Source organism: Salmo salar, chromosome ssa01 (assembly GCF_905237065.1).
Source record: "Salmo salar chromosome ssa01, Ssal_v3.1, whole genome shotgun sequence".
Lineage (NCBI taxonomy): Eukaryota > Metazoa > Chordata > Actinopteri > Salmoniformes > Salmonidae > Salmo > Salmo salar.
The window spans coordinates 126805575-126949753 of NC_059442.1; the positions used below are offsets into that span (position 1 = coordinate 126805575).

At 42.0% G+C, this 144179-nt stretch overlaps 4 protein-coding genes across 9 annotated transcripts; 1 reads left to right on the plus strand and 3 right to left on the minus strand.

The window, feature by feature from the left end:
- Positions 1–4135: 4135 nt before the first annotated feature.
- LOC106561858 (chondroitin sulfate N-acetylgalactosaminyltransferase 1) lies at positions 4136–41906 on the minus strand. Its single transcript, XM_014126129.2, has 9 exons — positions 41519–41906; positions 27295–27755; positions 26340–27070; positions 16384–16600; positions 14888–14989; positions 7870–8048; positions 7579–7673; positions 7394–7475; positions 4136–6242 (listed from the first exon to the last, which is right to left on the minus strand). The coding sequence occupies exons 2-9, from the start codon at positions 27342–27344 to the stop codon at positions 5950–5952; spliced, it is 1749 nt and encodes a 582-aa protein (XP_013981604.1). The 5' UTR covers positions 27345–27755; positions 41519–41906; the 3' UTR covers positions 4136–5949.
- A 4134-nt stretch (positions 41907–46040) lies between these two features.
- Positions 46041–47413, minus strand: LOC106561867 (nucleoredoxin-like protein 2). Its single transcript, XM_014126142.2, has 2 exons — positions 46855–47413; positions 46041–46491 (listed from the first exon to the last, which is right to left on the minus strand). The coding sequence occupies exons 1-2, from the start codon at positions 47154–47156 to the stop codon at positions 46320–46322; spliced, it is 474 nt and encodes a 157-aa protein (XP_013981617.1). The 5' UTR covers positions 47157–47413; the 3' UTR covers positions 46041–46319.
- Positions 47414–50335: 2922 nt separating this feature from the next.
- On the minus strand, positions 50336–75930 carry LOC106561883 (spindlin-W). 5 transcript variants are annotated; one of them, XM_014126182.2, is made up of 7 exons: positions 75696–75828; positions 68867–68926; positions 68203–68321; positions 56128–56173; positions 54143–54402; positions 53644–53877; positions 50336–53282 (listed from the first exon to the last, which is right to left on the minus strand). In XM_014126182.2, exons 3-7 carry the CDS (start codon positions 68255–68257, stop codon positions 53083–53085), a joined length of 795 nt encoding a protein of 264 aa, XP_013981657.1. In that variant the 5' UTR covers positions 68258–68321; positions 68867–68926; positions 75696–75828; the 3' UTR covers positions 50336–53082. The 5 variants fall into 5 exon arrangements, with proteins under 5 accessions (XP_013981657.1, XP_013981647.1, XP_013981671.1 ...); XM_014126172.2 differs by having other exon boundaries at positions 68836–68926; XM_014126196.2 differs by having other exon boundaries at positions 54143–54422; positions 68203–68926; positions 75696–75930.
- On the plus strand, positions 75180–109465 carry LOC106561873 (hippocampus abundant transcript 1 protein). Of its 2 annotated transcripts, none has more exons than XM_014126158.2 (12): positions 75180–75356; positions 86478–86576; positions 90655–90717; positions 91127–91254; positions 95603–95717; positions 96378–96596; positions 96778–96891; positions 97450–97521; positions 97862–97974; positions 98347–98444; positions 99580–99743; positions 104580–109465. In XM_014126158.2, exons 1-12 carry the CDS (start codon positions 75354–75356, stop codon positions 104820–104822), a joined length of 1431 nt encoding a protein of 476 aa, XP_013981633.1. In that variant the 5' UTR covers positions 75180–75353; the 3' UTR covers positions 104823–109465. The 2 variants fall into 2 exon arrangements, with proteins under 2 accessions (XP_013981633.1, XP_013981624.1); XM_014126149.2 differs by lacking the exon at positions 75180–75356 and adding an exon at positions 84262–84638.
- Positions 109466–144179: the final 34714 nt, after the last annotated feature.

A 144179-nucleotide genomic window follows, 5' to 3' on the forward strand; every position in this document is an offset into this window, starting at 1 on the left:
CTCACATTTCTATGTGAATTTGGTCGGGTGGCCCAAAAAGTTACATTAAAAACAACATGCTACTTATTGTTTTATCTATAAAATGTCTTGCACAATTAACTTCATTTGTTTTGATCACTTTACCCATTTATTTACCCATTTACTTTACCCATTTATCCACCCCGTAAATGTAATTTGCCTAATGACGCACGAGTGGAGAAGGACCGTCTCATGTCAAGCAAGTGCATTTCCATGCCAGTTCACTCTCCTCGCCGACTTTCCTCGATTACCTTTGACCTTGTTCAAAAGGACGGTGGAGAGAGGATGCAGGAGGTGAAGAAATCTAACTGATAAAAGAACATTATACACTGCTCAAAAAAATAAATGGAACACTAAAATAACACATCCTAGATCTGAATGAATGAAATAATCTTATTAAATACTTTTTTCTTTACATAGTTGAATGTGCTGACAACAAAATCACACAAAAATAATCAATGGAAATCCAATTTATCAACCCATGGAGGTCTGGGTCACACTCAAAATTAAAGTGGAAAACCACACTACAGGCTGATCCAACTTTGATGTAATGTCCTTAAAACAAGTCAAAATGAGTCTCAGTAGTGTGTGTGGCCTCCACGTGCCTGTATGACCTCCCTACAACGCCTGGGCATGCTCCTGATGAGGTGGCGGATGGTCTCCTGAGGGATCTCCTCCCAGACCTGGACTAAAGCATCCGCCAACTCCTGGACAGTCTGTGGTGCAACGTGGCGTTGGTGGATGGAGCGAGACATGATGTCCCAGATGTGCTCAATTGGATTCAGGTCTGGGGAACGGGCGGGCCAGTCCATAGCATCAATGCCTTCCTCTTGCAGGAACTGCTGACACACTCCAGCCACATGAGGTCTGGCATTGTCTTGCATTAGGAGGAACCCAGGGCCAACCGCACCAGCATATGGTCTCACAAGGGGTCTGAGGATCTCATCTCGGTACCTAATGGCAGTCAGGCTACATCTGGCGAGCACATGGAGGGCTGTGCGCTCCCCCAAAGAAATGCCACCCCACACCATGACTGACCCACCGCCAAACCGGTCATGCTGGAGGATGTTGCAGGCAGCAGAACGTTCTCCACGGCATCTCCAGACTGTCACGTCTGTCACATGTGCTCAGTGTGAACCTGCTTTCATCTGTGAAGAGCACAGGGCGCCAGTGGCGAATTTGCCAATCTTGGTGTTCTCTGGCAAATGCCAAACGTCCTGCATGGTGTTGGGCTGTAAGCCCAACCCCCACCTGTGGACGTCGGGCCCTCATACCACCCTCATGGAGTCTGTTTTTGACCGTTTGAGCAGACACATGCACATTTATGGCCTGCTGGAGGTAATTTTGCAGGGCTGTGGCAGTGCTTCTCCTGCTCCTCCTTGCACAAAGGCGGAGGTAGCGGTCCTGCTGCTGGGTTGTTGCCCTCCTACGGCCTCCTCCACGTCTCCTGATGTACTGGCCTGTCTCCTGGTAGCACCTCCATGCTCTGGACACTACGCTGACAGACACAGCAAACCTTCCTGCCACAGCTTGCATTGATGTGCCATCCTGGATGAGCTGCACTACCTGAGCCACTTGTGTGGGTTGTAGACTCCGTCTCATGCTACCACTAGAGTGAAAGCACCGCCAGCATTCAAAAGTGACCAAAACATCAGCCAGGAAGCATAGGAACTGAGAAGTGGTCTGTGGTCCCCACCTGCAGAACCACTCCTTTATTGGGGGTGTCTTGCTAATTGCCTATAATTTCCACCTGTTGTCTATTCCATTTGCACAACAGCATGTGAAATGAATTGTCAATCAGTGTTGCATCCTAAGTGGACAGTTTGATTTCACAGAAGTGTGATTGACTTGGAGTTACATTGTGTTGTTTAAGTGTTCCCTTTATTTTTTTGAGCAGTATATATTCTAATTGGATGTTACAGGATGCACTGAAGGTCAGTCTCAGGTTGCAAATGCCCTATAATGTCTAAAGTCATAGCCTTTCCACCAGAGTACAAATTATACTGTGACATTAGGGGGAGCCTCTATTGGGTATACAGTGCTGTGAAAAAGTATTTGCCCCCTTTCAAATGTTCTCTACTTTTGCATATTTTTTATACTGAATGTTATCAGGTCTTCAAACAAAACCTAATATTAGATAAAGGGAACAAATGAAAAAATAATACAACAATTACATACTTATTTCATAAACAAGCTCCCTGTGTGAAAAAGTAATTGCTCCCTTACACTCAATAACTGGTCATGCTCTAGTTGTTGATCAGTCTCTCACGTCACTGTAGAGGAATTTTGGCCCACTCTTCCATGCAGAACTGCTTTAACTCAGCGACATTTGTGGGTTTTCAAGCATGAACTGCTCGTTTCAAGTCCTGCCACAACATGTCAATTGGGATTAGGTCTGGACTTTGACTAGGCCATTCCAAAACTTCAAATTCACTTTTTTTTTTTCCGTTTTCATGTAGACTTGATTGTGTGTTTTGGATCATTGTCTTGCTGCATGACCCAGCTGCGCTTCAGCTTCAGCTCACAGACAGATGGCCTGACATTCTCCTGTAGAATTCTCTGATACAGAGCAGAATTCATGGTTCCTTCTATTAAGGAAAGTCGTCCAGGTCCTGAGGCAGCAAAGCATCTCCAAACCATCACACTACCACCACATTGCTTGACCGTTGGTATAAGGTTCTTACTGTGGAATGCAGTGTTTGGTTTTTACCAGTCATAATGGGACCCATGTCGTCCAAAAAGTTATACTTTAGACTCATCTGTCCATAGAACATTCTTCCAAGAATCTTGATGATAATCCAGGTGCTTCCAGGTCCTTTTTGGAAAACTCGAGTCAACTTTTTTGGACGAGATGGGTCCCATTATGTCTGGCGAAAACCAAACACTGCATTCCACAGTAAGAACCTTAAACCAACGGAAACCAACGATCAAGCATGGTGGTGGTAGGGTTATGGTGGGCAATTACTTTTTTCACACGGGAATTGGGTGTTGCATATCTTTGTTAATTAAATAAACAAAATAAGTATATATATATATATGTTTTGTTTTGTTTATTTGTAAACTCAGGTTACTTTTATCTAATATTAGGTTTTGGTTGAAGATTTGATAACATTCAGTATCACAAATATGCAGAAATAGAGTAATCAGAATGGAGGCTAATACTTTTTCACAGCACTGTAAATTCTTTATGGGCCTAATAGGAATGTCGTTTAATGGTAAAAAAAAAAAATACTAGGCTGATTGTCAAACAAATCACTTCTAAAAGTAGGCTACTCCAAAATAATTCCAACATCCAAACAGTGCACTGTGCACGCACCAATTGATGAATGGAAAGATCTGTTACAAAAGTGTAATGACATTCAGCGATTTTCATTAGGCCTACTACAGTGGCGTGTATTTATAGATGCCAAGGGAAGCCATGCTTCCCCAAAAATGTGAACAATAATAATAAATAAAATCTATTTTAAATAATGTTTCATAATTTTTCTTCAATTCGCAAGTGGCTGAATCTATCTCAGCGGAGAAAGCATACAGTATGAGAGAGTGAAACAGCGCCCCTCTGGCTCAGCATGTGTAACATTTCATACTATTTTTGGACAGACAGCATCAGATACATGAGCTACGGAGGGGCGCTGTTTCGCTCGATAGGATGCGTTCTCCGGTGAGATTGATGCATCTTGCTGTCCGTACGCGTTTTGGTCAAATTATCAATATTTAGAGACCCCTCCAAGTTTGACTTTTGTTGCCTTTAGATGAGCTCATGTCTCTATCAGGTGAGATTAACGACCCCTGGCTCACCCCATAATTCACACACCACTCTCCACAACATCTATTTCATAGCCAACATACAGTATCTGTTCATAGGTTTTGGCACTTTGGTTCCTCAACTGGGATGCAATACTTCCATCTAGAGGTGTACTACTGAACACAATGTAATGACGAGACTAACATCTTGTGTACATCACTACACAATACCACAGAGTCTTTTTTAGACATTTCGCAGGCTGCACAACAGGTGAGTAAAGAATAAAGTATAGCGTAGAGTTACAGTAGAGTAGATTACAGACAACTGCAGTTTTTGCATACTGGAATCAAATAAAATCTGTGAAGAAGCATCTGACCAGAATATAATTTTATTTCTTCATTTCAAACTATTACAAGGGTCTCAAAATGAGTATACATGTGTATTTCAACTGTAGACAACACTTCAAACAGAAAAAATAAGAAAGAAATGGGCATGAATTGAGAATCAATCAAGAACTTCATCAGGAAAGTTATATTTATTATTAACAGATAAAGTATCCTTTCATGAAGCAATAAAATGTAAAACAATTAAAAGGTGCATCCTCTTGACTCTTTTTACAGGTTTTGGTCATCCAACACAAATTTAGGTTAGTACAAATTCTTCCATGTGAAGCAACCCAAGTCCTTTCTTGAAATTGAAAGACTTGGGAATTAAATCAAATCTCTCAATATTTAGTTTAAGACAAATAAGTGAACTCGTTAAAGGCATAAAATCATTGTCACTCGCTGTGAATGTCAATCCTGTGAAAATGTATTTATATATAATAATATATTTAGTAATCTATAGGCCACATCTCTAAGAAATACTCTCAGTAGAAATCCATCAGGACAACGTCAAAACAATTTGCCACTTTCAAATATCAGACACTCTTTCCATATTAACATTCCATTCCAGATTGTCTTTATTTGCACATTCATACTAGCCTTTTCCTACCCTTCCTTGTCCTGGTCTATAGTGCTCTGTAGACATGGAAGCATTATACAACCACTAAACTTAATTTGGCTCATGTAGACTTGTGTCAAGCCACCGTAATTTCAGCTTCTAAGAAAGAATAGGCAAATAAGTGATGTAGCTAACAATTATTAATAATAAATAAGCATTTTTGGAACGAGGCTTTTTCTTTTTCCAACAAAAGTGTGAAAATCATTCTATAATTTTAACACTGGATAACTTAATTATGGAACAGAAGTGTAATACATCTATTATAAAATATATTATTTGCACAATGTTAGCCCATACTCAAAACAAAGGACACTGTACCCATATTTTCTCTCAGGGCCATATAATATTCGTCATACATGTACTGTAGCTTCATTCTCAAACTGCAAACCATAATACTGCTCAGTGTAAAAAATATACTATATTCATTTTGACCCTTCAAACAAGACAAAACTGCACTGTTTTGTTTCTTGATGATGAAAAACCACATAAAAGCACATGCAGGTAGGATTAGTAAAACTCGTGAAAAAGCAGAGCACCATAATGATTCTGTGGAGCTTGAGAAATAATGAATGTCTAACCGTGTCCATGTCCCTCCATTGTTGTCATTGGCTCGCTAAAGAAGCATTACTAACACCTGTTTCCATTTATTGATTGACCATCTGTCTGAGTGTATTGTCATGTAACCAGGTTACATGACTTGAGCTTTAGTGTCCACATTCCATTCACTGTCATGCTGTTTTCCTCCTGTCCACAAGGTGGCTCTAGTAAGACACAGGGAAATCTTGTTCCAGTCTTCCTCCAGCCTCCTTCAAGAAATCAGCAATGCCACATCATGATTCTTAAAACCAGCTGTCAGTCAGTCAACATGAGGCACATGATTTTAGACCAAAACACAGAGGAGCAGTCAATACAAGTATTTCTGCTGGCCCTTTTAACTGTTGTCTTCACAGTGCTTGCACTTCTTCAAGTAACGGAAGGTGTCTTCGGTGTTTTTTGTTACGCCCTTTTTGGCATAACAAAAGGGAGGATATATTGGAGTGTTTTTCCTCTACAGTGAGTCAGTACTGTTATGTCATCACTGTTCATAACAGAAGATCTCTATTTTGTTGTTGTTCCCCCCTCACTGTCTCTGACTGTCATACTGTCATGTCTCCTCCTGTAGTCTAGATTCCTGTGCGATTCCCTCATGTCTTTTTGGCAATGGACCGCTGGGGTTTCTGCTTACGCAAGTGTGCCTCGATCTCGTGTCGGAAGAAGAGCATGCCCAGCTGGCCGTGTGAGGCTTCGTTCATGGCCTTGGACTGCATGCACATCCTGTACTGCTCCGGGGGCAGCTCGTCAGCACAGCGCTTCTCGTGCCACAGGTGGAAGAGGCCCCGCGATGGGGACCGCACCACCAGCAGGTTGCTGTGCAGGTACTTCCTGTAAAGGTGAACATCCTCACCACCCCAACCTTTGATGTCCACGTCAAAACCACCTGGAGGAGGGACAACATGAACTCGTAAACTCACTATATCAGGCTGCTGAATAGCCACCACTAGTCAGCTACCTGCTTCCTCCCTCCCCCTATGTGACTATTAAACACTCTGAATCTATATACACTGAGTCTACAAAACATTAAGGACACCTTCCTTAATGCATGGAGTCTGATGATATGACAGCAGTGGAATGATGAAATATTGTGATAGAACCTCAGAACATGCCCTAACTTGACTTTCAGAGGAAGTAAGATGCTGACGTCAGTTCTTTCCAACTAACTGGACTACATCCTCTTCATACCCTAGGTGACACGGGTAACCATGTTTTGCTTATTTATGCACGAGTGCGGTTTTTCTCCCCCTCTCTCTTTTTAAGATGACTGCAGACTGCTCAGTGCTGAGGGGCTAAACAATGAACCGAACCAGGAAGTTGGAAATTGTTTATTTGTGTGTGCACCAGGGCCTAAAAATATCCCCTCTGTTTGAAGTCACCCTGTCTCTTCTCTTCATCTCACTGTGAGAAGCACATTGTTTATTTTCCTCTCTCTCTCTGTGCCTCTCTGTCTGTGCCTCTCTCTACCTCCCTTCATCTCTCTCTACTTTGGGTGAAAATCTCATCACAGATAAATTAATTATTCATTACTATTCGCATCACATCTAAAATCTCAAATCACTCACCCTAGAGTTGCAAGGAGTATTTTATGTATTATAGGTCGTACTGTAGTACGACGTGTCTCGCTCCTGAGAGTTTAAGGTCAGACAGATGCTGTTCCTCTGTCTCCCTCCACACTAATATTAATGTTCTGCCAGTGGCAAATGAAATTACAACGACAAACAGTCAAATCTCTGTCTATCTCTCTGTATGTGTGTATTTCTGGCTTAGACACGTGTGCCCTACGAGCCCTGGTCAAAAGTAGTGCACCATATACGGAATAAGGTGCCATTTGGGACGCAGACACGGTCCAGAAACGACCCTTATTTACAGCATAGTTTATAGCCTGTGACTTCATCAAATGGCCTCGACTGAGGTGGAAAAATGTATTGAGGCAAAACCTGTCCTGAGAGCCAATATGCCTGAGTCCATAAGAATATTGCAGATGGTTTGGATATGACAATTTACCAGCGCTGAGCACGGTAACATGATATTTACCTATGTTGATGAAATCTGATCTGTACTGGCACGTCATTCCAAAGCCAAAGTCTCTCCATAATCCTGTGTCCTTTTTAATCACCTATTAAAAATAGCAAAAAATAAATAAACAGGCAAATCTTTAAGGTAAGAAAATGTGCTGTTGTACATATTTCTGAGGACATCTGTGAAAGCAGGTTTCTTACCAGCTGCTGTTCAACTGGTGGGATGTGGTCATGATTGCCGTAGATCAGGGTTGGGTTATACTGGCTGAACAGAACAGGATAGAAGACCTTCTTACCTGAGGAAGAAATAAATATATGAAAATGTAACCAAACAAATCTAAGATATCCAAAGTATTAATTACCAATGGTTAATACAAAACAACATCTCAATGGTTATTTCATTCAAATCTCAGCTTTGTTAGAAAACCAAAAGACACAGTGGCCCACGTCGAACATAGCACTGATGTGGATTTGTTCAGTGTACTGTAGTACCAGGTTGAGCGTTGAGACGGCAGGTGTTCAGGAAGTCGGCGGTAAAGTAGATGTCGACGTCACAGAAGAAGAGGAGGACGTTTCCTCCCTTCCACGCCCTGGCGCCCACATCCAGGCCACGCCCCCTGGAGAACTCCTCATTCAGCTGCAGCAGGGAGAAGTTCTTAAAGTTGATCTCCCTGCAGAGAGATAAGAAGAAGAACACTTAAACAAAACAAACGACGAAAACAGTCCAATAAGGTGCACAGACTATACAGGAAACAACCACCCACAAACACAAGTGAAAACACACACAACTAAATATGGCCTCCAATCAGAGATAACAACAACCAGCTGCCTCTAATTGGAGGTCATTGACAAAACTAACATAGAAATAGACAAGCTCGATAAACACATAGAAATAGATAATCTAGAACATAAACCAAAAACTCCGAAACACACAAACCAAACACCCCCTGCCACGCCCTGACCAAACTATAATAACAAATAACCCCTTTTACTGGTCAGGACGTGACATATACACAAATGTCCAACAGAAATCTATCTTCTGCTTTAACCCAACCTCTCCGAAAGAAACTCGTATGCAATCAGGTTGGAGAGGTTGGAGCAGAGAGAGAGAGAGAGGGGAGAGGGGAGGAGAGAATTTGACAGAATTGGAGATGAAATCGGAGTTGATTCAGAGACAGAACCCAACGGATACTAGACAGAGGGAGACAGTGTGGCAAAAGAAATGGACCAAAAATGAATTAGCGTCATTGGTTTAAATGTAATTTATTAGAGGGAGTGGGACAGGCTTAATTCATCAGTGTCTAATGGGTCTTATGAGAGCAGAGGGCCCAGCTGAGTCCGAATACAGACACTGCATACAATATACACAGCTCTGTCTTTGTACTGTACCATTAACTACAACACACACACACACACACACACACACACACACACACACACACACACACACACACACACACACACACACACACACACTACCCCCGTATACTGTAGCAAACCTAATTTCCCCTTTGACAACAGCAGAACTAATAAGATCAGGTCTGTAAAGTGGCTACATGATGGCTGGGTCCCAAATGGCACCTGCAATATGCCCTACATAGTTAATATGCTACTTTGTCAACGTGACAAATGTGTTTTGTGACATCTCAGCCTCCTTTAGGCATTATTATCATCCACCCACGGTAAACAACCACTGATTGATGTTCCTTTATTAGTGTGGGATTATGCCCTTGTGGATAGTGTGGATAGAGTGGCACGTTGTGGGCTCAACTCAAATACAAGCCTGCTACCGTACAGAGACAGAGAGAGAGAGAGAGAGAGAGAGAGAGAGAGAGAGAGAGAGAGAAGGGGACTGCAAAGACTGAGGTCTGCTATGGAAGACACACACACACACACACACACAGCAGGATCCATCAGGATAAATTATACATCCATTCCTAACCTTGGGCCTTGCACTAGGGGGAACTAGCAAGAAAACATTGCAATTAATTGTTTGAGATGTGAACACTATAAAACTGTTAATACATTATTAATGAACGCTCTCACATGATCACATATTCATGCCCAAAATGGATCATAAATTCAACTTTCCAGTTAAAAAGAGAACACAATTACTCATCTGTGACATAAATGATGATGTACTGTGGTGTATTTTATTCACAGGTCTGGTAGCAGAACATAAACGGATAATATTTCCAGAGACAACCCATAGATTCAACTGTAGCCCACCAGCAGATCAAAGAACATGAGGAACATAATCCGTTTTTTAATTTTATTATCGAGTTATTATTAAAATATAATATTGAAACTTGATTCATGTGCCTTTTATTATGGGGTTCATATTCCGCTATAGCACTGTGGGATAGTTCTGAATGGTGGCTATAAGATGACAATGGTTGCAGCCTGATCTCTAGCTTTGCACTGCAGGGTTAGACGTTACTCTAAGGTAGTTATACGGCAGAGGCGACGTGACAGTTGTAGTACAGATGCCGTATCTTGATTTGATCATAATGGAAATGCAAACTTGTAGTGTATTGAAGGTTTAAAAATGCTTCTAAAGTTTGAAATTTCCACTTAAAAATATGAGACTGGATTTGATTTGATTTATTGGGATACCCATTAGCCGACGCCAATGGCGACAGCTAGTCTTACTTGGGTTCGACAGTTTGTCATAATGAATTTGCCCTAATGAAAAATGTGTCAACCCCTACAAAAAAAATGAACATTCATTATAATCCACATAATAATTCACATTTCCTGTAGCTGCTGGATTATTTTCCTGCTGTGAGAAACTGGGTCAAATCAAGATACGGCATCTGTAGTTCAGCCTGACACTATAGCCTGTAGGCTATTCCCAGTACGGAGTCCTTCTCCCCGTCTCTTATCATCTCTCTATCAGCATCTAGCCAAACTGAACCAGAGGGAAGTGCTCCTTCTCTCCTTCCTGGGGACGCTGGCTCTGGAATAGATCAACTGTGTATTTGATTTCAGATTAATCTGTATGGAGACCGACTTATATCTGCTGTCAGAAAGAAAACAGATTTAGGACCAGTGTACATGAGCTTAATCCTGCGTAGACACAAACAGATACACCCATGAATTGGCTGGTGTGGCTAAAACAGATACCAGCCAATACGTGGGTCTGTGGCCAGAACAAAAACACCCACGTTTTGGCTGGTGTGGCCAGAACAGATACACCCACGTTTTGGCTGGTGTGGCCAGAACAGAAACCCCCCTGTGTTGGTTGGTGTGCCCAGACATACGGACAGACAGACTGGCAGACAAATATAGACAGACAGAAACACAGACACCCACAGATACACCCACAAATGCAAAAATGCACACATGCATGCCTACCATATACACATACTAAAACTCATACTAGTGCAGAATGTATGCTTGTAAATGTTGCCACTAGAATTCCCAGCCAGCTGTTGTTTATTCAAGGTGCACAAAATCTTTTAAGTCCCCAGAAATTGTTAGGACATTAAAACATTGTTTGCCAAGCCCTGTGGGAGTTTGTTCCCGCATTTGATAAATACCTTTTAAACCACAAATTATATAAAAAAAAGCATTAAATATGTATGTGGGCCAGAGTAATTAAAAGCAGCTAAACATGATTTAATTCAAATCACATTAGTAGTTGGTAGGAGTGGGATTAGTTTAGGATTCAGGCTGCTTGTTGGAGTGTTTTCACTGTGATTCAAGCAGCCCCGAGCCTCAGGCCAAAACACACTGGATATTTCCTTTCGTGATCCTGGTTTGGTATGTCCGTCTGGTGCTGGTCTGGGAAAGCCCCCCACCCCTCTTTCTCCCCCTCTCCCAACATCCTTATATCCATTTTCCAGCCATCCTCAGTACTGCCATGTCAAACAAGCACAGGAAGGAGCTCCTGTCTGTCTCCCCTGTCCTGTCTTCTGCCTCCAGGGAGGGGAAATCTTCAACTAGGAGTTCAAGACCCCTCTCTGTCTACTGTTAACACCCTGAGGAGTCTCACTGTGTGTGTGTGTGTGTGTGTGTGTGTGTGTGTGTGTGTGTGTGTGTGTGTGTGTGTGTGTGTGTGTGTGTGTGTGTGTGTGTGTGTGTGTGTGTGTGTGTTCTGTCTGAGTGAGTGCACTCACCGCCCATTTGTCTGACAGCCGGGGCCTCTAGTGTTTTGGAGGACCCTGGAGAGTTAGGATTCAGTAAAATGTTTTGAAGAAACATCATCAGTACTGGTCATTAAAAATGTAGACGTGTGTAGACGCAGGCCTCGTGCAAGGCCCCATTAAGCAGGGCTGAAGTGGTTTTTAAGTGTGTGTGTGTGTGTGTGGGAAAGATAGAGCATAATGAGAGGCAGATTTAAATTTACTTAACGTGGATAAACATCAACACTGGATGGAAACACTGAAAGAACACACTCCGGATTCCAGTTTCCTGAAAAGCCAAAATATTGTGTCATCCATATGAAATCCTACACTACCCTGTGATGAAGTTTTTTGTTGTTGAAAGGATGCAGTGCTTTGTCTGTCTCCCTGAGGAGCTGATCCCTCTAAGGAGATGTAGGAATGGTGCATTAGCATTTACTGTGCGCTGTTAGCTGGTGGGCTGGTGTTTATGTTCTGAGGACATCTGTGGTTCACAGGCGTTCAGCTATCACCCTGGGCTCAAAACGCTCTCCTCTTTCCGCTCTCTTCTCTTCTCTGCTGTGTCTTTTCTTTGATGCATCTCTTCTCCTCTCCTCTCCTCGCTCCCTCATGGACACTAATTTATTCATGTCTATCGATTTCCCCCGCTCTTCAAACAGTTCGGTGTGTCTCTGTCCATCTCAAACTGGAGTGATGGACAGTTACTGGTTGAAGCGTGTTCGACATGATAATCATGTCTCGTTGTCTGGTACAGGTCACTAACATACAGCAAGAGGAATTTAACTTTATTTCAACCTGCTCTGTCTCTCTACTTTGATGATGTGATTTAACTGACTTGGATACAGAGCTTGCCCCAATGATTATGAGCACATTCAGTACAATACGGGTAAATAGTCTTTGGATAGGGAAGGATGACTTTGATTTAGTCAGGGCAGACGCAGCAGCAGCAGAAGCAAATGATCCATCCGGTGCCTGCTGTTGGAAACAGATATTGACATCGGCAAAGCTACAATAAGGGCAGGCAGGATTCAGATCGTCGACCATGGATCAATTGTACCGTCACACAAATCGATAACCCTTCAGACCAGTCCAACAGAAAAATAAAGGAATAGGGAGAGATTGGAGTCTGGATGTTGTTATCTTTCTCTCTAGGAGATCAGTGCTTGATTAAAGTGTCTGATCCAGAGTCAGATGAAGTGTTGCGTAACCACGGCGATGGAATGCATTGACAACAGAGAGCTGTTTATGAGGTGACAAGAGGACAGACCATGATTGATACAGTAGATATGTTTGGTATCATGTGAGCTCCATCCTGAACTGTAGCAGACCTGGTTTCAAATAGTGTTACTCTAAAGAGTTTGATTGAGTCTGCCTGGAGTGCCAGGGCAAGCTCACAAACACAGCTAAATCATTTGAAAGTAAACAATTACCATTTGAACCCAGGTCTGACGTGAGCTCCAATCGTGGGACTGTTATGGCTGTTAAGATATTCGTTATCAGAGTAATTGTGATACAAAAAGCCTAGCGAGAACGAGGGACTGTAGTGCTCAGTTGTCTGTGAACTAGTTGAGCGAGACTGTGTGGATAACAGGTATCAACATATGTCTTGTTACACACAGGCTGTGTCTATGGTATTTGCTGGGAACAAAGCGAACAAATCCTCCAAGGACTAACACAGCTCTTTCCCTCGCCCAGTGAGACAACACATTTAGCAGCGGAGGTCACTGTCTCAGAGAGAATGTACAAGGATACCGTCTTGCCTTTCTCCCTTTAACTATTCACTCCATCACAGGCCATTCGCAGAGACATGAGAGCTGTTGACAATGAGATATCTCTGAGCGAAAGACCTTGGCTCTCATCAGGTTTCTCTTTCTAGACAATACTGTCTGCCTCATTGTCATTGAGAGCAAGAAAGCGAGAGAGTGAGAGAGAGAGAGAGAGAGAGAGAAAAAAAGCTGTAGTGTGACATCTGAAACCAGCTCAAAGCCTAGCATGAGGTGTGCAACTCTTTCTCTCTCCTTCCCTCTTTCGCTCCTTCTTTCTCTTTCTACCCCTGCAAACCATCCGGCCAGGGGTGGGCACAGCGTCTCCATGGCAACCTACCAGCTAATCAGCACAGTACCAGAGTACCGTGTGAACTCATTTCACCCACAGGACGATCTCAAATTGACCCTGGACCTGTAATTGTATCTGCGGGCAATACACTAATTTCAGTGCGACCGCTGTCAGCCCTGATCCCAGGCCTGTAATATCCGACACTGGCAGAGGTCACTGAGTGCCTCTGGGTGGCCACACTCCTACATTATTCATCAGACGGGGCTGAGTTTTCTGAGTTGCTATAAAGAGAGACAGGGAGTGTGTGTGTGTGCGGGGGCGAGGGGTGGGGGGGGGGTGGTTGTACAGTGGGGTCCATAATTATAGGCACCCTTGATAGAAATTAGCAAAAAAGACAGTATAAAATAAATAATGCAATTACTGAGCTATATTGTATGCTGACATATTTTTTTTACGTACATTACTTGATATTAATACAATTGCTCAGAGAAAGACATTTTGTTTAATACAAAACATCTGAAAAACATAGGGGTCGCAATGATTGACACCCCTGTTTTCAATCCTCTAGCACTGTCCCCTTACCAAGAACCATTAGATTTTAGCCAAAAACCTGGTTGCCTTTCCCAGGAGGCTGACACTTGGCCACAAGTGGATCTTCCAGCAAGACAATAACCCCAAGCACACATCAAAATCCACAAATAAATGGTTCATTGGCCACATAATTTACATTTTGTAATGTCCATCTCAGTCTCCGGATATGAACCCCATTAAAAACCTGTGGTTTGTATTGAAGAGGGCAGTTCATAAGAGTAGACAAAGGATATCAAAGTTCTGGAAAGATCCTGTATGGAGGAATGGTTTTAGATCCCTCCCAATGTGTTCTCCAATCGAATAAAACATTTGAGAAAAAGGCTCAGTGTCGTTATCCTCACAAGGCGAGGGTACTGGAGTATCGAAAACAGGGGTGTCAATAATTCTGACCCCTATCATTTTTAGATCATTTCTCTGAGCAATTTTATGAATATAAAATAAGGATTTCCCATTTTCTAAGCATACAGTCATGTTTGCTCATCTGTGCATGTGTGAGCATGTGTGGGTGTGTGATTGTGTGTGTGTGTATGTCTGTTTCTGTTTCTCTGCGTGTGTGTGCGTGCGCGCATTCTTGTGTGTGTGTGTGTGTGTGTGTGTGTGTGTGTGTGTGTGTGTGTGTGTGTGTGTGTGTGTGTGTGTGTGTGTGTGTGTGTGTGTGTGTGTGTGTGTGTGTGTGTGTGTGTGTGTGTGTGTGTGTGTGTGTGTGTGTGTGTGTGTGTGTGCGTTTTTCCACCCACCTAGACGTGTTCTCCAGAGTGCTCCGGACTTCATTCATCTGGTCCTTCCCAAAATACACCACTGTGAGGTGAACACGCCCATCCTGCCGCACACACACCTCTCTGCAACAACACACGCAAACACATTAAGAAACAATGAATCAAACAGAGCAGGGGACTTATTATACACAAGCCAAGTACGGAGAGGGCCAAGGGGAAGGTAGCCTAGGTTGAAATCATTTGTTTTGCTTTCAGCAGACTTTCGCTGCGTTTGAAGCTTGCCTGGCGCAATGGAACCGATGGAATCATCTCCGAGGTCCAAACCCTGCACATTTGCACTGAAGGTAGGCTGAGACAAAAAGTTCAAAGTATTTGAAAGAAAACATATATTGTATCAATAGAAGAGGTCAGTTCAAAATGGGGTTACAGAAAGATCAGAGAGTACCCTTAAGGGTAGGTGCATACCAGTTGAGGCTGGTGGGAGAAGCTATAGGAGGACGGGCTCATTGTAAAGGCTGGAATGGAATTAATGGAACGGTACCAAACACTTATGCACTTATGGAAACCACGTTTGACTCCGTTCCATGGATTCCATTCCAGCCATTACAATGAGCCCGTCCTCCTACAGCTCCTCCCAACAGCCTCCACTGGTGCATACTGTACATGCACAGGCTGCATATGGTATGTTACGTTTATATAGGAGTCACACAATGATGACCTGGCACCAGACAGAAGCCTAGAGCGATCGATCTCCAGCACTAGTGTGACATTCTACAACTCTAGTAGCAGACATTCTGATGGAGACACGCCAAATGTGTACGCTGTGCTCAGTAAATGAGTCACATGGCTTCTGAAAGACTGTCAGTTCTACCTCCCATTGCTCTTCTCTCCACGTGAATGCACACGCACGCACACACACACACCCTCCTCCTCCTCCTCCTCCCTTAAATATGGATGAGACCAAAGCGTTTGCTCAGCGACTCAGGGAACCTTTGTACAGCATGAACAGCACCACTATATCACAGGTTCCCTCTGAGTCCTGGGGGCAGTTTCATGTGCTGGGTTTAAGACTGCTACTAAGCAGGATTTGCTAGAAAAAAAAACCCTTCAAAGCCTTGATAAGCAGCTGTGCAGGAGTGTAACAAATTACAGGACTGAAAGAGTCTCTAACAGACAGACATACCGTGGCTATCAGAGTACAAACAGAACCTTTACCTCCTATATTCTGAATCCTTACTGCTGTGACAAACCAGGAATGTCAAACATGGATAACTACTGTATATTCTGTTTCTCGTTCCCTTTAACTCGGTTATTGCCTAACATTATCATAGTTAATACAAGTGAACATGCTTTTTTACATTTCTTTATTAACCCTTATTTTACCTTTATTTATTTTTTCAGGTAGGTTGCCGGAGAACACATTCTGATTTACCGCAACAACCCGGGGAAAGAGTTACAAGGAAGAAGAGAGGGGCGAAAGGGCCAATAACACGCATGAATAACTGAGTGGCTCTCACCTGAAGTTGTGCATGAAGTGTCTGAACTTGTCGGCCCTCTGGGAGAGGGGCACTATGATGTTGATGGGGACGTTGGCCGTATCCACTCTCTCGTTCTTCACCTTCATCAGCGGCCCAAAGGGACGGAACAGAACCAGCTTCCTGAACTCACGGCTCTGGTCCCCTTTGAAGGTGAGCTCATACAGAGTGCCTTTGTCCTTCTCCGTCCGAGCGATACCTGGGGAAGGGAGAAAAGTTAGTTTACCCATACATATGCACACACCAGGGCTGTGAAATGCAGACACACACACACACACACACACACACACACGCACGCACGCACGCACGCACACACGCACGCACGCACACAGCTGAACTGCAGTTCAGTTTATTTGATTATTTGTTGTTATAATGTTGATGGCTATCCAGTAGTGCATCGTGGATAATCTGTCTGGGTTTGTCAACTGGTGAATATTTTCTCCACTTTGCTGCCTGAATCCGAAAGTTTTTCGAAAAGAGAAGGATATTCCTTGGCTGTGTGGCCATGGGAGAGAGAGACAGACAGGGTATTTAAGACAGACCCAGAGAGACAGGGATAGACAGACAGGGCATTTCAAGCTCAGGGAGAGAGAGAGAGAGATACAGGACAAGGAGAGAGGGACAGACAGGGCATTTAAGTGAGAGAGAGAGAGAGAGAGAGAGAGCAACAGACAGGGCATTTCAGAACTTGGGAGAGAGTGACAGACAGGGTATTTCAGGCCCAGGGAGAGAGAGAGTGACAGACAGGGCAATTCAGGCCCAGGGAGAGAGAGAGAGACAATCAGGGCAATTCAGGCCCAGGGAGAGAGAGAGAGACAATCAGGGCAATTCAGGCCCAGGGAGAGAGAGAGTGACAGACAGGGTAATTCAGGCCCAGGGAGAGAGAGAGAGACAATCAGGGCAATTCAGGCCCAGGGAGAGAGAGAGAGACAATCAGGCACAGCAACAATTCAGGCCCAGGGAGAGAGAGAGAGACAATCAGGGCAATTCAGGCCCAGGGAGAGAGAGAGAGAGAATCAGGGCAATTCAGGCCCAGGGAGAGAGAGAGAGAGACAATCAGGGCAATTCAGGCCCACACAGACAGACAGACAGACAGACAGACAGACAGACAGACAGACAGACAGACAGACAGACAGACAGACAGACAGACAGACAGACAGACAGACAGACAGACAGACAGACAGACAGACAGACAGACAGACAGACAGACAGACAGACAGACAGACAGACAGACAGACAGACAGACAGACAGAGAGAGTACCTGACCACTGTGACTGACCCAAAATTAAGGAAATCTTTGACTATGTACAGCCGCCGAAGGCAGACCTGGCTCTCAGGAGAAGACAGGCTATGTTCACACTGCCCACAAAATGAGGTGGAAACTGAGCTGCACTTCTTAACCTCCTGCCAAATGTATGACCATATTAGAGACACATATTTCCCTCAGATTACACAGACCCACAAAGAATTCGAAAACAAATCCAATTTTGATAAAGTCCCATATCTACTGGGTGAAATACCACAGCATGACATCACAGCAGCAAGATTTGTGACCTGTTGCCACAGGAAAATGGCAACCAGTGAAGAACAAACACTATTGTAAATACGACCTATATTTTTGTTTATTTATTTTCCCATTTTTGCTTGAACTATTTGCATATCACAACACTGTATTGTTAGGTTCTAAATAACAGGGTAAAAAGTGAAGGACAACTATGAAAAGCTAGTTTTTATACCTGCCTCCTATGCTGAGTCTCCTCCTTACACATCTGGATAGCCGATACATCTCGGTTGCTAGACAGGACGTTAGTGATGCATGCTCTTTCTCACTTCATCTGACCTGACCTCGGCCCAAATTCCTCACTCCTCCCCCAACCGACGGCTGACCTGTTGACTTTTACCAGACTGTGGCCCCCTTCTCCTTTCCATAGGATACCTGATGTCTAACAATTACATGTTCTGCATTCCCCGCTCTCTCTCCCTTCCATATTTCAAGTTTAGAAGTCAGAACCCATCAGTATATAGACATAATATGACATTTGAAATGTCTTTATTCTTTTTGGAACTTTTGTGAGTGTAATGTTAAAAAAAAATATTGTTTATTTCACTTTTGTTTAGTATCTATTTCACTTGCTTTGGTAAACATATGTTTCCCATGCCAATAAAGCCCCTTAAATTGGCATTGAAATTGAATCGAGAGAGAGACAGCAACTGACAGAGAGAGAGAGACAGACAGGGCATTATGACAGGGCATTTTATTCCCAGAGAGAGATGGACAGGGCATTTCAGGCCACTGTAAAAATCCCCTGCCTCTCCCCTCTGCTCCTAGATGGACTTGGCTGGGGCCCTGGGCCATCTGCCACTCTGACAGCTGAAGGAGACTGGTCATGCATAGAGATCATACTCACACTGGATTTACAACGCCTCACAGTAGTTAATACCCAGACATATCACTCAACAACAATACAGTTTACTCAGTCCCCCCTTCACAGCTGTGCACTGTCAGTCAAAACCTCTGGTTCCAAAGATGACATGACTGGACTGAAAAAAAATACAGCAAGAGTGTGAGGTTTGTCATCATGAAAGCTAAATTCTGTCCGAAATAATTATTTGAATTCTCTACAGAAAATGCTTGTACTTTATTCCCATTTCAAAACATTCTACTTTCGATTACTTCAAGAATAAACAGGATATTTTAAGTCACGCAACAATGCAGTAGAATCTAGTACATTATCAAAATCCTCATACTGCAGGCTACTTACTCTCCCGCTCAAACTACACCGATAGAAACACAGGAAGCTGCAAAAGCCAAACGGAATAGCTTGTGATCCCCAGCCCGATAGTGGTAAGACTAACTTCCTGTGATAAGAGCCATCTTCTCTTAAATCTGGGGACGGGGTGGGCTGTGGCTCCTCAGCCCAGCCTCCATGTACCACATAAACATGTTTTTCACATTCACATAGCATACAGATGTAGGATATTCATTTGATCACCCTGTTGCAGGATAACATTACTGCAATGCAGGACATTTAAAACTAGTCATGTATTTGAGGTTTAAAAAGGCTTCTGAAGTTCGTAATTTCCACTTTGCCATTTCAGACTTGGTTTTTCCTTAGAAAAATGTATCAACCCCTATGAAAATGTCCATTAACTGTAATCCACAGGCAGCCCAATTCTGATATTTTTTCCACTCATTTTGACCAATCACATCAGCTCTTTTAGGGGTGGCAGGTAGCCTAGTGGGTAGTGCGTAAGGGCCAGTAACCGAAAGGTTGCTGGATCAAATCCCCGAGCTGTCGTTCTGCCCCTGAACAAGACAGTTAACCCACTGTTCCCCAGTAGGCAATCATTGTAAATAAGAATTTGTTCTTAAGTGACTTGCCTAATTAAATAAAAATATAAAAAATGTTCACATCAGATCTTTTTCAGAGCTGATTTGAATGGTCTAAAGACCAATTATTGAAAAAAAGATTAGAATTGGGCTGCCTCTCTAAAAGCAGCAATAATAATTCACATTTCCTCTTGCTGCATGATTATTTTCCTGCTGTAGCAAACTGGCTCAAATTAAGATCCTACGTCTGTACCACTATTTCCACCCAAACCCTTTCTTTTGCTTTATAATTTTTTTCTATTTTGTCTCTCCCTCTCGTTTCCTTCGCTCTCTCTCCCCTTCTACTCTGTCCCTCTTATTCCTTGTTGTCTCGTTGCCCACTCTCATTCTTTCTGTACGACAGCTGAGCAAACCCACCCAGGGCAGCTCCTGAAAAACACCATTCAGTACAGCCAATGGGTAGTGTCCAGTACTTGTGTTCAGTCGCAGCTCGCTAACTGAGAATTGGCAGGGCTCTAATGCTCCCTTTGTAATCGTCAGCATCTCAACAAGCTTCAAGTTGTCCGAATGAATGAAAAGGTACTTGTCCACTGGTACAACTCATTTAAAAGGACGGGCAAGGAGAACTTCATTGCTAATATAAAGACAGTTCATTAACTAGCCTACACGGCCGCTTTCATTTTTGTTGTTGAACAATGGTTGTTGTTTGCTACTTGCTACACAGCCACGTCCAACTACAGAGTACTCCTTGGATTACTCAGGAACAAATTGGCTATCTACCAATGTTTCACATGTTTTTTTCACCAGAAATGATTGCTTATGGGTACCTTCATGTGTGTAAAATATTACTGTTCTCAGATTTTTAATTCATAGATTTTAGGTGTGTATTAAAAATGTAGTTTTTTTTGCAAAACGCTATATATCCATTGTTTAGCTGGATTAGAATGTTCGTATACTCTATATTTGACTGTGATATGTGGTTGTCTCCACTACCTATCTAACGATGAATGCACTAACTGTAAGTCACTCTGGATAAGAGCATCTGCTAAATGACGGAAATGTCAAATATAAATGTTTTACATACAGATCTCATATTACTGTATCGAGTCATTTTATTTTTAAATATTGATGTTACAGCAGATGTTAATAGAAGTGTAGTGAAATGCTTGTGCTTCTAGTTCCGACAATGCAGTAATATCTAACAAGTAATCTAACAAATTCACAACAACTACCTTATACACACAAATGTAAAGGGATGAATAAGAATATGTACATATAAATATATGGATGAGTGATGGCCGTGCGGCATAGGCAAGTTGCAGTAGATGGTATGGAACAGTACATACCGTTGAAGTCGGAAGTTTACATACACCTTAGCCAAATACATTTAAACTCAGTGTTTCACAGTTCCTGACATTTAATCCTAGTCAAAATTCCCTGTCTTAGGTCAGCTAGGATCACCACTTTATTATAAGAATGTGAAATGTCATAGAAAAGTAGAGAGAATTATTTATTTCAGCTTTTATTTCTTTCATCACATTCCCAGTGGGTCAGACGTTTACATACACTCAATTAGTATTTGGTAGCATTGCCTTTAAATTGTTTATCTTGGATCAAACGTTTTGGGTAGCCTTCCACAAGATTCCCACAATAAGTTGGGTGAATTTTGGCCCATTCCTCCTGACAGAGCTGGTGTAACTGAGTCAGGTTTGTAGGCCTCCTTACTCGCACACACTTTTTCAGTTCTGATGAATGTGGTACCTTCAGGCATTTGGAAAGTGTGTGCTCCCTCTGCTGTTTCCTGAAGTTCACGATCATCTCCGTTGTTTTATTGACGTTGAGTGAGAGGTTATTTTCCTGACACCACCCTCCGAGGGCCCTCACCTCCTCCCTGTAGGCCGTCTCATCGTTGTTGGTAATCAAGCCTACCACTGTAGTGTCATCTGCAAACTTGATGATTGAGTTGGAAGTGTGCATGGCCTCGCAGACATGGTGAACAGGGAGTACAGGAGAGGGCTGAGAACACACCCTTGTGGGGCCCCAGTGTTGAGAATCAGTGGGGAGATGTTGTTTCCTACCTTCACCACCTGGGGGCGGCCCATCAGAAAGTCCAGGACCCAGTTGCACAGGGCGGGGTCGAGACCCAGGGTCTCGAGCTTAATGACGAATTTGGAGGGTACTATGGTGTTAAATGCTGAGCAGTAGTCAATGAACAGCATTCTTACATAGGTATTCCTCTTGTCCAGATGGGATAGGGCAGTGTGTAGTGTGATGGCTATTGCATCGTCAGTGGACATATTGGGGCGATAAGGAAATTGGAGTGGGTCTAGGGTATCAGGTAGGGTGGAGGTGATATGATCCTTGACAAGTCTCTCAAAGCACTTCATGATGACAGAAGTGAGTGCAATGGGGCTATAGTCATTTAGTTCAGTTACCTTAGCTTTCTTGGGAACAGGAACAATGGTGGCCATCTTGAAGCATGTGGGGAGAACAGACTGGGATAGGGATTGATTGAATATGTTCGTAAACACACCAGCCAGCTGGTCTGCGCATGCTCTGAGGACGCGGCTAGGGTTGCCGTCTGGGCCGGCAGCCTTGCGAGGGTTAACACGTTTAAATGTTTTACTCATGTTGGCCACGGAGAAGGAGAGCACACAGGTTTTGGTAGCGGGCCGTGTCAATGGCACTGTATTGTTCTCAAAGCAAGCAAAGAAGTTGTTTAGCTTGTCTGGGAGCAAGACGTCGATGTCCACGACGGGGCTAGTGTTCTTTTTGTAATCTGTGATTGACTGTAGATCCTGCCACCTACGTCTCGTGTTTGAGCGGTTTGATTCCCACATTGGGAATTATGTAGTAACCCAAAAATATATTTGGGATTTTAGATTCTTCAAAGTAGCCACCCTTTGCCTTGATGACAGCTTTGCACACTCTTGGCATTTTCTCAACCAGCTTCACCTGGAATGCTTTACCAACCGTCTTGAAGGAGTTCCCACATATGCTGAGCACTTGTTGGCTGCATTTCCTTCACTCTGTGGACCAACTTATCCCAAACCATTTCAATTGGGTTGAGGTCAGGTGATTGTGGAGGCCAGGTCATCTGATTCAGCACTCCATCACTCTCCTTCTTGGTCAAATAGACCTTACACAGCCTGAAGGTGTGTTGGCTCATTGTCATGTTGAAAAACAAATGATAGTGGGACTAAGTGCAAACCAGATGGGATGGCGTATCGCTGCAAAATGCTGTGGTAGCCATGCTGGTTAAGTATGCCGTGAATTCTAAATAAATCACTGGCAGTGTCACCAGCAAAGCAACCCCACACTATCACACCTCCTCCTCCATGCTTCACGGTGGGAACTACACATGTGGAGATCACCCGTTCACCTACTCTGCGTCTCACAAAGACACAGTGGTTGGAACCAAAAATCTGAAATTTGGACTCATCAGACCAAAGGACAGATTTCCACCGGTCTAATGTCCATTGCTTGTGTTTCTTGGCCCAAGCAAGTCTCTTCTTATTGGTGTCCTTTAGTGGTTTCTTTGCAGCAATTAGACTATGAAGGCCTGGTTCACGCAGTCTCCTCTGAACAGTTGATGTTGAGATGTGTCTGTTATTTGAACTCTGGGAAGCATTTATTTGGGCTGCAATTTCTGACATGCAGTTAACTCTAATGAACTCTTCAGCAGATGTAACTCTGGTTCTTCCTTTCCTGTGGCGGTCCTCATGAGAGCCAGTTTCATCATTGCGCTTGATGGTTTTTGCGACTGCACTTGAAGAAACTTTCAAAGTTCTTGCTTATTTTAGCTGTTCTTGCCATAATATGGATTTGGTATTTTACCAAATAGGGCTATCTTCTGTATACCACCCTTTCACAACACAACTGATTGGCTCAAACGGATTATGAAGGAAAGAAATTCCACAAATTAACTTTTAACCAGGCACACTTGATTGAAATTAATTCCAGGTGAATAACTCATGAAGCTGGTTGAGAGAATGCCAAGAGTGTGCAAAGCTGTCATCATGGCAAAGGGTGGCTACTTTGAAGAAACTAAAATACATTTTGATTTGTTTAACACATTTTTGGTTACTACAATGATTCCTTATGTATTATTTCATAGTTGTGATGTCTTCACTATTATTCTATATCACCTTTTGGAAAGAAACTCTTAATTCCTTATGAGTATGTTTAAGAGCCGATACCTGAACAAGTATTTCAAGGGAGAGGTAGAGGTATATAAACAATTATGTGTTTTCAGTATGTCGACACACACAGACAGACACAGATAGACACCACACGCAAAGGCAGGCATACACACACACAAACACTTTCCCTCTCCCAGGTACACTTAGGAATTAGTCAGACATGGCCCCAGTAAAGATGTTGACCTTTCAGAGGAAGCGGCCCCTCTCTCTGAGCTTGTAGAGATGCTACACACTGAATGGAAAGCAGCTGTGCTCATTTCCTACTCCAAATCATGCTAGACTAGCTGGATATCCTGGCTGTGGCTCTTCAGCACCTCTATTATGGCTATCACACAGCAAAGCAAAAAAACAAAAAAACAAGAAGGAACACACAAACATGTTTGTTATGGATGTAGTTTACTGGAGAAAATATACACTGCTCAAAAAAATAAAGGGAACACTTAAACAACACAATGTAACTCCAAGTCAATCACACTTCTGTGAAATCAAACTGTCCACTTAGGAAACAACACTGATTGACTATAAATTTCACATGCTGTTGTGCAAATGGAATAGACAACAGATGGAAATTATAGGCAATTAGCAAGACACCCCCAATAAAAGAGTGGTTCTGCAGGTGGGGACCACAGACCACTTCTCAGTTCCTATGCTTCCTGGTTGATGTTTTGGTTACTTTTGAATGCTGGCGGTGCTTTCACTCTAGTGGTAGCATGAGACGGAGTCTACAACCCACACAAGTGGCTCAGGTAGTGCAGCTCATCCAGGATGGCACATCAATGCGAGCTGTGGCAAGAATGTTTGCTGTGTCTGTCAGCGTAGTGCCCAGAGCATGGAGGCGCTACCAGGAAACAGGCCAGTACATCAGGAGACGTGGAGGAGGCCGTAGGAGGGCAACAACCCAGCAGCAGGACCGCTACCTCCGCCTTTGTGCAAGGAGGAGCAGGAGAAGCACTGCCAGAGCCCTGCAAAATGACCTCTAGCAGGCCACAAATGTGCATGTGTCTGCTCAAACGGTCAGAAACAGACTCCATGAGGGTGGTATGAGGGCCCGACGTCCACAGGTGGGGGTTGTGCTGACAGCCCAACACCGTGCAGGACGTTTGGCATTTGCCAGAGAACACCAAGATTGGCAAATTCGCCACTGGCGCCCTGTGCTCTTCACAGATGAAAGCAGGTTCACATTGAGCACGTGACAGACGTGACAGAGTCTGGAGACGCCGTGGAGAACGTTCTGCTGCCTGCAACATCCTCCAGCATGACCGGTTTGGCGGTGGGTCAGTCATGGTGTGGGGTGGCATTTCTTTGGGGGGCCGCACAGCCCTCCATGTGCTCGCCAGAGGTAGCCTGACTGCCATTAGGTACTGAGATGAGATCCTCAGACCCCTTGTGAGACCATATGCTGGTGCCGTTGGCCCTGGGTTCCTCCTAATGCAAGACAATGCTAGACCTCATGTGGCTGGAGTGTGTCAGCAGTTCCTGCAAGAGGAATGCATTGATGCTATGGACTGGCCCGCCCGTTCCCCAGACCTGAATCCAATTGAGCACATCTGGGACATCATGTCTCGCTTCATCCACCAACGCCACGTTGAACCACAGACTGTCCAGGAGTTGGCGGATGCTTTAGTCCAGGTCTGGGAGAAGATCCCTCAGGAGACCATCCGCCACCTCATCAGGAGCATGCCCAGGTGTTGTAGGGAGGTCATACAGGCACGTGGAGGCCACACACACTACTGAGCCTCATTTTGACTTGTTTTAAGGACATTACATCAAAGTTGGATCAGCCTGTAGTGTGGTTTTCCACTTTAATTTTGAGTGTGACTCCAAATCCAGACCTCCATGGGTTGATAAATTGGATTTCCATTGATTATTTTTGTGTGATTTTGTTGTCAGCACATTCAACTATGTAAAGGAAAAAGTATTTAATAACATTATTTCTTTCATTCAGATTTAGGATGTGTTGTTTAAGTGTTCCCTTTATTTTTTTGAGCAGTATAGAAACAATCGTTCGATTTTCTTAGTTGGAAATGAGGATGTGCTGATTATTTATTTGTTCGGCTGGAGTTCAAGTTGGTGAATTAATTGTTTTTATGCCATATCATTTTTATTAAAACCATGTCAGTATTCCAGTAGTTCAACAGCCACTCCACAATGTAGCTATTGTAAGCTATCGTAGAGTAGTGTGGAACAGAACCGTGTATATATGCCATTCACAGGAGGCAACTGAGAGGAGGATGGTTCACAATAATGGCTGGAACGGAGCAAATGGAATGGCACCAATTTAATACCATTCCCCTCATTCTCCTCCAGCCATTACCACGAGCCCATCCTCCCCAATTATACATACACAGTATGTATATCATTATGGCTGTATACATATGGCTCTGGTATGGAGCTTAGTGACTCACCTTCTATGAAGTCTGATGGTGAGTAGACCTTGGTGGTCCGGCCCTTGTTTGCTCCGTCTCGGGGTGTGTTGAGGCTCCGTAGGGCTGTCTCCAGCGCTTCACTCAGCTCATCCCTCCGGTCCTTCCTCACGGGCTTCTCCTCAGGGTGCCTGGTCAGGCCCATCTCCAGCTGGTAGACCCTCTGCAGGGTGAAGCTCTCAAAGGGCACCACGGCATACTCATTGGGTAGTCTAGTACCCTGGTGGACCTCCGCCCGGCCCAGCTGACTGCGAAGGAACTCCTGGAGGTCTGTGTGGCTCCTGTCAGCCCCAGGCCCCTGGCCCCCCTCCCCGAGTGCACCTCCTCCTGGGGACTGTCTGCCCTGGCCTCTCCCTGCCACCCGCTCCATTGTCTCTTGAACTCCTTTGAGCTGCTCACTACGCTCCTGCAGTGCTTCTTTTAACTGGGCGATCTGCTTCTTCAGACTCGCCATGTGTAGCTTGTGCTGCTCCTCACGCTCCGCTAGCATGGCCTGGTAGTCCTCCCGCCCCTGGGGTCCGCTCTGAGCCCCCCCTGTGCCCCCTGCTGCCCCTACCCCCAGCCCAGGGCGTGGCAGGGCGTGGCTCACCAGGTTGTCCTCGGAGTGGGGGCTGCAGGTCATGACGTAGAGGAGGGATAGAGAGCAGCACACTAGGACCAATAGCACGCCCACACGGGACACCCAGGCCAGTAGACCCCTGCGCAGCATCCCGCTATCACCCAGAGGATCCAGGGATACACACACACACACACACACACACACACACACACACACACACACACACACACACACACACACACCTTACCCTCCAGCAGTCTCACCGCCCACTAAAATATGATTGTCTTTGTGATTGATATTAATGTCTGACTAACCAAAGAAGATGCGCCTGAATGATCATTTGGGCCATTATAAGGGACATCTCAACATTGCTCATACCATTGTTTGGATTCCTCATCCGTATGTTTGCGGTCAAGGGTGAGGCCCATTGGTCACGGCCCCCTTCTCCTTCACCCCTGGCTGGGGCCCAGTAAGGTTTGACGAGGTCCAGAACCTGGCTATTTCTATTTCCGATCCGGTCATTGGTAACAGACGCCATTCATCAGTGACTCACATCACATATGGTCCCACTACTTTCTCTGTGCACCCTGCTCTTTCCTTCCTGTCTGATGCTGCTGTTGCATTACAGGCCCCTGAGAGAATGTCTGTCTGGGATTCGTTGTTTATTCCACTGGACTCATGTTGAGAAGTTATGACACATGATTAGTTTTCCTGGACCTGATTGAGTAAACTGCATAGAGGAGTGAGAACATAATCCACATCCCTTAAAAGAAAGTGAATGAACATTTTTGGTTGTTCGCAGTTTCTTCATGATGTATATATCTTCCATGAGTCGCCTTCTGGAGAGAGAGAGAGAGAGAGAGAGAGTTAAAACTCAGTTGGTATGAAAGCGCAGTTAAGGTTCATGAGTATATGACATCATCACCATCATTAACATCCTATAGTCATCATAATCAATTTCTTCAAATCTCCTTCATCTAGACATATGTCTTGGTATATACGATTGCTTGGCTCTCTGAAAATTAAGAGCTTCACTTTGTGATAAATCTCTCGATATGCTGCAGTATAAATCTGTGATGTTTTATTTTCAGAGATAACGAATTGTCATAAACCTGGGAGGGCTAGAGGTCTGCATGAGGTCTAATGTCTATTGCATGAGGATGTAGGGAAGGAAAATAGTTTCAATATCTAACTCAGATGATAAAACATGCCACTCAATTTGAAATGTTTACTTTGATATGAACTGAAAGAATGGGTTTCTACCTAGCGACACAGCCAAGCCAAGCATCTCGTAATCCCTTTAACTGCTGAATAACAATGTTGCCAGTGATGACAGTGTGGCACTATGGGGGCTGTTCTAAAAGCATTAAGGACTGTAGATGTATGTGGACACTTCTGCATGCCTGTCCTCTCACTGTGGAACAATGGGATCAGTAGAAGACAAGCAAACACAAAACAAGCAAGAAAATGGGCCATTTACACACCCACACAAACGCTCTCTCTTTATCTCTGTCTCTCTGTCTTTCTCTCTCATCCACAAGAAAATGTCCTTAATCACATTAAGGAAGGCTGTATGGACAGAGATAGAAAAAGACTGCTTGCCTGTAGGCCTATGTTTCCATGCCTGTGTGCACGTGTTGTGCAGGTGATGGTTTATTTGTGTGTGCTGTGCACAATGGAAGCACGGGTCCACGTGTGTTTGTGAGTGTAGTTAGTGTGTCTGTACTGTGCAGTTAGTGTGTCTGTACGTGTATCTCCCTGTTGACTCACCACACAATGATCTATTTTATACTGTACCAGTCAAAAGTTTGGACACACCTACTCATTCAAGGGTTTTTCTTTATTTTACTATTTTCTATGTTGTAGAATGATGTGAAGACTTCAAAGCTATGAAATAACACATATGGAATCATGTAGTAACCAAAAAAAGTGTTAAAAAATCTAAATATATTTTATATTCTTCAAAGTAGCCACCTTCTGCCTTGATGACATCTTTGCACATTCTTGGCATTCTCTCAACCAGCTTCACATATGCTGAGCACTTGTTGGCTGCAGTCCAACTCATCCCAAACCATCTCAATTGGGTTGAGGTCGGGTGATTGTGGAGGCCAGGTCATCTGATGCACTCCATCACTCTCCTTCTTGGTCAAACAGCCCTTACACAGCCTGGAGGTGTGTTGGGTCATTGTCATGTTGAAAAACAAATGATAGTGGGACTAAGTGCAAACCAGATGGGATGGCGTATCGCTGCAGAATGCCATGGTAGCCATGCAGGTTAAGTGTGCCTTGAATTCTAAATAAATCACAGACAGTGTCACCAGCAAAGCAACCTCACACCATCACACCTCCTCCTCCATGCTTCACGGTGGGAGCTAAACATGCGGAGATCACCCGTTCACCTACTCTGCGTCTTACAAAGACACGGCGGTTCATGCAAAATCTCTAATTTGGACAGTTTTCCACCGGTTTAATGTCCATTGCTCGTGTTTTTTGGCCCAAACAAGTCTCTTCTCCTTATTGGTGTCCTTTAGTATTGGTTTCTTTGCAGCCATTCGACCATGAAGGTCTGATTCACATAGTCTCCTCTGAACAGTTGATGTTGAGATGTGTCTGTTACTTGAACTATGTGAAAAAAAATGTGGGGGTGCAATCTGGAGGTGCAGTTAATGAACTTAACCTCTACAGCAGAGGTAACTCTGGGTTCTCCTTTCCTGTGGTGGTCCTCGTGAGAGCCAGTTTCATTATAGCGCTTGATGGTTTTTCAAAGTTCTTGACATTTTCCGGATTGACTGACCTTCATGTCTTAAAGTAATGATGGACTGTCATTTCTCTTTGCTTATTTGAGCTGTTCTTGCCACAATATAGACATGGTCTTTTACCAAATAGGGCTATCTTCTGTATACCACCCTGACCTGGTCAGAACACACTGATTAAACGCATTAAGAAGGAAAGAAATTCCACAAATTAACTTAACAAGGCACACCTGTTAATTGAAATGCATTCCAGGTGAATACCTCATGAATCGGGCTGAGAAAATGCCAAGAGTGTGCAAAGCTGTCATCAAGGCAAAGGGTGGCTACTTTGAAGAATCTCAAAAATAAAATACATTTTGATTTGTTTAACCCTTTTTTGCTTACTACATGATTCCATATGTGTTATTTCATAGTTTTGATGTCTTCACTATCATTCTACAATGTAGAAAATAGTCCAAATAAAGAAAAACCCTTGAATGAGTAGGTGTGTCCAAACTTTTGACTGGTAGTGTAGGCTCAATGCAGCCTGCTACTAATGAAAGGACCAGTTATGTCAGAATACCGGGCTGTATAGGTCCTGTGCTCTGTGCCTGGGCTGCTGGGTCAAACCAGTCGCTGATGTTTACGTAAGCATTTACGAAATGAATGCATTATGTAGGGATTATGAATGCGTTACGTATGTAGACACCATTGAAAAAAAAGTTCCCAGATGACTTTGGCCTTCCTGTAACAGCACCATGGCCACTTAAGATCTCAAGAATCTAAAGTGGCTTCTTCCTCTTATCTCCTCTCCTTCATCGTTGCTGGTCTGAGATTGACTGCATAACTGAAAATAATGGGGGGAGCCTGAATAATAGAAATGAACTATCACCTGCCTGGTTATGTAATAAACTGCAAAGGAGACAAGCGGATGTGACGTTAAGACTATTGAGATGTAGCCTACCCTGTGAGTCCATATAGCCTGTAATTACCAGGCATCCTTCTAGCAGCACAGAGATTCCCACCCCACAGAGCCAGGGACTGGGGTTGGGAGGAGAGACTGAATGAATGGTGACTCACAGCCAAACCACTGACTCTGTCAATGGATAGATTCACTGGTTGTCATTTAACTCCCCAAGGGAATGGACAGGGTTGTCATACCACAATATGTAACCTCTAAATCATATTATGGGATGACGTGTTCTTCTCTAACATTCATAATTAAATGATGATTTATTATTAAATTACACCATCATCATACTGATTCTATCTACATTTAGTACAATGTAACCCTCATGTGAAACTCACGTAAGATAATTTTGAAAAGTAACATCTAAAGAACGCCTAACATCTACTTCTACTTCTGAGACCTCGGGTAATTTGTCAACTGAGCCAACCTATAAGTCTTGACTTAATTTCCAACTGAAGTAAAACAAACTGGCATTGTATTGCAGTCAGGAAATGATGTGCCTTTTTTTCCATTTTGGCACGTCTCATCTCAGCAGTGGTCACTGTCCAATCAGAGAGAAGTAACTGTGGTGATACAGTTTACATGAGTTTAGTCACCTCTGATTTGTGCTGTTGTGCATAAATAGTTACGCACCACAGTGAGTTCTGTCTTACAGTTACTGCTGTTACTTCTGCTCATGTTTCTGACTCTCTTCCTGTATATGCATGACTATAAGAGTGATTGGTTTGTTCCTTTGGAGCAGTAAAGCCAGATTCATGTTTATGCAGAATCTTTAATTACACAGTGGCTAAATCTGAATCATTATATGATCATTACGCAAACAGTGTTTATAAATATTTATAAACGCTTGTATACAAATGTAAAAATGCAGAAGTGCAGCGATTGGATATAACAGACTGAGCTATGATAAATGGTGTAGTTTTCCTCTCAGAGGACTTGCATTCACTCTGATAGACAGAAACAGATAAAGAGAGAGACAGACAGACAGAGGAAAAACAGATTGATAGAGTGCGAGCGAGGGAAAAGAGGGAACGACAGAAAAGAGAGCGAGGTGAGGTGGCGAGTCGGGCGGGCGAAGATCAGATTGAGACGCCTCCTGTGTTCAACGCTAAGGGCATCTGGTTTTGACACAGACGCGACGCCCCCCCGTTAGAGCGGCATCCTGGCTACATTGGTGGTGGAGTGGCGTGGAACTGTGCTCTCCGTTCTGTGGGTGGGAGGTGGTGGTGTGCGTGTCTTGATAGCTCAGTTGGTAGAGCATGGCGCTTGCAACACCAGGGTTGTGGGTTCGATTCCCACGGGGGACCAGTATGAAGGAAAAAAAATATGAAAATGAATGCACCTACTACTGTAAGGGTGTCTGCTAAATTAGTCAAATGTAAAAATGTTAAACATACTGGGGCTACGTCAAACTATTTACATGTACCTGGGAGAGGGAAGATTGTGTATTATAAATAGTGACATGTTTCTGGCCCATTCCCAGACAGCAGTCCCAGTTATGCAGGAGAAATAACTCCTGAAACAGAGAAGAGAGGTTTGGGAGGGAGGGAGGGCTTCTGACAGCCTTCTTTTTCTCCTCTGTGAAGTATTTGAGGTATGATTCTGTGGCAGTCTCAAAATGTACAAACAGTAGTTCAATGTGTGACTGTGTGTGTGTGTGTGTGTGTGTACCCACGTGCGTCTCTAAATATACTGCTCAAAAAAATAAAGGGAACACTTAAACAACACATCCTAGATCTGAATGAAAGAAATAATCTTATTAAATACTTTTTTCTTTACATAGTTCAATGTGCTGACAACAAAATCACACAAAAATAATCAATGGAAATCCAATTTATCAACCCATGGAGGTCTGGATTTGGAGTCACACTCAAAATTAAAGTGGAAAACCACACTACAGGCTGATCCAACTTTGATGTAATGTCCTTAAAACAAGTCAAAATGAGTCTCAGTAGTGTGTGTGGCCTCCACGTGCCTGTATGACCTCCCTACAACACCTGGGCATGCTCCTGATGAGGTGGCGGATGGTCTCCTGAGGGATCTTCTCCCAGACCTGGACTAAAGCATCCGCCAACTCCTGGACAGTCTGTGGTTCAACGTGGCGTTGGTGGATGGAGCGAGACATGATGTCCCAGATGTGCTCAGTTGGATTCAGGTCTGGGGAACGGGCGGACCAGTCCATAGCATCAATGCCTTCCTCTTGCAGGAACTGCTGACACACTCCAGCCACATGAGGTCTAGCATTGTCTTGCATTAGGAGGAACCCAGGGCCAACTGCACCAGCACATGGTCTCACAAGGGGTCTGAGGATCTCATCTCGGTAACTAATGGCAGTCAGGCTACCTCTGGCGAGCACATGGAGGGCTGTGCGGCCCCCCAAAGAAATGCCACCCCACACCATGACTGACCCACCGCCAAACCGGTCATGCTGGAGGATGTTGCAGGCAGCAGAACGTTCTCCACAGCGTCTCCAGACGTTGTCATGTCTGTCACGTGCTCAGTGTGAACCTGCTTTCATCTGTGAAGAGCACAGGGCGCCAGTGGCGAATTTGCCAATCTTGGTGTTCGCTGGCAAATGCCAAACGTCCTGCACGGTGTTGGGCTGTAAGCACAACCCCCACCTGTGGACTTCGGGCCCTCATACCACCCTCATGGAGTCTGTTTCTGACCGTTTGAGCAGACACATGCACATTTGTGGCCTGCTGGAGGTCATTTTGCAGGGCTCTGGCAGTGCTCCTCCTGCTCCTCCTTGCACAAAGGTGGAGGTAGCGGTCCTGCTGCTGTTTTTTTGCCCTCCTACGGCCTCCTCCACGTCTCCTGATGTACTGGGCTGTCTCCTGGTAGCGCCTCCATGCTCTGGACACTACGCTGACAGACACAGCAAACCTTCTTGCCACAGCTCGCATTGATGTGCCATCCTGGATGAGCTGCACTACCTGAGCCACTTGTGTGGGTTGTAGACTCCGTCTCATGCTACCACTAGAGTGAAAGCACCGCCAGCATTCAAAAGTGACCAAAACATCAGCTAGGAAGCATAGGAACTGAGAAGTGGTCTGTGGTCCCCACCTGCAGAACCACTCCTTTATTGGGGGTGTCTTGCTAATTGCCTATAATTTCCACCTGTTGTCTATTCCATTTGCACAACAGCATGTGAAAGTTATTGTCAATCAGTGTTGCTTCCTAAGTGGACAGTTTGATTTCACAGAAGTGTGATTGACTTGGAGTTACATTGTGTTGTTTAAGTGTTCCCTTTATTTTTTTGAGCAGTGTATATGAATCTAGAATGTACAAAAATTGACCATAGCGATAATTTCAACAAGATGCATTCGTTACATACACCCCCGTAAGGCATAAGCAGCGGTCGGTCTATAATCACTAAAAACAAGACAATTAACCACAGAAACACACCACAAGGCATGCTTCTGACCCTATTAAAAATACTCTGTGATCTCTGTATTTCTTCTGTTATTTTCCCTTAGGGAACGTACATAGGCTTTTACAGCGAATCGGTCTGAACTGGTCGTGGTAAAAGGAGGATGTTCTACTGTGACATACAGGAAAAGCTCCAGGTGGGGCTGCCGGGCCGAAAGAGAGCTAGAGGTAGAGTGATGTATAGAGAGAAGAGGGTTAGAGGTAGAGAAGGGGCTTTTTGATGTTCCTCTGGCCCTCAGGTGATTCTCCTTCCCCTTGATTAGGCTTACTGATAGCTGGTTTCCTCAGTGCCAGACCCAAGCCGTATCCTAGCCTACCCTACCCACCATCTGGCCCACTCGGCTCTTAAAAAAACCCCATCTGTTCTGCTACACACTAAACACATCTCTCAGTTACACACTCCATCTCTCTATCGATGTACAGTACACACAAAAGCACACCTTGACATACAACAAAGTCACAAAGTATTTCAAATGGTAGACCTATACCCTATACTTAGTAAACACAAAGAGAACATAACATTATACCTGGGTATTGAAACATTCACTGTGTGCTTTCACATTCTTCCAGATGCTCACAACTTCTCTCAACTAGGCTATGTCTTTATAGGTACTACAAATAGTGCAATTAGTTCTGCATGTACATTGCTGTGAAAAAGTAGGCTCCCTTTATCTAATATTAGGTTTTGGTTGAAGATCTGATAACATTCCGTATCAACAATATGCAAAAGTAGACAAAATTAGAAAGTGGTCAAATACTTTTCATAAGTACTAATCTATATTTGCCTAAACAATGGTACTTGAACCATAAACACTATAAAATTGCCTTTCATAAAACAATTCACAGACGAGGAAAATTAGAGGGCACATCCTTAGTACATCACAATTAAAAAGTCACAATGTTTTTAATACTGCGCAAAATCCATCCCTATAATTATAACTGTTTAAATAATGTGTGAGAAGGGATAGCTGGGCTTGATTTCAGTGTCTCTGGGATTCAAACCCCACATCCTGCTGTCTTTTGGTTAAACTAGTGTCTTAAAAAGGGTATTTACTTCCTTCCTATGTTCTTCAACCAGACAACTATTTTTAGTTTATTAGTGGGTTCTTAGCGTAGCAAGATCATGTTGTTCCCCTAGTCCCCTCAAACTCAACTCTAGACCTCAAAGCCAGTTCCACTGCATTTTCTCATTGTTCCCCTCTAATCAGGGACTGATTTAGACCTGGGACAACAGGTGAGTGCAAATAATGATCAGGTAGAACAGAAAACCAGCAGGCTCCGGACCTCGTAAGGTAAGAGTTGAATACCCCTGCCCTAGTCTAGATGATCAACTTCCTATCCCATCGTCACTGACACTCAGAGGGGCAGGAGGTTGGGGAGGTGCTTGTGACAGCCTATAGTTTTCAGTGATACTATACGTGTACCAAATGTGTGTGTCCTGCCCTCAGTGCCTTGGCACTCACCACCCATGTCCAATGATTGGCTGAAAACAGATGAGCTCATCCAGCATGACCATCTAGCCTCCTTATCTGCACAGATGGCATGGCTGTATGACACTCAAAGACATGCACGCTGCACGCAAGATCACACCCACGCACAAACTGGCAGATTCCAGCGACCATTTCCAAGAAAATGGTGTAATACCTTGGCCAGCAATGCCAGCCTCCATTCACTGATCTTGGAATAGGATCAGTGAATGGAGCCAGTGTGAATACATGTGCACTTGACTGGTAACATAATACAATGAGAGGTGGAGTTAGTGTATGTGGCCAGGGCTGGTGTGTGTGTGTGTGTGTGTGGAGCTGGGTCGATGAGGGCGACTCATTCTCTGATATCTGGTCATTATGGAGACATATCTCTGTGGAGATCACATTACTTCTGAGATATTACATGATCATCATGAACACGTGATAAATCACACTGGCCAGATGGACTCATAAAGTATATTCCAAATGGCACCCTAATGCCTATATAGTGCACTACTACCCATTTGGCCCTGGTCAAAAGTAGTGCACTTCATAGGGAATACGGTGCCATTTGGGACTAAGTTTATTAGGTTCACCCATCTAGTACCGTGTTGGATCCCCCTTTGCCTACAGAACAGCCTGATTTCTTTGGGGCATGAAAATGTTGCTCAATTGGTGGCAAGGGACCTAACGTGTGCCAGGAAAACATTCCCCACACCATTACCCCACCACCACCAGCCTGTACTGTTGACATCAGGCAGGATGGAGCCATGGACTCATGCTGCTTATGTCAAATCCTGACTCTGCCATCAGCATGACGCATGCCACAGGCCGGCTCATAGCCTGTGGCAAAAATGAGAGGACATCGACAACTGGTATAGGCCAATTCAAAACGTTCTTTATTATAAAACAAAACTATTAACTATAAACAAAGAAAAAGGAATGAGGTGTGGAAATGTCATAATGTAAGGTGTATGTAAGGTGCATGGATGCGTGAATATGTATGTGTAAACATGACTGAGTGGAAACTAAATACATCTACAAAGGAACAAACAAAACCGGATCATACCTGGAGGAGCAGGGAGAAAGAGTGAGCAAGCCCAGCGAGCCAGAAGCTCAGCGAGGAGCCAGACCAGCCAGACCAGACAGAGGTTAGTGGAGCAGTTGGTTAAATACCCTGAGCCCAGGTGGCTCCAATCACACCAGCTGCAATCACTAACGACCCTCCTCTGCCTGCAGGGGGAACCACCCCTGCACTGCAGAGGAGGAGCCATGACAGGAACCAAGATTCGTCGGACCAGGCAATGTTTTTCCACTCCTCAAATTGTCCAGTGTTGGTGATCACTGGAGCCTCTTCTTCTTGTTTTTAGCTGATAGGAGTTGAACCCGGTGTGGTCGCCTGCTCCAATAGACCATCCGTGACAATGACCAACGAGTTGTGCGTTCTGAGATGCCGTTCTGCACGCCACTCTTGTACTGCACCGCTATTTGTCTATTTGGTATGCCTGTTAGCTTGCACGATTCTTGCCATTCTCCTTCGACCTTTCATTAACAAGCTGTTTTCGCCCACAGGACTGCCGCTGGCTTTGTTTGTCACACCATTCTCAGTAAACCATAGACACGGTTGTGTGGGAAAAGCCCAGGAGGCCAGCCGTTTCTGAGATACTGGAACCACGCTCAAAGTCGCTTAGGTTACTCATTTTGCCCAGTCTAACATTCCATCGAACAGTAACTGAATGCCTCGATGCCTGTCTGCTTGCTTTATATAGCAAGCCATAGCTACATGACTTACTGTCTGTAGGAGGGAATTATATTCTTGAACAGGGTGGTGTACCTAATAAACTGCCGATTGAGTGTATATCAGTGGACTGTACTTCAGAGATGGACTGTACTTCAGAGAGAGGATGACTGACACCTGATCTGTGTAACATGAGCAAAAAGTCACATCAGCACCACCAGCAGGCCAGTAAAGGACTAACTAGTGAATATTTCACAGAGTAAACAACAGAACATCTCTAACAGATGGACAATGGACTCACACACAGATGCAGACATATAATGTATTGTTGTATTGACAATCTCACTAAGGTAAATCATACCCTCCTAAACAGAAAGTTAAGTGGACAACATATACTACATGGCTCGTTGAACATCTCATTCCAAAATCATGGGCATTAATATAGAGTTGGTCCCCCTTTGCTGCTATAACAGCCTCCACACTTCTGGGAAGGCTTTCCACTAGATGTTGGAACATTGCTGCGGGGACTTGCTTCCATTCAGCCACAAGAGCATTAGCGAGGTCGGCACTGATGTTGGGTGATTAGGCCTGGCTCGCAGTCGGAGTTCCAATTCATCCCAAAAGTGTTTGATTGGGTTGAGGTTAGGGCTCTGTGCAGGCCAGTCAAGTTCTTCCAGACCAATCTCGACAAACCATTTCTGTATGGACTTCACTTTGTGCACGGGGGCGTTACCATACTTTGTGCACGGGGGCATTGCCATGCTGAAACAGGAAAGGGCCTTCCCCAAACTGTGACACAAGGTTGGAAGCACAGAATCGTCTAGAATGTCATTGTATGCTGTAGCTTTAAGATTTCCCTTCACTGGAATTAAGGGGCCTAGCCCGAACAATGAAAAACAGCCCCAGACCATTATTCCTCCTCCACCAAAACGTAATAGTTGCCAGTGTGCATTCTCCTGGCATCCGCCAAACCCAGATTCATCCGTTGGCTGCCAGATGGTGAAGAGTGATTCATCACTCCAGAGAACACGTTTCCACTGCTCCAGAGTCCAATGGCAATGAGCTTTACGCCACTCCAGCTGACACTTGGCATTGCGCACGGGGATCTGCGTCTGCTCGGCCATGGAAACCCATTTCACGAAGCTCCCGATGAACAGTTCTTGTGCTGACATTGCTTCCAGAGGCGTCACAATAACAGCACTTGACCGGGGCAGCTCTAAGAGGGGATAAATCTGACGAACTGACTTGTTGGAAAGGTAGCATCCTATGACAGTGCCACGTTGAAAGTCACTGAGGTCTTCAGTACGGACTATTTTACTGCCAGTGTTTGTCTATGGAGATTGCATGCCGGTGTGCTCGATTTTATATACCTGTCAGCAACAGGTTTGGCTGAAATAGCCAAATCCACAATTTTGAAGGGGTCTCCATATACTTTTGGCCATGTAGTGTATGTTTGGCAAGTGACTACTAGTCATTTCACTGCTACAGCGTGGGGTCTGACACTACTAAGGAAAATAGTATATGGCTGAGTTTTGACTGCCAGTGCTCATAGTTAACATGTTTGACTATATCCTTCATAAAAAAACACTTTTCAATCAATCCCAGTTGGGTTTTTTATGGTTTAGAAAACAACAGGATTTTTTTATGGACAAATATTTTAGCAGTGAGGGACTTAACCCCAACTTTCCTGATTCAAATCAAGTGGTTGAATTGTAAGAGAGCAGAGTTGCGGCTATAGGCTATAGGAGATCTGATGTTGTGATGTGGTTCATCTGTGGTGAAACAACCCAAATACTGACACTTTAGTCTCTCACGACTTTAATCTTTCACTGCTAATCTCCCCAATTGTCATCAGAATTTAGCATGACAAGAGGCGGGTGGGCTGGCTGGATGAGTGTGTATGTACAGTGCCTGTCACCTTACAGCCATATTCTAAAATTATTATTTTCCCCTACACACAATACCCCATAAAGACAAAGGAAAAACTGTTTTTTAGAAATGCTTGTAAATTTATTAAAAATAAAAAACAGAAATACCTTATTTACATAAGTATTCAGACCATTTGAAATTGAGCTCAGATGTATCCTGTTTCCATTGATCATCCTTGAGATGTTTCTACAACTTGATTGCAGTCCACCTGTGATTGGACATGATTTGGAAAGGCACACACCTGTCTATATAAGGTCCCACAGTTGGCAGTGCATGTCAGAGCAAAAACCAAGCCATGAGGTGGAAGGAATTGTGTGTAGAGCTCAGAAACAGGATTGTGTCAGGGCACAAATCTGGGGAAGGGTACCAAAACATTTATGCAGCATTGAAGGTCCTCAAGAACACAGTGGCCTCCATCATTCTTAAATGGAAGAAGTTTGGAATCACCAAGACTCTTCCTAGAGCTGGCTGCCCTGCCAAACTGAGCAATCGTGGGAGAAGGGCCTTGGTCAGGGAGGTGACCAAGAACCTGATGGTCACTCTCAAAGAGCTCCAGAGTTCCTCTGAGGAGATGAGAGAACCTTCCAGAAGGACAACCATCTCTGCAGCACTCTACCAATCAGGCATTTATGGTAGAGCAGCCAGACAAAAGCAACTTCTCAGTAAAAGGCACATGACAGCCCGCTTGGAGTTTACTAAAAAGGTACCTAAAGGACTGTCAGACCATGAGAAACAAGATTCTCTGGTCTGATGAAACCAAGATTGAACTCTTTGGCCTGAATGCCAAGCGTCATGTCTGGAAGAAACCTGGCAACATCCCTACGGTGAAGCATGGTGGTGGCAGCATCATGCTATGAGGATGTTTTTCAGTGGCAGGGACTGGGAGGATCGAGGGAAAGATGAACGGAGCAAAGTACAGAGAGATCCTTGATGAAAACCTGCACCAGAGCGGACCTCAGACTGGGGCGAAGGTTCACCTTCCAACAGGACAACGACCCTAAGCACACAGCCAAGACAACGCAGGAGTGGCTTTGGGACAAGTCTCTGAATGTCCTTGAGTGGCCCAGCCAGAGCCTGGACTTAAACCTGATCGAATATCTCTGGAGAGACCTGAAAATAGCTGTGCAGCTATCCCCAGCCAACCTGACAAAGTTTGAGAGGATCTGCAGAGAAGAATGGGAGAAACTCCCCAAATACAGGCATGCCAAGCTTCTAGCATCATACCCAAGAAGACTCAAGGCTGTAATCACTGCCAAAGGTGCATCAACAAAGTACTGAGTAAAAGGTCTGAACACTTATGTAAATGTGATTAAAAAAAATGTTTTTATACATTTGTCAAATTTTAAAAACCTTTTCCCGCTCTGTCATTATGGGGTATTGTGTGTTGAGGATGAGAAAACAAACACAAAAATCTATTTTAGAATGAGGCTGAAACGTAACCTAATGTGGAAATAGTGAAGGGGTCTGAATACTTTCCGGATGCACTGAATGTATGTGGGTGCATGACTGCGCACAAAACTAATTGAAATCATGTCCTCTCCCTGTTCAGTTATTGATTTACACTTCATCACTCTCTCCCCGTGTGTGTGTGTGTGAGAGAGAGAGAGAGAGAGAGAGAGAGAGAGAGAGAGAGAGAGAGAGAGAGAGAGGTAATAGGTAACCTGTGGTACCATCGACAGTTTCTAGTCACACAAGAAAAGGTAGGAGCGTTGCAACATAATGCCTCTAAGTCAGAGCGCCCGTCTGTCTCTCCCACCGAAGAGAATGTGTCATTATGATGTCTATTAACATGAGAGAACCGTGCACAACGCTCCTCTTCACTAAACCCCTTCCATCCTAGCTTAGAAGTGAGAGTAGGATACTGTCTCATCTCATTCCAACACTACCCTCTTTCATCTCATTAGACACAATCCCATTTCCACTCCAGCCTATCCATATTATATTAGTCCATTCTCTTCCCAATATTATCCATCGTTTAAAAAAAAATAAACATCCCACTATCCCGTCCAAATGAATAAGACACCATTATTCAAGGAGTCTCCTCTCTTTACACACACACACACACACACACACACACACACACACACAGCAAATAATTTTACAAATTGAAATGAAATGGCTGAACTGACTAGTTAAAACTGAAACAATTTCCTCACCAAATCTTACACTCAAGTAGACTCTAAACGTCCTAATGTGAACAGTTAATTATGTGTACATGGCAACATGTGCTCATATCAACCGCAACTCTCAAAGTGTATCCTACTTACCCACAGCATCGCAATCTCACGCTTTAGACAGACAAGATTTAACAATAATCCTTGTAATTTCTACGTACCTTTCGGTTTCATTCATCCATTTCTCTTAATTCCAGCGGAGGGGTTCGCTGAGGCGCACGGTGCGGTATCCAAACCTGGACCGGTCTTCGAGCTCCTGAGTCCGTGAACACGAGCTTAAAGAGAGTGTGTGTGTGTGTGTGTGTGTGTGTATGTCAACTCTGACAAGAACAGGATCCACGAGTCCGCCCCGGTGATTCCTCCGCCTCTCCTCTAGCAACTCACATAATGGATGTGTTGTTACCTGATTCAGCACCCATTAGCATAAGAAACACTGCTGGCTTTCATACCAGCCTGGTCTCATAGACTAGACTTAACATAGTAAACATAAATCCGGTACACTCAAATTAGAGTGATAAAGTAAGTTTGGTATGGTTACATAAAACAGATTGTTAGAGCAAATACTAAAGTAGGTTAGTTGGTCAGAGTGGATGGGTAGGCATATAACCTGAACATTCTAGCAACCCAAAGGTTGCGGGTTCAAATGTCATCGCAGACAACTTTAGCATTTTAACAAATTAGCAACTTTTCAACTACTTAGTACTTTTTCTTTATTTCGCATGTTAGCTAACCCTTCCCCTATTGTACGTAATTCATAACATACCATGGAAATGGGTGATGAACATCCACAAAGTAATACATAGGCCTACCATACGAAACGTAACATATCATATTAAATGGAGTGTCACGGATTTACTTACAGAATAATACGAAATTGTCTGAGACCAGGTTGTTCATACACAGGCCAGCAGGAAAGTAGTCTTATTTGATTGAATCTCTAAATGTATTAGACATGTGGATCTGGATTTGTCTATGAACAATTTCAGTTGTGTAATTTGTGCTGTATCTTATTTGGTCTGGCCCTGAAATAGACTTGACAATCCCATGTGAAGAAATCGGGGAGATGAAAGTTGAGAAACGCCCCTGACACACAAGCATGCTATAAAGCGCTCCACACTCAATTCTGTCCTTTGATCTAGTATGAACAAGTAAAACTGTGGTGGTGAAATATCAAACGTAGGCCTACTGTTCTTGGCTAACATGCATGTGGAAATAAATCAAGATCAATTTTATGGATAAAAGCCTAATCCTTTTTGGTCCCAATATCAGGTCCATTATTTTCGGTAATACGAGTCTCTTGTCAATTAAGAAAAGGAAGTACTGAGGTCCTCCTGTTGCAACTCTGATCTGTTGACAATGCTGTTTAGAAGCGGAGCTGAGCAGCGGTATGAAAACCACTTCCGCCGCTACCAAATAGTGGTTTATTCATCAGGGCTGCACTCACCACTCACACAATCCCACTGGCTGTGTCTCGAAGCACACTGAGAACAGGTCTCAGAGCAGTGGTTGCGGTCAGACAGTTCATTTGGATACTTGGGAAGTCTGACTCGAGCAAATCAAATCAAGTGTTATTGGTCACATACACATATTTAGCAGATGTTATTGTGGGTGTAGCGAAATGCTTGTGTTCGTAGATCCAACAGTGCAGCAGTATCTAACAGTGCAGTAGTATCTAAAATGATTCACAACAATACACACAAATCTAAAAGTAAAATAATGGAATTAAGAAATATATAATATTAGATTGAGCAATGTCGGAGTGGCACTGGCTAAAATACAGTAAAATAGAATACAGTATATACATATGAGATGAGTAAAGCAGTAAGTCTATGTATATAGGGCAGCAGCCTCTAAGGTGCAGGGTTGCGTAACAGTGTGGAAGCCGGCTAGTGATGGCTATTTAACAGACTGATGGCCTTGAGATAGAAGCTGTTTTTCAGTCTCTCGGCCCCAGCTTTGATGCACCTGTACTGACCTCGCCTTCTGGATGATAGCGTGGTGAACAGGCAGTGGCTCGGGTGGTTGATGTCCTTGATGATCTTTTTGGTCTTCCTGTGATATTGGGTGCTGTAGGTGTCCTGAAGGGCAGGTAGTTTGTCCCCGGTAATGCGTTGGGCAGACCGCACCACCCTCTGGAGAGCCCTGCGGTTGCGGGCGGTGCAGTTGCCATACCAGGTGGTGATCCAGCCCGATAGGATGCTCTCAGTTGTGCATATGTAAAAGTCTGTGAGGCTTTTAGGGGCAAGCCAAATTTCTTCAGCCTCCTGAGGTTGAAGAGGCGCTGTCGCGACTTCTTCATCACACTGTCTGTGTGTGTGGACCATTTCAGATCGTCAGTGATATGTACGCCGAGGAACTTGAAGCTTTCCACCTTCTCCACTGCGGTCCCGTCAATGTGGATAGGGACGTGCTCCCTCTGCTGTTTCCTGAAGTCCACGATCAGCTCCTTTGTTTTGTTGATGTTGAGTTAGAGGTTATTTTCCTGGCACCACTCTCCCAGGGCCCTCACCTCCTCCCTGTAGGCTGTCTCATCATTTTTGGTAATCAGGCCTACTACTGTTGTGTCATCTGCAAATTTCATGATTGAGTTGGAGGTATGCGTGGCCACGCAGTCATGGGTGAACAGGTACTACAGGAGGGGGCTGAACACGCACCCTTATGGGCCCGTGTTGAGGATCAGCGAAGTGGAGGTGTTGTTTCCTACCTTCACCACCTGGGGGCGGCCCGTCAGAAAGTCCAGGACCCAGTTGCACAGGGCCGGGTTCAGACCCAGGCCCCGAGCTTAATGAGGAGCTTGGAGGGTACTATGGTGTTGAATGTTGAGCTATAGTCAATGAAGAGCATTCTTACATAGATTCCTCTGGTCCAGATGGGATCGGGCAGTGTGCAATGTGACTGCGATTACGTTGTCTGTGGATCTATTGGGGCGGAAAGCAAATTGAATTGGGTCTAGGGTGTCAGGTTAGAGGTGATATGATCCTTAACTAGCCTCTCATTGTCAGTAAGAATTTGTTCTTAACTGACTTGCCTAGTTAAGTAAAGGTTAAATAAAAAAAATTAAGAAGCAAAAAAAAAGCCTCTCAAAGCAATTCATGATGACAGAAGTGAGTGCTACGGGGCGATAGTCATTTAGTTCAGTTACCTTTGCTTTCTTGGGTACAGGAACAATGGTTGACATTTTGAAGCAAGTGGGGACAGCAGACTGGGACAGAAAGAGATTGAATATGTCCGTAAACACTCCAGCCAGCTGGTCTGCGCATACTCTGAGGACAGCGCACGTGATTGTGTGCCATGCATTCAAGCAGTGTAAACTGGTCAAACAGCCGAAGGGGTTTTAGTTTGCTCTCTGGGCAAAGTGATATATCATGGTCCCATCAAGAAGAGCTAAACAATATCGTATATTGTCAGTTTTGTCTAGCATCGGAGGGACTCTTTGCCTCATACCTGGTAAGACTATAGCTTCGCGGAAGCCTACATGAGCAAACTATGGCCTCTGCCAAGAGGTCTTGACCTATATGGCACAGGTGTGAGCTCACCCTGTAATCATATGCTCACTAGTTCAAGCCTCTTTAATGACTAAATTGGTGGCAGCTCGCTACAGTTACATAGAGCAGCTCTTGGACCGGTGAACAAGGTCTAAAGGTAGCTCTGATCACCTGTTGCCCACCTTGACAAAAAAAAACTTTCATCAAAGCCCAAATATACTTTTTCATGGTCAAGACGATGACCTAAAGGCACTTCAGTTGAGTAAGGACGGCAAGTTTCTTCCACAGATTCAACATAATTCCCCATTATTGCAAAATATTTACCCGAAGACCGAATGTCCCACTCAGCACTATATAGGCAGTATTTCAGTCAGACCATAATGTAATCGGAGGGGAGGAGCTTACTTAGCAAGGGCTATGCCTATAGCATTTTGAGAGATTTGTTTAACACAAAATTCCTCCAATTTGTAAAGCCTCATTTACTTCAAAGAGTCAAATTCAGCTTAACATTTGGTCAAATCCCCCTTAAACTATAGTTTTCCTGTTTGACATACTGCAATAGCAACTCTCTCAAAATATTATTTTAAAAGGACATTGTTTCCAATAAATGTTCTCACAAAATAAGGTTGAAAAACATTCAACTAGGAGGGAATGAGAGGTAGTGCTGTTTCAAACAATCTATAGCTGAGGATGTAGCCTCATAGGTGAGCCTATGGCGACATCTTGAGGTATTAAGTGAACTTGCCATAAAATCACTGAAATAAAGTGCAAAGATATTAGCATTACCTTGTTCGTTTACAGTCATCAAGAGGACATTATTCAATTCACGTACATCAACATGATTTGTCATGATAGAATCTCTGGAGCCTGCTTTGCATGATTACAACAAGGCCCTTAGGTAACCTTAAAAACAATCAAATCTACAGAGACTGGGATGTGTGCTGAGTGACTAGACTATCATAATCAAAGTTGAGGCGCTTGCCAATTTACAAGTAAAACAAAATGATGCTTAAATGCAAAGAGGTGCAAAGGCAATGAGGAGCGAGACTCAGGTGTATTAGCTAAGGTGGAAATACTATCCTATGGGCTTTCCTAGAAGCATACTAATGGCACACTGGGGAATGACAGCGGCGTGAATGTTCCATACATAACACAACAACACAAGACTCCACAGTCAACAATAACTACACTGTAAACAGACAGTAAAGGATTTAATTGTTGTGCATTTTAAGTCATATAAAACAAAATATAAAAATAGCCGAACACCTCAAAATATGTATTCTGAAAATATAAGCCACTCATGTCTGTTCACTGTTTCTATTGTAGCTGGTATTATAAAAGCCTATTTAAGAAAAAAAGCCACATTTTTGTTGTATTGCAGAAGTTTAGTATTGCCACTATTGTTCAAAAATAATTGTTTTTATAAGTCAGAAGAAGGAAGGTGCTCTATAATGTATAATTATGTACTCTAGAATGTCTATAAAGCTTTAAAGTTCTGGAACACTTCGGCCACCTCCAACCAGCTCCTGAAGCAGGCTAGTCCCTGGTCCCGGATCTGTTTCCTTCCCTTGTCTGTGATCACGTCTCCATTCTCCTTCACAATCACCAACTTAGGGACCGCTGTGATATTGAATCTCTTCTTTAAATCACTGAAGGGAAAGTGGAAGAGCACAGGGCATAATCATGACTTTATAACTATATGGATTATACCATACAAAATACAGGGCCCAATCTAGCAGAGGAATACAGTAGGCTAGCCTTGCTGAGCTCCAAATCACTTGTCGCATCAGGCAGGTAGAGACATTGCCCTATTTTTAAACCTAATCCCTCAAAAGGGTGACCCATAAACCTCTTACAAAGCCTGTTGCTTACAATCGCTGTACTATGGCTAGGCAGTGGAGGGAAGTATATAGGCCTAAATTCAGTTCAACCATGTTTATCAATAATATCCCTTTCCAATAACTAAAATGGGAATAAGCTACATGAAAGATGAGACAGTCATAAGAATTTACTGTTTGTATTGATCCGTCCAAGGCAGGGCCAGCCAATCTCCGTGCATGTCATGATAATACTCCACCATATCATCACTCGACTTGTCAGAAGATATGAAAACGATTTCTAACTGTGCAGGTGGTTCGCTCTCCTCGACAAGTTCCGTGTAAAAATCGCATAGAATAGGGGTGAAATCTCGACAAGGCGGGCACCAGCCGGCAGAAAAATATATTCCCACTACTTTATTCCTGAGAGCTTCTTCTGGGTCTATAAGATCCCCTTCTTTATTGAGGAGAGTTTTCCCAACAAATACGTCCACCATGGTCGGGTCTGAGAACACGCGCAACAGTAACGAACTAGGCAACTGTAGCCAAAACCAGTTCAGGACGGTTACCGTTGCAGCTTTACTCGCCGTGAACCGTTACTTTGAAGCAAGACGCTTAATCACTCGTCCAAGTACAACACTGTCATAGTTTTCAGTGTTCAATCACTATTTGTATCACTTTACGACCTGTCATAACCTGGTCATAACAAACTGTACTCACTGCTGTGTGGCGCTTGCTGCTGTTGGTTGGCTAAAAAAAAACGGTCAATTTGATTGACATCTCGCGAGGCCAATCAGTGTCCTCTGTCCTCTACAGAACTATTTAAAGGTACAATCAGTAATATTTACACAATACAAACAGCCTCATGAATATTACATACTATCTATTAGACTAGAGTATGACGGTAGTAAACTTCTTTAAGTTAAATACCAAAGTCTGTCATCTCTAAAAGGAGAGAAACCACAGAGAGAAACCAACATACAACTTCACATAGTTTTAATTTGTTCAAATGTTATATGGATACTTACATAATAATTATAAAAAGTACATGTTTTTAAATGTGTGTATACCTCTAAATTCAAATCAAATTAACTATCTACATTCTTCAGAACAATAAAAGATGATGCGGTCAATAGAAGCCAAGTAGACAACAACGAACATGAAGAATCAACTATACATTACATGTATCTGCAACCATCCAATTGCACTGTATTTTACAAAGTTATTAAAGAGCAACAGCATCCAAAAGGAGCCATATAAATCATATCGTTTGTATTTTTTTTTAAACACAATTAAGTGTAACTGAGAGATCAAAACCCTAATTATATATATTGAACAAAAATATAAACGCAACATGTAAAGTGTTGATCCCATGTTTCATGAGCTGAAATAAAAGATCCCAGAAATGTTCCATATACGTACAAAAAGCGTATTCCTCTAAAATTGTGTGCACAAATTTGTTTACATCCCTGTTACTGAGCATTTCTCATTTGCCAAGATAATCCATCCACCTGACAGGTGTGGCATTTCAAGAAGCTGATTAAACAGCATGATCATTACACAGGTGCACCTTGTGCTGGGGACAATAAAAGTCCACTCTAAAATGTGCAGTTTTGTCACACAACACAATGCCACAGATGTCTCAAGTTTTAAGGGGGCGTGCAATTGGTAAGCAAACTGCAGGTATGTCCACCAGAGCTGCTGCCAGAAAATGTAATGTCCATTTCTCTACCATTTCTACCATCTCTACTACTGTCTTTTTAGAAAATTTGGCAGTACATTCAAGCTGCCTCACATCCGCAGACTATGTGTAACGACACCAGCCCAGGACCTCCACATCCGGCTTGATCACATGTCGGATCGTCTGAGGAGTATTTCTGTCTCTAAAAAAGTCCCTTTGTGAGGAAAAACAAATTCTGATTGGCTGGGCCCTGGCTCCCCAGTTGGTGGGCCTGGCTCCCAAATGGGTTGGAAGGCCTATGCCCTCCCAGGCCCATCCATGGCTGTGCCCCTACCCAGTCATGTGAAATCCATAGATTAGGGCCTAATGAATGGATTTATATTGACTGGTTTCCTTACATGAACAGTAACTCAGTAAAAGCTTTTAAATTGTTGCATGTTGCATTTATATTTTTTGTTCAGTGTATTCACTACATGCCCGAAAGTATGTGGACACCTGCTCATCGAACATCTCATTCAAAAATCATAGGCATTAATATGGAGTTGGTCCCCCTTTGCTGCTAAAACAGCCTCCACTCTTCTGGGAAGGCTTTCTACTAGATGTTGCATTGCTGTGGGGACTTGCTTCCATTCAGCCACAAGAACATTAGTGCTGTCGTAGTCGGCGTTCCAATTCATCCCAAAGGTGTTCATTAGGGTTGAGGTCATGGCTCTGTGCAGGCCGGTCAAGTTCTTCCACACTGATCTAGACAAACCATTTCTGTATGAACCTCGCTTTGTGCACGGGGGCATTGCCATGCTGGAATAGGAAAGGGCCTTCCCCAAACTGTTGACACAAAGTTGGAAGCACAGAATCGTCTACAATGTCATTGAATGCTGTACCATTAAGATTTCCCTTCACTGGAACTAATGGGCCTAGCCCAAACCATGAAAAACAGCCCCATCCCATTATTCCCCATCCACCAAACTTTACAGTTGGCACTATGCATTCGGGCAGGTTGCGTTCTCCTGGCATCCGCCAAAGCCAGGTTTGTCCGTCAGACTGCCAGATGGTGAAGCGTGATTCGTTTCTCCAGAGAATGTCCAATGGCGGCAAGCTTTACACCACTCCAGCCAACGCTTGGCATTGCGCATGGTTATCTTAGGCTTGTGTGAGGCTGCTCAGCCATTGAAATCCATTTCATGAAGCTCCTAACAAACAGTTATTGTGCTAACCTTGCTTCCAGAGGCAGTTTGGAACTCGGTAGTGAGTGTTGCAACCGAGGACAGACGTTTTTTTATGCGCATCAGCACTCGGCGGTCCCACTCTGTGAGCTTGTGTGGCCTACCACTTCGCGGCTGAGCCGTTGTTGCTCCTAAACGTTTCTAATTCACAATAACTGCACTTACAGTTGCCCGGGGCAGCTCTAGCATGGCCAGAATTTGACAAACTGACTTAGAAAGGTGGCATCATATGACGGTGACACATTTAAAGTCACTGAGCTCCTCAGTACGGGCCATTCTACTGCCAATGTTTGTCTATGGAGATTGCATTGCTTTGTGCTCTATTTTATACACCTGTCAGCAACGGGTGTGGATTAAATAGCTGAATCCACTAATTTGAAGGGGTGTCCACATACTTTTGTAGTGTATTTTTCTGAAAAATGTCTATGTACATTATTTATTCCTCGGATATGTAACTAAGATGTGCTACCTACCTTATACACCCACACACATGCATATACTTACACACCATATATATACTATATTTATATATAAACATTTCCCCACCCCTACCAATTTTATAAGGCCTTTTTCTTTGAGTTCATATTTTCCTTGTGGCACTCAAAAGAGATACATATAAATAATTATTTTGGACAACATCAGTTTTGTATGCGAAAGATATAATCCCTCAAATACTGTGTAACACCACCACCCTGTGGCCCTTCTGTTGTCACCACATACAACACCAGTGAGTTTGATCCTATAGTGGAGCAGGGTAAAAAATGGAATGGAATACAAAAAATGACTGTTTTTCTTTAGAAATGCCAAAAAAAGGGAATGTCACGATAAGAAACACATTGAACATATCATAGAAAAACTTAAATAAAATGAGAGATACACACATGCATTTCACTTTTCACACTAACTTCCACTTACAGTTCTGTTTTCGCTACTCATGCAAAAAGAATGGTCTGTTTTTCTATCCCACAATGAACTGACATCAAACACAGTACAGTACTACAGTAGGCAAGTGTGAAAGGCCAATTCATCGAACACTTTCAATTGTTTTCTGAAGGTGACATCTTGCATAAAATACAAATCAGTTTGCGGTTTGGAATACAAAAGGTTATAGAAGGATATTTACTTGTGGGTAGCTTTTCTGATATAGAGGGGCTTTATACTGTACGGGGTCTTAAAATTATAATCTTTATTATAACCGATATACATACTCTCAGGTTTTTCTATCCATCTCTAAAGCTACCATTCAGTCATACTTTGTGTATAACCTAGAGTAAGCATTAGCTACTCCTCAAACAGAGGGACTTAATCTCAAAATCAGTCACAACAGCTAATCTGTTCTGTTACTCTGCAGAATACTGTAAAGAACAGTACTACCACTCTTCGGAGACTGCATCTGAACATACACTGCTTTAGTGTCATGGAGGGCATGGAGAAAGCAGTAAGGGTGGAGTGGAGTGTTGGGAGTTACAGTCACATGGAACATTTACGCTACTAACGAATTAACAACATCTGTATCTTAGAGATTCTAGACCACTTAGTTGCCCACTGTTTCTCTGACAACAGGGGTAACGACCCTAAAGGAGCATACTAAGAGGTCATCTGGTGGAACATGTAGTTTGGTTACACACACACACACACACACACACACACACACACACACACACACAGCAAATAAAAATATCTTTCAGGGCGAGTAACCTTTCCTCAAGTACAATATTTCATGCACTCCATAAAGTGGGTGTTGCATTTAAAGTTTTGAATACTTCTTGTGTATTAACAGTTGTGTGAAAATGTTTCGAAAATCACTCTAGTATTGTTGTAGTGGTACTGCTGAATTTAGAACACTTTTGAGGAGCTGGTATGGAATTTTCACTTCTAAATATTGTCTTACTTTGCAGTGCTTTTACCATACCGTCTTCAGTTTTTAAAAGGCATGAGAAAACAGTTGACTAAAATGTTACTATGACAATTAAACAGAAAGTGTGTTTAACACAGAGGTCAAGAAGAATGTGATGATTCTAAGTAACGTATGACAAGTAAAAAAGTAACGAAAATAGATTTTCCAAACAAAACAAACGGTTGTAAACATATGAATACAGGAACAACAATAAACAATTATTATCTGAATAGTTATTACTGTTATTATGAATGAATAATGAATTATAAGGGTCGAGGGATTTGGCAAGGCATATTAAACTAAATCTTTCTCAGGACAACAGATTAACACTCTCACTGGTTAACCATTTTTGAATAGTGTTGTTGAGATGATCAACATATAATTGTCCTTTCAGACCAAAAAACTAAAACAAACTAGTGCTCTTAAATCCTCTAAGAAGATTTTTTGAAATTAGTGCTGTGAGAACTAAATCTGTATCAGTATCAAACTATTATTTTCTATGAATATACATTAAATACAGTATAAAGTAAACAAGTTCTTGGGGGGAAAAAAACGTTTGAATCAAAGGGATACTTTGATAGTTAGCAATTGCATTAGCGCTAGTTAGCAACTTCCTTCAAACTGCATGCAGATACAAATGGTATCCACGACTTCATCTGACTCTGGGGAAGTAAATGAAGGCCCTCATTGCCAAAATCCCAAAGTATCCTTTTAAAACACTGGTCACCTCCCTCTCATAACTTCCACACATTTCTTTGCTCACTGCATATGTTGTTGCATATCTTTCAACATTAGAAATAAACAAATGTAATCATAGTCAGGGTTTGAATGATTCTACGAAACTGAAACAAACCCGAGTACTGTAGTTACTGACCACTATAAGATAGGGGTCTCCAGAACTGCATGTACAAAAAAAAAAAGGAACACAAGAACTCATACACTCACACATATATAGGAGATACATTGCTATGACTGGTTTGGTCATCAAATCACTGAAAAAAATCAAATGAGATGCCAACTAACTTTATATACAGTGTGCAAATATAAGGCTTGATATCTTTTCCCTGTCCCTTCCCTTAGAGATTGATGGGATGTATCCATAGGATCACTCAACTACAGGGGATAGACAGTTGACGAAACAAATTGTGGCCACTAATTCAGATGCACAGTGCCCCCTTTTTCTTCTCTGACTAGAGCAATCAGAGATGTTTCATGAGTAGAAATCCAAAGGCTTCAGTGAAATATCCAATCCAGCTGTCCGTCTAACATCTCAAAGAAGTATTTGCATGAAATATTGAAGAGATATTTGGGGAAAATTGGTGGATAAGATAAGGTTCCATGTGGTGATGTGGTGGTTGATCGTCTTTCCTGCATGTTAGAGTTTCCCCACAACCTCCGCATCCATCGTTAACTTCCCCAGACAGGCCTCCTGTCCTCTGGGCCCAGCGACCCAGTAGCCTTTTCACACTACCGTGCTGACCCGAACCAGGCTATACTGGCTCGCTATGAAATATTTTCCCCACACAGTTCTTTTCAACAATGGTTGATGGACGCGTAAACAGACCAGCACTGCTCGATTCGGCTCAGTAGTGTGAAAAGGGGTCAGGGGTCAAAGGTGGCCCTTAGGAGGTCTTGACCAGGTCGTAGACATAGATGTGGAAGTCGTCGTCGAACTTGATGAAGTATACGGAGGGTTTGGCCTCCACCTGGTGGATGACCATGCCAGTTCGTTTGGAGCCGTCCTCTTTAGCGTACTCAACCTGTTTCCCCACCAGACTGTCCACCACCTCCCCCGGCTCCCGCTCCGCAGGCGTAGCGTCATCTAACAGACAAACAATAACACAAGTTTAAGTTTATTTGCCATACGTAATTCATTTATGGGAAATCAGTGGAAACTCAAACATGTTCACCTATCTATTTATTCAACCTGGTTAATCTCTTTTACAAGATAGACCTGCACAATGAAGAACACAAAGCTTTTATCTTGAAGAGAGAAGTAGCCTGTTATCATTTTGAAAAGCAACCCACCGTCATCAGGCAAATATAGACATTATAAAGGCTCATACGTGCTTATAAAATGTTCATAAACTCGTACACACATCTTATCTTTAAGCAGTCTTACAATCAAGAGATTGGTCTATTGTCATTTTGAAGTGCAGCCTAACTCTAAGGACAGGACTAACTTGAGTCAGGCATGATCCTCAGGTCTCCCTCCTTGTAGTCATCTAGGAGCTGGTACATGTACAGGACGGGGTCTTTCTCGTAGGTGATAAAGAACCAGGTATTCATGATGGGTGCCCGGGCCAGAACCATGCCCCTCCACTCGTCTTTAGTTCCGTCCTCCGTCTCAAACATGTGCTCCACTGCCTTCCCTATCATCGTGTCAGCCAGGTTGACGTCGCTGATGCGCGTAGAGGCTGCAACAGAGTACATGGCACAGGGTACATGGTAACATCTAGTTTCAAGTCTATTTGCCATGTTTAACTTATACATTGGAAATCTTACTAACTCGTGAATATCAACGATCATTAAACTCAAAATTCATATTAACATTTTAGGAGCACCATGAACGTGTAACACCATTACAGCACAAACAGAAACTTGTCTGCGACTTTGCGTTCATCAATCAATACCAAATGACAATCAATATAAACAATACGTATACATAGGACAAGGTCTTACATTGACGGTCAGGGAGCACCTCGAGGCCCTGTACCCTCTCATCGTTATGCAGCTCCAGGCCGTAGACACAGTCGAAGCCGTCGTACTTGATGAGGTAGAGCGAGGGGTTGACAGGCACCTGGTCTAGCACCGTGCCTTTCCACTGCGACTGAGATGTAGCGCTCCCCTCCTTCCAGATGTGCTGGATACGACAGCCCACGATGTTCCGCCGCGGCGCTGACGACACTGCCTTGTTGGGGCCCATGCTGTTCTTTTGTTTCCTGAACGATGTTTCAGATAACTTATGAAAAAGGGGAATTCGGGGAACAAACATCCACTTAGCCAATGAAAAGGGTGAAAACCTGATGGCTGTCAGTCCCTTACATTAGCTATTAATCTAACTAGATCCATTTTATAGTACATCAAATAGACTAAAATATTTGATTAATTAAATATATACAGTGCATTTGGAAAGTATTCACTCCTTGACTTTTTCCACATTGTTACATTACAGCCTCATTCTAAAATTGATGAACACATTTTTTCCCCTCATCAATCTACACAAAACACCACTTATGACAAAGCAAAAACGGAAATATTACATTTACATAAGTATTCAGACCCTTTACCCAGTACTGTGATGAAGCACCTTTGGCATTGATTACAACTTCGAGTCTGGGTCTGACGCTACAAGCTTGGCACACCTGTATTTGGGGAGCTTCTCCCATTCTTCTCCACAGATCCTCTCAAGCTCTGTCAGGTTGGATGGGGAGAGTCACTGCACAGCTATTTTCAGGTCTCTCCAGAGATGTTTGATCGGGTTCAAGTCCGGGCTCTGGCTGGGCCACTCAAGGACATTCAGAGACTTGTCCCGAAGCCACTACTGCGTTGTCTTGGCTGTGTGCTTAGGGTGATTGTCCCGTTGGAAGGTAAACCTTTGCCTCAGTCTGAGGTAATGAGCGCTCTGGAGCAGGTTTTTATCAAGGATCTCTCTGCACTTTGCTCCGTTCATCTTTCCCTCGAACCTGACTAGTCTCAATCCCTGCCACTGAAAAACATCCCCATAGCATGATGCTGCCATCACCATCCTTCACCGTAGGGATGGTGCCAGGTTACCTCCAGACGTGATGCTTGGCATTCAGGCCAAAGAGTTCAATCTTGATTTCATCAGACCAGAGAATCTTGTTTCTCATGGTCTGAGAGTCTTTAGGTGTTTTTGCTTTGACATGCACTGTCAACTATGGGACCTTATATAGACAGGTCTGTGCCTTTCCAAATCATGTCCAATCAATTGAATTTACCACAAGTGGACTCCAATCAAGTTGTAGAAACATCTCAAGGATGACCAATGGAAACAGGATGCACCTGAGCTCAATTTCGACTCTGAATACTTTTGTAAATAAGGTATTTCTTGTTTTTATTTGTAATAAATTTGCAAAAAAAATTACACACCCGTTTTCGCTTTGTCATAATGGGGTATGGTGTGTAGATTGATAAGGACTTAAAAAAATAATTTTTAGAATAAGGCTGTAACGTAACAATGTGGAAAAAGTCAAGGGGTCTGAATACTTTCCAAATGCTCTGTAGCCCATGGCAATATAATACAGTCAAGTGTGTACTCTGATCTGCTTTCATTCCCTGGATCTGTCTACATGAGACCCGTAAAGACTGTGTACTTTGAAGTGTGAATATAGTACTGATCATACCATGGTGGTGTGTCGCTAAACAGCTGATACTAGCCCTGTATTCGCTTCAGCAGGCCACTAAAGACCAGTATCAGATATCAGGTATTCAGTGTGGCACTACTAGACTAAATAATGAATGTATCTTACCAAGCACCACTGTTCTCTACATAGGCAAAAGTAGGCTGCAGATGGTTTTAGCCATTCATTTAATAGGCCTACTATGCAAAATGTCTATTAAAAACAGTTGAATGCTGAATGTTTTACAAATGCACAATCAAAGGGTACATAATAGCTAAGGAAAGTAGAGGATTCCTCGCTTACTTGTGGGAGTTCTTTTTCTTCATATTTGCAGAAACACCTGAGTGCCCTTAAAAACAAAACATTACATTTTTTTTTTCCTAATGCAAATGAATGTAGTAAATATATTCAGTAGCTAGCCGACTCTACTCTTATCAGTAGGCTAAAGCTACCTGATTATCATCTGAAGATAACAAAAGCAAACCACAAAGTCTGTCCCCCTCAAATGGCACCCTATTCCCTATTATAGGCCTATCGAGCACTGTTTGATCAAAGCCTCTAAGGGCCCTGGTCCAAAGAAGTGCATTATTAAGGAAACAAAAGTAGTGCACTATAAAGGGAATAGGTGTCCAGGTGTTTCCAATATCACCAGGCAAGCTCGATCCTGGAACTCACAAGGCTGGCATAAGGAAAAAAGGGTGCCGAGAAACACCTGGTGGTGGGAGCTTGAGGCAGATACAAAGAGAACCAGCTTGGAGTGGAACGAGCTGGAGAAGACTGCCCAGAAAAGAATAGTGTTGTCACGATAGCAGAAGTTTGACTTTGATACCAGGTTAAATACCATATATATATATATATATTTTTTTATTTTTTTCACCTTTATTTAACCATGTAGGCAAGTTGAGAACAAGTTCTCATATACAATTGCGACCTGGCCAAGATAAAGCAAAGCAGTGCGACAAAAACAACGACACAGAGTTACACATGGAGTAAACAAACATACAGTCAATAATTCAGTAGAAAAATAAGTCTATATACAATGTGAGCAAATGATGTGAGATAAGGGAGGTAAAGGCAAAAAAGGCCATGGTGGCAAAGTAAATACAATATAGCAAGTAAAACACTGGAATGGTAGATTTGTAGTGGAAGAAAGTGCAAAGTAGAAATAGAAATAATGGGGTGCAAAGGAGCAAAATAAATAAATACAGTAGGGGAATGTTGTTTGGGCTAAATTATAGATGGGCTATGTACAGGTGCAGTGATCTGTGAGCGGCTCTGACAACTGGTGCTTAAAGCTAGTGAGGGAGATAAGTGTTTCCAGTTTCAGAGATTTTTGTAGTTCGTTCCAGTCATTGGCAGCAGAGAACTGGAAGGAGAGACGGCCAAAGGAGGAATTGGCTTTGGGGGTGACCAGAGAGATATACCTGCTGGAGCACGTGCTACAGGTGGGTGCTGCTATGGTGACCAGTGAGCTGAGATAAGGGGGGACTTTACCTAGCAGGGTCTTGTAGATGACCTGGAGCCAGTGGGTTTGGCGACGAGTATGAAGCGAGGGCCAGCCAACGAGAGCGTACAGGTCGCAGTGGCGGGTAGTATATGGGGCTTTGGTGACAAAACGGATGGCACTGTGATAGACTGCATCCAGTTTATTGAGTAGGGTATTGGAGGCTATTTTGTAAATGACATCGCCGAAGTCGAGGATCGGTAGGATGGTCAGTTTTACGAGGGTATGTTTGGCAGCATGAGTGAAGGATGCTTTGTTGCGAAATAGGAAGCCAATTTGAGATTTAACTTTGGATTGGAGATGTGCGAGTCTGGAAGGAGAGCTTACAGTCTAACCAGACACCTAGGTATTTGTAGTTGTCCACATATTCTAAGTCAGAACCGTCCAGAGTAGTGATGCTGGACGGGCGGGCAGGTGCGGGCAGCGATCGGTTGAAGAGCATGCATTTAGTTTTACTTGTATTTAAGAGTAGTTGGAGGCCACGGAAGGAGAGTTGTATGGCATTGAAGCTCGTATGGAGGGTTGTTAACACAGTGTCCAAAGAAGGGCCAGAAGTATACAGAATGGTGTCGTTTGCATAGAAGTTGATCAAAGACTCACCAGCAGCAAGAGCGACATCATTGATGTATACAGTGAAAACAGTTGGCCCAAGAATTGAACCCTGTGGCAATCCCATAGAGACTACCAGAGGCCCGGACAACAGGCCATCCAATTTGACACATTGAACTCTATCAGAGAAGTAGTTGGTGAACCAGGCAAGGCAATCATTTGAGACCATGACACTCAATACCATCACGACACTCGATACCAAAACGATACCACAGCAACAACAGAAAATGCCAAAGTCACAGAATGGCACTTGATCCAGACGGTATCAATGAAGCAGACATAATGTAAATTCATAGTTTTTTAGATGATTTACAAATTCCAATACAAAATTAGTTTAATCTAATTGGGCAACTCAACCAGCTGGTTGCAATATTTCAAATCAAATTTTATTGGTCACATACACATACAGTTGAAGTCAGAAGTTTACATTCACCTTAGCCAAACACATTTAAACTCAGTTTTTCACAATTCCTGACATTTAATCCTAGTAAAAATTCCCTGTTTTAGGTCAATTAGGATCACCACTTTATTTTAAGAATGTGAAATGTCAGAATAATAGTAGAGAGAATGATTTATTTCAGCTTTTATTTCTTTCATCACATTCCCAGTGGGTCAGACGTTTACAAACACTCAATTAGTATTTGGTAGCATTGCCTTTAAATTGTTTAACTTGGTTAAAACATTTCGGGTAGCCTTCCACAAGCTTCCCACAAATGACAAGTGTAGTCCACTTGTCATTCCAATCTCCTTTGCATTAGCGTAGCCTCTTCTGTAGCCTGTCAACTATGTGTCTGTCTATCCCTGTTCTCTCCCCTCTGCACAGGCCATACAAACGCTTCACACCGCGTGGCCGCTGCCACTCTAACCTGGTGGTCCCAGCGCGCACGACCCACGTGGAGTTCCAGGTCTCCGGCAGCCTCTGGAACTGCCGGTCTGCGGCCAACAAGGCAGAGTTCATCTCAGCCTATGCTACCCTCCAGTCCCTCGACTTCTTGGCGCTGACGGAAACATGGATTACCACAGATAACACTGCTACTCCTACTGCTCTCTCGTCTGCCCACGTGTTCTCGCACACCCCGAGAGCTTCTGGTCAGCGAGGTGGTGGCACTGGGATCCTCATCTCTCCCAAGTGGACATTCTCTCTTTCTCCCCTGACCCATCTGTCTATCGCCTCCTTTGAATTCCATGCTGTCACAGTTACAAGCCCTTTCAAGCTTAACATCCTTATCATTTATCGCCCTCCAGGTTCCCTTGGAGAGTTCATCAATGAGCTTGACGCCTTGATAAGTTCCTTTCCTGAGGATGGCTCACCTCTCACAGTTCTGGGTGACTTTAACCTCCCCACGTCTACCTTTGACTCATTCCTCTCTGCCTCCTTCTTCCCACTCCTCTCCTCTTTTGACCTCACCCTCTCACCTTCCCCCCCTACTCACAAGGCAGGCAATACGCTTGACCTCATTACTAGATGTTGTTCTTCCACTAATCTCATTGCAACTCCCCTCCAAGTCTCCGACCACTACCTTGTATCCTTTTCCCTCTCGCTCTCATCCAACACTTCTCACTCTGCCCCTACTCGGATGGTATTGCGCCGTCCCAACCTTCGCTCTCTCTCTCCCGCTACTCTCTCCTCTTCCATCCTATCATCTCTTCCCTCTGCTCAAACCTTCTCCAACCTATCTCCTGATTCTGCCTCCTCAACCCTCCTCTCCTCCCTTTCTGCATACTTTGACTCTCTATGTCCCCTATCCTCCAGGCCGGCTCGGTCCTCCCCTCCTGCTCCGTGGCTCGACGACTCATTGCGAGCTCACAGAACAGGGCTCCGGGCAGCCGAGCGGAAATGGAGGAAAACTCGCCTCCCTGCGGACCTGGCATCCTTTCACTCCCTCCTCTCTACATTTTCCTCTTCTGTCTCTGCTGCTAAAGCCACTTTCTACCACTCTAAATTCCAAGCATCTGCCTCTAACCCTAGGAAGCTCTTTGCCACCTTCTCCTCCCTCCTGAATCCTCCTCCCCCTCGCCCCCCCTCCTCCCTCTCTGTGGATGACTTCGTCAACCATTTTGAAAAGAAGGTTGACGACATCCGATCCTCGTTTGCTAAGTCAAACGACACCGCTGGTCCTGCTCACACTGCCCTACCCTGTGCTTTGACCTCTTTCTCCCCTCTCTCTCCAGATGAAATCTCGCGTCTTGTGACGGCCGGCCGCCCAACAACCTGCCCGCTTGACCCTATCCCCTCCTCTCTTCTCCAGACCATTTCCGGAGACCTTCTCCCTTACCTCACCTCGCTCATCAACTCATCCTTGACCGCTGGCTACGTCCCTTCCGTCTTCAAGAGAGCGAGAGCTGCACCCCTTCTGAAAAAACCTACACTCGATCCCTCCGATGTCAACAATTACAGACCAGTATCCCTTCTTTCTTTTCTCTCCAAAACTCTTGAACGTGCCGTCCTTGGCCAGCTCTCCTGCTATCTCTCTCAGAATGACCTTCTTGACCCAAATCAGTCAGGCTTCAAGACTGGTCATTCAACTGAGACTGCTCTTCTCTGTGTTACGGAGGCTCTCCGCACTGCTAAACCTAACTCTCTCTCCTCTGCTCTCATCCTTCTAGACCTATCTGCTGCCTTTGATACTGTGAACCATCAGATCCTCCTCTCCACCCTCTCCGAGTTGGGCATCTCCGGCGCGGCCCGCGCTTGGATTGCGTCCTACCTGACAGGTCGCTCCTACCAGGTGGCGTGGCGAGAATCTGTCTCCGCACCACGTGCTCTCACCACTGGTGTCCCCCAGGGCTCTGTTCTAGGCCCTCTCCTATTCTCGCTATACACCAAGTCACTTGGCTCTGTCATATCCTCACATGGTCTCTCCTATCATTGCTATGCAGACGACACACAATTAATCTTCTCCTTTCCCCCTTCTGATAACCAGGTGGCGAATCGCATCTCTGCATGTCTGGCAGACATATCAGTGTGGATGACGGATCACCACCTCAAGCTGAACCTCAGCAAGACGGAGCTGCTCTTCCTCCCGGGGAAGGACTGCCCGTTCCATGATCTCGCCATCACGGTTGACAACTCCATTGTGTCCTCCTCCCAGAGTGCTAAGAACCTTGGCGTGACCCTGGACAACACCCTGTCGTTCTCCACTAACATCAAGGCGGTGACCCGATCCTGTAGGTTCATGCTCTACAACATTCGCAGAGTACGACCCTGCCTCACACAGGAAGCGGCGCAGGTCTTTGTCCCCATGTGCAGTTGCAAACCGTAGTCTGGCTTTTTTATGGCGGTTTTGAAGTAGTGGCTTCTTCCTTGCTGAGCGGCCTTTCAGGTTATGTCGATATAGGTCTCGTTTTACTGTGGATATAGATACTTTTGTACCTGTTTCCTCCAGCATCTTCACAAGGTCCTTTGCTGTTGTTCTGGGATTGATTTGCACATTTCGCACCAAAGTGCGTTCATCTCTAGGAGACAGAATGCGTCTCCTTCCTGAGCGGTATGACGGCTGCATGGTCCCATGGTGTTAATACTTGCATACTATTGTTTGTACAGATGAACGTGGTACCTTCAGGCATTTGGAAATTGCTCCCAAGGATGAACCAGACTTGTGGAGGTCTACCATTATTTTCTGAGGTCCTGGCTGATTTCTTTTGATTTTCCCATGATGTCAAGCAAAGAGGCACTGAGTTTGAAGGTAGGCCTTGAAATACATCCACAGGTACACCTCCAATTGACTCAAATGATGTCAATTAGCCTATCAGAAGCTTCTAAACCCATGACATCATTTTCTGAAATATTCCAAGCTGTATAAAGTCAATTTAGTGTATGTAAACTTCTGACCCACTGGAATTGTGATACAGTGAATTATAACACAAATAATCTGGCTGTAAACAATAGTTGGAAAAAATACTTGTGATGTCCTAACCGTCCTAACCGACTTGCCAAAACTATAGTGTGTAGTGGTTGAAAAACGAGTTTAATTGACTCCAACCTAAGTGTATGTAAACTTCTGACTTCAACTGTATGTATGTATGGAGCATAATGTATTTACAGTTTAATCACATGTTTTCAAGTACTGGTGAGAAATAATGCATTCCGATTAATACATCGATTGTAATGGACACCTATGATCTATGTAAAATACTTTTGTGAAGGTTGTATTGATTATAATGAGCTAATGCTAAGCTATTTGCCAGCTATGTTTGTTGACATTATACAATGCATTCTGGGTGTCACGTAAACATCTGTCAGACCAAAGATTGTATAATGAGACGAAGGGTAAACTTCCGGAAGTGAATGGTCGTAGACGACACACCCCTTTCAACATGCATACTGCAAACAGACCAAACTCATCTTGTCTCCTCTTATTATATTTGGTTGACGCGAAAAACATGGCGGTGTGCACAAACTACCCATTGATTACTTTTGATTTCTAGAAAGTGTTTTACTCAATTATTTCTATCAATGGTGAGCTCATCCGTGATGTGATTAATTATAAATAGTAATTGTTATTAGCTAATTCATATTGTGGTTTCTGACAGCTGAGAGTTATCTAAATATGACCAGCCTCAGCCCAGTCAAAACTGTTCGCTGCTCTGGCACCCCAATGGTGGAACAAGCTCCCTCACGACGCCAGGACAGCGGAGTCAATCACCACCTTCCGGAGACACCTGAAACCCCACCTCTTTAAGGAATACCTAGGATAGGATAAAGTAATCCTTCTAACCCCCCCCCCTAAAAGATTTAGATGCACTATTGTAAAGTGGTTGTTCCACTGGATATCATAAGGTGAATGCACCAATTTGTAAGTCGCTCTGGATAAGAGCGTCTGCTAAATGACTTAAATGTAAATGTTATGACCGATTGTGATATGTCAATCTTTCCTCAGTTAGCGCTAGGAAAGGGGGATACCTAGTCAGTTGTACAACTGAATGCCTTGAAATGTGTCCTCCGCATTTAACCCAACCTCTGAATCAGAGAGGTGCGAGGGCTGCCTTAATTGACATCCACTAATGTAGCGTACATTTTCCGGTTTGGATGATTGCGTATGCTGTCGCTACTGCATCCAAAAATAAACTGGTCACATTCAGGACATAACTTTGTAAGAACTGTGTTTGTGCTAAATGTTTTTGTGAAAATACAGTGTGGCTAGCTCAAATGCTGACTGTTGCGTCAATTGAAACTGGACGTTCTAAATAAGCATTCTAATCACACCAGTTTGAGTGTACGCTGCAGGGACCACTGTAGAAGAACACACCCGTTTGTTGGTATGTGTGAAAATGTTAATTGCTTTACCCTAGCTCAAATTGCCCAGTTGAACTGGATTTTAAGCAAAACTACCAAAACTATTGCTGATGGTGAACCTGAACAATCAAAATGAAATCTAATTTCAGTGCCTTCAGAATGTATTCACACCGTTTGACTTTTTCCACAGTTTGTGTTAAGGTGGGATTAAAATGTATTTAACTGTAATTTTTTTGTCAACGATCTACACAAAATATTCTGTCAAAGTGGAAGAAAAATTCTAACATTTTTAAGAAAATACATAATATAAAACACTAATACACTAATATATCTTGATTACATTCAACCCCGAGTCAATACATGTAAGAATCACCTTTGGCAGCGATTAGCATATCCATAAGATGATGCAGCCAGTACCATTCTTGAAAATATGAAGAGTGGTACTCAGTGATCTACTGGATTTGCCCCAAACATAATGCTTTATATTAAGGACAAAGTTTTTATTCTGTACAGGCTTCCTTCATTTCACTCTGTCATTTACGTTAGTATTGTGGAGTAACTACAATGTTGTTAATCCATCCGCAGTATTCTCCTATCACAGCCATTAAACCGTGTAACTGTTTTAAAGTCACCATTTGCCTCATGGCGAAATCCCTGAGGGGTTTCCTTCCTCTCCAACAACTGAGTTAGGAAGAACGCCTGCGTCTTTGTATTGAGGGGGTGTATTGATACACCATCCAGTGTAATGAATAACTTCACCATGTTCAAAGTGATATTCAATGTCTGCTTTTTATTTTATTTTTACCCATCCACCAATAGGTGCCCTTCTTTGCGAGGAATTGGAAAACCTCCCTGGTCTTTGTGGTTGAATCTGTGTTTGAAATTCCCTGCTCATTTCACACATGCAACTTATTGTGACTTGTTAGAGTTTTTCCTAGGGAGTTTTTCCTAGCCACCGTGCTTCTTTCACATGCTTTGCTTGCTGTTTGGGGTTTTAGGCTGGGTTTCTGTACAGCACTTTGAGAATATCAGCTGATGTACGAAGGGCTATATAAAAATAAATTTGATTTGATTTGATTTAAGCAACTTTTTACTCCTGCATGTATTTAGGCTTGCCATAACAAAGGGGTTGAATGCTTATTGACTCAAGGCATTTCAGGTTTTAATTTTTTATTAATTTGTAAACATTTCCACTTTGACATTATGGGGTATTGTGTGTAGGCCAGTGACACAAAATCTAAATTGAATAAATTTTCTATTCAGGCTGTAACACAACAAAATGTGGAAAAAGTCAAGGGGTGTGAATACTTTCTGAAGACACTGTAGACACTATAGCCAGATGAGAGAGGTGTCTCTGGTCGCTTTCTTTTATTCCGGTAAAACACAATTTTCCAACATTTGATAACAATGACCAATTACAGTGGTTGTCACTCAATTAATATAGCCTAATATTACGCAACCATTTTACAAGCATTTTAATTCTGAAGGTGCCATGTGCAGATGTGCAAGGAATAGGAATAGGCCGCTTACCTCTCGTTGGTCAGTGTGCGAAGCAGCGCGCAGTTTAACTAGGCTACTGATATATTGACTGGGCTTGTTCGGCATACGAAATTACTTGTAAATCAATGACTGTCAATGCAGTTACATGCTTAGTTTGAGAGTGAAGGAGAGGACATATCAGTTGTCACCACAGATGAGATGTATTTTCGAAGGTAGAAAGAAAGTAAAAGCAAACAATTTCAGTGAACCGGTGGACCGATGCACTCATATCTTAAACATTTCAGTTCAATCCAACCCGAATTGCAGTATTTATGCAGTAGCTATTTTTCCAATGGTCAAATTAACTCACAGATTGGTCGTGGGTACTACATAAAAACCATAAAAACTACTACTAGGGCGACCTCTCTCACAGGTATGCTTTCACTTTTCAGAATTCAAAGTGTGTGGGCAGGGGATGAATATTGTAAATAAAGGATTAAAAAAATTATATAAGATTAGAACTCACGACCATAGATAGGTTGGTTGTTTAGCAACAAAACCAAGGCACGCGCAACTACATGGAAAAAACTAGAGGGGGTTAGCTTAGATTGTTGACATGTATAGTTCTTCTCCAATGTTTATTGAAAACATAAATACATTTGCACTTGTTGTCTTTCAAATACATAGTTACAGTTGTTGGTTATCTGGCTAGCGAATTTTAGCCATATTAGCATTGATATGAAATCAGTCAAAACACCTCAAAACAAGACAATCTATATTCGAATACTCATACCAACTACACTAACTGTACTATTTGTGACGTAAAATGAGTATGTAGTATGCTTATTGGTCATAGTATGGATATAGTTAGTATTCCAAAAGTTCCCGAATGTCGTACTAATTTGGCCAAAATACGAAGTTTTCAAGCTGTTGACACCATTTCTGTGCTCTTAGGGCACATAATGAAATTCTTCAGAAAATGAGCGTGGTTTCACAACGCTTTCAGATTTTAAGAAAATGGCCGAAAATATGCAGCTGAAGTTGAAGAGAGCGGATACTAATTCATTGCTTTAACTAATTATGACAAATGTTTAAGAAAATGTTGAGCAATGTAATAAAGTAATGACTTTTCAAATAAGTTACGTTACGTTGGCTGACAATTTGTTTGTTACGCTATCCTTACGAAGCGCATTGCATTACAACAGTATGTATCGGTATGTTAGTTAGTTACTTAACATTAGTTGGCTACTATTAAAATGAACTTGCCAGGCAGTATATTAACTATATGCTATCTAACTAACTACCCAACATTTATTGATTTGATTATTCACTTCATTCTTAGCTAAGTGGTATAGTCGTTGTGAGTTCTCAATGGATATTGTTCATTTTGGCTATCTACTCCGATTTCAGAGCACTCTCATCTGAGTGTGCCAGAGCGCAGAATTACTGAAGGATTTACAAACGCTCAACGCCTTTTGAATATGGCCAGTGTCAGTAAACGTCGGCAAAAACAAGCATAATTAAATTGTTGCCAGCAGCACAGTTACAGTCACCAACACTCTGGATAACAGTTAAACAGCCTAACCAGCTCTGCTAGGGCGAGTAAAATGGTCAGAGTGAGGTGTTCTCTCATTTGTGTCTGGAAGTAGCTAGCAAACTAGCCAACGTTAGCCAGTTAACTTGGGTGCTTGACTACCGTTGTGAGGTGAGAAAGCTTGCTCGGATCAACCCTACTCCTCAGCCAGAGCTTCCAGTGTACGCTCCAAGAGCGAAACGTTCTGAATTTGCAGACAATCTGACAACACTCTGGTTTGAATTTACGAACACACCCGAAATCGTAAAATATCTAGCTAGTAATTTGTTATGCTAACAAGCTAGCAATAGGTTGCATAGCAACAGCATCAACTTCAGGTAGACAGGCGAAGTGCTAATACGATCAACTGAAAGGATACCGTTCGTTTACAGTATACTAAAACGAACTAATAGTATGTAATATATACTCATTAAGTATGTAGTATACAGTATGTTAGTATTCGAACACAGCTTTAGTATCAAAAACAAGATGAAACGAGCCACTTACGATTCCCCACATGGCAGTTTCTTGTCATTCTTTCTAGCAATCTGGCCATCCGAAATCACAACAACATGCTGACTTCTGCCCCATGGAAGCGTGCATATAGTTTGTGACGTTGTCAGCTAACCCAACTATTGAAATATGAGCCAACTGTCCTAGCAGACTGCGCCACCAATCAGTCATAGTAGTTGAGAAAAAATACAAGGAATTGAGATGACTACCATTGTCATCTATTTCTTATTACGATGGATGTCTGAAAGGGTAAGAAAGAACGCTGAATTTTGTCATATGTAGAAAAGTGCCTACTGCCTTTTGAATTTTGGGTGTCAGTAGTCTAGTCAAGGAAGCATCATGCACAATATATTGGCACACTCCACTTATCAAGACCATAACCAAATAAGGCGCGCTGTCACCTGCTTTATAGTAAGCCTTGAGGTGATACCCCCCACATCTAGAAGGGAGTGTATTTCATACAGAGCCCTCCCTTGAGATGACGTAGAGGCACAAGCCTCAACATCACGATTTTTCTTGGTAGAGTTGAACAGCTAGGGGCAGAATAAGCTTGATTTACTACTAAAATTCCAAAATATATGAAGACCAGTATTGACGTGTTTCACTATAACTAAGCCTAAAACATCTGGCTTTCGATCATTCTTTTTTTAATTAAAAAGTTACTCTAAGTCCTAATGACATCATTCACACACAGTGAGAGAGACAGGAAAGACGTAACCTAGCGTAGCAGGCGAGGGAGACGAAGTGAATAAAGTTATGGGCAATGACTGTAGCTATGGTTTGTGTTGACAATCAGCTTTGAAATCAGCATATTTTGCATTATGGTTGGCATATTATCACAAACTAAGTACTAGGGTAGTGAATTGAGCTGTAGGCTAGCAAGGGAAGTTAGCCTATAAAGCTGGAAGCTACCGGTATCTTCAATATTGTATTGTTAATTGCTCTCACCTGTAATGCCATTGTTAAATACTGTTCGCAAAACAGTTGCAACATTTCTAAATGCCGCTTTGCATTATTCAAGTGTGCTAACTTCTGTGCCGCATGAGTGGGGAGCTAACATGATGTAGCCCAGACTTCAGTGAGTTCAGTGGTCCCTCAGGACAGGCTAGAGCTAGCAATGAGTAAGCGGAGCAGGCACGGTGCTCTCGCGCTATAAGGGGACCTCACCTGCACTGATAGACAGACTTGATCCTCTTTCAAATCAGTAGACGACATGAGACATTTGACAGAAGTACCGAAAGTAATACAAATTCTAGTACTGAACCATTTCTCATGTTCTAGTATAAAAAAGTACAGACATTTCAGCTTACCATACAACACTAGAACAGAGTGCGATGGAGAGGAGTCATTGATGGCCTATGCTCCCAAAGGAGCAGGCTAAGTAAGTAAGTAATAAAGGGAATAGGATGCCATTTGGGATGCAGACAACACATCTATAAAGAGCCTGATTAAAGCCAAACTGACCTGCATCAGCTCTGGATCTCTGGCCCGGCGCGCTCTTCCTGAATGGGGTCTTCATTCATCAGCATATAGGGGAGCAGCCTAGCTGCCAGACTAGGGTGAAAATATCTATGGTACCAAGTCTGGGGTATAAAAATATGAACGTAATGAAAACATTAATGATTTATGTTATAGCCCAGAGAGATGGACAACAGCCAGGGAATAAATCTTAATAGAGTCCAGTGGGTCCAGTCAGAGGAAGTGAGAAAGTGAAAATCTATATGGCAACCAATTCAGAAAATGGAAACTGCCCACTGGGCACAGACGTCAGTTCAACATCTAGTTTTGATTTGCTAACATGAAATCAACTAATATGAAATCAACAAAAAATGTCACCATGTCATTGGATTTAGGTTAAAAATTGGGTGAAAAAAATTACGAAATGCCCTTATGTTGATGACTTTTTGCAAATCCAATCAGTTTTCCACGTTGATTCAACGTCAACATATTGTTTTTTGGGGTTGAACTGATGTGGAAACAACTTTTATTCAACCAGTTTTTGCCCAGTGGGAGGGAGGGAGTTAAAAAGTAAAGTGTCTATCTATGATACCCAGTGAAAACAGAAAAAACGGATAGGGACGGATTATGGTATTCAACCCAGATTGTCCACGGATGGTTGAGGACTGACTTCGGAGCAGGCGGATGTCTCTGTTCAGGGATGGCGGTCACGTCAGGTCTCTGCGAAGACCTGCAAACCAAAATAAATTATTATATAAAGGTGATTATGAATTGGGTGGTTCGAGCCCTGAATGCTGATTGGCTAACAGCCGTGGTTTATCAGACCGTATACCATGTGTATGACAAAACATATATTTTTACTGCTCTAATTACGTTGGTAACAGTTTATAATAGCAATAAGGCACCTTGGGGGTTTGTGGTATATGGCCAATATACCACAGCTAAGGGTTGTATTCAGGCACTCTGCGTTGTGCCTAAGAACATCCCTTAGCCATTGTATATTGGCCATATACCACACGCCCTCGTGCCGTATTGCTTAATTCTATTGAGTCACTTTAAAAGACAAATTTTGCACATAATCTCAAAAAATAGGAAAATATTTTGTTAGGTTATCCATTTCATACCAAAGCAGACCCCCCCCCCGCAAATATTGTGGGCTAAATCATCAAGATGTACATTACCAGTCAAAAGTTTGGACACACCTACTCATTCTAGGGTTTTTCTTTATTTGTATCATTTTCCACATTGTAGAATAATAGTGAAGACATCAAAACTAAGAAATAACACATATGGAATCATGTAGTAACCAAAAAGTGTTAAACCAATCAAAATATATTTTATATTTGAGATTCTTCAAAGTAGCCACCCTTTGCCTTCATGACAGCTTTGCACACTCTTGCCATTTTCTCAACCAGCTTCATGAGATAGTCACCTGGAATACATTTAAATTAACAGGTGTGCCTTGTTAAATGTACATTTGTGTAATTTATTTTCTTCTAAATGCATTTGGGCCAATCAGTTGTGTTGTGACAAGGTAGGGTTGATATACAGAAGATAGCCCTATTTGGTAAAAGACCAAGTCCGTATTATGGCAAAAAAAAGCTCAAATAAGCAAAGAGAAATCCATCATTACTTTTAAGACTTGAAGGTCAGTCAATCCAGAAAATGTAAAGAACGCTGAAAGTTTCTTCAAGTGCAGTCACAAAATTTATCAAGCGCTATGATTAAACTGGCTCTCATGAGGACCGCCACAATAAAGGAAGAGTTACCTCTGCTGCAGAGGATAAGTTCATTATAGTTACTAGCTTCAGAAATTGCAGCCCAAATAAATGCTTCACAGAGTTCAAGTAACAGACACATCTCAACATCAACTGTTCAGAGGAGACTGCGTGAATCAGGCCCAGATTTGACTGCCATTGACCAGCATAAAAACATCCTGTGGTGTTCTGCATAAGCATCGAATAGCCCCCTCGATATGCAACTTTTCAGGGAAGTCAGGAACCAATATACACAGTCAGTTAGGAAAGCTAAGGCTAGCTTTCTCAAACATAAATTTGCATCCTGTAGTACTAAATCCCCAAAGTTTTGGGACACTGTAAAGACCATGGAAAATAAGAGCACCTCCCTGCTGCCCACTTCACTGAGGCTAGGAAACACTGTCACCACCGATAAATCTACGATAATCGATCATTTCAATAAGCATTTTTCTACAGCTGGCCATGCTTTCCACATGGCTACCCCTACCCCAGCAAACAGCTCTGCACCCCTTGCAGCAAGCCCCCCCCGCTTCTCCTTCACCCAAATCCAGACAGCTGATGTTCTGAAAGAGCTGCAAAATCTGGATCCCGACAAATCAGCTGGGCTAGACAATCTGGACCCTCTCTTTCTAAAATGATTCGACAAAGTTGTTGCAACACCTATTACTAGCCTGTTCAATCTCTCTTTCGTATCGTCTGAGATCCCCAAAGATTGGAAAGCTGCCACGGCCCTGCCTTTCTAAAATCTTCGAAAGCCAAGTTAACAAACAGATCATCGACCATTTCCAATCCCACTGTACATTCTCCACTATGCAATCTGGTTTCCGAGCTGGTCATGGGTGCACCTCAGCCACGCTCAAGGTCCTAAATGATATCATAACCGCCATCGATAAAAGACAGTACTGTGCAGCCGTCTTCATCGACCTGGCCAAGGCTTTCAACTCTGTCAATCACTGCATTCTTATCGGCAGACTCAATAGCCTTGGTTTCTCAAATGACTGCCTTGCCTGGTTCACCAACTACTTCTCAGATAGAGTTCAGTGTGTCAAATTGGAGGGCCTGTTGTCCGGACCTCTGGGAGGGCCTGTTGTCCGGACCTCTGGCAGTCTCTATGGGGGTGCCACAGGGTTCAATTCTCGGGCCGACTCTTTTCTCTGTATATATCAACAATGTCGCTCTTGCTGCTGGTGATTCTCTGATCCACCTCTACGCAGACGACACCATTCTGTATACATCTGGCCCTTCTTTGGACACTGTGTTAACAAACCTCCAAACGAGCTTCAATGCCAGACAACACTCCTTCCATGGCCTCCAACTGCTTTTAAATGCTAGTAAAACTAAATGCATGCTCTTCAACCGATTTTTGCCCGCACCCGCCCGCCCGACTAGCATCACTACTCTGGACGGTTCTGACTTAGAATATGTGGACAACTACAAATACCTAGGTGTCTGGTTAGACTGTAAACTCTCCTTCCAGACTCACATTAAGCATCTCCAATACAAATTAAATCTAGAATCGGCTTCCTATTTCACAAACAAAGCCTCCTTCACTCATGCTGCCAAACATACCATCGTAAAACTGACTATCCTACCGATCCTCGACTTCGGCGATGTCATTTACAAAATAGCCTCCAACACTCTACTCAGCAAACTGGATGTAGTCTATCACAGTGCCACCCGTTTTGTCACCAAAGCACCATATACTACCCACCGCTGCGACCGGTATGCTCTCGTTGGCTGGCCCTCACTACATATTCGTCGCCAAACCCACTGGCTCCAGGTCATCTATAAAAGTCTTTGCTAGGTAAAGCCCCGCCTTATTTCAGCTCACTTGTCACCATAGCAACACCCACCCGTAGCACGCGCTCCAGCAGGTATATTTCACTGGTCATCCCCAAAGCCAACACTTACTTTGGTTGCCTTTCCTGCCAGTTCTCTGTTGCCAATGACTGGAACGAATTGCAAAAATAACTGAAGCTGGAGACTTATATCTCCCTCTTTAACTTTAAGCACCAGCTGTCAGAGCAGCTTACCAATCACTGTACCTGTACACAGCCAATCCGTAAATAGCACACCCAACTACCTCATCCCCATATTGTTATTTATCTTCTTGCTCTTTTGCACCCCAGTATCTCTACTTGCACAACATCATCCATCTGCACATCTATCACTCCAGTGTTAATGCTAAATTGTAATTATTTTGCCTCTATGGCCTATTATTGCCTTACCTCCCTAATTTTCTACATTTGCACACACTGTACATAGATTTTTTGATTGTGTTATTGACTGTACGTTTGTTTATGTGTAAGTCTGTGTTGTTTTTGTCGCATTGCTTTGCTTTATCTTGGCCAGGTCGCAGTTGTAAATGAGGTCGCAGTTCTCAACTGGCCTACCTGGTGAAATAAAACATTTAAAAAAGGCCTTCATGGTCTAATTGCTGCAAAGAAACCACTACTAAAGGACACCAATAAGAAGAAGAGACTTGCTTGGGCCAAGAAACATGAGCAATGCCCATTAGACCGGTGGAAATCTGTCCTTTGGTCTGATGAGTCCAAATCTGAGATTTTTGGTTCCAACCGCCAAGTCTTTATGAGACGCAGAGTAGGTGATCGGATGATCTCTGCATGTGTAGTTCCCACCATGAAGTATGGAGGAGGTGGTGTGATAGTGTGAGGATGCTTTGGCGGTGACACTGTCAGTGATTTATTTAGAATTCAAGGCACACTTAACCAGCATGGCTACCATAGCATGCTGCAGCGATACACCATCCCATCTGGTTTGCGCTTAGTGGGACTATCATTTCACCAAGCAGGAGAGTGATGGAGTGCTGCATCAGATGACCTGGCCTCCACAATCACCCGACCTCAACCCAATTGAAATGGTTTGGGATGAGTTGGTCCACAGAGTGAAGGAAAAGCAGCCAACAAGTGCTCAGCATATGTGTGAACTCCTTCAAGACTGTTGGAAAAGCATTCCAGGTGAAGCTGGTTGAGAGAATGCCAATAGTGTGCAAAGCTGTCATCAAGGCAAAGGGTAGCTAATTTGAAGAATCTAAAATATATTTTGATTGGGTTAACATTTTTGGTTACTACATGATAGTTTTGTTGTCTTCACTATTATTCTACAATGTAGAAAATAGTACAAATAAAGAAAAAACCTTGAATGAGGAGGTGTGTCCAAACTTTTGACTGGTATTGTAGCTTTAAAAAAAACTATTTCTTCCCACTGGTGTGGGGATGTCATGACAACAGTGAGAGACCCTGATTTCATGTGTATTATTGGAATGTATCCAAGCCATGTATGTAGTCAATTACATTGAAGTGATGATCGCCAAGGTGAAGGAGAAGCCTGTTTTGTTACCATCCACCCTACGTCACTCAGATTTTACCATTAGATACCAGGACTAGGCAAATCAAAACACTAAATTAGCCCTGTTTTACACATATAATTACAATGATTCATCAAATCAGTCACAAATCATTCAATCATGAAGAGAATTAATGAATGATTCAAATTGCATGGTTCTTCTCCTACGACAGGGGTGCGGGCTCAGCCCCCTCCTGTACTACCTGTTCACCCATGCCTGTGTGACGACGCACATCTTCAACTCAATCATCACATTTGCTGACGACACAGTGGTAAGCACGATTACCAACAACGATGAGATAGCCTACAGGGAGAAGGTGAGGGCCCTGGGAGAGTGGTGCCAGGAAAATAACCTCTCACTCAACGTCAACAAAACAAAGGAGCTGATCGTGGACTTCAGGAAACAGCAGAGGGAGCACGTCCCTATCCACATTGACTGGAACCGCAGTGGAGAAGGTGGAAAGCTTCAAGATCCTCGGCATACATATCACTGACGATCTGAAATGGTCCACCCACACAGACAGTGTGGTGAACAAGGCGCGACAGCGCCTCTTCAATCTCAGGAGGCTGAAGAAATTTGGCTTGGTCCCGAAAACCATCACAACCTTTTACAGATGCACAATTGAGAGCATCCTGTCGGGCTGTATCACGGCCTGGTACGGCAACTGCACCGCCCGCAAACGCAGGGCTCTCCAGAGGGTGGTGCGGTCTGCCCAATGCATCACCGGGGACAAACTACCTGCCCTCCAGGACACCTACAGTACCCAATGTCACAGGAAGGCCAAATATATAATCAAGGACATCAACCACCCGAGCCACGGCCTATTCACCCATCTATCATCCAGAAGGCGAGGTCAGTACATGTGCATCAAAGCTGGGACCGAGAGACTGAAAAACAGCTTCTATCTCAAGGCCATCAGACTGTTAATTAGCCATCAGTAGCCAGCTTCGCAACCCTGCACCTTAGAGGCTGCTGCCCTATATACATAGACTTGGAATCACTGGCCACTTTAATAATGTTTAAATAATGTTTACATACTGCTTTACTAATCTCATATGTATATACTGTATTCTATTCTAGAATATTTTAGTCAATGCCTCTCCGACATTGCTCAATCTAATATTTATATATTTCTAAAGTCCATTTTTTTTTTTGATTTGTGTGTATTGTTGTGAATTGTTTTAGATACTACTGCATTGTTGGAGCTAGGAACACAAGCATTTCGCTACACCCTCAATAACATCTGCTAAATATGTGTATGTAGCTATTAAAATTTTATTTGAAATACTGTCTGCTTGCATAAAAGTGTCAATGATTACACATTACACACTCATTCACATTTTCTCAAGAGATGCTGAAAAAAAAAATATTTCTCCACTCCTGTTCATAAGACAAAAATAACATTTGTTATATAATTTCTCTGCAAGAAATTGATAAATCAGCAGGAGTTAATGTTATATTACATTATATATGAGAGGTTATAGGCCAACAGTCAGTGTCCATATATCAGTTACTATTCCATTTAACCCATATACTTAAATTAGGAAAATTCTGTTTATTCATGGTTACAGGGATACTCATGATCAGGATATCAAAGGTTCACGTAAACAGTTTATCCCGAATATGACCTTAAAAGGCTCTGATTGGTCAATCCGACATCTGTGGCCGTACAGCATTTACTGAGATGCAGGCTCCACAGATGTCAAGGCTTTCATACTTCTTGCGCTTAGCTGAGCAGAGCAATTGTGAAGGAAGTTGTCGGGGAAGTTAGTGTTTATACAGGATGTACCGCCCCCACCTAACGTCAACCAATCATGTCGATGCGGATCTATACGGAGCCCTCCGCATAGTTCGGAAGGGCAAGGCGATGCGGTACAGAGTTTGACTTGCCTCTGCATGACTACGCAATTGCGTCACGCCCTCCATACTAAGCCTCCGACCACATTTTCGGATCAAGCCTAAATTGACTTTAAGCGGGATATGAGCTACTATCAGGAATACTGTGCGCATGTAAACGTGGTCATTGTCTTGAAATGGTAAGAAAAATGCAGTCTGCAAAGAGCGCATAATTAGCTACACTAGCTAACGTTAGTGGCTGCAGCAGCCAATGTCAGCCATATTGCATTACTATTATTTACAATCCCTGCAGCAGAGGGGAGAGTAAGTACCAAAACCGCACAGTCGAACAAAGGATGTACTGTACTCTGGCTGACAAGAAACACATTTTCAAATGAAAACAAAAATGACTCAAACCAGCCTACTTTCAACCCCAATTTTGAAAACCCATGTTACGCGCGCATAGAGACCTTTTCGAATTCATATTTGTCGTTGGCTTCCTGTCTGACAATAGATGTTTGTCTGTCGGGATATCTTACCCGCTTTATTGTGAAATTATAGCAAGATATGAAGGATATTTTCGTCTCCCGTTTGTCCCCTTTGCCAAGCCAGTCTCCGTTTGACGGCAACACCGATTCTACGGCCAAAAACCTTCCCCTCTTCTTCCGCTGCCAAATAGTGTTACAGCACGAGAAACAATTGGCGCAGTAAATTCCATCTTCCTGCAAAATAGTGAGTCATTGCGCGTTCCCCCGAACCGACAGCTCTGCACCTGCGCATGTGTGACTGCGACAGGGCTCGGAACAACTTGAGGACAAGAAAACTATTTGAGTAAACTATTTAATTGACAACCAGTCTTGTCAATGTCTAATTAAATGAAGAATGATCCTTTACCTATAGGCAACTTTTTTTGTATTATCTATACCCATACACCTGCCAGGTTCGCCTAATTTGCCCACATTTAGAATAGAATGGAATATTCCGTAATTATTTTAATGTATTCTCTAAAAAGTGTAGTCCTTCAGTGTGGCATTTGAAAGATGAGGAAATAGAAGGTTTGTTTTATGCAGATATGACAAGACTACAAAGAGTATTGCATTGCCTTCCAACATTTTAATGTACATGATTAGGCTACATGAATCAACAACTCAGTTAATTATTCTCATTTACAACATTTTCCCTAGGCCTATCCAGTGGTGATCTTAGTATGTAAATCTTGGTAGGGCAAACTCATTTATTTGTTTATGCATGCCAGCAAAGCCACTACACAACACAACACAAAACATTTGATTAATTGCACTATAAAGGTGACAAACTGTGCCCACAAACTGTTTGGGCCTATATAAAGCTGTCCCAACATTTATTGCCTTTATAAAAACCATAGTTGATATGGCTGACTTGCTTAAACAAATATGGTTACTACTGACTCCATGTGGATTTGTGTAAATCGATAAGAACCGCATTCTCCTTCAATAATAATGAACGCCAAAATTAGTTTTGACTTTTGAACCATACACAAACATTATTACATTTATGTTCAGGTAAGTCTTAATGTTTATTCTTATATCATTAACACTTAGCTCTAATTATAAGCAAGTGCAAGCAAATGAGCTGCATTGAGGTAGGCCTATTCGGTCAGCACTTTCAAAATGGACACCGACAGAAATTCAGATAGATGTTAGTTCAGATAAATTCAGCAAGATGGCCTTAAATTTACTATTCTTTAAGTCACCACATAGAGAGAGAGAGACTCTTGGTTAGCCTACCATTTGAGGTATTTTATTTGGCCTATGTGGTCTAAAAAGGAAGGAAAACACAATCATGAGGATCCACTTTATATGCAATATACCGACGCACAGACAGCGCATTGCACAAACAAAACAACCCTCACAATATCAACTGGAATTACATGGGTCTATTACTGAACTTTTTGTTGAAAAAAAAATATTTGAATGGGAAGAGACTGTCACTGGCAAACATGGTTACAGACCCAACAACATTATATAGTATCTCCTCCTCGCTAAGAAAAGCACAAGCTAATTATAATACACAAAGTAAGGAAAACAATTAAATCATTCCAACGTTGCCTAAAATGATGAATAAGATACTAGTGAGATAGATCTACAGTAAGCAATAGGCTTATAACAATTGAGATGTACAGACTATGGCATAAGAGAACAATGAGGGGATAAGAGGCATTAATGAGCGAGCTAAGATAGACGTAGTCAATATAATTATTTGTTCAACTTTTGAAATGTACAGTGACAGAATTCAGAACATGGGCCGTTCTTACAGTTTCTCCCTGTACACCAAGTCAGAACCGTAGGATACATAAAGGGGGCATATAAGCAGACAAAGAAAGCTTGCACCACCGAGTGAGAACAGTAGGCTAAGTTCGGAGGGGGAAAGGGGCCAAATTATTAGGGTGAGGCACATGGGCTACTAACAGCTTACTACACAACATACACTTAGTATTACATTCTTAGCTACAGTATACATAACTCCCTAGCATATTACATCATATATGCAGCAGCATACAAGACATTTTTGGATTCACCGTTGTTGTCACTTGAACAGTGAGCAGATTTTGTCATCAAACTTTGTCATCAAAGTCTGTCTTTTCTGGATTTATGGTGCTTTCAAGACAACTGGGAACTTGGAAAAAAACAAGGTTGAATCATGACGTCAGTGATCTTCAGGTCGGAGCTCTAGAAAGAGGCCCAAGTTCCGAGTTGGATGACCGTTCAAAACGTATTTTCCCAGTCGGAGCCGGTTTCTTTCCAAGTTTCCAGTTGTCTGAAACTCACTGAAGTCTGAGATTTCCCAGTTCCGAGTTTAAAGTTGTTTTGAATGCGGCAGAAGTCATGCTGGATTGACATGGTCAATGTATTCAACCTTTTCTGGCCCATGGTGTTGCGTGTGATTGTTTGTCCTTTTAAGCTTGGAAAAGAGACCCTTTTAGACAGATGTTTTAAATCCTTAAACCCAGACTTGGACCACACACCCTCTCCACCAAATAGCAGGCAGGGGAAGCAAAATATTGATTGCTTTGCCACGCTTGTAGTTAGCCACTGATTCTTACCAAACCACTCATTGTTGAATTTGCGATTTCCGACTTGTTGTGTAATGTTTACTGTATGTCCAATGGCCGATGAGCACCGATATGTTTAATCAATAATTTCTCGTCATATGACAAGGATTGAAAAGGATTTCCCAGGAGATTGTTGATGTGATTCATGATGATGACTGCTTGTCTAGCTTGCTACCTGAGATTTTGAAAGTATGATGTTGACATTATCAGTACAATCAAAGCTAGCATATAACGTGATTTGACGTCATTTTATCTGCGGCCAGTGACCTTGAGCCTTTATGGATGGGCACTTCTAATGTAAATCTATGGCAGCACCCAAGGTGACTTGAACTGCCTAGCACTCCCTGTAGATTCTGTGGTGACGTATTGTCCCCATGAGTGACAGAACACTGAGCCAATCACTGCGCAACTAGAGAACATTACCAACGCCTATGCTCTGTATTTTGCCCTGGTTGCTGCTCCACCTGTCCTGAATGAGGGGTCGCCACTGGGCCTATTATGATACAGACCTACTTTGAAATGCCCAACTAGGAACTCCAAAGATTTAAACGTTATGCCATGAGTGATTTGTTCTTTTGACAGGGTCAAAATAATCATTTTGTCCTCCATCTCTCTAAAATATTATGACTATCTGGCAAAAGACAACAAAAGTTAATCTCAGCTACAGACAAAATGCTAACTATTTAAACACACCAGTGGAAAAAGACAAATGAATGTCACATTTTTTCACAGAGACTTTTGAGTTGACCCCTTTGGTTTTTCATCCTTGGGAAAGTAAACCACACCCACAAACATGGGCAATCTGCTTCCTCCAGGTGGTTGCCATGGAAACATGTATTTACATGCCTTTGAACTGTTGCATGATGGATAGGAGCTGATCACTGCATTCATGGATGTTTCCCTGCTCTTCTTTCAGTTTCTCCTGCTCATGCACAACTTCCTCCTTGAAAATCAGAAAAGGAAAATTAATTCACGATAGCCCCATGGCTTTTTACAGTACACTTCAGTTCAAAAGCACATTGAAGTATTCAACCATTGTTATGTTTGGAGGAAAAAGGGGGATGCTTGCAAGCCGAAGAACACCATCCCAACCGTGAACCACGGGGGTGGCAGCATCATGTTGTGGGGGTGCTTTGCTGCAAGACAGACTGGTGCACTTCACAAAATAGATGGCATCATGAGGGTGGACAATTATGTGGATATATTGAAGCAACATCTCACGACATCAGTCAGTAAGTTAAAGCTTGGTCGAAAATGGGTCTTCTAAATGGACAATGACCCCAAGCATACTTCCCAAGTTGTGGAAAAATGGCTTAATGACAACAAAGTCAAGGTATTGGAGTGTCCATCACAAAGCCCTGACCTCAATCCTATAGAACATTTGTGGGCAGAACTGAAAAAGCGAGCAAGGAGTCCTACAAACCTGACTCAGTTACACCAGCTCTGTCAGAAGGAATGGGCCAAAATTCACCCAACTTATTGTGGGAAGCTTGTGGAAGGCTACCCGAAACGTTTGACCCAAGTTAAACAATTTAAAGGCAATGCTACCAAATACTAATTGAGTGTATGTAAACTTCTGACCCACTGGGAATGTGATGAAAGAAATAAAAGCTGAAATAAATCATTCTCTACTTTTATTCTGACATTTCACATTCTTAAAATAAAGTGGTTATCCTAACTGACCTAAGACAGGGAATTTTTACTAGGTTTAAGTGTCAGGAATTGTGAAAAACTGAGTATAAATGTATTTGGCTAAGGTGTATGTAAACTTCTGACTTCAACTGTATCTTTGGGTGAATCATGGATGACTCTGTCATTTGTAACAAGTTTCTGTAAATTATATTTGGTAGCATTTCTATGTCGCGTGTGTGCATCTATCAGTTACACATACATATCAGTACATACACACAACAAGTAGGTCACATGGGGGAGAGGCGTTGTATAATGTGACTGTGTATCAGACTGTATAGTTTTAGCAATGATAAATTGTACAGCAAACTCAGTAATGAACATTACAATCCCACCCTAAAGGTCCTGAATATGGGTCAAGGCCCGTGGAAATAATGAATGCAATGTGCGCTACTCTTTCAAAGTTGCTGTTATTGATTTGGGGAGTTAAGATCTATCATCCCATCCGTTGACTGGCAAAAATGAAGTAGCAAAGAAGCTGGGTTTTAATCAGTTATTTTAGCCTTCATCTTTGAGAGTTGAGGCTGTGTTCTTCCTATCGTCTACACTCCTTCCCTTTAATAACCCAGGGGTAGACAGACTAGACTCCCTGCCCTGTCCTGTAAGCTTACTTATGTCAAAGCAGTAGACTCCACACTGAAAAAAGTTAAGTGTGGGGTTCTTAATGTGGCATCTACGGTTCTTCAGAATTCTTAAAGGTTCTTGAAATGTTTGGAAGCCTGCAGAGGTGTCCCTTTCATAGTACACAGGAAATTGGCCTGTATAAACTGGTGTTGATTTTTCAGTGTAACAATAAAAAAAGAATCCTATTTTATTTGTCACATGCACAGAATACAACAAGTGTACTGTAGACTTTACCATGAAATGCTTACTTACGAGCCCTTTCGCAACAACGCAGTTAAAAATAAGAAAATTAACAAATACATAAAAATAAAATAGTAACACAATAAAACAACAATAACGAGGCTATATACAGTCTATATACAAGGAGTACCAATACCGAGTCAGTGTACTGGGGTATGAGGTAGTTGGGGTGATTGATTGAGGGAATGTGTACATGTAGGTTTGGTTAGATGATTAATGAAGTACTATGTACATGTAGGTAGGGGGTGAAAAAGCCATAAGACTGTTCAGCAGTCTTATGGCTTTGGGGTAGAAGCTTTTCAGGTGCATTTTGGTCCCAGAGTTGGTGCTCCTGTACCGCTAGCTGTGCGGTAGCAGAGAGTGTTGATTCAGAAGTCAAATTAACACTGTAAAGAGTTAAATTAACACTCAGTGGTGTAAAGAACCCTAGTGGTGGCATTAATAACCAGACGTGAACCAAACCCATGCCAATAATTATCATATTTCCCAGCATGCTCTATTGGAGTTTGATTTTTAGAATTGTTTGTTTCATTATCTATGTTTTTGCATGTACATTGATTGATTAATTAATCTAATGCTACTCAAATATACAGTATATAGCATAATTATTTTTTTACTATTCCAATCTGTTACTTATTGCACCTGTTACTGAAATTGTTGTTCCAGTTTAGATGTTTAAGGTTGACTCATGTGGTTGTTTTCCCAACTCTGGCAGTAATTATTTTTAAGAATGCAGGAAGACATTCACCATCCTGCAGCTTGGACACTAAAAATGCTAAGTGTAATATATCCCCACTCTGGCTGGATTCCAATAGGAGTTATATATCAGTTTGCAAGCCAGCATAATGTGGCCTGTAAACTGAGTTTCAGGCCACTGTGTTAGGGTAACACTAGGCCCTCAAAAGAAGGCCTTATGAAATATGTATTGCTTTGTGTTTAAGAATAAAACATTTATAACAACGTATTTACTTAGGATCTCACTTGGTGAAGGCCACAGGACTGAAAATGAATGAATGTAACAACCATGTTTCTGTCACTAGCAAACAGACTCATGAGTGGTACTGGTAACTTTAAAATTAACTCGAAAGGCACCCTGGGAAATATGCAAATGAGGCTTAAACCCCTAAAGCAGGGCTATTCAATTCCTGTCCTGGAGGGCAGAAACATTTCTGACATAGACTTTTAGTATGGTTCTTCAAAAAGAAACCATCCCATTTCTTGTTCTTCAGAGACCCTAAAATGGTTCCCCTATGGCAGTGGTTCCCTACTCCGGTCCTCGAGTATCCCCATTTTTGTTGTAGCCCCGGACAAACATACCTAATTCAAATGATGATGATTAGTTGACAAGTTAAATCAGGTGTGCTTGTCCAGGGCTACAATAAAATGTGTACTGCAGGAGGTACTCAAGGACTGGAGTTGGGTTCCAATTGGCACCTTTATTTTAAGAGTGCAGAAAGACATTCTCCAGCCTGCAGATTGGACATCTCCTCCAAACAGGTAGCACTTGCCTTTAACCCCACTGTGGAGGGAGGGAGAATAGATATCATCCATACATGTACAGTATATGGCTGTGTAAGGTATGTAGTACATCTCAACTGATGTGTCAATGAATGTGGCCGTGATGGCTTTGAAGACAAATAGCATACAGTAATAGTATGGTCTGACAATTGTATTTAATTGTTCAGATGCTGTATATAATTTACCATTCTGTGGCATCACCTCCCATGTGATGTGAGTGGGTAAAACTACAACACAATACAACCTGTAAAGTGAAGTGAGTAATCATGCGTATAATCATATCACAATGCATTTTTAAGTAGGATGGAATTATGATTTAACCAAGCCATCACCAAGGGTATTAGTCATAGCCTACATGTGTTTTGTTTAGCTCATAGAGTAGAATTATACTGCAACTGTGAGCATGTAGAAGTAATTCAGATATACTGACAGGTCCTACAGACGACGGGGAAATACATTTTTAGGTTCATTAGCATGTTCTACTGATACCAATTGGTAAAATAAAAGTAGTGGGATTTACTTCATGGAACATGGTGGACACCTCTCCAAATAGGAAAGCTATATTCCCAGCCACTCTTAGTGCATGGCCATGCCTGGGGAGGTAAAGACGTGGTAATGGAGAAATAACATGGAAACAACTTTCTCCATTTGCCTCTAATAGTGGTTCCCAACTCCAGTCCTCGAGTACCCCCAACAGCACACATTTTTGTTGTGGTCCCGGACAAACATACCTGACTCAACTCATTGAGGGCCTGATGATTAGCTGACAAGTTGAATCAGGTGTGCTTGTCCGAGGCTACAATAAAAATGTGTACTTTTGGGGGTACGTGATCCTCTAGAACAGGGTTTCCCCAAACTCAGTCCTGGGGCAGGGTGAACGTTTGGTTTTTGCAGTAGTGCTATAGAGCTGAATAATCCAAGCTTGATGATGGATGGGTTATTAGAATCAACTGTGTATTGCTAGGGAAAAAACCGAAACGTGCACCCAGGGAAGGCCCCAGGACCCAGCCTTCGGACCGAGTTTGGGGAAACCCTGTTCTAGAGGATCATGTTCTCTCATGTTTCACAGACAGGCAGGCAGGCAGGCAGGCAGGCAGGCAGGCAGGCAGGCAGGCAGGCAGACAGACAGACAGACAGACAGACAGACAGACAGACAGACAGACAGACAGACAGACACTTACCTGAGGCTTGGCGGTTCACCTTTTCGTTTACTTGTCAACCCTGTGTCCACTTGCTAAGGCCATTCTGTCTATTGAAACAGACACAAGTGGGTCTAAAGATGTTATTTGATTGTATTTGCTTTACCATAAGTATTGTGGAGGAGATGTAATTTGCCTTAGGTGATCCTAGTAGAGTTTGCTGGCTAAACCCTAGCAATGGCCACAAACAGACCCAATGGAGCACAAAGTAAAGCAATTTATTTCACATGACTTACCCACCTAGTACACACTTTATGGGCATGGAATATAAATATATCATAAGAAAAAATGACCTTGTGAATGCAGAATGCTACACTCGATAGCCTACAATTCAAGACCTGGAAGAAAACAGACACTGCATGATTTGTCAATAGAATGCAAGTGGATATCGCATAACCTTTTTTGACAGTGTATGTAAGAATAAAACAATATAATTCAATGCAGCATATTTCATACAGTCATCATATAGCCTCCCAATTATATTACTTTGAATAATTGATCACAGCTCATGTTTCCTCAGGGTAGGCCAAAATTAGGTCATGTACTTTCAGTTCAATACATTTAACCACAAATTAATGTTTTATTTGTACCAGGGGGAGAATAAACCTTAATAGACAAGTGCCACGTGGTTTCCTCGTAGTCTACTGTGGCTGCAGAAAGAAGCGCTGCTTAGCCATAAATCTGATTTCAGACCAGCTTTTCCAACCTTCAGCCTACATCAAGCCGATGCATAAAATGACACTATTAAACCGCGCACTGATCCGCAGTCAGTCCTTCAGCTGATCTCTATAATTCAATCGCATAGTGCGCTGTCCTCGGCACAGAGAGGGATTCGAGAGGACGTGTTAACGTGTGCAATATCCATTTTGTACATTTGCCGGTGTTGTCAATTCGGTTGGGGCTACTGGGTTATAAACACGTCATTTAATAACCGTTAGCCTTTCAAGGCTAAATCAGAAGGCATCCTGGACGAAACGGGTGCACCGAAGATCCCTACGCAGCATGGATTCTATATAACTCCGGTAAAATGTAATGAGGAGATGGCTCCGGGAGAGAAAGATCATCAGGGTACCAACCGTATAGTGTTGGTCAAGAAAATTATCATGAAAGATGGGCCCACGGTATGTGAATTAATCGTCTTTATTTCGGTATCCTACCAATTGTAACCGGGAATGTGTATGTAACAATGTAACTGATTTTCACATAAACGGCAAAAGATGCTAAATCAGCTGTGAGTGCGCCTGCTGTAGCGGCAGGTTATGACATAAGCGGACATTATGCACTCGAGATACTGTACCTTGTGAAAAATGTAACGGCTCTGTCAGCGTACAGTGCACCACAGTTTTCCGTAATGCTATTGCCAAACAGCTTTGACATTTCTATCAATTTGTTAATAGATGATTAATAGTGATAGGAGATGGGTACATTGCAACCTCTATTGGAAGGACGCGTCCGGTAATATATCGGGCTTGCGTCTTTCAGAAGGCCTAGCTGCAGATAGCTTATTGAATGAAGACTGTATAACATTGTCATGCCGCTGCCATTAGCCTACTGTATTACATAACATCCCCGGCTGCCTCTCAACGCAATCTGTTTGCATGATAATTCCATAATCATATTCATAGACTGGTGCATTATCATGATAATGCCATAAAAAATGCTTAAGGCCTATTTGTTTATATTATGTATAGATAATAGAGTCCAGATCCCCTGCAATAAAAATGAAACACTTTTTTTATTGCAGTAACCTCTATCCTTTCTTGAACTGTTGGTGTTGATGATGTTGGAGGTGCTCCAGGCAAGTTGTTTGTCCCACAGTGCCCTCGGATTTAAACCTCCTCATAGGCTAAACACTAGCCAATAGCCAGCTGTGAGGACCATAGAAGGTGTTACCATGGTGTTTCCTTGGAAAGGAAAGGGGACCTGGACCAAAAACAAAATTACAGATGGCTTAATTTAAAAATAAACAAGATTCTATTCTATTATGTAATCTGAGCTATCACAGCAAAGTGGATTGGGACATTCATTTTAGATCAGTGGTTTTATTTGTAGCAAACAACGCAAATGAACGTTTAGGCGTAAGTCTATTTTTCACAGCATGGTAAGCAAACAGTGATTCAATCTCCATTAGGCCTGGCTACAATGTATGTCTAATTTCTCAGTTTAGACAAGGTGACGATGACGTGATTTGCTCTTTGCGTGACAGCGAGCTGAGAACACAACCACATCTCAATCTCCTCCAGTCCTCACTCATGCATACATATTACATACACACAGAAAACTTGGTGCACTCACTGTGAGGAATAGGGAATTGGGGGGCCCATCTCGTCTCCATTGTTATGTAACGGCCATGTCCCAAGCTTCCCAAGCTGCAGGCTGCCTCACACTGTGCTGTGAAGTAGCTAGGGGCCTGTGCTAATCTATCTATCTTTTCTATGCCACTGCCTTCCTCAAATACCACTGCTGTCTGTCCTTGCTCAGGGATGTCCTGGGAGACAATGGCCACATGGATGTCTTCAAATAGCAAAGTGACTGATTCATATTGACAGAGAAGCAGTGGGCTTTTTTTATTGATAATTTTTATTTGGACTCCTCTTGACCATCTCATTCAGAAGAACGATCTACAGTATAGAGTGTAGATCAATAAATGTTTGCCTTAGTAAATTGTTTTCCTAATAGTGCATATTGTATGTCTGCTTCCCAAAAGAATAGACTGCATTTGTCAAAATAAGTCCAGGCACTCAAATACAGCAAACCCATTCACAGGGTCCTGATAATGTTTTTTTTATATGCTTTGTGATTATGCTGAAATGGTGGTTGTTGATCTTCTGAAGTTACCTTTTTGAAACACTGTTTACATTTTTCTGACACTGTAAGAGCTGCTAATTTCCATTGTGTATGTTTTAACATGGAATACAACATGTTCTAAAATGGCTGACTTTCTTTACTGTGTGTTGCAGCCGGGCCAGGGTATTGGCAGACCCAGTGTTTCCCATGCTGTGGTGGTCATCTTCCTGGAGTTCTTTGCCTGGGGTCTCCTTACCACTCCAATGCTGACAGTGAGTTCCATCTCTATCTGGCTTGCCTGCCTATCTGCCTATCTTTCTAATTGGTATTTTGACCAACCAGATCAGCTTTGAAAAAGAGCTGATGTGAAAAGATCTGATGAGATTGGTCAAAAGACAAATTAGTGTAATAAAATATCAGAATTAGACTGCCTCTGCCTAATTATGATTTTTTGCCATTTACACATCAGCCTAATTCAGATCTTTTTCCAGTAATTGGTATTTTGATGAATCAGATCAGCTCTTTTGACAGTAATTTGGCAAAATATCAGAATTGGGCTAGCTAGGTCTATCCAGGTCTATTTACACCAGGGGTGTCAAACTGATTCATGGAGGGCCTACTTTCTGCTGCTTTTTTGTTTGTCCTTTCACTTAAGACCTAGACACCAGGTGAGGGGAGTTCATTACCAATTAGGGAATTTAATTAATGAATCAAGTACAAGGGAGGAGTGAAAACCCGCTGACACTCAGCCCTCCGTCGAATGAGTTTGACACGTGATCTACACTGAAAAAAATTAAGGTTCTTTAATGGTTCTTCCTCAGCTCTTAAGGTTCCTTTAAGAACACTTGTCCGATAAATAACCTTTGAGTTAAGTGTGGGGTGCTTGATGTGGCATTTACGGTTCTTCAGAATTTGGAAAGGTTGTTGAATTTTTTTGTGTTGATTCAAGAATTCAGTGAACGCTGGAAAGATTTAAATTAACACTCAGTGGGTTAAAATATCCTCAGTACTGGTGTTAATATCCAGAGTTGAACCAAAACCATGCTCATCATTATCATATTTCCCAGCATGATCTAGCACGGTTGATTTTTTTTTGAATTATTTGTTTCAATATTTATGTGTGCAAACACATAGATATTGAAACAAATAATTTAAAAAAAGTAATGTACATTGATTGATTAATTCATACCAAGCTACTCAAATATAAATAACTAAAATTGTTCTAAACTATTCCAATCTGTTACTTGGACTTATTGCATCTGTTACTGAAATGGTTGTTCCAGTTTAGATGTTGAAGGTAGTCTCATATTTTAGTCTTCCCAACCCTGGAAATAGTTCTGAATGCAGGTTGCAGGTGGATAAAAAAATCCCAAATGTTGGTTATCCCCACTGTGGCTGCATTCCAATGGGAATTACACATCACTTTGCAAGCCAGAATCACACATCACTTTCCAAGCCTGCATAATGTCACTTGCAGGCCTAATGTGGCCTGTAAACCAAGAGTTTCAGGACACTGTATTAGGGTAAAACTATGCCTTGAAAAATAAATCCTTATGAAATATGTTAAAAAAAAAATCTGAAATTTTATGACAAAATATTCTCTTAGGATCTCAATTGGTTATAAGGTTAAAAGATAAAATTGGATGTGCAACAATAATGTCTCTGTCACTAGCAAACACAGTCATGGGTGGTAACGCAACAAGTCACCTGAAAGGGCACCATGGGAAATATGCAAATAGGCCTTGATCCCTACAGCAGTTCTGGGCCTGGAAGGCCAAAACATGTCTGGTTTTGCGTTTGTGTATGTTTCTTCAAAGAACCATCCCATTTATGGTTCATTCAGACACCTTCAAATGGTTCTCCTATTGCACGTTTATTTTTAAGAGTGTAGGGCTCTTTCTAAAACAAAATGGCCTTGATTCCTCGCATCCATCTTCTCATAATATCTTGTGGACAGACTACGTAAACATACAATTGAAGTCGGAAGTTTACATACACCTTAACCAAATACATTTAAATCCTTGTAAAAATTCCCTGTCTTAGGTCAGTTAGGATCACCACTTTATTTTAAGAATGTGAAATGTCAGAATAATAGTAGAGAGAATGATTTATTTCAGCTTTTATTTCTTTCATCACATTCCCAGTGTTTCAGAAGTTTACATACACTCAATTAGTATTTGGTAGCATTGCCTTTAAATTGTTTAACTTGGTTCAAACGTTTCGGGTAGCCTTCCACAAGCTTCCCACAATATGTTGGGTGAATTATGGCCCATTCCTCCTGACAGAGCTGGTGTAACTGAGTCAGGTTTGTAGGCCTCCTTGCTCACACATGCTTTTTCAGTTCTGCCCACACATTTTCTATAGGATTGAGGTCAGGGCTTTGTGATGGCCACTCCAATACTTTGTTGTCATCAAGCCATTTTTCCACAACTTTGGAAGTATGCTTGGGGTCATTGTCCATTTGGAAGACCCATTTGCGACCAAGCTTTAACTTCCTGACTGATGTCTTGAGATGTTGCTTCAATATATCCACATAATTTTCCTCCCTCATGATGCCATGTATTTTGTGAAGTGCACCAGTCCGTCTTGCAGCAAAGCACCCCCACAACATGATGCTGCCACCCCTGTGCTTCACGGTTGGGATGGTGTTCTTCGGCTTGCAAGCATCCCCGTTTTTCCTCCAAACATAACAATGGTCATTATGGCCAAACAGTTCTATTTTTGTTTAATCAGACCAGAGGCCATTTCTTCAAAAAGTACGATCTTTGTCCCCATGTGCAGTTGCAAACCGTAGTCTGTCTTTTTTATGTTGGTTTTGGAGCAGTAGCTTCTTCCTTGCTGATCGGCCTTTCAGGTTATGTCGATATAGGACTCGTTTTACTGTGGATATAGATACTTTTGTACCTGTTTCCTCCAGCATCTTCACAAGGTCCTTGTTCTGGGATTGATTTGCACATTTTGCACCAAAGTACGTTCATCTCTAGGAGACAGAATGCGTCTCCTTCCTGAGCGGTATGACAGCTGCGTGGTCCCATGGTGTTTATACTTGCGTACTATTGTTTGTACAGAAGAACATGGTACCTTCAGGCATTTGGAAATTGCTCCCAAGGATGAACCAGACTTGTAGAGGTCTGCAATTTCTTTTCTGAGGTCTTGGCTGATTTCTTTTGACTTTCCCATGATGTCAAGCAAAGAGGCACTGAGTTTGAAGGTAGGCCTTGAAACACATCCACAGGTACACCTCCAATTGACTCAAATTATGTCAATTAACCCAGAAGCTTCTAAAGCCATGACTTCATTTTCTGGAACTTTCCAAGCTGTTTAAAGGCACAGTGAACTTCGTGTATGTAAACTTCTGACCCACTGGAACTGTGATAAAGTGAATTATAAATTAAATAATCTGTCTAAACAATTGTTGGAAGAATGACTTGTGTCATGCACAAAGTAGATGTCCTAACCGACTTGCAAAAACTATAGTTTGTTAACAAGAAATTTGTGGAGTGGTTGAAAAATGAGTTTTAAATGACTCCAACCTAAGTGTATGTAAACTTCCGACTTCAACTGTAAATGGTACCGTAGGTCTGTCATGATACAAGGGGATGCGTGAGATAATTAGCAGCATTTGTTCTGGTGCTTTGGACAAATCATGACTTCGCAGGTGCTAGCATCTTTTCGAATATCGGAAATTGAGGGGACATTTGGCCCATAGACTTGCCCGTAAAGAGACAGGGTGGAGCTTTTTACTCCTATTCTGTTCCGATCCTCATTCTATCTCTTCTCTTAACACATATGGACCCAGAGTGTTCTGGGTTAACTGAGATAAATCTTCTCAAAACTCATTGGGATCGAGGGCCCTTGGCCCTTCCCTCCAATACGGTTGAGAAGGAGGCGAGAAAGGAGGTTATGAGGAATTACAGAAATACTAATTGATATAGAGAGCGATAGAGAGAGACCTATAGACTCTATCTTGTTCTTTCTGACACTATACAGTCATCCTTCTCTTGCTCTTATTTTCCTCTTCATCTTTCTATTCTCGCCTTCTCTCTCTGTCTCCCTTCCCTATGGAATGGTCTAGTAAAATGCACCTGTGTTGTTTTTTAGGGTAGGTTTCTTGGCTGGTTAAAATGCTGTGTGTGTGTGTGTGTGTGTGTGTGTGTGTGTGTGTGTGTGTGTGTGTGTGTGTGTGTGTGTGTGTGTGTGTGTGTGTGTGTGTGTGTGTGTGTGTGTGTGTGTGTGTGTGTGTGTGTGTGTGTGTGTGTGTGTGTGTGTGTGACTGTTATATGGTTTCTTGGCAGCCTTTCCATCGAACAGCCCTATTTAAGATGTTTGTGGTTTTTCTGTTCTTTGCAGGTTTTACATGAAACTTTTCCACAGCACACGTTTCTGATGAATGGTCTCATTCAAGGGGTGAAGGTAAGATATCAGGCTTAGAAATAACTATTTAGCAAAGACTACGAACAGTATATCTCCCAAAAAATGAACCAACTATGTAATTTATTGATCACCTCTATGCTACAGAGGACCCCCCCATAGAGTTGCATCTCTGAGCAATTGAACAAAAGCAGCACATTCTTTGTTCTGTGTACTCTAGCTGATCTTTTTTCAGTATCTTATTATTTCATATCAAGTGCATGTTTATTGTAGTTTTATTATAGGTCATTTCAGGATGCCATAAAACGAGCCATTTTTGTGCTGCAACATGATTGTAATCAAGCTCTCTCTCATTTCCACTAAAGATGAACGAGGCTTCTCATTATGGGTTCCCGGTAACCATGACAATTTTAACAGAGGCTCCTTCCCTCTTCACCCTCCTCCTCAACAGGGTCTTCTGTCCTTCATGAGCGCCCCTCTGATTGGTGCCTTGTCAGACGTGTGGGGCAGACGGTCCTTCCTATTGGTCACTGTGTTCTTCACCTGCGCCCCCATCCCGCTTATGAGACTCAGTCCATGGTAAGACCGCCTGTTTCTGCTGGGAAAAAAATCACTGTTGTGATTTGGTTTAGTGTTCATTGTTTATTTGATTAGAATTAAACAATAAGCACATTTAAACATGAAATCTACAGTTAGAAAAAAAGTCTAAGTAAAACCACATAGGGTTCTTCGGGTTGTCCTCACAGGGAAACACTTTTTGGTGCTACCTAGTACCCTCTATGTATGGTTATTCATAGTACCCCCTGTAAATGGTACTACCTAGAACCCTCTTTGAAGGGTTCTGCCTAGAACCCTTTTATCCTATAAAGATTCTCCCTAGAAATCTTGATGAAAGGTACCACGAGAGCCCTTTTATCTTTGAAGTGTTCTTCCTAGAACCCTCTAATACAGCTTCCATCCCCAAGCCATAAGACTGCTGAACAATTAATCAAATGGCCACCCGGACTATTTACATTGACACCCTCCGCTGTTTATTATCTATGAATAGTCACTTTACCCCTACCTACATGTACAAATTACCTCAACTAACCTGTACCCCCGCACATTGACTCGGTACCAGTACCTCCTCTATATAGCCTCGTTATTATTTTGTGTTACTTTTTATATATTTTTTTTAACTTTAGTTTATTTAGTAAATGCTTTCTTGACTCTATTTCTTGAACTACATTGTTGGTCAAGGGCTTGTAAGTAAGCATTTCACGCTAAGGTCTACACCTGTATTCGGCGCATGTGACCAATAAAATTTTATTTGGTTTGATATTAACAGTTCTACTAAGAACCCTTTAATCTTTGAAGGATTCTTCCTAGAACCCTCTATGAGTGCTTCCACCAGCCGTATTAGCCTTTAAAGTTAAAGTCTTTATGACAACAAATTACATATATCAAAAGCCTTATCTTTGAGGGTCTAGTTATACCCTAACACTAGTGCTAGGAAACTCCTTGTTTACAGGCCACATCAGGCCTGCAAGGCATGTTATGCTCACTTGGAAAGTGAAGTGTAATTCCTGTTGGAATCCAGCCAGAGTGAGGATATCTCACAATTGGAACTTTTGATCACCCTCAATCTTTAGTGATGGGGAAACTAAGCTTATTGATGCATTGAGGCTATCCATCCCATTGTGTCGAAAATAGGTTTATACTCAAGGCTTTGATCAACTAAGTTTACACTAGTGGCACTTGCTGGTTAAAAGAATTTAGAGCAGCCAAATGATTATATATGACATCCCAAACACAGCAGCCCGTACGCAGGGTAGCCTTTATGTTTTCTACCGAAACCAATATCAAACCATTCAGGTGGTTGTTTGAGTAAACAAAGCTTCGGATGTCATTGATCACGTGAGTCTGAAAAATTGATACCGGCACACTGCTTAACAATTTTGACGCATGTCTCAGAGCTCCATTATCAAACGTAACATCACTAGCAATCTGCATTAAAAATTACTGCTATGATTAGGGAAGAGTCTACCTAAATCTTCCAAAATGGAACAATCATCTCAGTAACGGGTACGATAAATACAACTACTAACAGATTGGATTAGTTTATAAAAAATGCATTCACAGTGAAAAAACCATTCACTGTACATGCAAAAATACAGATATTGAAACAAACAATTCTGAAAATCTACCTGCAATAGAGCATGCTGGGAAATATAATAATAATTGGCATGGTTTAGAGTATTTTACTCTAGTGAAAGTAACACAATCTACCTCAACTCTACTTATTAAAACATTCTCACACCTCTCTTTTTTTAACACCTATTTATGATGATGATCCAATCAAAGCTACTGTAGATATAACATGATTTGATGTCATTTTATATGTGGCCAATGACCTTGAGCCTTCTTGGAAGGGCACTTCTAATCTAAGTCTATGGCAGGACCCAAAGGGCTCACATTCTTGATGTCTACCCTTACTAAAGGCAGGTGACGTGTGTCCCCATGAGTGGCAGAACACTGAGCCAGTCACAGTGAAATGCTGAGCCATTCACGGTGCAATGCTCCTATTTTCTGCTGGTCTGCCCCACCACCACAGAAAGCACTGAGCTACAATGAAACACCTGCATTTTGGAGCTGCCTTACTCAAGAAAACAAAAAAGATACCATGTTTGTATGCGGCTTTATTAACTCAATGATATATATTTTTTTTTACATTTTTTTGCAAACTGATATGTGACACGTAATAATGCCAAAACAGGCAAGCGCCCCCTCCAATTTTTGTATATCTATACATACATACATACATACATACATACATACATACATACATACATACATACATACATACATACATACATACATACATACATACACTACCGTTCAAAAGTTTTGGGTCACTTAGAAATGTCCTTGTTTTCCATGAAAACATACATGAAATGAGTTGCAAAATGAATAGGAAATATTGTCAAGACATTGACAAGGTTATAAATAATGTTTTTTAATTGAAATAATAATTGTGTCCTTCAAACTTTGCTTTCGTCAAAGAACCCTCGATTTGCAGCAATTAAAGCCTAGTAGACCTTTGTCATTCTAGTTGTCAATTTGTTGTGGTAATCTGAAGAGATTTCACTCCATGCTTCCTGAAGCACCTCCCACAAGTTGGATTGGCTTGATGGGCACTTCTTACGTACCATACGGTCAAGTTGCTCTCACAACAGCTCAATAGGGTTGAGATCCGGGAACTGTGCTGCCCACTCCAATATAGACAGAATACCAGCTGACTGCTTCTTTCCTAAATAGTTCTTGCATAGTTTGGAGCTGTGCTTTGGGTCATTGCCCTGTTGTAGGAGGAAATTGGCTCCAATTAAGCCCCGTCCACTGGGTATGGCATGGCGTTGCAAAATGGAGTGATAGCCTTCCTTCTTCAAGATCCCTTTTACCATGTACAAATCTCCCACTTTACCACCACCAAAGCACCCCCAGACCATCACATTGCGTCCACCATGATTGACAGATGGTGTCAAGCACTCCTCCAGCATCTTAATTTTTTCTGCGTCTCATGAATGTTCTTCTTTGTGATCCGAACACCTCAAACTTAGATTAGTCTGTCCATAACACTTTTTCCCAATCTTTTCTTTTTATTGACTAGTCTGAGATATGGCTTTTTCTTCGCAACTCTGCCTAGAAGGCCAGCATCCCGGAGTCACCGCTTCACTGTTGACGTTGAGACTGGTGTTTTGCGGGTACTATTTAATGAAGCTGCCAGTTGAGGACCGATGTTTTTCAGCGGCAGGGACTGGGAGACTCGTCAGGCTCAAGGGAAAGATGAATGGAGCAAAGTACAGAGAGATCCTTGATGAAAACCTGCCCCAGAGCGCTCAGGACCTCAGACTGGGGCGAAGGTTCACCTTTCAACAGGACAACGACCCTAAGCACACAGCCAAGACAACGCAGGAGTGGCTTCGGGACAAGTCTCTGAATGTCCTTGAGTGGCCCAGCCAGACCCTGGACTTGAACCCGATCAAACATCTCTGGAGAGACCTGAAAATAGCTGTGCAGCGACGCTCCCCATCCAGCCTGACATAGCTTGAGAGGATCTGCAGAGAAGAATGGGAGTAACTCCCTAAATACAGGTGTGCCAAGCTTGTAACGTCACACCCAAGATTCGAGGATGCTGCTATAGGTGCTTCAATAAAGTACTGAGTATTGCTCTGAACACTTATGTAAATGTTTATTTCCGTTTAAAAATAAATATATATATATATATATATATATATATTTGCAAAAATGTCTAAACCTGTTTTCGCTTCATCATATTGGGGTATTGTGTGTAGATTGAAAAATCCAGAATTGAATACATTTTAGAATAAGGCTGTAACGCAACAACATGTGGAAAAAGTCAAGGGGTCTGAATACTTTCAGAATGCTCTGTATGTAGAACCCTTCTTGCCTTCCAAAGAATCATTCTTGCCTTCCAAAGAATCTTTCATACATTACAAAGAATCATCAAAGAACCCTTCTTCCAAAAAACGGTTCTTAGGAAATTAAAGGTTCTAGGTAGAACCCTTTGCCTTACAAAGAACCCTTGTCTTCCAAAAAGGGATCTTCAGATGGTAGAACCCTATCCCTCGCAATTTTTGGCTAAGAGTGTAGTGTTTGTCCAAATGTAACTGTGCCGTTTTAGATTAAAATACCATATTATCCCTCTTATGCACACACCAACATATCGTTTTTACCAATTTTAGTCAGCATTTGTAATTGGTAAACATTTTAAGACTGTCAAGGAATCGGTCACGGAATCTCTATCTTTAGAGTCTGAATGAGTATTTGTTGATGTTATTTGTCAAGTACATGGTGTGAAATGCACTTGCTTGAATGTGACTGACTGGCAGTTTGAAAAGAGTCTAACTGACAATGTTCCCTCCCTCAGGTGGTACTTTGCAGCGATTTCCATGTCAGGGGCTTTCTCTGTCACCTTCTCTGTCATCTTCGCTTATGTCGCTGATGTCACGGAGGAGCATGAGAGAAGCACAGCATACGGATTGGTAAAAAGTTATTTATATTTTTTTATTATGATGTCCAGTATCTTTCTCATTTGATTCCATGTTGATTGGGGAAGAGGGTAGTGGAGAATCTTACCTTTCTATCTGACGGTTATGTGAGTAAAGATCAAGTTCTGTAATTCTATAAGGGTCATGCAATGTGCTCTTTTGTGCTGAGAATAGATGTTGGTAGTGTCATGTTTCTGCAAGCCTATCCTTCACACGGTGGTTTTCATATCTGATACTGTTGTGTCATGATGGGTCCCTTGAGGTCACAGCATTCAGTAAATCAAATCAAAGTTTATTGGTTGTGCACACAGATTAGTAGATGGTAGCAGGTGCAGCCAAATGCTCGTAGTATACCATATCCCACTGAATTCTCCCATCCTTTTCTCTTTGTATTTTGAGCCCTGGTATTGAATTAACATAAATTCCGTTTCCTTTGTAGCTCAACCACTTGTGAAAAATGACTGCATCCCTGACATTTGGGTCATTGACAGCTATTGGCTCCAATACAATTCTAAAAATACACAACACAAAACATACGACAGGATTTGATGGGAAACAGTGACAATTGTCACTGAGTGGACTATCATGATGAAATATAAACTGACCTGGAAACAACTGTGTGTTTGAAACTAAATTCTACTCCTGTGTCCCTAGGTATCGGCTACGTTCGCTGCCAGCCTGGTGACGAGTCCAGCCATCGGGGCGTACCTGTCCGCGTGTTACGGTGACAACCTGGTGGTGTTGGTGGCTACACTGGTTGCTCTGGCAGACATCTGTTTCATCCTGCTGGCCGTGCCAGAGTCCCTCCCGGAGAAGATGAGGCTCAACACCTGGGGTGCACCCATCACCTGGGAGCAGGCCGACCCCTTCCAGGTGAGTGCTATGCCATGGCATGCCATGCTATGCTGAGAAGTTTCATGCTAATGGTTTCATGTCCTTTTTAAAATACTTTGGTGTCTTTCTGTTGTTTAAAAGTCTTTGGTGTTTCTCTGTTGTTTAAAAGAGTGGTGTCTCTCTGTTGTTTAAAAGTCTTTGGTCTGTCTCTTGTTTGCAGTCGATGAGGAAAGTGGGAAAGGATCCCACGGTTCTTCTCATCTGTATAACAGTGTTCCTGTCCTACCTACCTGAAGCTGGCCAATACTCCAGCTTTTTTCTCTACCTTAGACAGGTAAATATCCAGCTTGTCCTGTATCTTAGACAGGACAACTCCTCTACATTTACCTGCACCATCTGGCAGTAAACATGAGATTCAATTCAATACAACTTTATTTATCCCCTTAGGGGCAATTAAGAAACACATGCCAGATTGCAAATGATAATATCATCTACATAAACTACAAGTGCAACAACAAGAGATGAAGAACAGCAAAGTTATTTCAGCGCACAGTGTTGAAAGTACCCCTGGTTCAGTAACTCTGGTTCAGTTCGTTTTAGTTCGGTGACTATAATGATAGAGAGAGTGTTCTTTCACTGTTCTTTTTAGATCCACTTGTACAACTCTATCTCCATTGAGCACAGTCAAGTGCTAGTCATTTAGCATAGTGCTGTTACTTTGCCTTGGACCCTTGGAGCAACGAGAAAAAGAGAGGCTAATGCTGTTTTTCTTTCGTTCGTTCATTCTTTTTTTCTCTCTGTCCTCTCTCTCTCTTTCTTTCTCTCTTTTTCTCTCTCTCTCTTTCTCTCTTTCTCTCGCTTTCTTTCTTTTTTTCGCTCTACCCCGACTCAGGTCATTAACTTTTCATCGGCAACGATTGCAGTGTTCATCGGGGTGGTTGGAATCCTCTCCATCATAGCCCAGGTACGTATCTGACGCAATGGTGACCTTCTGGTAGTCCATTTAACTGTGTCTGTGGGGAACTGCAATGTGTCCCAGTTCAAATGTGTGACTGTCCTTTGGAATGTATTTAATCTAGCTCCAGGTTTAGATGTAAATCATGTCGACATAGCCTGAGGCTGCCCGCTCTATCCTACTTAAAAGAAAAGCATTCTAATGTAATGTAGCAACTCGTGTCATTCCTATACATACAATATTTCTGAAGAAATTAATTAGCAATCTGTAAAGCACTGATGACAACTTCTGATATAAAATGGGCATTATAAATACATTTGTTTGATTCATTGATTATTTGTTGTTGCAGACACTTATCCTGACAGTCTTGATGAGAACGATCGGAAACAAGAACACAGTTCTACTGGGGCTGGGCTTCCAGATTCTACAGCTGGCCTGGTACGGTTTTGGGTCAGAACCATGGTGGGTCACCTTTAACTCTCTCTTCACTGTGGTTAGTGGAGTATGATCTAAAGAGCTTTCCTACATACAGTTAGCAAAAACATTTGTTTTTCTAATGAATATGTAATGTATTACATGTAAAATCTGTATGTTTATGTAGCTACTGGTATATCTTTCTCCCTCATCTTAGAAAATATCTCAAATGAAAAGAAAAGCGAAGGAGGATCGGGAATCGATTTTGTCAAAGATCATTGAGCATGCTCAGTAGGGCTGGTCCTGAGGGTGCGACTCCTTGGAGTGGGTCCATTTAGCCAAGTGATGTCTCATACTGTATGTGTCTGTAGCTAACCACTGTCCCCTCTGTGTCGCTTTCTCTTTCGCTGTGGTTTTTAGGATGATGTGGGCTGCGGGTGCAGTAGCAGCCATGTCGAGTATCACCTTTCCTGCAGTGAGCGCCCTGGTGTCTCACAGCGCAGACCCAGATAAGCAGGGTAAAACATTCCCCTTATTGCCCTTTACTGTATGTAATCTATCCATTCATCCTGTTCTCTTCAGTACTACCTTTCCTCCTCCGTTGTCCTTTTTTGAAAGTGAAAACATTTAATTTATTTATTTTTAGACTTTTTTTACTAACATTATCCATTAAGACACATCACAGCATATAAATGCATGGATGTTTTTAACTCTTAAAATTTTTGAAAATCAATTTTAAATTAGCAGGAATACATTTAAGAGTTGTGTGTAATGTTTTGTCAAGTCAAAGACAGGGTCACCAAAACCATAAAACCAGCTAAAATGATACACTAACCTTTTACAATCTCCATCAGATGACACTCCTAGGACATTATGTTAGACAATGCATGCATTTTTAGTTCTATCAAGTTCATATTTATATACAAAAACAGCGTTTTACTATGGCATTGATGTTGAGGAAATCGTTTCCCTCCAATAACCGGCAGTCAAGTCAGCGTCACAAATTAAATAATTAAAATTAGAAAACATTGGTAAAATATTATATTGTCATTTAAAGAATTATAGATTTACATCTTTTGAACGCAATCAACTTGCCAGATTTAAAAATAACCTTACTGGGAAATCACACTTTGCAATAATCTGAGCACTGTGCCCAGAAAAATACGCGTTGCGATACAGACTAGACGTCATGTTGGGGAGATCTAAAATCGAAAATACTATGTAAATAATCCATTACCTTTGATTCTCTTCATCAGATGTCACTTCCAGGTATCACAGGTCCATAACGAATGTAGTTTTGTTCAAAAAAGCTCATCATTTATGTCCAAAAATCTCCGTCTCGTTAGCACATGATGTAAGCCAGCCGGACTTCTCGTCATGAACGAGGGGAAAAAATATATTTCCGTTCGTTCGAATGACCCTCAAACCAAGTGTTTACATAAAGTATAGCAGACAAATCCTGTTATCATTTGAATTTGTTTTTATAATAGATTTTTATCAGAAACAGACCCTCGTGGATGTTTATGTATATGCTGTGTTTTCTGTGATGTCATGCTGTTTGTGTGTTCTGCCCAGGAACCGCAGATGGTCTATGTAGCTACACGTAGTACACATCGTTACTGACAAATAAACTACTAACCTTTCTCTCCTCAGGTCTGGTGCAAGGAATGATCACTGGTATCCGGGGCCTGTGTAACGGTCTGGGCCCAGCGCTGTATGGCCTTATCTTCTTCATGTTCAACGTTGAGCTAAACACCATTGACCCCATCCAGGGAGAATACCCCATCGACCCTATACCTATAAACCCACCGGCTGAGGTAAATGGATTACTAAAACCAATATCACATTCTCATTCTGCCTCTAGGGCCAGCCAGACTAGCCGTATCCATCTATCTTCTTTAGCTTTAAAACATATTTATTCCTAAGAAGCACTTGCAATCTTTCCTTAGCTGTAATCTTGAATCCTTCTGTTTCTTTATTCAGAGATGGATTATATTATTTGTGTTTAAATGAATGTGAAGTCAAGTTCCTACAGAAAAATAAGTTATACCTAAAGGGTTTGATTCCCAAAACACGATAAACACAAATTTTGAAATTAAATTGCTCATGGGTCGCTGTCTGAAATGAATGCTCAGGGATCCCTTTCTATGTGTTTGAATTATGGATGTTCTCATACTTTTATAACATTTACTTTTTACAATAAGAAGCATTTTAGATCTGCATTTACAAAACGCAGCAAGAGATTTCTTACACATTTAATATTTTTTTCCTGTGTTAAAAATAACGAATTCTGCGTTAACGTGACACCTTAACTTTAGCTTTCTATCTAAGTAAGTTATTAGTAAGGTGGTGGGGCATCATATTGTGTAAGTTTTCTGCCGTGTTTGAGAAGTCAAAGCCCTTTGGATGAGTTATCTGTACATCTGCCACTGCTATCTTTTTATTTCCTTGCACTTTTCTCCTCCGTTCTCAGCCAGTGTGCTCCTTCCCTATCTTCGCAGCGCAGACAAGCATGCATCAAAACTTTTGTTAATTGCACAAAGTCAGTTGTTCACATTCACTTGTAAATGTTCAAATTCAACAAAAATTACATTTGCGCTTGTTAGCCTATTTACAGTGGTTCGTCCTTTAAAAGTTGCAGTGTACTGCGGCGCAAATTGCATAGTGAGTAATACTAGTAAGTAATACTGAAGTCGTGCACAATTATCAGTTTCTATTTAGGTTTATGTCGCCCATTCATTGTCAGTTAGAGACACAGTAGGACCAAAAGCATTTGTAAATCAGTCCACCTTGCGCTGGTCTGGAGCAATGAAGTGGTGATGCAGGGTACCATACTAAACCACAAATTACCTCTAAGTCCCGCAGCATAATCGCAAAACTTTTAGTGGAGCACTGTAGCTAGCATGGAAATTCGCTATTACTTGTGCTAATTTTGTTAGCATTCTGGTAACAGATGCCCAATGGTGAAGTTATTCATTACACTTTGGATGGTGTGTCAATACAAAGATACATTTTGTTGGTCCATCCTCAGTTGTCTCCTACACACAGCCATTAAACTCTGTAACTGTTCTAAAGTCACCACTGGCCTAATGGTGAAATCCCTGTGCATTTTCCTTCCTTTCCAGCAACAGAGTTAAGAAGGTCCCCTGTGTCTTTACACACCATCCAAAGTGTAATGAATAACTTCACCATTTAATTTGACAAGTCAGTTAAGAACAAAGTCTTACTTACAATGACGGCCTACCGGGGAACAGGGGGTTAACTGCCTTGTTCAGAGGCAGAACAACAGATTTTTACCTTGTCAGCTTGGGGATTCGATCCAGCAACCTTCCGGTTACTGGTCGACCGCTATAACCACTAGGCTACCTGCCATCCATATGCTCCACACTCAAAGGGATATTCAATGTCTGCTTTTTTATTTGTGCCCATCCACCAATAGGTGCCCTTCTTTGCGAGGCATTGCAATCTTCCCTGGTCTTTGTGGTTGAATCGGAGTTTGAAATTCACTGCTCGACTGAGGGACCTTACAGATAATTGTATGTGTGGGGTGCAGAGATGAGTTAGTCATTCAAAAGTAATTCAAAATTCATGTTAAACTATTATTACTCACAGTGAGTCCATGCTGCTTATTATGTGACTTGTTAAGCACATTTTTACTCCTGAACCTATTTAGACTTGCCATAATAGAGGGTTATTGACTCAAGACATTTCAGCTTTTCATTTTTTATTAATTTGTAAACATTTAGAAAAACATAATTCCACTTTGACATTATAATTACATCACTAGTGCGAATACTTTCTGAAGGCACTGTACTGTATATGGCTAACCTCTGGCTTAGTCAGCCAGATGCAGTGATAGAAAGCTGTCACTCTCAGCTGTTTGCACATTGGCTACCTAGCATTATGTTAGCTTTGAGTGTCATGGACTTTTTGACCTTTTGATTACCATGGATCCCTTCAACAGTTTTTGGAGTCTGTGATATCTGTTCCTGTTGGCCTGAAAGATAACTTTCTAAACATGCTCATGAAAAGGAGAGAACCAAGATCCAGCAACGGGAAACACTGCGAACAACGGGCTGTCTCACTCCGACAATAAGAATCAATCCATCCTTGAACGACAAATTAGTTGCGTCCTTATTATTCCTTAAATACTTCCCTAAAGTGTATATAATAAAACTCAAAAAGCTTCCTGTGTTTTATCCTAACAGAAAACCCCGTAAAACTCCCATAACATTTAAAGAAAAAATTGCTTAAATGTCCAAAAAGAAACACACATTGTATACTCTGGATACAATAAATCGGCTATGTGATAGGCTTTTTGCAAAATATAGTTTAAACAAATTGATTATTTTATAGTTCATGATCAGTCAAAACCATGTTTTTCATGAAATAGGATGATATTTGGAAGATACCAGATCAAAGTATGAAAAAAAGACTGTTGCTTCTACATTGATACATTTTGATCATAATGTTACAGGTTCCCTCCCCCATGTCAAATTCTTGGTTGGATTCAGGAGGCGGGACGATTAGGGGGATAGGATGACATCACCCTAACTCTCATTTTAATACACCAAATGGTAACATGATATTCTTTTACCTAATATAAATAAGTACCGCATTCTAACCAACATCGGAGAAGGCCTGTTTGCGAAAGGGTGTGATTTATTTAACTAGATAGCTACTCTACTGCTGCCAAAATTTGACTGTATGGTGTCAGAAAATATAATTAAAGGTTTGCCCTGTTTGTCAGGCGGTGGGTAACTGGTGCAGTGAATCAGGCGCAGGAGAGCAGAAATGAGTGTACAAGGTATTTAATTCCACGACAGCACCAGTATACAGACAATACTCAAGGTGCGGAGAAATACCGGTCACTTGAAAATAACGGGCGTAAATACATAACCCGGCAAACATAACCAGCCGAAAAGTACCGACATGAACAATCAATAAACACGAACATGTGGGGAACAGAGGGTTAAATAATGAACATTTAATTGGGAAATAGAAACCAGGTGTGTAGAAAACAAAGACAAAACAAATAGAAAATTAAAAGTGGATCGGCGATGGCTAGAAGACCGGTGACGTCGACCGCCGAACGCCGCCCGAACAAGGAGAGGGACCGACTACGGCGGAAGTCGTGACACTGTTCAACTATGGCAAAGATGCATGTCTCCCCTTTCATCTGTGTCTGGTGTTAGCTAGCTACTGGCTAGATAGGTCTTCATCTGTGTCTGGTGTTAGCTAGCTACTGGCTAGATAGGTCTTCATCTGTGTCTGGTGTTAGCTAGCTACTGGCTAGATAGGTCTTCATCTGTGTCTGGTGTTAGCTAGCTACTGGCTAGATAGGTCTTCATTTGTGTCTGTTGTTAGCTAGCTACTGGCTAGATAGGTCTTCATCTGTGTCTGGTGTTAGCTAGCTACTGGCTAGCTAGGTCTTCATCTGTGTCTGGTGTTAGCTAGCTACTGGCTAGCTAGGTCTTCATCTGTGTCTGGTGTTAGCTAGCTAGGTCTTCAGGCAGCATGGAACAAAAGGGGGAAAAGGGCCGTTTAAAACTCTGACACAGATGCAATTTCAATGTTGTTGAAGTTGCCTTGTGTATCACCAAATTAGCTTGAGACGATTTTACTGCAACACTGCTTACTGCATCCGAGTTCCTTGACATAGGCATTTCAAAGAGCTGTCGGTCAAGACAAGCTCATGAATATAACCTCCCTGCCCACTCAGCCTGTCTTTTCAAATGTCCTGCTAGTTTGAACATTTTTAGCCCCCAAAAAAGATTATGGGTTATATTTTAGTCACTCAAAAGGCTATTTTACATGTAATCAGACTTACTGTTTGGGATCATTTAATATTTATTTATGTATAGATAGGCCTACTTTATTACATGTAACTGTTTAAAACCCAATCGGGAGTTCTGTTTGTGGCGGATACATAGCATTTTGTCACTCTAAAATAAATGACCTTGCAGTATACACAGAGTACAGAAAATTAGGAATACATTCCTAATATTGAGTTGCACCCCCTTTTGCCCTCAGAACAGCCTCAATTCGTCAAGGCATGGACTCTACAAGTTGTCGAAAGCATTTCACAGGGATGCAGGCCCATGTTGAATCCAATGCTTCCCACAGTTGTGTCAAGTTGGCTGGATGTCCTTTGGGTGGTTCACCATTCTTGATACACATGAGAGACTGTTGAGTGTGAAAAACCCAGCGGCGTCCAGTTCTTGACACAAACCGGTGCGCCTGGCACCTACCGCCATACCTCATTCAAAGGCACTTAAATCTTTTGTCTTACCCATTCACCATTTTAATGATACACACACACAATCCATGTATCAACTGTCTCAAGGCTTAAAAATACTTATTTAACCTGTCTCCTTCCCTTCATCTCTGCTGATTGAAGTGAATTTAACAAGTGACATCAATAATGGATCATAGCTTTCACCTTGATTTATCTGGTCAGTGTATACCTGGTCAAAATCATGTCTGGGTTTTCACTAACTCATGTCATGGTAAGATGAAAAAATTATAGCTCTAGGTCTTTCACAAGATGTGTTTTTAATTCATGTCAATTTGCCAACATGTCTGAAAATGGCTATATCGTGTTTTGGAATCAAACTCTTCATATCTATAATATACTGTCTCTCTCCATACAGAAATCCCTGATTCCCGGCCCTCCCTTCCTCCTGGGCTCGTGCACGGTTGTCGTGGCGTTCCTGGTAGCCTTGTTTATCCCCGAACACACTGAGCCTCCAGTTGTGACCTGCGCCGATACCAAGGAAACCTCCACGCTAGCCGGCGTCCACATCAACACCCCGTTACCGGGCAGCGACGAGGACACGCCGGTGCCGACCAGCGATGAGGACTTTGAGCCCCTGCTGCAGGACAGCGTCGTGTGACTGAGGGAGGGCAGCAGGCGGCTTTGGTATTGTTACACCCAGCAATGGGAACTACCCCAACACGCCAATTATGTAGCCTATCTATCCCCAATGGAGGAGGAGGAGAGAGAGAAAGGGGGCATAGGGATGAGACAGGGGCCTAGCTAACCTAACTCAATCTTGTGTGCAACTCTGCACAGCACAACCAACCATTAATTCCCTGGTCTACGTCCCTGTCTCCACCCTTACCCCATAGGAACTAGTATGTATTTATTTAAGAGGATTTGATATACTGTTTATGATGTTGTGATCTTTTGGGGGATGGTTACCCCAGTGTTTTTAGTTTTTCACCTATAGGACTCTGGACCTTGTTTTGCTGTAAGAGTCTGAAAGGAGAGATAGCGGAGATAGTGGATCCAGCGGGCAAACCTGGTTACTGGTTGTAATCTGGTTGTAATGATGCCATTTCAACCAGCTTTGCCTGCTGGGGAGATTGAGTGATTTTTCTTTTTTTTAGCACTATGTTTAATGGAGGTAGAAGGGAAAGAGCTTGCTGTGCCCTGCATTTTATTGCTTCAACGCATTTTCAAACTCAGCTGCACATAATTTTGATACAAGAAGGAGAACTGTGCCAGTAGTCAACAACACTTAACATATTTACTCTAGAAGACTGTTCATAGACGAACTCTGTCACTATGAGCAGCCATAAGATTATGACAAAGTAAAAGGGATCAGATATTAGTCCGATATTTCATGGGATCTTCTGTTCACAAGCCTTACAACAGCTCACATTTTTCAGAGAGCACTTATCATATCATTGTCTTATATGGGGTGGGGAGACATGAGGGATTAAGATGGTAGAGTAGTTGGCATAGGAAGATAAGATCTTGATGTAATTTACTCCAAGATCTCATCTCCTCATACTTTATTGTGCAGAGTTTTGGTACTTGAACCACTGCTCCTAGAGAAACTGCTAAAAGTGTTACTGTATGGTGAGAACATGGAACTACACTATGTAGGATATTTACTGGATGTCGCCTCATGTCAGGAGGCAGAATTGAGGTGTTAATGATGCCATAATCGTTGTTCAGCATTATGGTTTCATGCAATGCCCTGCGGTTTCTGTTCAGTCTGTGAAATCTTGATTGTTACTGTATAAAAAAAGTTTTTTATCTTGAAGAATATAATTTATAAGATGTATTTATGATGTATTTTATTGATATTATACATCAGGGCTGGGGGCAATTCCAGTCAATTTAGAAAGTATTCCAAATTTTCCTCATTGAAAAGCATTGGAAGAGAATTGGAGTTTGAGTTAGAATTTCAGTGTGTTTCCTGAATTGAGCCAACCCTGTTATCCATGCTGTAAAAATAATATTGCTAACATTCTGCAACATATTGACCGAAATGTCTAGGCTACTTTGGTAGTAAAAATATTATATTCAACTTTGAGTGAGACACATTTTTACTGGTTTTCTTTTTGTAATTTTTGGGAGGATTCTTCATTGTCTTTTAAGTATAACCTTACTCTGAAGTATATTATAGGGGTGGATATAAGGCGATGTTTCCTTTTTTTATTTGGGTGACAAAATCATGAATTTCAATCACTGTTTTTTTCCTTCAATAAATATGTCCAAGTGTTACTAGCTACCTCAGCTTTCAAATTCCTTATTTTGAAGTCTGATTTTAACATGGTTTAACCATCTGCAAAACCATCGTTAGTTCAAATAGTTTTCACACCCCAAGAGTCAAACTTAACTAACCCAGGGTTTATAAAATATAAATGAAGTGAAAGCTATTTCATCCGATCAAATACATGAGTTGCGCGTTATTATTGTACATAATCATTCTTCTCTTTTCTGTGAGGGTGTCACAATGTGTAAATGTCCATAGTTCATGTTTTATATGTACATACTGTATTGAATTAAAGCTGCAATTTGTAACTTTTTGGTCTACCTGACCAAATTCACATAGAAATATGAGTTATAGATCTGTCATTCTCATTGAAAGCATCTAAGAAGCTGTAGATCTGTTCTATGTGCACTATTTGTACGCTTCCCATTCTGTTTCATTTTTGCATCTAAGTTTACTTTCGGTTTTGTATACCAGCTTCAAACAGCTGAAAGTACTATTTCACAGCAGTTTAGATGGTACAATGATTCTCCACACTATGCATTGCTTATTTTGTCACATAAACTGAAATTAGGCGAACTATTAGAACCAGGAAATGGCAAAGTGATTTCTGCATATTGCACCTTTAAGGTTAGTAGTCCTGTATCCCTACAAGTTAGGCTTTTGAAACTAGTATTTCCCTCCACATGAAAAACAACGCCAAGTTGTTTTCCCTAATGTGAATGAGGAAGTAGTTGTGCACTCTAGACCTATCTATCTTAAGAGGCTTATGCCTGTGTTAAGTTGAGTATTTACTGAAGGAGATTCCTGTTTGATTGCATGAATAGTAAATAGCTGTCCATGGGACATCTGGATTTTGAAAAGAGTATAATATTAGAAAGTTCAAAAAATGTGTCATACTTGTATGCGAACTTTTCAAAGTATTTATATTTCAAACAAAGTGGCCAATGGGACAGAAAGACACAGCTACACATGCAGCATGTCTTCTTGACTATCCCTGAAATGATATGATGGACAGCATATTATGTATACCGTTTTATTCCAGACAATTGATTGGTTTTTGCCTGTGCCCAGACAGTAGAATGTGTCAGTGCTTCTGCTTTGCCCTTACGGGTTGCCAGTCATGTCCTTGTTTTCTATGCTATGGACCTGCACGCAATATTGAAGTGAGCAGGAGAAGGTAAAGCTTTACCATCTGTCACCTCCAACCCCAATCCTGTTATGAAGTATCTTGACCAAGAATCCATAAATTGATGTCAGAAGGAAGTTAATAGTGGGGGTAAGTTGAACCAAAGGGGTTTCTAGCAAACCATACACAAATGTATAATTTGACCAAATATTTAGGAAGAGGACATAATTTCATGGAGTCTGTGAAGGAAAAAACCACATGGAAAAGGTGATAAGCAAGCTAGATCTAAAAAACAGATTTTCAAGAAGTCAAAGGAATGTATTGTTCGAGGGTTTCATAATGCTTGTATCTAAAGCAAAGTAGATCATTTTAAGATTGTTCTATTCATCAGTTGGGGTCTCTATAAGCTTCAATATGAGGTCCTAAACCAAGCATGAAAGTGCATCCTTGTAGCTGTGTGGGCTAATATAGTGAAAACGTTTGCCTTGGGGTAAGTTGAGCCATTGGTTGATCCAATGGTAAGTTGAGCAAATGTAATTGTTTTCTTGACAGGTTTAATGCAATGCATTAACAACAGGGCCTGGTCTATGTTAATGTATTTGTTAGGTGTTAAGCCTGTGTTAAAATATGCTCCAAACGATTACTAGACAAAAAAGAGCTATGGTGATTGTGTTTATGTTCGGGAAATAAACATAGACTTGGTTTTAAAAAGGTAATTCAATAAAGACATTTGAAACTGGCTTAACACACTGTCCCCGTGGCTCAACCCACCCCATACCTGGTGTAAATGGCTCAGTTGGTAGAGCATGGTGTTTGCAACGCCAGGGTTGTGGGTTCAATTCCCACAGGGGACCAGTACGGGAAAAAAATGAATGAAATGTATGCATTCACTACTGTAGGTCGCTCTGGATAAGAGCGTCTGCTAAATGACTAAAATGTAAATGTAAATTGTACCGAGAGACCACATTGTTTGGACAAGCTATGTTTTGGAAACTGTAATGTTTACATTAATTCTTATTATTTCCAGGGATACACAACATCCTAAAATATATGTAGATATCTTTGTTAGTTAGAACACTACTGTATATTTCCCTTGCCGGAGTGATGCGGAATGTAAAGAAATTCTCAACTTATCCCGCTCTCCCCTACTTTCAGTCAGAGTGACTGTTGTTGAATTTCCTCCAGTGTTATATTGTACCCAGCCTGTAAGAGTAAAATTAACTATGTACAGTATATTAGTATAATGAATTCTATGATAAAGACTATTACATTGTAATGTAATGTATATGTTATGGAAAAGTATCTTGGGAATGGTTGTAGTACATATCTCTAGGACCGCTGTAGTTTTGGAACAGTATTAGAATGCTATTGCCCACAAATCTAAAATGCACCCATTAAGTATTTTTTGTTGTTTTGTGTGGTGTAAAATGATTAGAACATGACTTTGCTACCATCACAACACATCAACTTCATAGTTTTGTTTGCAGGATGGTTTCTCACCACGAGACAACACATTCCACCGTGTGTTCTTTATGTCTGTATCTGCACCCAGCATCTTTACGAAAGGGTTATAATACAAAACGTGCCTAACAAGTAAACATGTTCATTCATGAAGAGAAGAAAAATGACTACAAGTTTGTCCCATATGGCACCCTATACCCTATATAGTGCACTACTTTTGACCAGAGCCCTATGGGCCCTTGTCAAAAAGTAGTGCACTATATGGGGAATAGGGTGCAATTTGGGCACGGAGCATATGTAAATACTAACGGTGTACATGGAGTGGATGTTATTGCTCATGATAGCACAAACAAATGAGATGTACATGGGCTATGTATACAGTTTATGTCTTGTCTTAAAAAAAATGACGGTTGAATTATTAATAAAAAAAAACATGACGGAAGTAATGTACTCTTAACATTTTTTTTTATTTTTAAAGCTGTGTGTTCATATTTTGAACACTTGGTGGCAGTGGTGTGCTGTGTAGTTTACTGTAGTTTCCCAATAGAAATCCTGATTGGAGATTTGTGCTGCCAGTGTGAAATGTCTGTTTGGACAGTGTTTGCCCTCAAGGCAATGGGACATGTATGATGCCTTGCTGAGGATAGTTGTAAGTTGAGGAAATGTTGTTCCCCCCAAAAATCTTGGTGCAGCAGTAATGTGACAGCTTTCTCTCTTCACATTCCTTTCCGTGGTGACTGCAGGTCACATGACGTGACAGACTTAGGATCGCAGCTTGATATACAAATCAAAGTTTAGAGATCGCGTACAGAGTTTAGCAGATGTTATAGTGGGTGCAGCGAAATGCTTGTGTTACTAGTTATTGACAGTGCAGCAAAAATGTCAAACTAGAAACAAGAAATTATGAATGGCAGAACGAATTCAGTTAACAACTGAAATACAATCTATCCGTACAGCAGTAGATATATTACAGTGAGCTATGAGAGTCCAGTATATACAGTTGAAGTCGGAAGTTTACATACACTTAGGTTGGAGTCATTAGAACTCGTTTTTCAACCACTCCACACATTTCTTGTTAACACACTATAGTTTTGGCAAGTCGGTTAGGACATCTACTTTGTGCATGACACAAGTAATTCTTCCAACAATTGTTTACAGACAGAACTTTTCACTTATAGTTCACTGTATCACAATTCCAGTGGGTCAGATGTTTACATACACTAAGTTGACTGTGCCTTTAAACAGCTTGGAACGTTCCAGAGAATGATGTTATGGCTTTAGAAGCTTCTGATAGGCTAATTTACATAATTTGAGTCAATTGGAGGTGTACCTGTGGATGTATTTCAAGGCCTACCTTCAAACTCAGTGCCTCTTAGCTTGACATCATGGGAAAATCAAAATACATTTCCAATGCCTGAAGGTGCCACGTTCATCTGTAAAAACAATAGTACACAAGTATAAACACCATGGGACCACGCAGCTGTCATACCGCTCAGGAAGGAGACGCATTCTTTGGTGTGAAATGTGCAAATCAATCCCAGAACAACAGCAAAGGACCTTGTGAAGATGCTGGATGACACAGGTACAAAAGTATCTATATCCACAGTAAAACGAGTCCTATATCGTCATAACCTGAAAGGCCGCTCAGCAAGGAAGAAGCCACTGCTCCAAAACCCCCATAAAAAGCCAGACTACGGTTTGCAACTGCACATGGGGACAAAGATTGTAATTTTTTGAGAAATGTCCTCTGGTCTGATGAAACAAAAATAGAGCTGTTTGGTCATAACGACCATCGTTATGTTTGGAGGAAAAAAGGGCCGAAGAACAAGCCGAAGAAAGCCGAAGAACACCATCCCAACCGTGAAGCACGGGGGTGGCAGCATCATGTTGTGGGGGTGCTTTGCTGCAGGAGGGACTGGTGCACTTCACAAAATAGATGGCATCATGAGGGAGGAAAATTATGTGGATATATTGAAGCAACATCTCAAGACATGGGTCTTCCAAATGGACAATGACCCCAAGCATACTTCCAAAGTTGTGGCAAAATTCCTTAAGGACAACAATGTCAAGGTATTGGAGTGGCCATCACAAAGCCCTGACCTTAATCCCATAGAAAATTTGTGGGTAGAACTGAAAAAGTGTGTGCGAGCAAAGAGGCCTACAAACCTGACTCAGTTACATCAGGAGGAATGGGCCAAAATTCACCCAACTTATTGTGGGAAGCTTGTGGAAGGCTACCCAAAACGTTTAATCCAAGTTAAACAATTAAAAGGCAATGTTACCAAATACTAATTGAGTGTATGTAAACTTCTGACCCACTGGGAATGTGATGAAAGAAATAAAAGCTGAAATAATTCTCTCTACTATTATTCTGACATTTCACATTCTTAAAATAAAGTGGTGATCCTAACTGACCTAAAACAGGGAGTTTTACTTGGATTAAATGTCAGGAATTGTGAAAAACTGAGTTGAAATGTATTTGGCTAAGGTGTATGTAAACTTCCAACTTCAACTGTAAGTAGTGTAACAAAATGCAATGTACAGTAGTTGAAATATTAGAATGAGCTAAGTGAAGAATACATTATATGAATACGCAGTGTGAAAAACAGTATAAAATAAACGTTTCAGTGTTTAATGTCTCTATATACATGGGACAGCAGCATTGGCTGTGAGTTTGTGTGTTTGTGGGCATGGGCATATGCGTCTGTGAGTGTATATGTGAGTGCAGGAGTCTGCGTGTGTATGAAGTGTGTGTGTGCATTTTGTGTGAGTGAGTCTTTGTCTCTTACTACAGGGAATGTCGTGATAACTGTTCAACAGTCTGTGGAATGGAGATAGAAGCTGTTTTTCAGTCTTTTGGTCCCGGCTTTGATGCTCCTTTACTGTCTCTGTCTGCTATTTGGTAGCAGAGTGAACAGACCGTGATTCGGGTGGCTGAGCATGCCGAATTTCTTCAGCCACCTGAGGTTGTAAAGGCGCTGTTGGGCCTTTTTCACCATGGTGTTGGTGTGGTCGGACCATTTCAGGCCAAGGAACTTGTCTCCGGTAGGACACGATCAGCTCCTGTTTTTTTTATATTGAGGGAGAGGTTATTTTCCTGACACCACTCCGCCCGGGCTCTAACCTCCTTCCTGTCTCGTTGTTGGTAATCAGGCCTACCACTGTCATGTCATCAGCAAACTTGATGATTGAGTTGGAGTCGTGCGTAGCCACACAGTCTTGGGTACGGAGGGAGTAGAGGAGGAGACTGAGCACACACCACTGGGGGGCCCCCGTGTTGAGGATCAGCATGGCAGAGGAGTTGTTACCTAACCTTACCACCTGGGGTCAGCCCAACAGGAAGTCTAGGACCCAGTTGCCCAGGGAGGGGTTCAGACCCAGGGCCCTGAGCTTAGTGACAAGCTTGGAGTGAATAAATACTGTGAGTGAATCAAATACTCACAATTACCAAAAAACAAAAGCATTCATTCAAATAACGTGTAACAATCACCAGTCAAAGAATGAAATTGCAACCAACTTTCTACTATGTTGTTTAAAAAATAACGATATTTTGGATATTATTTCGCTTTCAAATAACCGAAAGTGAGCGGTTGCAATCTGAATAAAGGGAAAAAGGCCATTCTTGAACATGGGGTGAGACATTCTTACTAATTTACTAGAGAACCAGTTCAGATTTAAGTATAACTTTTGTATGACTAATGCCTTTAGTGAGAGGTCTAATGCTTTAAATATTAAACCTGGGTTTGTATTTGTATTTATCAGGGATCCCCATTAGCTGCAGCCAAGGCAGCAGCTACTCATCCTTGGGTCCAAACACATTAAGTCACTTACATCACACAAAAAAACAGAAGATAAAACAGTACATCATATAACATTATTACACCACTACATACAGTGCCTTCAGAAAGTATTCAGAAAAACAGGTTTTTAGATTATTTTTCAAAGTTATACATATTTGTTTTTCATAAAACTAGAAATACCTTATTTACATAAGTATTCAGACCCTTTGCTATGAGGCTCAAAATTAAGCTCAGGTGCATCCTGTTCCCATTGATCGTAATTGAGATGTTTCTACAACTTGATTGATGTCCACCAGTGGTGAATTCACTTAATTGGACATGATTTGGAAAGGCACACACCTGTCTATATAAGGTAGAACACAGTGGCCTCCATCATTCTTAAATGGAAGAAGTTTGGAATCACCAAGACTCTTCCTAGAGCTGGCTGCCCTGCCAAACTGAGCAATCGGGGGAGAAGGGCCTTGGTCAGGGAGGTGACCAAGAACCTGATGGTCAATCTGACAGAGCTGTAGAGTTCATCTGTGGAGATGGGAGAACCTTACAGAAGGACAATAATCTCTGCAGCAGACTTTATGGTAGAGTGGCCTGACAGAAGCCACTCCTCAGTAAAAGGCACATGACAGCCCGCTTGGAGTTTGCCAAAAGGCACCTAAAGACTCAGACCATGAGAAACAAAATTCTTTGGGCTGATGAAACCAAGATTGAACTCTTTGGCCTGAATGCCAAGCATCACGCCTGGAGGAATTCTGGCACCATCCCTACGGTGAAGCATGGTGGTGGCAGAATCATGCTGTGGATATGTTTTTCAGTGGCAGGGACTGGGAGACTAGTCACATAGAATATTGAGCATTTGCCCGCTGAAATCAGTTATGATGCTGAATTGCAGTCAGGTCAAGACCCTGGTGAGAACGATGAGAACGCAGATGAGCATCCCCGAGAAGATTTCTGACAGATTATGTAAAGATTCTTCAGTTGTGCAAATCCACATTTTCATCAGCTGTACGGGTGGCTGGTCTCAGATGATCCCGCAGGTGAAGAAGCCAGATGTGGAGGTCCTGGTCTGCGGTTCTGAGGCCGGTTGGACTTACTGCCAAATTCTCTAAAATGGTATTGGAGGCGGCTTACAGTAGAGAAATGAACATTCAGTTCTCTGGACACAGCTTTGGTGGACATTCCTGCAGTCAGCATGCCAATTGCACGCTCCCTTAGAACTTGAGACATCTCTGGTGTTGTGTGACAAAACTGCACATTTTAGAGTGGCCTTTTATTGTCCGAGGCACAAGGATCAACTGTTTCATTAGCTTCTTGATACGCGACACCTGTCAGGTGGATGGAATATCTTGGCAAAGGAGAAATGCTCACTAACAGTGATGTAAACACATTTGTGCAAAACATTTAGAGAAAAAAGTTTTTTGTGTGATTGGAACATTTATGGGATCTTTTATTTCAGCTCATGAAACATGGTACCAACTGTCATAACTGTCCTGTAAGGATCACAATGGGTCAGATCAGCTTAGCAATGGTTGACAATAACCAGACCTTCTCTCACCCACAGAAGAGGGGAGGAGGGAACTGGGCCGGTTTGACAGTTCACACCCTGTTGTAAATTACAGGAGAAGGGTACTCTTTCTCCCCCTCCAGTAAAATTCACCAAGGAATGTTCTTTGTTAACAGACTTTTTCCCACCTAAACTCTAACACATTCAAAAAGTGAATACTGGAACAATATTTCCAACATAAGAACGTGGGGAATGATCTATAGAAAACTAATGTCATATTGATGTCATTAAAAGGTTTATGGAGGAAATACTGTAACAAAGTATTTACACTAAAGGTATGAAGTCTCCATCCTTAACGTTGTATATGAAAAATTATTAACGCAATTTTGTTAAGATATGAATGTGATTTTAGGAGGTGTAAGACAATCTATCTCCTATAAACTGTGCAGAGTTAATAGCCACACCCCGAGTGAGGTCAGATAGCGTGTCAGACTGACGGGACCGCTACCTTTTGACCAGAGTGCATAAAGGCTTGGGAGAGAAATCAACCTTTAGACCAGGCAACGTGAGGCGGGAGCTACACGTTTGAAATGGTTGGAACGTTAAACCTCAACACGAGGTGAAGAAATAAACTCACCTTCCTTTAGACCAGAAAGACGGCGTGCTGCAGCTCATGTCCGAAGTGGTCCGAATCCTAGAGAGAAACCAGGCTATGAGGGGTGGCCAGTCCTCTTCTGGCTGTGCCGGGTGGAGATTATAACAGAACATGGCCAAGATGTTCAAATGTTCATAGATGACCAACAGGGTCAAATAATAATAATCACAGTGGTTGTCGAGGGTGCAACAGGTCAGCACTTCAGGAGTAAATGTCAGTTGGCTTTTCATTGCCGATCATTCAGAGTATCTCTACCACTCCTTCTGTCTCTAGAGAGTTGAAAACAGCAGGTCTGGGACAGGTAGCACGTTCGGTGAACAGGTCAGGGTTCCATAGCCGCAGGCAGAACAGTTAAAACTGGAGCAGCAGCACGGTCAGGTGGACTGGGGACAGCAAGGAGTCATCAGGCCAGGTAGTCCTGAGGCATGGTCCTAGGGCTCAGAGAGAGAGAGAGAGAGAGAGAGAGAGATTTGTGTAGTACTGAATCGTTAGTAAGGCCAGGGTTTTTGTAGATCCAAGGTTACGACTGTTCAGAATGATGATATGATAAGAGGTAATGATTCATAAGATGACTGTTTATCAATGTAATAGATATATACCTTATAGAGTTTAATTTGGGAGATGGTAACTCTTAGACAACCAGTTCCGTGGTGCCCCAAATCCTAATGATTTAATTGTTACGTGATTAATTTAATTGGGTAACAATTAAACAGAGTTAGTTAATTAGAGATAGCAGTCATCAGATGAATTAAAGTAAAGTTTTGATGGTACAATGAGTTGTCACATAAACTGAAATTAGGCAAACTATTACAATTTTAGCAACCAGGAAATGGCGGAGCAATTTATGCATATTGCACCTTTCATTTCATTGTTGGTAATGTTCTATGAACATTCTCCAACTGGTTTGACATTGGGAACGTTCTAAAATAGTTCAAAAAACATTAAGAAACAACATTATTCTGTGGGAATTTCAGTTCTTCCACAGAACATTCTACAAAAATGTTATGTTTTTACTACATTCTGGGAACATTCTCAAAACATTGTGTGATTTAAGCGATGTTCTCAGAACGTTCATAGAATCTATGGTTCCCTTTTATGTCAGTTCTTGGCAATATTCTGGGAATGTTCTAAAAAATGTAATTCTATACATTAACATCAATTATCTCTAAATTCCGTTCTCAGAACATGAAGAAAACGTTCCATAAAAAACACAAAAAAAGTTTGTATCTTTCAGTTAACGTTCTAAGAATGTTATTTTCAACCATGTACATCCCGTTCTCAGAACATGAAGAAAGATTTCCATAAAAACCACAAGAAATGTTAGTAATGTTCAGAAAATGTTCTAAGAATGTTATTTAAAAACATACATTACGGTCTCAGCGTCAACAAAACTCTCTCTATCCTCTATTTGGTTAAGTGTGTTTAGGTTTGCTGGCTGTGCCCACTAATTGGCCACACCTGCTCTTAATGAGTGCTTGTTTCCTTTGAAATAGGGTCTGGTTGAATAGATTAAAATGAACAGCTTTGTTTGCATAAAAACACATGGCATGCTAGCTCCATCCTGGTGGCACAGTAGACTGATTCCAGGGATAGAGAACAGAAGATCATAGGTTTGAAGCTCACTGATGAGAAATGTTTGCATGCTTAAGAAAATACATTTTAATGTGTCCTACTGTATCTGTGCTAGTAGTGTTATTAAAGTTGTATTGAAACATCCGGTGAAAGTTTTAAGATGGTTATTCAAAGACCTCCAAATAACCTTTAAATTTAAGAAAACGTTACATAAAAACCGCAAGAAAAAACTTTAGTAACGTTCAGAAAACATTCTCAGGATGTTATTAAATTACTTTCAAATAACCTATAATTTTAGTTCTCTGAGCGTTAATAAAACCTTCCAGGAAAACTTTCAAGAACCCAGAGTAAAACATTCTCAGAACCTCACTGCAACCAAAAAACAAATGTTCCCTTTCACTTCAGTTCTCAGGATGTTTATAAAACATTCAGTTTTATCAGTCAGGAAACTTATGGATTCGTTTACACACCCAATGTGAAACCAAAAACATACTTTCCCACAACTTCCCTTCTTCTCATTCCGCTTCCATTTACTTTCTAACATGCTGACCAAACTGGTCATGCATGTGGGTCATCGCGTTGATTTAGTTCACCCACACCAGAAGCGATCAGGACACACAGATTGAAATATCAAAACAAACTCTGAACCAATTATATTAATTTGGGGACAGGTCAAAAAGAATTAAACATTTATTACAATTTAGCTAGCTAGCTTGCTGTTGCTAGCTAATTTGTCCTGGTATATAAACATTGGGTTGTTATTTTACCTGAAATGCACAAGTTCCTCTACTCTGACAATTAATCCACAGATAAAACGGTAAACCAAATTCGTTTCCAGTCATCTCCTTCCTTCAGGCTTCTTTTTCTTCTTTGGACTTTATATGGTGGTTGGCAACCAACTTTAAGGTGCATTACCACAACCGACCGGAGTGTGGATCTAAGTTCATCTTTCAATCACCCACGTGGGTATATGCTCCTAAAAAGCAATGAGGAGATGGCATGTGGGTATATGCTCCTAAAAACCAATGAGGAGATCAGTGAGGCTGGACTTGCAGCGTGTTGAGCGTCACAAATAGAACCAATTTCTATTTTATCGCCTGGCCACGCAGACGCTCGCTGAGGCGCATGAGCAGTGTGGGTGCAATGATTGAAAAACATGTATGTGTACATTTATTTTGCAACACTCACGCGCACGACGCGAGCGGTGTGGTCAGCATGTTACCCACAAGCCTATTCATTATGTCTGACAATACCATATACATTAAAACCAGTAGATAGCGATAGCGCTGAAGTCATCCACGTATTCCTATGGAAAACCCCTGATTTGGCTCATGTATTTGATTTTGTTTGGCTGTTCTGGCGATCGTAATTTACATAGGCTTTCTAGGGCAGACCAGAGTTTCATTTACCAATCATGCGTAGGCACAAATCTGTGTGTTAACCATGCCTGAAATAAATTCCATGCAAAGAGTGAGATTTATCAATATGACCGTTTGCATGAGAGTGTGCATAAATGTGTGTACAGTCATGCCCATGCGTACGCACAGTGCCAAGTGGTGGAATAAGGGAAGTGCTTGTCAAAGATACACTACTGTTCAAAAGTTTGGGGTCACTTAGAAATGTTCTTTTTTTTGAAAGAAAAGCACATTTCTTTGTCCTATAAAATAACATCAAATTGCGTTTCTTTGACAGGTCTCTGTCTATACAGGGGCTACCAATTGGTGACAGCCTTCTGGTCTTCTCTCTTCCTCCCCTGGATGGTCCTCTTCTCTGGAGCCCCTGGCATCTTGAAGGAAACCAGATGGCCCTGAGGAGGAGTATTGCCAGGGCCTGGCCTGGACCCTCAAGGAGGGGAGCACAGACAAAGACCTCACCCTCAGAGAAAGGGGATAGCAAGAGGAGGAGGGGGGCGGTCTTAAACAGATTCCAGTACAGTATCTAGGAAAAGTGTTTAATTTCATTATAGGTCCCCCCCCCCACCCCAGGTTACACTCGCTCTCCTCTCTTCCCCCAGCAGCTTGTTAAGGGTAAATACATCCCCTGCCAGTGTGATGTATAATGTTGGTCTCCCCTGCTACCTCATCCTCTCCTCCTTGTGTTGTTTAGATTCCCGTCTTAAAGTGCATCCCAAGTGGCACACTTTTGCTTATATAGTACCCTATTGCCTATGTAGTGTGCAATTTTTTTTTACCAAAACCCTATGGACCCAGGTCAAAGTAGTGCACTCTATAGGCAATAGGGTGCCATTTGGGACGCACCTCAGACCCCGCGCCTGATGAACTCCCACCGGCCAGCACCATCCCATCCCCTGGCTGCCAGCCTGTCTGTTTACCAAGCTCTACCTCTGTTTACTGCCACAGAACAGATTCATTCACCACTGTCACTCTGTCACAATGGATGGACACTCTGATCCTTCCAGAAAGAGAGAGTGAGAGGATAGGGATAAAAAGAGGGGGGAGAGGTAAAGGGAAAGGGAGGGTGTGAGAGAGAGACTTAGATGGTACCCTTTCTCTCTCATAAATGGATCCGATTAAAAACATATTACAATTTGAAAGAGAAGCATTAATACAGCATTTGGATAATTTTCTCTTCTGAAAATCAAACATTTTGATGTGCTTTTGCAAGTTTTGCAAGAAAATATAATGTGCACTGAATTAGATCCAATATGGCATATATTAATTCACCAAAGACAAAAGGCTTATTTCACAATTCTAAATGGGTTTGTAAGGTAAGTTTAGAGGAGGGCAGCTAAGTTCAGAAACCCTCTATTAACCTTGCTAAGAGAAGCACAACTTACAACTTAATTCAGCCACTGGAAGCCCTGAGTACATGCCCAGTGACTAAGGGTTTCCACTTACAGAGGTGATACGGAAGCATCTTTCATGTTGTAGGACCGCCTCTCCTCCACAAATAAGTCCCTCAACTGTCCTAAAGAAGAGAGAGAAAATATACATTTTAGGGTTCAGGCCTTACAAAGAAGTCAAGAAAAGTGTAAGGTCTTTGCTTTTAATACACTTGTAATGTAGCCCTACTAGAAAATGCATTAGAGAATGTTGAAAATGTAACATCAATTATTGTGTAAATTGATATTTGTTGTTCAATGAAACAAACACTTCTGTAACAGGAGAATCTTCACCGTAAAGATTGCCCTATTACCCTTCCTTCCTTCCTTCCTTCCTTCCTTCCTTCCTTCCTTCCTTCCTTCCTTCCTTCCTTCCTTCCTTCCTTCCTTCCTTCCTTCCTTCCTTCCTTCCTTCCTTCCTTCCTTCCTTCCTTCCTTCCTTCCTTCCTTCCTTCCTTCCTTCCTTCCTTCCTTCCTTCCTTCCTTCCTTCCGCATGCTCTTGGTATAAAACATTATAAAACATAACAGATAAGGAAGGATGATTTGAAGCCTTGCGAGAAGCTTTTAATGTTTCTTGTTTTCATTTTATGCTCTTTTCAACCCTTATGGAATAATCAAGACATCATACACAAAGAAAGATTGCAATTGTCTTTGGAGAAGCAGATTTTTCTGCCTTTCATAAAGCAGTGTGCAGCTCACATCTCAACTGTAAAATGCTATACCGATTTTATCATCACATGAATTCTTGTATAAAATGTGTTTCTACAAGTCTTGACATGAATCTATTGACTGCACCGTGGACTCCTGCCTCAGAGGACATTGAATCAGAAGGAGAGAGATCAGTCTGCCCATGCACGAGTCCATCTCCATGGGATTCTAAAGATTTCTTGGTTGTAATCCTAGGCATTTTCAATCTGTTACAAACTTGATTTTCACTTTCAAACTAAATCCCCCGCTGGCACGCACACACATACACAAACGCAAGCAGGCAGGCACGCAGACATGCACGAGCACACACACACACACACACACACACACACACACCCACCCACCCACACACAAACACACCTCATCTCATCTCATCTCAGAGCTTCTCATGATTACGTGTAGTAGGGTCATTGACTCCGCCCCTGTCTGCCAGTGGGGTGACGGAGATAAAAGAAAATAAATACACTATCTCTGAAGAAGGACTCCATGGATTAAAGTCTTGTTCTGAATTGTGGGCGGCGTCCTCAAAACTAGCATGGTGGAATCTCACTACTATTGGCTCACTAGAAAATCCCTTTTTTTTTTATCAGGTTCAGTTGTGACACCATCTCCATTATAATAGTGAGGAGTTTATAAGGATGTTTGTGGGGATAGTTGTCGGCCTAAATAGGGTATGTGTGTTATCATGTTATGAGATCTAGCCGTGACTTGTCAAGACTGATCCAGACATGAGCATTGCTGGGTATTGAGTCTATATGCTCCCAGTTCAGCAGGCATTGGTTGGTGCCCAGTCGATTCCGGAGGACCTGTCCTAGACTCTAAAAAATAAAGACGGAATTTGGAACCAAATAAGCTTCTTGAGAGTGATGACATAGGAGAACCATTTTAGGGTCGGATGTTCGGAAGAACCATAAATGGGATGTTTTTTTTGAAAAACCATACAAAAATCCAAAACCAGAAATGTTTCTTCCATCCAGGACCGGAATTAAATAGCCCTGCTGTAGGGTTTCATGCCTTATTTGCATATTTCACCCGGTGTATTTCGAATGAATTTTAGTTACCAGTACCACCGATGACTGTGATTTCTACTGACAGAGACATGGTTGTTGTGTTCATTCATTTTCAGTCCTCTGGCCTTCACCAAGTGAGATCCTAAGTGAATATGTTGCCATTAAAATTGTATTGTTTAAGACTATGTATATTTCATAAGGCCTTCTTTTGAGGGTCTAGTTTTACCCCAATACAGTGGCCTGAAACTCATGGTTTAAAGGCCATATCAGGCCTTCAAGTCACATTATGATGGCTTGCAAAGTAATATGCAAATCCTATTGGAATCCAGTCAGAGTTAGGATATCCAGCATTTGGAATTTTTATTCACTGCCAGAATAATTGCCAGGGTTGGGAAGATTACGATTTGAAACTATCTTAGACATCAAAACTGGAACAACCATTTCAGTAACAGGTGCAATAAGTCCAAGTAAGAGATGGAATAGTTTAGAAAAATGTGTATTTGAGTAGGATATTATGAATGAATCAAACAATGTACATTAAAAACATAGATAGAGCATGCTGGGAAATATGATAATGATGGGAGTGGTTTTGGTTCAAGGATGGTTATTAACACCAAACCTGGGGTTATTTTACACCACTGGGTTTTAATTCAACTCTTGAATCAACATTAGAAATGTTACACTGAAAAATCAACACTGACCAATGTGCTGTGTGCAGTGAAAGGGACACATCTGCAGGCTTTCATACATTTCAAGAACCTTTTAGAATTTTGAAGAACAGTAGATGCCACGTCAAGAACTGCGGACGTCCTCCAGCGATTTAAAAAAAAACTTTTACTGTTGAAAAGCAATATCCCAAGTATAAATACAGTAAAGTACACACTAAAGGGTACAATAGTGTGTTTATTTTACACACAACTGCAAACTTCCAAGGAGCAGGCCATTCAAGGAGTTGGTCTGATGGTAATCCATGATGTCATCAGCCTTCCCCCTTGCTTGAGGAAAAATAGAGGAGCAATAGAGAACCAAAGAGCAAACCGCCTCCCCCCCACACAAGTACAGTGAAGTGCCTTTCTTGCAAGCTCGAAGCCCAACAATGCAGTAATCAATATCAATGTAGCATGTGGTGGTTAATTTCTGTATTATCAAATGAGGAGAGATAAATGTATCACACAAGTCAGAGTTATTCTAAAACTGAATCTTTATTAGTGAGAGCTTTGCAATAGTGATGGCTGGTCAACGAATCACCCTCAGATGATTCGTTGAGAGCCACAACATTAATCACACCATCCCTTCACATGGTTTAAGAATAGATAAAGACACATTCACATATGAAGACAATGTTCCCTCCTGTCCTCTTCCCTTTGTGATATTCTGCATAGCACCAGGGACATGTGAAAACCAAGCCTGACCTCTCCTCTCTCTGAGCCCCAGCTGAGGGAAGTAGTGCAACTGCCAACACCAGAGTCCGAAGGGATACATTCTAATAACAAGTATATCATATAAGCATATTATGCAGATAAGATATCTTAATTATCTATGTTACCCAAGTAATTCTGATTCTTCCGCCACAAGCACTAAAAATAAAATAAGGTCAGTAGTAAGGTCAGGAGCCTGTTGGTGTCAGACTTTATGCACCGGTACCGCAGAAGTAGAGAAAACAGTCTAATGCTTAGGCGGCTGGAGTTTTTAAAGATTTTCCTGGCATTCCTTTCTGATATAGAGGTCCTTTTGCTCATTTGATAATTCTATATTACTTGTTTCTTGTGTAATTTATAGAACAGTCAAGATAACAGCTGAAAACTCTCTCGAGAGGTGGAAAGTTCGATATTTGACCATCGGGTATTCCAAAACGTGTCGAGACTTCCACTGCGCTCGAGTCACCATTTGCTGTTGATGAAGAGGCAAATCCCTCCCCCTCTCGATTTCCCTGACTCTACTGTCCTGTCCCCTCGGTGAATGAAGAGAGAGAGGCAGAGGCAGAGGCAGAGGCAGAGGCAGAGGCAGAGGCAGCAGGAGCTCACACACAGGTGTACCTCAATAAATCACTGTGTTGGATGGGGGGATTAGTCCAGGGCATTTAGCTACCATCTCTTTACCAGCAACTCAATCCCATCATGACAAAGAGTGTGACATGACGTGGGCCTCCTATACAGTCTGTCAATTTATATGTGACAATCCCCATTGCATTACAGGGCCAGTTTCATGGGTCCTCGTGTAAGAAGCACCTTTTCAATAATAATCTTCACTGACAATGCTTATTTGCCCAGGACCATTGATGGAAAAAGTACCCAATTGTCATACTTGAATAAAAGTAAAGATACCTTAATAGAAAATTACTCAAGTGAAGGTCACCCAGTAAAATAATACTTGAGTAAAAGTCTAAAAGTGTTTGGTTTAAATAGTATAGAAAGTAAAAGTAAAAGTATAAATCATTTCAAATTCCTTATATTAAGCAAATCAAGCGACACCATTTTATTGTTTTTATTTATTTACGGATAGCCAGGGGCACACTCCAACACTCCAACATAATTTACAAACAAAGCATTTGTGTTTAGTGAGTCCGCCATACCAGAGGCAATAGGGATGACCAGGGATGTTCTCTTGATAAGTGCGTGAATTGGACCATTGTCTGGTCCTGCTAAGCATTCAAAATGTAACAAGTACTTTTGGGTGTCAGGAATAGTACATTCTTTCTTTAGGAATGGAGTGAAGTAAAAGTAAAAGTTGTCAGAAATATAAATAGTAAAGTAAAGTACAGATACCCCCAAAAAAGACTTAAGTAAAAATACTTCAAAGCACTACTTTTTTAAACCTATATTTAACTAGGCAAGTCAGTTAAGAACACATTATTATTTACAATGACAGCCTACTGGGGAATAGTAGGTTAAGGTGAGGATGTTTACTCAGACCTGGTACACACTACACAGGGAGAGCCATCAGTGATTTTGAGTTCCTGGCTGAGGCTGATTGAACCAACATCCAGTTGACCTTGTAGACAGAGGAAGCGCCAAAGAAGGAGAGCAATCAGTGAGCTGGGAGTTCTAACTATGTCCCTTTCTATTTCTGAAGAGTGTTCAGTGGTTGACCCCTTGATTTGTTTGGCCTGTCACAGCGGAAGAGCAGGAAGTGGACCTTCAGTCCTGACATGGGCACAGCAGCATAGAGACAACTAATGTTTGATTAACTTGAAAGTCTACTTTATTCTCCCTCCCCTTGTGTCACGACTCAGTGCTAAATGTAATCTGTGTTATGTTCTTCAGAAACTGAAACAGAGATAAATAAAATAAAAAAAAGAGCTTTGAGGGGTCCTTGTGTTTCAGCACTGGCTGGGAGAGACAATGGGCCAAATGACATTTACAAAACCAATCAATTGGTAGTTTGTTTGTTCAAACGTGTTTTAATTGCAACTCTTAAAAATTGAGATTCAATTATAAAAAAATATTCTCTGGCGTTCTGATTCACATTACAATTTCTTTACTATTAAATGCTATTACTATTAAGTCCATTTATTTTGTTTTACCATGACACATTAAAAACTTTTTTTATGGGTTTAACAATATAATTACACATAGAATCCAATAATAGGATCTCTGTTGGTTTGCCTGCATTCCAATTAATTATGCCAGTAAATTATACTGTACCAACAACCTGGGTTATTGGTCAACCTTATCAGCCATACCAGATTCCCAGTTTTTCTATGATAATATGATTGCAGAAATAAACAGTCAATATCAAGTTATCTGAATTTTAATGACATGAACCCATTTCATTCCCATCACAACAAATTGGATGCAGTCTATCACAGTGCCATCCATTTTGTCACCAAAGCCCCATACACTACCCACCACTGCGACCTGTACGCTCTCGTTGGTTGGCCCTCGCTTCATACTCGTCGCCAAACCCACTGGCTACAGGTTATCTACAAGTCTCTGCTAGGTAAAGCCCCGCCTTATCTCAGCTCACTGGTCAACATAGCAGCACCCACTCGTAGCACGCGCTCCAGCAGGTATATCTCACTGGTCACCCCCAAAGCCAATTCCTCCTTTGGTCGTCTTTCCTTCCAGTTCTCTGCTGCCAATAACTGAAACGAACTGCAAAAATCTCTGAAGCTGGAGACTCATATCTCCCTCACTAGCTTTAAGCACCAGCTGTCAGAGCAGCTCACAGTCACTGCACCTGTACATAGCCCATCTGTAAACAGCCCATCTATCTACCTACCTCATTCCCATACTGTATTTATTTATTTATCTTGCTCCTTTGCACCCCAGTATCTCTACTTGCACATTCATCTTCTGCACATCTACCATTCCAGTGTTTAATTGCTATATTGTAATTACTTCGCCACCATAGCGTATTTATTGCCTTACCTCCCTTATCCTACCTCATTTGCACTCACTGTATATTGACTTTTTGTTTTCTTTTGTTCTACTGTATTATTGACTGTATGTATGTTTTGTTTATTCCATGTGTAACTCTGTGTTGTTGTATGTGTCGAATTGCTATGCTTTATCTTGGACAGGTCGCATTTGCAAATGAGAACTTGTTCTCAACTAGCCTACCTGGTTAAATAAAGGTGAAATAAATGTAAAAAAAACATCCAATACAAACAGCTTTGACCAAGCAGCGACTATTAATAAAATAAAATCAAGTTTTAACACACCAACCTGGAACGTCAACGCTGGTGATCAATTGGCTGGTCTAATCGTTTATCTTAGATAAGGGAAAACAGGCAAAAGGTCAACAATCACAGGTCGTGCAGGCTCTCTCCCAGTCCCTGTAGATAGGAACAGTAAACAGATGTTTTAACTGCAAATACGACTAATAAGATGAGTCAGAGAGAACATGGTTCAAAGTGAATAAGTCAAAGAGAACTTGGTTAAAAAGTGAAACTTTGTTTCTGTTGAAAATACATTTAAAACAGTAAAAAAAAAGTTATAATACTGGTCACAATGTGCACTACCAGAGACAAACATACACTACATGAAAGTATGTGGACACCTGCTCATCAAACATCTCATTCCAGGCCTCCTGAGTGTCGCAGTGGTCTAAAGCACTGCATTGTGGTGCTAGCTGTGCCACTACAGATCCTGGTTCGAGACCAGCTGGCCGTGACCGGGAGATGCATGGGGTGGCGACAGGGAGACCCATTTTGGCATTGCTCATGGTGATCTTAGGCTTTTGTGCGGCTGCTCGGCCATGGAAACCCATTTCATGACGCTCCCGACGTACAGTTCTTGTGTTGACGTTGCTTCAAGAGGTAGTTTGGAACTCGGTAGTGAGTGTTTTTTTTACGAGCTTCAGCACTCGGCAGTCTGGTTCTGTGAGCTTGTGTGGCAGAAAGTTGGAAAGGTGGCATCCTATGACGGTGCAGCATCGAAAGTCACTGAACTGTTTAGTAAGGCCATTCTACTGCTAATGTTTGTCCATGGAGATTGCATGGCTGTGTGGTCGATTTTATACACCTGTCAATAACAGGTGTATAAAATCCTTCACACTTACAAGACAGTTGCTTTTAACCCAGCAAGTTGTAGTTCCAACTTCCACTAGAATAACATTTTAATTTCAGTGATGCAGATATTTCAGTACGCTGGCCAAAACCAGGAGTCATTTCATTCTGAGGCCTTAGAGGCTGAAATCCATCACATCTCATCCATCCCTAGCTTCTCAAACGAGCAAACTAAGAAACAGTAGTACTAGACACAGTAGTTACTTGGTCTGCAACACCCATCGAACGAAACCAGCGGACTTCCTGGTCCTCATCTGAAAAGAGAAGAAATACAGGAACATAGCATGAATGAAGGAGACTAAACTGAAATGGAAAGAGAGGAAGAAAAATGACAGTAGCATAACTGTAGCATGAACTGAAATGGAGGAATGTGAATCAGTGAAATATGGCCGTTAACACATCCTCAGAACTGAAAACCAGGCCTCTGAGGCCTCGGAATAATCTTTTGTGGCTTTTCAGGGCAGAATAGCAAACTGTGATGATCCACAGGAGCCCATTTGGCTGCCCAGTGAGGTGCAAATGGTTTTTATCATCACCCATTCACAGCCAAACTGGTGCCACCTCTGATAATACCTGCCCCTCTCAAAGGCATTAGCAAAGATACCTGCTCGACCACTCCTTTTGTTATCAGCACACACCATGTCTGGGTGATATGAATTGAGACAATTGTGCTTTTATTTTATTTTTTATTTAACTAGGCAAGTCAAATAAGAACAAATTCTTATTTACAATGACGGCCTACCCTGGCCAAAACCTAACCAATCTGAGCCAATTGTGCGCCGCCCTATGGGACTCCCAATCACAGCCGGTTATGATACAAACCAGGGTCTGTAGAGACGCCACTAGCACTGAGCTGCAGTGCCTTAGATCGCTGCGCCACTCAGGAGCTTTTAAGTAAGAAGGCCTAAGCAGATATACCATTGAGGTTATACAGGCTAGCTAATGTTTAAATGTGAATGATGCCATTTTTAGTTTACAATCAGCAAACAGCAGGCTACAATAGGAATGCCATCAATGAAATGGAGAGCACAGTTCTTCAACTGATGCCAGTTGCACCACAAGGTCTGTCTCTCTTATCTGAGCCTCAAAAGCACAAGTGTGTTTCAAACAATTTAGTGACATTTTGGAGAGAAAAAAATGTAACATTTTTCAGTGTCATAAAGTGTCTTCTTACCACAGTCCTCATGGAACACCTGAGGGAAACAGTGCAGGACCCCAAATCCACACCTGCAGTATGAGCAGCCATTCTGCACCCCCTCTCCATGGGGAATGATCCTGCAGGGACAGGGAGCAGAGCAGAGCAGAGTGATACACATCAAAACAGGCTACATACTTAACTTCTACTACAAATATGTGTTTCCTCCACAGTCAAACAGGCCTAGAAATATTGGGATATTAATTATTGGGAAATTAAATTACCTGACGCGTTCGTCGTATTCACAGCTCCTGCCGATGAAGCAAAAGCTTCCCAAAATACAGGTGCCACCATTTTTACAACAGTTTCGACTCTGCTTTGGACATTCGGGAAAAGAGAAAGACATAGTGTAGAAGTTTAATATGGATGCTGTGAGTGTTGTATTTACACCCAGGCTTTAGCCCTGGGGTGCGTTCAGCAGGGCACAGCGTTGTACAATGTTCAGATAGAAATATAGCATGTAGAATAGACATGCTTCTCTGACATGTAGAATAAGGAATCATGTTGGTTCTATTCAGGACATTTCTATCTGCAACGTTTCACAACATTTGCCTACTGAAGATGGCCCTGGAGACACTGTCCAGAATGCTGGCAACACAGTTTTAACACATTCCTTCAGAACCATGTTTTCAATGACAGAGCGATAACAGCTGAGAAAACAGCTTGACTGAGGCTTAGGCTATGTTGTTTTGGTGAATTGAGACAAATAAACAAACAAACAAATGATGCAGGATGACGAATGTGTGATAAAGAGGGAAAATAAATCGTATTACAATGCCGAATAAATTCAACCAAAGTCAAACTCAAATTCACTGCAGTGAGTTTATGGAGGCCATGTAGGTTGATATCAGTAATGTTACGCAATTAATGTCCAACTTACATCCAGTGAGGCCGATGAAGGGTAAGACCAAGCCCACATCACAATGTTTTCTGTCCCCAGCAGAATCAATCTGTACACATAGCCTACCCAAAAAGTTGACAAACTCATTTTGTTCTCCCGGAGATTGCCAATAATCCAAGCTCACATGCAGAATGCTTCTTCTAGGCCTATTGCAACAGGCTAAAGTAAACATTCAGTTAACACGTGATACTGCTCCTCTCTTCTGTTCCAAGTCCACAAGCTCTGTATTCCAGAGGATGCGATACACTCTGGAGAAAGGCATCCATCCAGCATTGTGGCGACCCTCCCCAAAGGCCGCATGCTCAAACCCCTGATGACATTTTTGCACATATTTGCCAAGCCTTCTCCAGTGAGGTCACACCCACCTCCGGAACCTCGACATGCAAATCATGGAGCGCTCCTTTGTGAAGGTAAAGTTAGAAGCTTTGCTTTTTATAATGGAGAACTGTGATTTGTAATGTAACAATGTAACAATGCAATATACCGAGGTCACACGCAAGGTTGTGGGCAAGAAAATACGACTCTAGCATCTTTGGTCTGCACAACAAAAACATCATTATTTTTCCTCTACATCCACAGAGGAAATTGGCTTCTAAATGCCACATTACTTGTGCATGGGTGAAAATGGTGGTCTGGCCTCCTCAATAATTGTATTCTGGCATAGGCAAACCTACCTACAGTGCATTCGGAAAGTATCGCCAACCAGCTGGCTGGTGTGTTCACAGATATATTACATCTCTTACTATCCCAGTCTGTTGTCCCCACAAGCTTCATGATGGCCACCATTCTCCTACCTAAGAAAGCAAAGGTAATTGAACTAAGTTACTATCGTTCCGTAGCACTCACCTCTGTCATCATGAAGTGCTTTGAGAGACTAGTCAAGGATCATATCACCTCCACCTTACCTGCCACCCTAGACCCACTTCAATTTGCTTACTGCCCCAATAGATCCACAGATGATGCAGTCGCCCACACACTGCACACTGCCCTGTCCAATCTGGACAAGAGGCATACCTATGTAAGAATGCTGTTCATTGACTATAGCTCAGCATTCAACACCATAGAACCCTCCAAGCTCATCATCAAGCTCGAGGCCATGGGTCTGAACCCCCGCCCTGTGCAACTGGGTCCTGGACTTCCTGACGGATCGTCCCGAGGTGGTGAAGGTAGGAAACAACACCTCCTCTTCGATGATCCTCAACACTGGGGCTCAGCCCCATCCTGTACTCCCTGTTCACCCATGACTGCGTAGCCTAGCACACCTCCAACTCAATCATCAAGTTTGCAGATGACACAACAGTAGTAGGCTTGATCTCTGCCTCTATCGCTATTTTGGGGGCTGAGTCACTGGCTTACTGGTGCTCTTCCATGCCGTCCCTAGGAGAGGTGCGTCACTTGAGTGGGTTGAGTCACTGATGTGATCTTTCTGTCCGGGATGGCACCCCCCTCGGGTTCGTACCGTGGGGGGGGGATCTTCGTGGGCTATACTCGGCCTTGTTTCAGGGTAGTAAGTTGGTGGTTTGAAGATATCCCTCTTTGTCGAACAGTGGTGTGGGGGCTGTGCTTTGGCAAAGTGGGTGGGGTTATATCCTCTTTGGGCTAGGGGCCAGTATTTTGATGTCAGGATGAAAAGCATGCCCAGAGTAAACTGCCTGCTACTCAGGCCCAGAAGCTATGATATGCATATTATTAGTAGATTTGGATAGAAAACACCCTGAAGTTTCTAAAACGGTTTGAATGATGTCTGTGCTTATAACAGAACTCATATGGCAGGCAAAAACCTGAGAAAAATCCAACCAGGAAGTGGGATATCTGAGGTTTGTAGTTTTTCAAGTGATTGCCTATCCAATATACAGTGTAAATGGGGTCATATTCCACTTCCTAAGGCTTCCACTAGATGTCAACAGTCTTTGAACGTTGTTTAATGCTTCTACTGTGAATGGGGAGAGAATAAAAGCTGTTGGAATCAGGTTTCTGGCAGAATGCTTTGAGCTAAGTCACGAGCGTGGCCGCGAGAACGAGCTGAGTTCCTTTTCATTTCTAAAGACAACGGAATTGTCCGGTTGAAATATTATTGAACATTTATGATAAAAACATCCTAAAGATTGATTCTATACATCGTTTGACATGTTTCTACAACCTGTAATTGAACGTTTTTTACTTTTCATCTGAACTTAGTGCTCGCGCATTCTGCATTTGGACTGAACGCGCGAACAAAAGGGAGGTATTTGGACATAAATATGGACTTTATTGAACAAAACGAACATTTACTGTGGAACTGGGATTCCTGGGAGTGCATTCCGATGAAGATCATCAAAGGTAAGTGAATATTTATAATGCTATTTCTGACTTTTGTTGACTCCACAACATGGTGGGTATCTGTATGGCTTGTTTGGTGGCTGAGCACTGTCCCAGATTATCGCGTGGTGTTAAGGAGAAGTGTATCTTTAATTCTATGTATCCTATATAAACGTTTATGATGAGTATTTCTGTAAATTCATGTGGCTCTCTGCAAAATCACCGGATTTTGGAGGCAAAACATTACTGAACATAACGCGCCAATGTAAACTGAGATTTTTGGATATAAATATGAACTTTATCGAACAAAACATACATCATTGTGTAACATGAAGTCCTATGACTGCCATCTGATGAAGATCATCAAAGGTTAGTGATTCATTTTATCTCTATTTCTGCTTTTTGTGACTCCTCTCTTTGGCTGGAAAATGGCTATGTTTTTTTGTGACTAGGCGCTGACCTAACATAATCACAAGGTATGCTTTTGCCGTAAAGCCTTTTTGAAATCGGACAGTGTGGTTGGATTAACAAGAAGTTAATCTTTAAAATGGTGTATAATACTTGTATGTTTGAGGAATTTTAATTATGAGATTTCTGTTATTTGAATTTGGCGCCCTACACTTTCACTGGCTGTTGTCAAATTGATCCCGCTAAAGGGGTTTGATCGCTAAGAAGATTTCCTGCCTGGTTGGCCCTGTCCGGGGGTATCGTCGGACGGGGTCACAGTGTCTCCCGACCCCTCCTGTCTCAGCCTCCAGTATTTATTCTGCAATAGTTTGTGTCGGGAGACTAGGGTCAGTCTGTTATATCTGGATTATTTATCCTGTCTTATCTGGTGTCCTGTGTGAATTTAAGTATGCTCCTTCTAACTCTCTCTCTTTCTCTCTTTTCTGTCTTCTCCCAGAGGACCAGAGCCCTAGGACCATGCCTCAAGACTACCTGACCTGATGACTCCTTGCTGTCCCAAGTCCACCTGGTCGTGCTGCTGCTCCAGTTTCAACTGTTCTGCCTGCGGCTATGAAACCCTGACCTGTTTACTGGACGTGCTACCTTGTCCTGGACCTGCTGTTTTTGACTCGCTCTCTCTACCGCACCTGCTGTCTCTAACTCTGAATGATCAGCTATGAAAGGCCAACTGCCAACTTTACTTCTGAGGTGCTGACCTGTTGCACCCTCTACAACCACTGTGATTATTATTATTTGACCCTGCTGGTCATCTATGAACGTTTGAACATCTTGGCCATGTACTGTTATAATCTCCACCTGGCACAGCCAGAAGAGGACAGGCCGCCCCCAAAACCCTGGTTCCTCTCTAGGTTTCTTTCTCGGTTCCTGCCTTTATAGGGAGTTTTTCCTAGCTACCGTGCTTCTACATCTGCATTGCTTGCTGTTTGGGGTTTTAGGCTGGGTTTCTGTATAGCACTTTGTGACATCGGCTGATGTAAAAAGGCCTTTATAAATACATTTTATTGAAATTTGATTGATTACCAACATAAGATGAGACAGCCTACAGGGAGGAGGTGAGGGCTCTGGGAGTGTGGTGCCAGGAAAATAACCTCTCACTCAACGTCAACAAAACTAAGGAAATTATCGTGGACTTTAGTGGACCACAGTGGAGAAGGTGGAAAGCTTCAAGTTTCTCGGCTTACACATCCCTGACTAACTGAAATAGTCCCCCCACACAGACAGTGTGGTGAAGCAGGCGCAACAGCGCCTCTTCAATCTCGGGAGGCTAAAGAAATGTGGCTTAACACCTAAAACCCTCACAAACTTTTACAGATTCACAATTGAGAGCATCCTGTTGGGCTGTATCACCACCTGGTATGGCAACTGCACCACCCACAACCGCAAAGCTCTCCAGAGGGTGGTGCGGTCTGCCCAACGCATTACCAGGGGCAAACCTCCCGTCCTCCTAGACACCTACAGCACCCGATGCCATAGGAAGGCCAAAAAGATCATCAAGGACATCAACCACCCGAGCCACTGCCTGTTCACCCTGTTATCATCCAGAAGGCGAGGTCAGTACAGGTGCATCAAAGCTGGGACAAAGAGTGAAAAACAGCTTCTATCTCAAGGCCATCAGACTGCTAAACAACCATGACTAGCACATTAGAGGCAGCTACCTATAGACATAGATTAGGAATCACTGGCCACTTTTAGAAATGGATCACTAGCCACTTTAATAATGTTCCGTATCTAGCATTACTCATCTCATATGTATAAACCGTACACAACACTATTCTAAGATATCTTAGTCACTTTTAAATTGTGTTTACATATTGCATCACCCATTTCATATGTATATACTGTATTGTATCCTATACTACACCACTGACTGTTAAACAGCCATCTCCAGCACATCAGAGGCTGCTGCCGATAGACATAGATTAGGAATCACTGGCCACTTTAAGGAAATTAATCACTAGCCACTTTATTAATAATGTCTCTGTATCTTGCATTACTCATCTCATATGTGTAAACTGTACTCTATGCTATTCTACGGTATCTTAGTCACTTTAATTGTTTGCAAATATTCCAACACCCATCTCATATGCATATACTATACTCTATACTGTGCCACTGTATCTTAGCCCAATGCCGCTCTGACATATGTATATAAACTCCTTTTTTCAGGACCCTGTCTTTCAAAGATAATTCGTAAAAATCCAAATAACTTCACAGATCTTCATTGTAAAGGGTTTAAACACTGTTTCCCATGCTTGTTCAATGATCCATAAACAATTAATGAACATGCACCTGTGTAACGGTTATTAAAACTTCTTCAGGCTAGGGTCCTTATTTCTGAATTTCCGCCTGACTGACGTGCCCAAAATAAACTGCCTGTTACTCAGGCCCAGAAGCCAGGATATGCATATAATTGGTACCATTGGATAGAAAACACTTTGAAGTCTGTATAAATGTTAAAATAATGTATGAGACTGTAACACAATAGATATGGTAGGAGAAAATCCAAAGAAAAACCAACCAGATTTTTTTTTGTGAGAGCCAGTGCTCTTCCAATGGAATGTATAGGGTCATATCCAAATCCAGCTCCCAGATTGCAATTCCAATGGCTTCCACTAGATGACAACAGTCTTTGATCAAGGTTTCAGGCTTGTTTCTGCCCAAACGAGGAAGAATTTTGAGTTTTGGTAATGGGAGTCAGAGTTGGAAATCAGTCTGTGCGCACACCTGCTAATTTTGCTTCCCTATTGAACATACTTCTTTCCGTATGAAATATTATAGTTTAATTACATTTGAGGGTACCTAAGGATTAAATACAAATGTATTTTTACTTGTTTTAACAAAGTTCAGCAGTAGCTTTTTGTATTCCTTTCTCTGCATGTTGAACGAGTGGATTACTCAAATCGATGGCGCCAACTGAACTGAGTTTTTTGGATATAAAGAAGGTTTTTATCTAACAAAACGACCATGTATGTTGTAGCTTGGAGCCTTTGGATGGGAAATCAGAGGAAGATTTTCAAAAAGTAAATGAATATTTAATCACTATTACTGTGCAGCCGTATTCATCGACCTGGCCAAGCCTTTCGACACTGTCAATCACCACATTCTTATCGGCAGACTCAACAGCCTTGGTTTCTCAAATGATTGCCTCGCCTTGTTCACCAACTACTTCTCCTTTAGAGTTCTCCTTTAGACCTTTGGCAGTCTCTATGGTGGTGCCACAGGGTTCAATTCTCGGGCCGACTCTCTTCTCTGTATGCATCAATGATGTCGCTCTTGCTGCTGGTGAGTCTCGACACCATGCTGTATACCTCTGGCCCTTCTTTGGACACTGTGTTAACTAACCTCCAGACGAGTTTCAATGCCATACAACTCTCCTTCCATGGCCTCCAACTGCTCTTAAATGCAAGTAAAACTAAATGCATGCTATTCAACCGATCGATGCCCGCACCTGCCCGCCCGTGAAGCATCACTACTCTGGACGGTTCTGACTTAGAATATGTGGACAACTATTCTAAATTAAATCTAGAATCGGCTTCCTATTTCGCAACAAAGCATCCTTCACTCATGCTGCCAAACATACCCTCGTAAAACTGACCATCCTACCGATCCTCAACTTTGGCGATGTCATTTACAAAATAGCCTCCAACACTCTACTCAACAAATTGGATGCAGTCTATCACAGTGCCATCCGTTTTGTCACCAAATCCCCATATACTACCCACCACTGTGACCTGTACGCTCTCGTTGGCTGGCCCTGACTTCATACTTGCCGCCAAACCCACTGGCTCCAGTTCATCTACAAGTCTCTGCTAGGTAAAGCCCCACCTTATCTCAGCTCACTGGTCACCATAGCAGCACCCACCCGTAGCTCGCGCTCCAGCAGGTATATCTCACTGGTCACCCCCAAAGCCAATTCTTCCTTTGGCCGCCTTTCCTTCCAGTTCTCTGCTGCCAATGACTGGAACAAACTGCAAAAATCACTGAAGTTGGAGACTCATATCTCCCTCACTGGCTTTAAGCACCAGCTGTCAGAGCAGCTCACAGATCAATGCACATGTACATAGCCCATCTGTAAATAGCCCATCCAACTACCTCATTCCCATACTGTATTTATTTATTTATCTTGCTCCTTTGCACCCCAGTATCTCTACTTGCACATTCATCTTCTGCACATCTACCATTCCAGTGTTTAACTGTTATATTGTAATTACTTTGCCACCATGGCCTATTTATTGCCTTACCTCCCTCATTTGCACACACTGTATATAGACTTTTTCTACTGTATTATTGACTGCAAAAACAAGTTTCTAGAAATGTTTGCAAATGTATTCAAAATCAAAAAAGAGAAATACCTTATTTACATACATACGATTCAGATCCTTTGCTATGTGACTCGAAATTGAGCTCAGGTGCTTCCTGTTTCCATTGGTCATCCTTGAGATGTTGCTGCAACTTGATTGGAGTCCACCTGTGGTAAATTCAATTGATTGGAAATTATTTGGAAAGGCACACACCTGTCTATATAAGATCCCACAGTTGACAGTGCATGTCATAGCAAAAACCAAACCATAAGATCGAAGTAATTGTTTGAAGATCTCAGAGACAGGATTGTGTCAAGGCACAGATCTGGGGAAGTGTACCAAAACATTTCTGACGCATTGAAGGTCCCCAAGAACACAGTGGCCTCCATCATTCTTAAATGAAAGACATTTCGAACCACAAAAACTCTTTCTAGAGCTGGCCACCTGGCCAAACTGAGCAATCGGGGGAGAAGGGCCTTGGTCAGGGAGGTGACCAATAACCCAATGGTCACTCGAGACTAGTAAGGAATGAGGGAAGGATGAACAGAGCAAAGTATAGAGTGATCCTTGATGAAAACCTGCTCCAGAGTGCTCAGGACCTCAGACTGGGGCGAAGGTTCACCTTCCAACAGGACAACAATCCTAAGCACACAGCCAAGACAACGCAGGAGTGGCTTCAGGACTCAGAATATCCTTGAGTGGCCCAGCCAGACCCGGACTTGAACAGAATCGAACATCTCTGGAGAGACCTGAAAATAGCTGTGCAGCGACTCTCCCCATCCAACCTGATAGAGCTTGAGAGGATCTGCAGAGAAGAATGGGATAAACTCCCCAAATACTGGTGTGCCAAGCTTATAGCGTCATACCCAAGAAGGCTCAAGTCTGTAATCGCTGCCAAAGGTGCTTCAACAAAGTACTGAGTAGGGTCTGAATACTTATAGAGGCAAGAAAAAGTATGTGAACCCTTTGGAATTACCTGTTTTCTGTATAAATTGGTCATAAAATTGGATCTTATCTTCAGCTAAGTCACAACAATAGACAAACAGTCTGCTTAATCTAATAACACACTAACAATTACACGTTTTAATGTCTTTATTGAACACAATGAGTAGACATTCACGGTGTAGGGTGGAAAAAGTATGTGAACTAACTGGTTGACCCTCCTTTGGCAGCAATAACCTTAACCAAACGTTAACCAAACAATGGTTAGGAGGAATGTTGGACCTTTCCTCTTTACAGAACTGTTTCAGTTCAGCAATATTCTTAGGATGTCTGGCGTGAACTGCTCTCAAGGTCATGTCACAGCATCTCATTCGGGTTGAGGTCAGGACTCTGACTGGGCCACTCCAGAAGGCATATTTTCTTCTGTTGAAGCCATTCTGTTGTTGATTTACTACCGTGTTTTGGGTCGTTGTCCTGTTGCATCACCCAACTTCTGTTGAGCTTTAATTGGCGAACAGATAGCCTTACATTCTCCTGCAAAATGTCTTGATAAACATGGGAATTCATTTTTCAGTCGATGACAGCAAGCTGTCCAGGCCGTGAGACAGCAAAGCAGCCCAAACCATGATGCTCACTCCACCATACTTTACAGTTGGGATGAGGTTTTGATGTTGGTGTGCTGTGCTCCACACATATAGTGTTGTGTGTTCCTTCCTTCCAAACAACTCAACTTTAGTTTTGTCTGTCCACAGAATATTTTGCCAGTAGCGCTGTGGAACATCCAGGTGCTCTTTTGCAAACTTGTTTGTTTGGACAGCAGTGGCTTTTTCCATGGTGTCCTCCCATGAACACCATTCTTGTTTAGTGTTTTACGTATCGTAGACTCGTCAACCGAGATGTTAGCATGTTCCAGAGATTTCTGTAAGTCTAGCTGACACTCTAGGATTCTTCTTAACCTCATTGAGCATTCTGCGCTGTGCCTCTTACAGTCATCTTTGCAGGACGGCCACTCCTAGGGAGAGTAGCAACAGTGCTGAACTTTCTCCATTTATAGACAAGTTGTCTTACAGTGGACTGATGAACATCAAAGCTTTTAGAGATACTTTTTTTTACCTTTTCCAGCTTTATGCAAGTCAACAATTCTTAATATAGGTCTTCTGAGATCTCTTTTAGTTCAAGGCATGGTTCACATCAGGCAATGCTTCATGTGAATAGCAAACTCACATTTTGTATGTGTTTTTTATATTGCAGGGCAGCTCTAACCAACATCTCCAATCTCGTCTCAGGTTAGTTAACTCCTGACTCCAATTATCTTTTGGAGAAGTCATTAGCCTTGGGGTTCACATACTTTTTCCAACCTACACTGTGAATGTTTAAATTATGTATTCAATATAGACAAGAAAAATACAATCATTTGTGTGTTATTAGTTTAAACACACTGTGTTTGTCTATTGTCGTGTCTAATAGGAAGATCGGATCACCTTTTTGACCAATTTATGCAGATATCCAGGTAATTCCAATGGGTTCGCACACTTTTTCTTGCAACTGTATGTAAATGTGGTATTTACAGTGCCTTGCGAAAGTATTCGGCCCCCTTGAACTTTTCGACCTTTTGCCACATTTCAGGCTTCAAACATAAAGATATAAAACTGTAATTTTTTGTGAAGAATCAACAACAAGTGGGACACAATTATGAAGTGGAACGAAATTTATTGGATATTTCAAACTTTTTTAACAAATAAAAAACTGAAAAATTGGCCGTGCAAAATTATTCAGCCCCTTTACTTTCAGTGCAGCAAACTCTCTCCAGAAGTTCAGTGAGGATCTCTTAATGATCCAATGTTGCCCTAAATGACTAATGATGATAAATAGAATCCACCTGTGTGTAATCAAGTCTCCGTATAAATGCACCTGCTCTGTGATAGTCTCAGAGGTCCGTTTAAAGCGCAGAGAGCATCATGAAGAACAAGGAACACACCAGGCAGGTCCGAGATATTGTTGTGGAGAAGTTTAAAGCCGGATTTGGATACAAAAAGATTTCCCAAGCTTTAAACATCCCAAGGAGCACTGTGCAAGTGATAATATTGAAATGGAAGGAGTATCAGACCACTGCAAATCTACGAAGACCCGGCCGTCCCTCTAAACTTTCAGCTCATACAAGGAGAAGACTCATCAGAGATGCAGCCAAGAGGCCCATGATCACTCTGGATGAACTGCAGAGATCTACAGCTGAGGTGGGAGACTCTGTCCATAGGACAACAATCAGTCGTATACTGCACAAATCTGGCCTTTATGGAAGAGTGGCAAGAAGAAAGCCATTTCTTAAAGATATCCATAAAAAGTGTTGTTTAAAGTTTGCCACTAGCAACCTGGGAGACACACCAAACATGTGGAAGAAGGTGCTCTGGTCAGATGAAACCAAAATCGAACTTTTTGGCAACAATGCAAAACGTTATGTTTGGCGTAAAAGCAACACAGCTCATCACCCTGAACACACCATCCCCACTGTCAAATATGGTGGTGGCAGCATCATGGTTTGGGCCTGCTTTTCTTCAGCAGGGGCAGGGAAGATGGTTAAAAGTGATGGGAAGATGGATGGAGCCAAATACAGGACCATTCTGGAAGAAAACCTGATGGAGTCTGCAAAAGACCTGGACTGGGACGGAGATTTGTCTTCCAACAAGACAATGATCCAAAACATAAAGCAAAATCTACAATGGAATGGTTCACAAATAAACATATCCAGGTGTTAGAATGGCCAAGTCAAAGTCCAGACCTGAATCCAATCGAGAATCTGTGGAAAGAACTGAAAACTGCTGTTCACAAACGCTCTCCATCCAACCTCACTGAGCTCGAGATGTTTTGCAAGGAGGAATGGGCAAAAATTTCAGTCTCTCGATGTGCAAAACTGATAGAGACATACCCCAAGCGACTTACAGCTGTAATCGCAGCAAAAGGTGGCGCTACAAAGTATTAACTTAAAGGGGCTGAATAATTTTGCACGCCCAATTTTTCAGTTTTTTATTTGTTAAAAAAGTTTGAAATATCCAATAAATTTCGTTCCACTTCATGATTGTGTCCCACTTGTTGTTGATTCTTCACAAAAAATTACAGTTTTATGTCTTTATGTTTGAAGCCTGAAATGTGGCAAAAGGTCGAAAAGTTCAAGGGGGCCGAATACTTTCGCAAGGCACTGTACATTTTAAATTTTTAATACATTTTTGCTTTGTCTTTATGGGGTATTGTGTGTAGATTAAAGAGGGAAAAAAACATTTTAATCCGTTTTAGAATAAGGCTGTAACGTAACAAAATGTGGAAAAAGTCAAGGGGTCTGAATACTTTCTGAATGCTCTGTATTTAACCTGCAATATGATATGATAGCCCAGTCAGTGGTTGCTGGATAGATATTTCTGAATATTTCTGCACCAGTCAGAAACCATTTCACCCTATCCCCTACTGAGAAACATTCAGTTGTGCTCAGTGTTTCAGACAGAATTGGGTTTATCTACACTCCTAAAAATAAATGTGCAAGTTGGAACCAAATAATATTATTAAGAGAGATGCCATAGAGCAGGTATTCCCAAACTCGGGTGCGCGTACCCCTGGGGGTGCCATCAGGGGTATGCCAAATAAAAATGTGATTCACATTTATTTTCTTTACATTTTCAAATGATATTTTTAAAGTACTGGACAGCTTTGTGACATCAAATGGACTTTGGTGGTCAAGATGTGTTGGTATCTGTACTGATGGCGCAAAAGCCATGACAGGGAGACATAGTGGAGTGGTAACGTGCGTGCAAGCATTTGCTCCCAACGCCACTTGGGTACATTGCAGCATCCACCGAGAGGCTCGTGCTGCCAAAGTAATGCCTGACAGCTTGAAAGATGTTTTGGACACTACAGTGAAAATGGTTAACTTTGTTTTAAAACAAGGCCCTTCTGTATGTTGTAAAGCTTTTATCAAGGGACAAAGTATTGATGCGTTTAAAAAAAAATTGAGAGACGAGCTTAAAGTTATCTTTATTGACCATCATTTTCACTTGTCTGACTGCTTGCATGATGACGAGTTTCTCACACAACTGGCCTATCTGGGTGAAGTTTTTTCTCGCCTGAATGATCTGAATCTAGGATTACAGGGACTCTCCGCAACTATATTCAATGTGCAGGACAAAATTGAAGCTATTATTAAGAAGTTGGAGCGCTTCTCTGTCTGCATTAATAGGGACAACACACAGGTCTTCCCATCACTGTATAATTTGTTGTGTGCAAATTAACTCAAGCTTACGGACAATGTCAAATGTGATATAGTGAAGCACCTGAGTGAGTTGGGCGTGCAATTAAGCAGGTACGTTCCCAAAACGGATGACACAAACAACTGGATTCATTATCCCTTTCATGCCCTGCCTCCAGTCCACTTACCAATATCTGTTCAAGAGTGCCTCATCGAAATTGCAACAAGCGGTTCTGTGAAAATTTTATTTAATCAGAAGCCACTGCCAGATTTCTGGATTGGGCTGTGCTCAGAGTATCCTGCCTTGGCAAATCACGCTGTTAAGACACTGATGCCCTTTGCAACCACGTACCTATGTGAGAGTGGATTCTCGGCCCTCACTAGCATGACAACTAAATACAGGCACAGACTGTGTGTGGAAAATTATTTAATAATGAGACTCTCCAATACAACCCAACATTGCAGAGTTATGTGCATCCTTTCAAGCACACCCTTCTCATTAACCTGTGGTGAGTTATTCACAATGTTTGATGAACAAATACGTTTTTTATGTAAGATGGCTAAATAAAGAGCAAAATGATAGATTATTATTATATTATTATCTGTGCCCTGGTCCTATAAGAGCTATTTGTCACTTCTTCCGAGCTGGTTTGTGACAAAAACTCACACTCATTCTTATGTTTAATAAATGTATCATATAGTGTGTGTGTGGCAGGCTTACAATGACGTCAAAAAACATTTTAGAGTGCGCTGACCCTGGTGCTAGAGAGGGTATGCAGCTGGAGGTTGAATGTATGAAAGGGTACAGGACAATAAAAAGTTTGGGAACCACTGCCCTATGGCATTGCTCTCAAGAACCGTATTTGGTTCCAACTTGTACCTTTATTTTTTAGAGTGTACATTACACGTGCTGGCTAAGGTGCTTTTCCAGGTGTGTTTCCATAGCAGTGGATCTAGTTCTTGCCAGGGAGGGAGGGAGGAAGGGAGGGATACTCTGCCACCCAGTGACACAGGAATGACATCACCACCGGCACTTCTTTTCCAGTGAGATGCTAAACATGATGCTGCCAGCGTGAAGTTTTCCCTAGGTACAGGCCTAGGATCAGCTTCCCCTTCCCAATCGTAATCTTCACCATAAGTGGGAACATTTTTAAACTGACAGTCTACTTTATTTACTTTATTTTCACTAGTCATGGTCACAGAATTACCTCTCAATATTTTTGTTGTTGTTGAGCTGTAGATGCCAATAAACCTGCCTTATCTTTATTTTGGACCATTTGTCGTTTACATTGTTTGTGTCCCAAATGGCACCCTATTCCTTTTTTAGTGCACTACTTTTGTCTGGAGCCCTTTAGGACCTGGTCAAAAGTAGTGCACTATACAATTTTTTTATTCAGTCATTGTGTGGTTGGTTTGTAATTGCTATGTTAAAATTCCACCGGCATACAGTATCTTGTCTGAGAACATCTGCTTCTTTAACAGACATCTCGCTAAATAACAAGCAGAGTGAAATATTCAAACTGTTATGCAATTATTATCCTGGAGATAAGGTTATTGGTGTATGACTACCTGCTGTAAGGCTGGTTATTATCTGATGCAGCTCTCACACAGCCACATGCCAGGGGTGCATCCCAAATGGCACCCTATTCCCTATTTAGTGTACAGCCAGGTTGCTCAAGATCCACTGCGAAATTTGACGTCCGTCCAGGTAAGCAGGACGTCAGAGGCCTCATTTATAACCATTGCGTAAATTTAACACTAATTATCTTCCAGCGGCATTTATGAAAAGAATGCACACTCACAAAAATAGAGATTTATAAATTTGACGCACACCATAAATACGCATGTTTCCCATTATAAATAAAACCTGTCATAAAACTCTGCACGGGTGAAGGAGCATTATAACTCTGCCTGAAAAATATTCATCATTCACCTTTGGTAACAATAATGCCATTATTTGCGGTATACTTTGGAAGTATTGGAATTAGTATTATTTTACAAGCCTTATTTTACAAGGTAAGTTAACTGATAACACCTTTTCATTTACAGCAACGACTTGTGGAATAGTTACGAGGGAGAGGAGGGGGGGGATGAGGCCCACTGAATTGCGAAACATTATCAAATGTCTTTGGAGGTTTTGGCAGAATATTTTCTTTTGCAGTGACTTTTGCTGTTTCTGACCATTTCTGAAATACAAAAAAAAAATGCAAATTGTCGTGGACCTGTAAACAAATCGATTGAATGCAATAATGTTTTGCATTCACTTTTTCCCAAATCTAAATAGGCTGCATTGCCCACGAATTATAAAACATTGTCTACTCTGAAATAAAATGGAAATATAGGCCTACTTACAGTGGTATCCTACACACTTCAATGCAAAAGATCAACTGTCTGTTCACCCGTAAATTCTACATTTTAGCAGACATTCTTATCCAGAGTGACTTACAGTAGTGAATACATACATTTCATACATTTGTTTTCTGTGCTGGCCCCCCGTGGGAATCAAACCCACAACCCTGGTGTTGCAAACACCATGCTCTACCAACTGAGCTACAGGGAAGGCTAAATTCTACTATATGTTATAAACCATGCTCCCTGTCGCATGCATTAACATGTTTGAAATTATAAAAGCCTATCTAATAGACCCAAATAAATGAGAGATATGGATGGTCATTTGTTGTATGGCTATTTCAGGAATAAGAACTCATCATGGCCAGAAAAGGTGAGGAATTTATTCTGCAATGGTTATGATTTACTGTGTATGTATTATGTTTAGAAATGAATTTATTCAAGAAATTTGACATTACAGTATTCAGATGTAGTAGCCTACAAACAATGGAAGTCAACAGAAAAGGTTAACCGTCTGTTCAACTGTTAAATGCACTTCAGATCAGATTGAATAGAGCAAAATACTTGAAATAGCCTATCTATTTACTACTGTGAAATGTGTCCAATTAAACGAGAGATGGGACGAATGGTAGCTTATCCTGACTTGTAGGCCTGTAGGCTGTTTTGCAAGTATGAAGCCATCAGTCAGAAAAGGTGAGTAAATTATTCAGCAATGATCATGGAAATGAAATAAACAAGAGGAAATATATGCCTATTTCTAATTATTTTAGAATGCAACGATAAAATAAATAGATTTTCGCTCTTCTCACTAACGGGCAATGATTGCATCTTGTTATTATATTTAGCTAACAGTTTTTTTTTGTTATCAATAAGAGT

Bases quoted from the DNA above. Each gene is read 5' to 3' on its own strand.
- LOC106561883 (XM_014126182.2), bottom strand. From the start codon at position 68,257: ATGAAGACCCCATTCAGGAAGAGCGCGCCGGGCCAGAGATCCAGAGCT. The intron at 56,174-68,202 runs GTCAGTTTGGCT...TTTGTTTTTAAG, and splicing joins GAGATCCAGAGCTGATGCAG to GGCACTCAGGTGTTTCTGCA. The intron at 53,283-53,643 runs GTTAGTCCTGTC...TTTGTCTGTTAG, and splicing joins GAGGATCATGCCTGACTCAA to ATGACGCTACGCCTGCGGAG.
- LOC106561873 (XM_014126149.2), top strand. From the start codon at position 84,558: ATGGCTCCGGGAGAGAAAGATCATCAGGGTACCAACCGTATAGTGTTG. The intron at 84,639-86,477 runs GTATGTGAATTA...TGTGTGTTGCAG, and splicing joins TCATGAAAGATGGGCCCACG to CCGGGCCAGGGTATTGGCAG. The intron at 98,445-99,579 runs GTAAAACATTCC...TTCTCTCCTCAG, and splicing joins CGCAGACCCAGATAAGCAGG to GTCTGGTGCAAGGAATGATC.
- LOC106561867 (XM_014126142.2), bottom strand. From the start codon at position 47,156: ATGGTGGACGTATTTGTTGGGAAAACTCTCCTCAATAAAGAAGGGGAT. The intron at 46,492-46,854 runs GTAAATTCTTAT...CTTTCCCTTCAG, and splicing joins TGGACGGATCAATACAAACA to TGATTTAAAGAAGAGATTCA.
- LOC106561858 (XM_014126129.2), bottom strand. From the start codon at position 27,344: ATGGGCCTCACCCTTGACCGCAAACATACGGATGAGGAATCCAAACAA. The intron at 14,990-16,383 runs GTGAGAGCCACT...GTGTTGTTGCAG, and splicing joins CACTTCATGCACAACTTCAG to AGAGGTGTGTGTGCGGCAGG. The intron at 6,243-7,393 runs GTAAATATCATG...TCCCTCCTCCAG, and splicing joins ATCAGATTTCATCAACATAG to GTGGTTTTGACGTGGACATC.